This window comes from Pyrus communis, chromosome 12, assembly GCF_041283825.1.
Source record: "Pyrus communis isolate YQ-2024b chromosome 12, ASM4128382v1, whole genome shotgun sequence".
NCBI classification, from domain to species: Eukaryota; Viridiplantae; Streptophyta; class Magnoliopsida; order Rosales; family Rosaceae; genus Pyrus; species Pyrus communis.
Window position 1 is genome coordinate 4,921,691 of NC_142576.1, and position 107,041 is coordinate 5,028,731.

Consider the following 107,041-nt stretch of genomic DNA (forward strand, 5'->3'; position numbering starts at 1 on the left):
TATCACCAATATTGGTTCTTTAAAGTTGCATGATCCAAATCATACTTTTGAGTTAAAAAATGTTCTTCATGTACCAAAGTTATTTCATCATTTACTCTCAATTTATCAACTCTACAAAGACAATAGATGCAGGTTTATATGTGATGAATTTCTTTTTAGGTTGAGGATAAGATCACAAGGACAATGCTACTCAAGGGACTGTGTAGGGATGACTATTACCCTATTCCATTTTACATACCACAAAAGATGTTATCTGCATCATCTCACAAACATGCATGATATATTGCAAAGCCAGTACATACAACCTTGTTGCATAAGAGGCTAGGACACCCATCAAATGCAATCACTTCTGTTATATTGCACAATAATTAAGTACTTGCATCACAAGACACTATTGCAAACATTTGTACACCTTGTTTAAAAGGAAAATTTACAAAACTTCCTTTCTTGTATTCTTCAAATAATTCTATACAACCTCTAGAAGTCATTCACAGTGATGTGTGGGGACCTTCTCCCTTGTTATCTGTTGAAGGTTTTAGGTACTATGTAAGTTTCACAGATGAATATACTCGGTTTACATGGATATTTCCATTACATGATAAAGCATAAGTGTTTTCAACATTTGTTTAGTTCAATGCATATTTGAGTATTCAATTTTCTGCATAAATGAAAGTTTTTCAAAGTGATGGTGGTGGTGAATATCTAAGCAACAAGTTGGCATTATACATCAAATTTCTTGCCCATACACACCAGAACATAATGGTCTTGCAGAAAGGAAACACATGCATATTATTAAGACTACAATCACCTTATTACAAACTGCACATCTTCATTCCAAATTCTAGTTTTATACTTGTGCTACTGTAACCTACTTAATCAATAGGATGCCTTGTGATACTCTAAAAATGAAATCTCTATATATGCTATTATATGGTCAAATTCCTAATATAAATCATCTAAAAGTTTTCGGATGTACCTGTTTTCCATTACTTAAGTCATTCAACATGGATAAGTTTCAACTAAAAACCAAAATTTGTATTTTTCTGGGGTATGTAGGTCATTACAAGGGTTTTATTTGTTTTAATCCTGAGACAAATAAAACCTATGTATCCAGGCATGTTCATTTTGATGAAACACATTTTCTATATTACACTATAACTTCAAAAACACAAAGATTAAACTTTCTGCATACACCAATACAAACTTAGGTCACTGCATTACCAATCATCTAATTACAAACATAACCATTATCACCTTCCTATCATGAACATTCATCATTGTCATTATCCTCACACTTTGAGGATAACAATTCATCTAGTGCCTCAGAATCTTTGTCTACATCATCATCTAGTGCCACAGGTTCTTTACAAACAGATGCATCAAAAGCCTCAAATTCAATTCAAAACCCTATTAATGACATGGTTATTCTTTACTCTCCAAGCTTCATCACAGAAATTGACTCCTCTACACAGTCACTTATCTTTGTGGATCTTGATTTCCAACATGAACAACTCACTGTTGTTCTTCCCATATCAATGAATTTGCATCCAATGCAAATAAGATAAAAAAAATGGGATTATCAAGAGAAAAGCTTGGTCTGCAATTGTTGATTCACCATCAATAATTTTGGAACCAAAAACATTTAAGGCAGCCAACAAGATCATAGAATGGAAATCTGCAACGCAAGAAGAAATATATGATTTGCACTCTCAACATACTTGGTTTCTTGTTCCTTTGCCACCAACAAAGAACCTAATGGGTTGTAAATGGGTTCACAGAATAAAAAATGGTTCCATAGAAAGGTATAAAGCTAGGTTAGTGGCAAAAGGTTATAGCCAAGAAGAATGAATTGACTATGGTGAAACATTCAGTCTAGTAGTCAAACTAACAACCATTAGGCTGGTTTTTGCATTAATAGCTCAATACAATTGGTCTCTTAGACAGTTAGATGTCAAATGTATTTCTGAATGGTGTTCTTCAAGAAGAAATCTATATAAAGCAACCTCCAGGCTTTGTCAGTGATCAATATCCATCTAATTTGTATGCAAGTTACAAAAGTCTCTTTATAGGTTAAAGCAGGCCCTCAGAGCATGAAATGATAGATTTATAAGCTTCTTACATGGTTTGGGATTTCAGAGTTCACAAGCTGATCCATCTTTATTTGTCAAGCTCTCATCACTTGGCACTATGGTGTTATTGTTATACGTAGATGATGTGATTTTAACAGGCAGTAATCTACAACTCAAATTAGCAGTTATTAAAAATCTCACTACAAAGTTTGATATGAAAGACTTGGGTCAATTGAATTATTTTTTGGGATTACAAATCAGCTATAAACATGAAAGGCTTTTTGTGTCTCAGGCCAAGTATATCTCAGAGTTAATTGACAAAGTTGATCCGCAGGAGTGCAAACCTTGTCCTACACCATGCTTGCCATATCACATGCTATTGAAAGATGATGGAAAACCCTATCATAGTCCCGAGCAATATAGAAGCATTGTGGGTGCACTACAATATCTTACCTTCACAAGACCTAACATGGTTTTTACTGTCAATCAAGCATGTCAATTCATGCATAATCTAATGGAATTTCATGTTGTAGCTGTTAAAAGGATTCTAAGGTACCTTGTATGCACTTTAAACCAGGACTAATTCATCTTCAAGCTTATAATGATGTTGACTGGGTTGGTGATCCCAATAACAGAAGGTCTATTTTTGGTTTTGTTGTGTTTTTAGGTTTTAATCCTATATCTTGGGCTTCAAAGAAGCAACATACAGTGTCACGTTCATCAACTGAAGCTGAATATTGAGCTTTGGCAATTACAGCAGCTGAACTTGCTTTGATAAGGCAGTTTTTTTTTGTGATATACACATTTCACTTTTTATGTCTCCAATACTCTATTGTGATAACATCTTAGCTATAGCTCTGTCTACAAATCTAGTGTTTCATTCTAAGTCAAAACATACTGAAATTGATTATCATTTCATCTGAGAAAGGGTGACAAGGGGTAATTTTCATGTTCAACATGTGTCTTCTGCTTAACAGTTTGCAGATATTTTGTCTTCATCATTGTTTCATCAACACTGCAACAATCTCATGCTCAATTCCATGAATCATGAGCTTGAGGGGGGATGTAAGAATATCAAAACTAGTAAAGCTAATGATCCAAGTGAAGAGGAAACAATGGTTAAGATCATTCCACATGTCAATGGATAAAGGTTTTTATACAAAGGTTGAATTGTAGGTTGTTAGAAGTGTGATTTATTGAAATAAGGGGGTTACACATTGTATTAGCTTAACAAGTAAGCTTTGTAATAATGTAGTATATAAGATCCTTTGTAACAGTTACTTGGTAATCAAGAAAGATCAATTCACAAAAGCTCTCGAGCTCTCTCTCTCTCTAAAATCTTCTTCTGCATTTTTGTTACATTTCTTCTGCATTTCTTTGCAATTCTTACAATTTGATCTTCTCTTTCTGTTTTTTTTTTTTGAGTTACTTTTTTGTAAATGAATGTTAATTCCTATTTGGATATTCTGCTTGCTTAATGTTGGTGAACTAATAAAAATGATGGGTGGAACACTTAATGTTGGAAATAAAATATACAGAGAGAAAAGATAGATATCATACGTATTGAGATAAGAAACTAATCTAAGTGTGATTTTTTCTTTCGTTACAGTGTCTATTTATAAGCTTAGGGTTTACATAAAAAGAAAGTCCTAACTAATAATACATATACAAATTGGCCCAGAATTGAACAGTCACATATAAATATTAGTTACAATACTCCTTCTTGGTTGTTGACCAATCAATGATAGTTGTCTTGATAAAACCTTGCTTGGAAAACCCACTGAGACAGAACCAATGCCGCTTCACCCAAACATTGCCAGGAAGAACCCTATGGAATAAAAACATGGTCAAAGTAAAAAGAGCATTGCGCACTTATAGATCCATTACAACATATTGTCGAACACTCAATTTGATGAATAACTCTGCTAGATTAGCGACTCCCCCTGATAATAGTAAGCCTTGATTCGACTGATCATCATTGTCAAGCTTGAAGTAATGTAACTTCAGTCTTTAAGAAATTGAAGTTGAATACAACTTGATTATGGGAAGTACGAAAGTTCATTGGGAGCTGACAATAAACTTTTGTGTCCTATAAAGGTCAAAGAAATACAAAAAGAAAATCTAGGAGTTGAAATAAATTTGGGACATTAAACTCCATGACGAAATATAAGTCATATATACAAATAACCTTGTAGGCTCTTCAAGAGTCATATTAAAACTCTTAACAATATAATTTCAGTTCGAACTAATATAAGTACTCAATGAGGCAATATATACCAAATTTATCTATAATACAATATATTGATACCGAGTACATACTTTTAGCTTCATGCTTTTACTTTGAAATCTTTAATAAAGTATCTCATGGCATTTTCTTACTTTTAGAAATTAATGTGAGAGATATACTACAACTTAAAAATATCAAGTAGTATGCAGTCTCCACATGCCATTAGTCTCACGTTTAAGGTAACGTTGTACTTATAGAAATGTGGTTGCGCCTACAATAGGAGACTATGTCTCTACCAAGAAGCCTATGCCATTTAGTGATTTTATTTCTCTTTATTGGTTTACCCAAGAATAACCTTTAGGGTTTAAACTATATACAGGTTCACTTATTCTATGTTTATCAATGGCTCTTAAAAATGGAATTTGCATCTTTCCAATTTTGGCAACCTTTTTTACAATTTTCTCGACATTTAATAGGAGATTTGACTAAATATCATTGATGATATGAGTAGTTACTGTAATCAAAATTATCATCAATTTGTGATCCAATAATTCTCATTTTCATGCGCATGCTTAATTTATAAGTATCGCAATGCTTGGGTACCAGTGCATCTTTAGGGCTTTAATTGCCATGAAAATATTTTAAGATGAATTTCTTAGAGAATTGGATCATAACCTCCTAGGACCGTTATCTAAATCGAGCTTCAACTCTATAAATATCGACATCTGGGAAGTTCAAAGTTTGAAACCTATATATCTAGCATGCTTAACACATGGAACATATTAAGGTATGTCACTTTTGAGACAAAAGTGGATGTATCAACGCTGATTCACGAAATTCTTGAAACTGTCATTCTCTCCCTAACGGCAAGAAAACTTTCTCACCAAAGTAACAATCTATCAAGTTGCGGTAAATATGAACACAATTAAAAATAAATCAACTTGAATCACAATTGCATGAATATGAACTTTATATTCATATCATTATGGAGTTGCGTGCCTCTGTTCATATTGGATGGAAATTAAAGATCAATGGACTGAGGTGCGGTTCTTGTTATAGTTAAATTCATAACGCTCTATTGGAGTCAGAGAATATATTAGTCACATATTATTGAGTATTTAGTTTGTATTTAATTAACATGCCGTGTGGTGGTATACTATATTTACATGAGTAATGAATTCATGCCATACTAAAATAGAATGCAATCCATATGTATGAATTAATAGGAAGAAAGATGCAGTTCATGATCTATGAAGTAATATGAATTAATTGATAAAATAAGGCAACACCAGAACTAATTGTGGTAGAAGTGAGGGGATTGTTTGTGACAAAATAACGTAAATGCACTAATTTGACATGCAAATTTGGCAAACCCAAACTAATTTCACATGAAAACACAATCATAATTCGACGGTTCACGGTGAAATCTTCACAAGCATTGGACATCTTATGTGTTTCAATCATCTTGCACCATAACCCCAGTTGGGAGCTTTTTATTTAATAGCAAATCTGCACATGAACCACATATAATTAGAACAAGCATAATAAGGAAATAAAGGGTAAATATCTAATGTCGTAGAAGTTTTAGCAAAGGATATAGTGGCAATGATCCTTCAAAGAGTTTTATGCACTTGTGATCTTGTCATTTATCTACTATTCTGTTATCTCTTTATTTAGAAATTAAAATCAAAAGCATCATCATGTTGATATCTTGTTGAAAATAAATATAGAGAAACAGAGAAGAGTTAGATAGAAAACAAAGAGATCAAGAGAAGAAAATTTAGTGCAATTTCCTTCTTATTAGAGGATCCATTTATAGGCTTAGTATTTACATAGAAAAATCCTAACTAATTACATATTATATATTGACACAGAAGTGAACATCCACATAATAAATATTATTTACAACACTGAAAAGAGAATCTGTCCTTTTAAAAATCAGCTTTATATATAATGCTTAAAACCTTTTTTAGTCTCTTTAAACAAAAGTTGATTATGAAACCAAAAGTTGATTAAGACAGAATCGACTAGCAAGTCTCTATTGGTTTCTTTTCACTTGAACATGCACATGCACATGCATGCCTTTCCCTTTTCTTTGATCTCTTTTTTTTGTTTTCTTAAGTAACCAACATATTGTTGAGGATAGTGATCCAATGACTATAGAGTGTGCCACTTGTCAAAGATCAGTTGAGTTAGTTAGGAAATGGTGCTATGACTTGCTGTGTAAGAAATGAATGTATAGTAGCAATATATAAGCATTGTATAACTACCATATGAACTCCTATCTCTTCTCTTCTATCTTTCTCTATAGCATCGGATACATAATGGTTTACATGGTATATTCGCCTGCAAAGCTGATCGTTTGACGTTCGATCTTGGCTACTTTCGCTCACAACAAACAAGTGATGTTTCTCTTTCTACATTTCTTGGAGCTTTGTGATTTCTCCATCTTTTCTTTCTTCTTCAATTGGTTCTTGATTGCACACGAAGTGCTCGATACAAGTCTTTAGTTGGTTTTTCTATATAGATTTCTAGGTTTCTTGCAACAATTGTGACTGCAGCACAGCTACATATTGTTTAATCACCTATTACCTCTCTAATTTCAACTATATCAACGTCCGTGATAGTGAAGCTTGATGATATGAACTATTTGACCTGGAATTTTCAAATGCAACTTCTTCTTGAAAGGCATGGTCTCATGAGATTTGTTGACAGTTTATCCTTATGCCCTTCTCGATTTCTCACACCTACATCAAGCAATTCAGAAGTTAATTCAGGTGATTCTTCCTCCTCGGTTGAAAATGATGAATTCAAGATTTTTGAAAATGCACAATTGTAGTTAATGCAATTACTCACACCGACTCTTTCATCTCTAGTTGTTTCTTGTGTGATTGGGTGTATTAATGCTTGTGATATGTGGACAAGACTGAAGGAACATTTCTCTACGGTTACTTATACAATTATTTTTCAAATCAAATCTGATCTTTAGACTATCAGGAAAGGGTCTGATTCGATTACAACATACCTGCAACGAATTAAAGAGGCTCGGGACTACTTAGCTGCTGATGGTGTGCTATTTGAGGATGATGACATTGTTATCATTATTCTCTCTGGTCTACCTTCTGAGTTTAACACTATCAAGTTGATTATTCGAGGAAGGGACAATGTGATCTCGATCAAAGATTTGAGGGCTCAATTACAAGGCTAGGCTTGTTGCAAAAAGGTTTAGTCAAGATGAAGGAATTGATTATAGAGAAACCTTTAGTCCAGTTGTTAAAACAACAACTGTTAGACTTGTATTAGCATTGGTAGCTCACTATGGATGGTCATTAAGGCAGCTAGATGTGAAGAATGCTTTCTTGCATGGCATATTGCAGAAAGAAGTGTGTATGTCACATCCTCTTGGTTTTGTTGATTCTCATCATTTAGATTATGTGTGCATGCTACACAAATCATTATATGGTTTAAAGTAAGCCCCAAGGGCTTGGAATGAGAAATTTACAAGTTTTCTCCCATCTCTTGGCTTAATCTAAACTTATGTAGACTCTTCACTATTTGTCAAACAATTGGGCAGCTCAATAGTCATATTACTTCTCTATGTTGATGGTAATACATCTTTAGTGATTAATGAAGTAATAGCTGCTTTGTCAAAAGAGTTTGAACTTAAAGACTTGGGGCAACTTCATTATTTTCTAGGAATACAGGTTCCATCTCAACCTGATGGTTTGTTTTTGTCTCAAGCAAAGTATGTAAGGGATCTTCTTGCCAAGACAGAAATGGAAGATTCAAAACCATGTGCTACACCATGCTTGCCTTATAACAGATTGGTTCTTGATGATGGGAAACCCTATAATAATCCAGGATTATATAGAAGCTTAGTTGGGGCATTGCAGTACCTAACATTTACTAGACCTGATATTGCATTTGCAGTGCATCAGGTATGTCAGTTCATGCAAAATCCAATGGACTCACATTTCATTGCAATAAAAAGGATACTTCGATATTTGAAAGCCATGGTTAACTTGGGAATCAAGTATATCAGAGGCGACTTAGATGTGAAAGCCTTTTCTGATGCAGATTGGGCTGGTGATCCTAATGATAGAAGGTCAACAACAAGAGTTGTGGTGTTTCTAGGTTACATGATTCATCCTAAAACCCAAGTTGTGACTTTTAGCAAGAACCCTAGCTAGAAAACAATGACTGTACTTAAAGAAAGCTTTTTACAAATATCTTCTCACCTTTTTTGTTTTTGTTTTGGACTGTTACATTACGAAAATTTTACAGTCCACCGTTTAATCTATCAAACATCGATACATTCTATAAATTGATGTACCATAGAAAAAACCCATTACATATTTTCAATTTACAGAATTGATGACTAGCATTATTTTTATTACTATAAACAAATGAAGGGTTTCCCGTTTCCCCACTACGTTTAATTTTTTTTCCTTGTCATTGGTTCATAACTTCAATTATTTGTGGTTGCTGAACAAAATGATGGATGTCCATGGCCATGTTTCCTTTCCGACACACTTACCTGAAATGTTAGGATCAACAATGGAGGCTTTCCACGTTTATGAATTCTTTTCGAGGGGACAGCTTCAATAAGATTATCAATTGGTCCAGGCTCATCGGTCCTTATTATAATTAAGCAACATAGGGTTAAAATTTGGGGTGTCCAAAGAGAAACTTAACGGACAAAACATACATGCCATGGTTAATTATGGTGTCAACATATATCGTCATATATGTTGACAGGACCACGCAAGAGGCTATCGATTGCTCAGCATAATCTTTATAATCAATCTATTACAAAAGTTTTAGATATAAAACCATCCATCTGTATAAATTAAGCAGGATGTGCTCAATTGTTATCTTGAAATGGGAGGTGCTTGTTCTTGTAATGCTCCATTTCAAAAAAAGGTATATAGAAAGCTACTAGCTGCTCATTTTTATCGAACAAAAGAGAGGGAGGTATAATAAAAAAAAAATGATAATTTTTTTCTTTTACAAACGATACTATATTTACAAATTAAGATGCTTATACATATTAATAGATGTATGGTGAAAATTGGTTTATGATTGAATGGTGGAGATTGGTCTAGTAAGAGTTTGTTAGAAGGTTGGAAGCCTTTAAGGGGAGGGATCCCTATTTTTCAAAAAAAATGGGGACACCCTCTTGACCGTTAGATTTGGCTTTAATGAAATTATGTGGTTGAGATTTTGTGGCCTGTGATTTAATCTCAACCACAGAATTCCATTAAAGCCAAATCTAATGGTCAAGAGGGTGTCCCCATTTACAAAAAAAATGGGGATTCCTTCCCTTAAAAGGGCCTGTAGAAGGTTAAAGTTAGTTACTTTGTAGACTAGTATAAATTGTAAATTGTTTCTCATTTTCTGTAATATGTTAAACTATCAATACAAGCTTTGATTTCCTTCTAAACTTTCATCTTCTTGTTCTCTGTAATTTCAATAGTCTCATGCCTCTTCCAATGTAGTTAATAATACAATGGGACAATATACACTCAACAAAGCTGCCACTAACTAAATATAAAACTAATCACAAATAGATATTTTTTTTGCATCCATGTAAATCGAGTTTGAGACATTCTTCAACCAAATGAAGATATATACTACTAGATTATATGCTAATTGGTGGAAAAAAATGACCAAAATTTAATTTACAAGTATTTTTTCATAAATTAATTAGCTACCAAGTTGTGGCCAAAGTGGAGAGATTGGCTAGCTTTCGGCTGCAAAGTTTCATTAATAATGGAGAAAGACATAATTAAGAACCATAGACGTGCACCAGATAGAACAAAATTAAATAGAACGTATAGGCTTGATTAAACTCAAAACTATGTGCAATTTACAAAACAAAAGGTTGGTGCGTAGGTTAAAAATTGTACTTAAGAGTGGCATGCGTGCTATATGAGAATCACAACATCACGTTCCCAATCAGTTGGGACCAGCAGCAAAGGAGACCGGCCCCTTCAGTAGTATGAAGATGCCCAACAGGACCAACCAGAGCTTCAGCATATGGACTAAGACAGTTTACCAGATAACCAACTCGTGAATCTAGCTTCGCAATTAAGCATATTTTGTGTATGTAAGAACCTTTTGGATAGCTAAATAATTTGATTAAGATCCATGATTTTGGTTGTTTCCTTTAAACTCTTTCATCTTATTTTTTCTCTTTTTTTTTATGTGCGTGTTTTGGATTATTGCATATATATATAAGCCTGTGCTAGACAATTAGGTTTGGTATCATGAAAAAAGAAGTTTGTTTAAGCCAAATAATTTAGGAGAACCATAGAATAGTTATATTATCATTGTACTTAAAAATTCAGAGAACACGTTGGAAGAGAGTAATCAGCTCTGTAATAATAATATTGCATAGCACTATTTGGTCCAACCATTGGTTAGTTGCACTACTGCTTTTACGCAAAGGGTGGAGGAAAATGTAAAATTATCTTCTTTCATTAATTTATATTATCTCAATATATGTATTAGGTAAATTTATATGCCAAGTTCAATGTGAATCTCATCAGTATAATTTACATTTCAAACGGCTTGTCTTCATCCTGCTGATTAAAGAAGTATGCATTTGAAAACTATACGAGTTTATGACCTAATCCTTGCGCTGGAAATTGAAAATTTCTAGGATGTAGTTTTGTATGTGAGTTTAGGGTTTTTTAATGGTAGGAAAACCGCTTTTAATTAAAATTAACCATCATAATTCTATTACCACCGTTTTGCCAATTTTTGTGTTGGTTTTATGATGAATCATGTATTTATATGTTTGTTTTTCTTTCATTAATTGTTTGGTTCTCTTTGGTTAACTGTTTGTTTCTCTTTCATTAACAGTATGTCTTTTTTTATGTAAGTTACGCATATGCGTGTAAGAGATTGGTTTAACAAGTTCGAGACTTTACCAAATGGGAATCAAATTTCAAAAAAAAAAAAAAGTAGTTTTTAGTTCCCTTTAAACTTCTTCATTAATCAATCAATTATCATCGACTATGCATCAGTCACCGTAATAATGTGTTGTTAAATAATTTACATCTAGAAATGCTCTAATCTTCACTCAGCTAGTTTATTATTAAGAATCAATGTTTAAAGGTGAAGAAAATTAATGTTCTACTATAAAACTAATTAGTAATATGTTAAGTGACACTTATATAAAATCTCTTTTCGTAATCCGTGTGAAATTCATTCTCAACACATAGATCCTTGTGGACAAGAAGTTAAAGTCACTGAACTGAGAAAGTGATTTTCTTTTGTTCGTCGCTATACCATGAATCGCAGTAGTGGGGACCAACCAAACCTCCAATGACATTGCCACACAAACAAATTTTTTTATGGCTTCCACTTTCTACTCTTTGTTCTCCCGCCAGTCTAGCCACTGTGGGTCCTCCACTGGATCTTGGTGAACTCTTTTTTTTTTTTTGGTCAAGGGGAAGATTTTATTCCAACCAAAACACAAACTTACAAACATACAAATGTCCAATAACACCTATAAACAACCAAAAAGGGCCTAAATAGAAAAAAAAAAACAACAAAAACAAAGAATGAGCCCAAAAGCCCAAAACCAAAGAACATCCGAGAAGCACCTACTGTCTTCTACACCGACGGTCCAAGGAACTGCCAACCAGCCAATTCTCCAACCATTGCTGATCATCTCCTTCACTGACGTCTCCTGCGCACAGCCATAAGTTAGGGGTAATCGGCATCCAAGCGAAAAAGGCCAATCACCAGGTGGAAGCTCAAAAGGAGTCTTGAGTAACACTACCACAAGAGGCATACACAAAGGAGAACGTGGTGGTGTGGAAAACACCCGAGCCGGTGCAAGCGCCAGAACTCTACATAAGAACTCGACAAAGGACATGGTTGAAAAACGAAGCAAGAACCAGGAAGAAGAAAACCCACGGAGTTGGAGGAATTGGATAGGCCGAATTGAAAATTGGAGAGAACCAATAGTAGATGCAGGGAGAAAAGAAGGAGAAAAGGAAGAAGAGGACACAGCACCCAATCCCAGCCAAAGCTACAAATCAAAAGGAAAGATTTCATGGAGTTAAAGAATCAACTAAGGCTTCTTTATCTCCAGGGACAAAGAGTTAATTAAGATGAACACATATCCTCTCTGGATCACAACAACTAGAGTCTAAGGATCAATGCATCCGAACTACTGAAATTTTATCCAATGGCTACAATTATTATAACTTTTAAAGAGATCCCCTGTTTGTCGCCGTTGGATAAAATTTCAATGATCCGGATGCATTGATCCCTGGACTCTGATTGTGTTGATCCGGAGAGGATCTGTGTCAAATTAAGATTGACCAGTATTTTTGTTTAATCTGAGACAACCTAAGTGCTGCCTTGTAGTCACACGGCAAAACCTGTCTATGTCAAAATATGGGACACGAAAGAAAGATAATGTAGCAATCTATATATCTTGTGTATATATATCCCTTGATATTTGTCTTCTTTTTTTCAAGATACATGCATGCATGCTTTCCTTTGCTTGTTTCTCAGAGGAAAATAAGAGGAGACAAAAAGGAACAAAATTTGCCTCGCACTAGTGTGCTAGTTCTTTGCGCACCAAATAATTATAAACTTTGGTCCATCTTATTGGTGGATACAAGTTGAACAATTATAATTAGCACAAACACACTCATTACCTCTTTAATCATGTACTTGTCGATGGCAAAGTATATGCTAACAATTATCTTTTGAGATTTTAACTTTTCTGACTTGTTTACTTGTCTAAATTATAAAGCATATATATTCAATTAAGGGTAAATTATACAGAACTACCTCAACTATTGATCATTAACAGTTTCATACCTCGTCTTTAAAAAGTTTCAATGTCATACCTCATCTACGAATTTGTTACAATTTCATTCTTTCGTCAGTTGTCTGTCAATTCCTCCGTTAAAATGTTGACGTGGCAAGTGATGGGACCCATTTTCTATTAAAAATTTAATTAAATATTTAAAATATTTAAAAAAAAATAAAACCCCTCAGCCTTCTTCCCCGCTCTCATCTTCCCCAACCCACACCCAGCTTACCCAAAACCAGAACCCTCCCTACCTCCCACCCCACCAAATCCCCAAAACCAAAAACAAATCCCAAATTCCCCTAATTTTCAAATTCAAAAACCCACAAAATTCCCCCAATTTTCAATTTAAAATCCCTCTTCTCCCGAAAGAAGAAATCTAGTCCCTCCTCCGCCGCCACCGCAGCCCCCCACCCAGCCTTCACCCCCACACACTCGCAATCCCCCTCATTCCACTCACACGCCCAGATCGCCGAGCTCAACTAGGCCACCATGAGCAACCTGGGGTAGCAACAAGTTCCGGTGCCTCTGGTATGCGTCGCCGGGCTCGCTTTCACGGCGCTTTCCCTTTCTCCCTTTGCCGCATGATTTGGGATTTGTTTTTGGGAAAGAAAATGTGAGAATATGTGTGAGGAGGGAGGGAGGGAGGGAGAGAGAGACCGAGGGGGGGGGGGGGGGAGATGGGATCTAGGTTTGGAAAGGGGGGACGGATGGGGAAGATGGGAAGGGGGGACAGATGAGGAAGGTGGGAATGGGGGATGGGTTTCGCAGGGGGTAAGGATGGGATCTGGGTTTGGGTTTCTTGTTGTTGTTTTTTTTTTAATTTTATATTTTTTAATATTTAATTCAATTTTTAATAGAATATGGGTCCCGTCACTTGCCACATCAGCATTTTAATGGAGAAATTGACAGACAACTGACAGAAGGTATGAAATTGTAACAAATTCGTAGATGAGGTATGACATTGAAACATTTTAAAGACAATGTATGAAATTGTTAATGACCCAATAATTGAGATAGTTCTGTGTAATTTACCCTTCAATTAAATATCGACTTTTTGCTGATGTTCACTCACATAGATTGCAATCAATTTAATTCCAATACTAAACCAAAAATTCTTAACCCTTATAAACAAATATAGGTGTTCAATACTTGATCTTGGTAGATGGTTGAAGGAAGTTCAGAGTAATAAGTGGGTTTTTTTATTTTTTTTTTATTTTATTTTTTTTGTAGCTTGAAAATGCCAATGTGGTCGTCTTCTAAATTATCTAATCCGAGCAGAGACTTACAAAAAGGTATGACCTGAATCTGTGTGTTATTAGGCCTATGATCCAACCTGACCAAAAAGTTGGCAGCAGTAATGTGGGAATTTGTAGCCATTTTATCATTATTTCATGTGGCATTCAATAGTTCTTTTTTAGGTAAATTACATTTTACTATGTTAGATTTAAGGTATATTGCAACCTCATAAAATATCTTTAAAAAATTTCACTTTCATACTTCATTTACTATTTTATTTTAATATAATACATCCGTTACATTTTCCATTCATTAGTCCGTTAAGAACTGACGTGGCTTCCAAATTTGTGCTACGGCAAAAAAATAATTTTTTATGCATTTAAAATATTATAATAATTTATCCTATTTAAAATAATAATAATAATAATAAACTGAAACCCAGAAACCATTCCCCCGACCCCCCTCCCTCTATTCCACTCTCCTCACCTCCCCTCCCATCCAAAAACCCACCTCCCCCGCAACCCCCACCCCGACCCACCCTCTCCTCCACTCTCTTCACCTCCCCTCCCATCCAAAAATTCATCCCAAGACGACCCAACCCACTGCGAGTTCTCCGCCGACGTCAAGAAGATTTACATAATACTACGGAAATTCCACTCCAGGGTCCCGAAATTGGAGCTCGCTCTGCACCAATCCGGTGTCGTTTTTAGGTCGAGGTTAACAGAGCGGGTGCTGAACCGGTGCGGCAACGCCGGGAACCTCGGTATAGGTGCTTCGTGTGGGCTGCACAACAGCCGAAGTACAGACCCAGTTACAAGGTATAAGGCCATTATTAAAAGCTTGAGCAAAATGCATAAAAAATGAGGGTGTTTGTGGAGATGCAAGCGCTTTACGGTCGAGAAAAGATGGAGGAGGCAATGAGGGTGTTTGTGGATATGCAGAGATGGGTTTCTTGTTATTTATTTATTTATTTTTATATGGGTAAATTATTATAATATTTTTAATGTATAAAAAAAAAAAAAATTATCACGTGGCACAAATGTGACGGAGTAGGATTATTTCCCCTCCTATTCTCATCTCATCTCCTCCCCTCTTCTCACACATTGCTTTTTGTATTATTATCTCTATAAAAAAAATCAATATAAGATATTGACATGGCTTAACCACCGTTCAAATAGGAGGGGAGAGAATACTTCTCCTAAATTTGTCAGTCACGTTAGCTCTTAACGGACCTATGGATAGAAAATGTAACGAATGTATTATATTGAAATAGAATAGTGCATGAGGTATGAAAGTAAAATTTTTTGAAGATCTTATATGTGGTTTCAATAGATCTCAAATCTAAGGTAGTAAAATATAATTTACCCTTCTTTTTTACCTTCCCTTTGTTTTCATTTTTTCTGTTTTAGTCCTGAAAGTACCATCAAGTGTCCAGTATAGGAAGACCCAAAAAAAAGTAGCCCAAAGCAAGAATAACCGGCTCCAAGCCCACAGAACGTGATTAATATAACTTTAGGGTGCCAATGGAGCCCACAGAACGTGATTAATATAACTTTAGGGTACCTCCATTGACACCCAATCTTGTTTTATTTTATTTTTTATTTTTTGAACAAACGATATTATCTACACGAGGAATGAGCTAGCAATAATATAGTTCAAATTCGCATTTGGCGAGAATCGAACCTAAGACCTCTCACTTAAAAGTGAAGAAGAATATCATTAGATTGTAATATTAAGTGACATTAGCACCCAATTTTTAATTTAGGGTGCTTCATTCAGATTTTGTTTCATTTGATGATCCTCTGGACATTATCCGGATGTTCTCTTTGAAGATTGTACTAGATAACTATCAATAAAACCGCTATTGTTTCACCTTGGAAAAGTTTTCCTTTGTACTGAGTTCTGAGATTAGTTTGTTTGTTTTTTCATTTTTATCCTAATTACAATAATAATTGATTATGTATTATGTCATTTTCATTGACAGTATAAATTCACTAAAAAAATTGGGTTAACTAATCATCCAAGTGATTGATCTTAATCATCATATGGCCTCCGTGATTGATATAATTTCTAAATACTAATAGAATGAACATGCCAAAGTAATATCCATCACATCGAAGCAAATGATCAACAAACTCTAGTTTCCCAAAACTCACAAAATCCCTAGATTAATGCCCAATTACTAATTAACCGTGTGTAACATTTAAGTTTTCACTTGGCCCTCCCTCCCCACCACAATTAACTGTTTGTAGCATTTTGAAACTCTTACAATATATTATTCATTTTCTGAACTTGCCATCCCACATTCCCTAAACCCTATATAAGCAAAACCCCTCACTCTACTTGACCATACCACACAATACATTGCCCTCCTTCTTCTCTACTCTCTACCCTTCTTTCTATTCCTTCTCAAACCTCTCTCTCTCTCTCTCTCTCTCTCTCTCTCTCTAGAAATTAGCTAGCCATGGAAAAAACTGTGCAAAGTCTGTATATTCATTACGGTTCCAGTTGTTGCTGTAGCAGGTTGTCTCGTAACCTATTTGGCAATTATCCTTGGTCCTCGTAGCAAATAGATCAGGTACGAGGTGACCAAGGCTGGGTTGACCCAGTTTGAGTTGAACAATGACAACACGGTCCTCTACTACAACATAGCCATCACTGCAGCCGCTATAAACCCTAACAAAAAAGGTTCTGTCCCCTTAGAAATACCGCCCCAATGTTCCTCAACCAATCGTTGTTCAATAGCCCTTTCGAACCGCTTGACCTAGACCACGGTAAAAGGGCTGATTTCGTTGTTTCTAGAAATGGAGCTGTCTCTGTTCCTTATCTCCCGGCAGACCAGGTTGCCTTGTTTAGGAGTAATGCTAGAGTTTTTATATTCATTTGCTTATACAAGTTTTAGATGGTTGGATGAAGGGTTAAGGAAAGAAGGTGGATTATAAGCACGTATTATATTGCCATTTGCAGGTCTCCTTGATCTTGGCGGGGAAAAATCGTGGTTTTAACACTACCATCTGCAAACAAGAGATGTAGGGTTTCATGCATGTTTAATTGTTGTCAATTTCGTAATTATGTTGTTTCTTTCTCATTCGTTGTATAGTTTGTAGTTGGAATAATGGTCATGCACGGAATAAACGACATTGTCTATTTAGATTGGAATTATGTTTAGGGTTTGCTTCTCAAATCAATAAAGAAAGTATTCTTTCTCCATAATTATATGGCGGTATATCTTTTGTATGGATGATTGCTTTCTCTCTCTTTTATAAGAATAAATATTAGGAAGATTATATTTTTCGATCACATTAGTGTATCAAATAATACATATAAGTTATAACAAATATCTAATGATATAAACTTATTAATTGACATGACACGTACACACTATTTGTCATATTATATGGTACACCAATGTGGTTCAAAAATGTGATCTCTTTGGCATTTTTTTTTTTTTTTGTTACGATAGAAGGGAGTCGGAACACTTTATATAACTATCATCACCCACCATGTCTCATCGCTTATAGGCATTTTGGCTACTCCTAATGGATTTATATGTTCTTTTAGAATGTAAATGTTGATTTTTATGAACTTAATGTACATTAATGCTGTTTTCAAAAACAAAACAAAAAAAAAAAAAAAAAAAGATTTACATTAATGCTTATTGAACTTAATTGTAGTAATGGTTTCTGAACCATACTACGAGTTTAGTATAACATAATTTTTAAATTTTGATTTTTATTAATAGGTGTTCAAAAGTAAAAATGGGAACATCTTGGTATTTAAAAAAAAAAAAAAGGTTGACAAGCCATGTTCTCATAATCAAATTACTATATAAATAAATATGTAGCCCCGTATAGAGTTTGAAAGATATATAGCCTCTCATTGGGAGAGATTTTTTTTTTTTTTTAAAAAACAAACGACATTATCTACACAACGGAGGGTAAGCCTCACAATGGGCTAACAACAATAATGTTGTTCAAATTCGGCTTTGGTGACAATTAAACCTAAGACCTCTCATTTATAAGTAAAGAGGAATACTATTATACCGTAATACTAATTGGCAAATTGTCATACTAATTAGCAATAGTAAATAAATTGGCCTACGGGCACTGCTAGTCTGCAGCCATTTACCCCAATCCCACTGAAGGTCATAGTTATTCATCCAGCGGGCAGGTGAACTGTGGCCTTAGGCCAGTTTTCTACTAGTGTAGTATAAGTAACTGATCTCTATTTTTTTTTAAAGGGAGAATAACTAGTGATAAGTTATGGTTATTCACCTCTTTCAAGCTTGAAGAGGCTATAAAGAATTTTACTCTACCCCGTAGCCACAATCTAGCAAACTCACCAGTTCGGAGCATTAGTTTTCAAAAATATCCCTAAGCACTCGTTTCCTAAAAAATATACACAATCAATCGGCGGTTTTTTTTTTTCTTTTAACAAGGAAGACAACTGGTGACAAGCCACGATTATCCCCAATTCCAGGGACCAGGAAGATTCACAAGGCATTCAGCCTCCCCCACGGTTAACTTGCCAAATGAGTCGCATTTCACATATAATTAAGATCATAATACATTTCATTAAAAAAAATCATAATATAAACATGCAAGTTAAGTAACTAAGATATCATAATATCAAATCCCGAAATTACTGCCCAGTTAGCAAAACGTGTGGTAACATTCAATAAATTTTACGTGGCCATTGCTAATTAAGCTTAATTGTATTTAAAACATTTGTTAAAAAAAAAAAAAATTTGTATTTTAAAACACAAAAATTGTTTAATTTCCTTTTGCCATCTCTCGTCCTCCAAAAGCCTTTATATAATACACCCTTCACCCTAGCAACCCTCCTTTCATTTACGCTGGTTTATCACTCCGGCCATATATTCTCTTTCTCCAGCTCGGATCTATCTACAGATCTGTAGAAATCAACAATGGTAAATAAATGCGGTCTTTGTTTGATCCTGGCATTCACAATATCTGTTTATTTGGCAGTAACTTGTACGGTAAAGTATTTCCAACTTTTCTACGGTCACACTGAAAAGCTCAAGTATCAAGTGACTTGCCTCTGGTTAAACCAGTTTAACTTCAACAATAATGACACCGTCCTCCAATACGACCTCACCATCAGGGTCACCGTCAAAAACCCTAACCAGAGAAGCAGCTACATAATGAATTGTACCGAAATGGTTGTTTTTCTAGCGTTCGATCAAATTTATTTGAGTCCCAATGATAATGGCCCTAATATACAGTCGGCCATGATAATGGCCCTGATGGGATTGGCTATGGCGAATAGAATTTTATGTTTAGGTTTTGGAAATGGACCTCTCAAATCAATTAATAAAGAAGAGAGTTTCTTTCTCTGTTCGTTTAATTTTGTATTATATTATTTTTTTTCTTCTTCTTACTTATTTTGATTTTTTTTTCTTACTTATCACCCTTAATTTTTTTTTTTTAATTTTAACAAACGAGAGTATTAATGGGTTAAAAGAAAAAACTAAAAACTGATCTTAAATTCAAGCCAAATTATGAAAACTTACAAAAGTAGCTTTAAGATTTTGATTTTCAATTATTTTCAAAACTGATCTCTCTTTGATTTTCAATTCTGATTAAAGTGGTTGGCCAATCTCTCCCTATTTATTCCAGAAATTGTTTTCTCCTACCTAAGGACATTCTGTGAAGAACTCCAAAGTATATATCGTTTGTCGTTTCTGGTGGGGTGGTGGTGAGGATTGTCGGTGAATCCATTGGTTACCGTGGGAGAATATGTGTCGTTCGAAGAATGAAGGGGGGTCTCGGCTTTCGTTCGTTATATGAGTTTAACCTGGCACTACTTGCAAAACAAGGTTGGCGGCTTTTACTGAACCCCGACTCACTTGCATCTCGGCTCCTCAAAGCCAAATATTTCCCTCATAATTCATTTTGAGATGCGACTTTAGGAACTTCCCCATCGGCGTGTTGGAGAGGAATTTTTGAAGCCCTGTTAGTTCTAGAGAGAGGGTCACGCTGGAGCGTGGGTAACGGTCTGTCCATTTGCATTTGGCATGACCCGATGGTTGGATCGCCCCCACCTCTTCCGTCTCTTCTCTCCTCCTCCTGTTGGCTGTGACTTGAAGTTGGTTTCTTCTCTGATCAAGTCCGAGTCAGCGTCCTGGAACTATGAGTTGATTCATACTTAATTTCCTCCGTTTGAGGCTAAAAAAATCTTGTCTATCACATTGAGTGCACGTCTGCCCCGGATCGGTTGATGTGGCATTATGATCTTAAGGGTGATTTCTCTGTTAAAAGTGCTTATAAATTGCCTTTGCTTTGCGTGTTCATCCCACTTCGTCGGTTCATAGTAGTTTAATAAATCTTTGTGGAACTATATATATGGAAGGCCGAAGTTCCTGGAAAAGTGAAATTGTGTGTATGGAAAATTGGAAAGCTTGTCGAAACATTCTTCCCACGGTCCCACCCATTCAAATTTGGAGAAAAAAAAAGGTGTGGCATTGGACAATACTTTTGTCTTTTGTAGTCCTCTTCGGAGTTGGCGCGCTACATGTTTCTATTGCTTGTCCTTTTGCTCAGACTGTTTTTCTCTCTTCCAAACTGCCTCTCGGCCCTAGGATGGCAGGTTCTCATTTATTTTCTGATAGGTTCTCCCATTGTGCTGAATCACTTCCTTCAGGTGTCAGATTAATCTTCTTTTGATGCTTATCTATGCTATTTGGCGTGCCAAAAACTCTCTCTTGTGGGAAGTTAAGTTGGAAAATCCCACTTTTGTGAGCTATTTGGCTAACCTACAACTTCATGAATTTACTACGGTCAAGCCTGCTGCTTCTTCTCCACCTCTTCAGTCGTCATCTCACTGGCTACCACCACCTGGGTGGGTGAAAATTAATGTTGATGGTTCTTTTTGTGATGCAACGAAAACGGGGGGGTATTGGTGTGATTTTTTGTGACTAAGCCGGTAGCTATGCTGGAGGTTTCATTCGCAAAATATCTCACTCCACCACTCCCAAGTTGGTTAAAATTCTTGCTGCTCAAGAGGGCATTTGCTGGGCATTCCAATACAACCGGACGCATATTATCCTGGAAAGTGATGCTCTCCAGGTGGTTCAAGCACTTGGTATCCTACATGGGGGTTCCTCGTCGACTGACTTGTTGATTGAAGATATTCAAGTTAGTTTGAGAGCTTTGACTTTTTCAAGGTCTACCACATCCGTCGATCCACCAATGTTGTGGCACACCGAATGGCTAAGCTAGGCTTATTCTTAGATTTTAATTTTTGTTGGTTTGAAACCCCTCTGGATTTGATCCAGGATGTCCTCATTGAGGATTGTATGCTTTCTTGAATTATTGATTAAAACCACTATCGTTTCTCTTCAAAAAACAATGATCTTTCTTTGTATGTTAAAAAAGTGGTCTTTCTTTGTATATTAAAAAACTGATATCTCTTGTATATTTAAAATCCTTCTAAATCCAACAAAATCCTTTAAAAGCTATTTCTAATTAAATACACATTGTTGTAGGCCTAATTTACTGAATCATATAAATGACAGAGAGAGGGGTGCGGCACAGTAGAGAGAAAGAGAGATGTATAATTGTGAGGTGTGTTCTATTCCACCCTATTGTGCCTTTATTTATAGTAGTAGGGAAGGTTAAATCATTACGCTAATAGGATTACAACTCTAATAGGATAATATCTAACCCTAGAGAATATTCCAAGATATCCCTAGATACATTAAGATTTACACAATCACATTCCTAATTTAATAGGACTGCAACACTTCCCCTTGAGTATGTAAATACTCAAGCAAATGGCGCATCAGGTCTTCAGCGATGAAGTAAGTATAGTTGATGATGTCGTTGGCACAATGAGCATAGAGTCTCAGATCAACGGAAGAATGCATAAAAGGTAAAACTCACAAAAGCTCACTATGGTAAAACCCAAGGTGGGAGAAAACCCCATAGACTAAGGAGAAAAATGAGAAGTTGCATTACGTCAAAATTATACGTCTTCTAGATGCAAGTAGAAGAGCTCACAAGGGTATGATCAAAACCTAGTTAGGTAGCAAAAACCCAGTGGGAAAAATGCTCCTAATTGTAGGAAAAATAGTATATTAAGATTAAGTGAGTATACTTCTGGATACTTCTCATGAGTTTGACAAAACTTTCAAATGAAAACTACAAGCATTGCATACAAATAGTTAGGCATACTGTAACGCCCCGACCCAAAAATTTATTTTCGGAAGATAATTACTATGATAGGCCCAAATTAAACTCTTGTTTATTTTCTACCATTTATCACAATTCTTTTATTTAATTCTTAGTTACTCACAAAATCTATAACCCAATTTGTTTACCAAAAACATAAGGTTAATTTTTAAATTAATCATCCAATTCCTTTCCTTAGACAAATTTTCAACAAAAAGTTAATCTCGGTTATTTTTAAGGCTGCATCTAACTCCCGTTAGACTGCCGACAGATCCTTAAACAGGATGAAGCCTTTTGTAGTTCACATTCATTCTTTTATCCATTTCTGAAATATTCTAATAACGGAAATATTCAACATTATCCTTCATAATCGAATCACATAAAAAAGGTACCAATTACGGATTTAAAATATCAAAATTTGCATGAAAAGGCAGCGTCGGGCCACTGGCCACGCGCCGCCATGGATGGCGGTTTTTTCCGACGAACTCCAAAAATTACCAAATTTTACAGGCAAGTAGAGTTCAATGAGAGGAACAACTTTCATACCTAGACCGAAGTCCACTTTGGTTGGAAAACACCTCAAATCGCCCTCGATCTGCCGGAAAACCCTTGAATTGGGTGTTTTTTATTCGACTCCAAAACAGCTCCGCCGCCCCCAACCTTGTTTGGGCTTTATTCCTGGGCTCAAGAGGATACTATAGGTGGTGGTGATTGAAGGAAATTGTTTCAGAAATTGTGGATTTGAAGCCATGGTGTCGTTGCCCCTTCTGATGTGGGTATCACCAAATCAAAACCAAATATCTTAAATTTTGGGGCGTAATAGGTAGAGGGAATAATGGGGAATGCTTTCCCCGTGATTAGTTGACGTGGTTCGTCAGTAAAACCAACGAAAAATCGTCAGAGGAGGTGAAGAGGATTGGGTTGGGTCGGAAAATGGAAACGGGCCGAAGGGGGGTCCGGGTTCCCCTCCTCCTCTCTTCCTTCATTTCCCTCCTTTCTTCTCATTCCCATTGGTCCTCCATTCTCTCCCCCTCATCCCAATCTCAGCCACACACATGGCACCATATCCACACTCTGTTCGTTATAACTTCGTTTGTTATAACTCTGTTTCACAAACTGTTTACGCCTACGCGTTCGTGAGATCGAGCTTTATCCAAATATGCCAAGAAATATGATCAAATATATAAGGATAAAATACGTCTTCGTATAATTATGTTAAACCAACTAGAGGCATTTTCATCTTTTTCACTTATTGATGAATTTTATGACGTAAATTATAATAATTTCCGGTAACAAAATTATAAAATTTCTCGATTAAATTTTCATAACCATAAATCAATTTATTTTTTATTTTCTCCACATATTCATAATTATGAATGTCAAATTCATATACTTAATATTTTTTCAAGGTATTACACTTACCAATTCCTTGGACAAGCTTCTGGAAGGTTGAATTCGGCAATGATGTCGTGTAAAGGTCAGCAAGGTTGTATGGGATTGGCTTGCATGACTTCAATCTCCTGATGCTTTGCTGATGTAGATGTAGACGCAATATGTCTTGGCGTTGACTTCGTTGATGTATCATGTCTTGGTCGGGTGGATACATAAGGCATAGTCTTCATAGATCGTTGTTGGGACTCAACAATGGATGAAAAACAGCAAGTACTTTAAATATACTCAACAAGAATTCCTAACCATGTCTCACTTGCGGCGTAGTGAAGTGAGGTGAGTCTTGGAACATTTCGAAGATTTCGCAAATAAGGTCATATCGTGGACCTTCAAGATATTGCGATATCCCTTAACGGTAAAGCCATAACCATTCAGGGATGTGCCTTGTGTGGTTTTGATAAGTAACTAGCGTCAGCATAACAAACAGGGTAAGCATCATTCCGAGGATCAAGGGGGTCGGATCCGCTTGAGATGGGTTAGGATTAGCCCAAATTCGTAGTACCTTTCAAGGTAGGGGAAAAACATCATTAACACCAATTCAGTGGCTGCGTGTAGGTGCAGTAGTGCATCTTTACCAATAGATTAACAACAAATGAGATGTCATGTCTAATACAATGAGCCAAGTACAACAAAGCGCAAAGTTGAACTTAGATATGGAATTTCGGATTCCATAACCTTTTTAAGGGTTTCATTTGCATATAGCATATGGAAGATCATAAGTATACTCAAAAGTAACACCTTTAGGGTGTAGTTCGACTGGTAGACCAAAGTACCATCACAACAACGCTTAGACTTCAGGTTAAGGTATAAATGAGTTTTCCTAAGATCTTTCATCTCAAATTCTATCTTCAGGTGCGAGGCAGTTTTCACAAGCTATTCTATAGTCTCAGTGAGATTCATGTCAACGACATAAACTGTAACTCTAGCAATTCAAAATAAGACTTCATAGTTTAACACACAAGGGCATAATTCATATCCATAATTGATCAAATAATCACTTAGACGGTTATACCATATCTGTCGGATTGCTTCAATCCATAAGTGAACGCCTCAAACCAGTTGAAAGTGTGTTCAGTGGTTTGGAACTATTTGAACCAGTCCATATAATTCTTCGAGAACTTACATGTAAAACTCTGTATCTATATCTCATAGAGAAACAATAACCAGATTTCATAATGCTGCAATCAATCACAAGGCATTTAAGAGAAATCTTGTGTCGTAAGGCATGCATTATATCGCACTATTTCATTCATCTCATTACATTTCCTTTCCCTACTTGTAACACAACAGGGTTACCTTGAGCAGTGCAGGAACGATAGGTCCAAAACACACTTTGGTAAGGAATTTTAACTTAGATTGTAATTTCGGTTGTCCAATCAGTTCTACATTGTCACTTAATCAACAGAACACGGTTTGATATCGTCGCTTTTCATTTATGTCAGGAGCTACCATATAAGTGAAAACATCATCAATGGTAATCCCATTTCAATTCCATTAACTTATCCAAACTAGTATACTGGACTAAGAACTTCAAGTTTTGGAAGTAATCCAGATTAATCTCATGATATGGAAATGATTTGAGACAGCAATCGAGTATAGATTCATTGTGTGCCATGTCTTCCTATTTTAGGGAAATGAATCCTATGAATCAAGTAATTTGTCATGCTCCAGGCCATGACAGATTAATTGGTTATTCGCCGGTGTACCGGGTCGTTCAACAGGGGTGGCCAAACCGTCCAACAAGGGCGGCACACCTTTCGAGGATATTAACTCGACATTTGTTAAATACGTATCCTTGCAAGCATGTTTGCAACTGGTATATGATCTCATTATTTTAGCTAGATCAGAGGAATGCACCTGGAGCAACATTCTGAAAGTTATAATACATCACACTTGTTTATTACACTTGTGCGGTACGGGGATCAAGATGAGATATAGTGGACAATGTCTATGCAAGTTCGCGCCGTTTTACAGGAATGTTGACATTCTATTCTTCGCCTAACAGCGGGAAGACTGTCTCATTGAAATGACAATCCACAAATGATCGGTAAAGAGATCACGTGCAAGGGCTCAAAGAGAGCTAGTGTGAAGGAGAATCATAATCGACAATGATTCACATCCTTCTTTGAGGACCCATATTGGTACGTTGTGGCAGCGCAACTTGGCACATGGAATGCACACCCAAAACGCGTAAATACTAAGCGTCAAGTTCGCACCCAGTAACCAATTATAACATCAAATAGGTTAGGTGGCAATTGGCCTCAAGGCGGACAAACATAAATGCGTACAAGATTGCATAGCCTTAGGCATAAACCGAAAATGCTTGGTACATCACCAAGGTTTGGGCGATCATTTAAATTGTGCTTTATGATCACTCTGTGAGGCTATTTGGGGTGAAGATTGGATTCGATGTTCAATTATAAACCCAAAAGACATGCAATACTTTATCGAAAACCGGCAATATAAACTCTCAAGCATTATTCAGTCTCCCAGACTTTATGGGATAAGTAGGGTGGTGAACCCTTAAAATCGGCCAGGAGGTTTAGCAGCAATGTGTGCACACAAACATGTGACCAGTTTGTCGATTCATCTACCAAAACCATAAGTATTTATATGGTCCGCATTTTGGTTGGATTAGTCCACATATATTCCCTTGAATCCACTATAAAAAAGGGTGATTTTGTATCTTTGCAAGGGATGATTTAGAAAATCAATTTCCCCAATGAGCAGGCTAGGCAAAGTGTGCTTGTAAGCACAAGATCCTTACTTCGGGTAAGGAGATGCGTCGTGGCATCATTGTTCGACCTAAATGTCCCAAATGGTTGTGCCAAAGCAAGTAAACTACTCAATCACCAGGTTCCAGGCCGACCACATGTGGTGTGTTCCCAGTTGGGAGATAGCACATTGGCCCCAAAACAAAACTTCAAGCTCATTTTTGGAGGTGGTGCAAAGATATTTCACTCTATTTTCTTCAGTGGTTTCATTCATGATCATTGTCATCTCGAATATCCTTAAAACTTAACGATGTTCTTCCGGAACGGAGAGAATATAAGGTCTCTTAAATGGTAATGTAGTACCATTCAAACAATGAGGAGCATGCCAATGCTTTTAATTAGGTTAGATAGATGTGAAGTCATTGCTAGAGATGTGATTTAGGTGTAAAGTTAGTGTGCATAGTATCGCATTCGTCCGGACAACTAACTTCCCCACATTCGTACCTAATCACATGTTTAATTGAATTCGATCACATATATACAAGAAACATGATTCAATTAACTCGTATTCAAGGACAATATCAATAAGATTATCCATAACTAAAACTAACACCAAATGTGAATCTAAGAACATAAAAAAAAAATGTTCACAAATTAAATAGTTTACTAAAGTGATTTGGCCAACAAGGTTATCCATGTCAAAATTCTGCTCTTCCAACGGTGTTCAGTGAAGCAAAATTAGTCTCACATATTGACTATGAGAATGGTACTCCTTAACGACATTGGTAAGGGCATGAACATGTGCATAACCAACGATCTATTCCATCAAGACAAAAGTAGATTCTGCAGGGTTAAGGTTTGGGAATACTATCCCTTATTCTTGAAGTTTTAGGTCTTAGATGCCAAGGATCATGCTTCGAGCATGATGCCACACCTTGGCAGGCTCTAATTCTGCCATAGGTTGTAAAAACAAACTCGAAATTGGATTGTGAGAGAGATAGACCCATAATTGGGTTCGGTAGGCTCTAGCCAAAACTAAAGGGGTCTGTTCGGTAGGCCTTTACCGAAGTAGAGCAATATCATTCGGTGCATCCCTGCCAAAGCAGGGCATCACCATTCAGTAAGCTTTGATCAAACTGGGTTAAGTCATTCAGTAAACTCTAACCAAACTGGATTTATACAGTTTGGTATACTCCAGCCGAAACTGGGTTTATACCTTTTTCTCACGTTTGTGGTAGTAATCAGATCCGAGAATTTGGTAAACTTTTGCTTTCTACACTTGTTGCTTCAGGAACGAGTTAGAAACAAGGAAGGACGAGAAAAATATTCTCCAGTCAAAATTCGATCGGATTTATAAACTTCAGAATTATACTCATTCTTGGACGTAATCATGGTGTGCTTCAGGCAATATCGTTCATGATTAAACAGGTCGTAGAAGCGAGTCAAAGAGCCATAGAATCCTTGTTCGCTAGGTACTTCCGTGGGTAATGCTTCAGGCATAAGTCTTCAAATTAAGAGCATGATGAAGGCTTATTCAGCTCTTCCATGCCATTGTTGGCTACAATGGTTTTCAGCTTCTTGATAGTCAAGTGGAGATTCACGTCTTGTGCCCACATAAAATGGTTTCAGTTAAGAAACATCCAAATCAGTTAAATCGAACTTGTGGCGATTCAACAATCCACTGAATGAAGGGAACAAGATTGTGCATAATGTTATGGACAATAAAACATCCATAAACATCAGAGTTAGAACATTCGGGTTCTAAGACATGGTTTACATGAAAAACGTCGAGTTTTCATGGGTGTAGGCCCAGCGTGTGTTGGCTTTAGGCCTAAAAAACCATGCATGGGTGCAGGCCTAGGGTGTGCTGGCATGTGGGTTGGTGCAGGGAAGCCCAGTCGAAGTTAGGTTTTAGGTGGGTCGTGGTGAGTCAAGCCTAGCAGCAAAAGCTATGGGCGAGTGGATCGAAAGTTGGGGCGAAGTATGGCAAGCAATAGGCTGCTGCGGGCAGGCTTGTCATGGGTCAAGGGAAGCCTAGCAACTATGGCCAATGAGGTTGCAGGCTTCTCGATTTGGGCTGGGGGACTTCAGGCCCGTGTAAACCTACCAGGTCGAAGACTTTGCGCCTTGGTGCGTGAGCAACTAAGCCCAAAAGGCTGCTGCTGTGTGGTCCAAGGTGTCAAAACGACATTGTTCCATGATTTGCTCCACGCAGCTAGGCTGCAAGCCAATGCGGTGGTGTCACAACGATGAGGTTGCCGTGCTGCATAAACCCAGATATTTTTTTTTTTCGACATGTGTAAGGTTTGAAAAACCCTAAATTGCTTCTAAATTATTTATATGCTTTGACTCACAAATTCCACACAGCAATATAATTGCGTAATGCATGAAATCTCTGTGTGTGTGTGTGTGTGTGTGTGTATCGGAAGGTAAATATAAATGTAGGGGGTTCATGCATCATGGGGAATGTTTTCATGCTTCATGGTTGCTTCAAATATCTTACTTTATTTTAAGCATACTTGATTGGTAGAAAACAACAAAAGCCTTTGAATTTATAGAAGATCCTTCTCTAAAAGTCGAAATTGCATCTCCAATACGTTGTATCACGTTCAATAAAGAAAAAATAACTTGAATCAATAGCATGTAGATCAATTCAATAAAATAATAAATTACTCATAAAAAGAATGATTAAAACGCAATACTCCTCTGATTGAATATCAAACTCTCTTTAGCGGAGCGTCAAGAGCATGCTAATAATGTGTTGCAGGCCTAATTTACTGAATCATATAAAGGACAGAGAGAGGGGTGCGGCACAGTAGAGAGAAGAGAGAGATGTATAATTGTGAAGTGTGTTCTATTTCACCCTATTGTGACTTAGGGCAGGTTAAATTCTTACCCTAATAGGATTACAACTATAATATGATAATATCTAACCCTATAGAATATTGCAAGATATCCCTAGATACACTAAGATTTACACAATCACATTACTAATCTAATAGAACTGCAACACACATGAGATTTTATGGACTACTCTAACATTCTAATTGAATACGCCCATATTTTTTTTAAGTTTTATGAACTCCCTTAAAATTTGATTGAATACTCTTGAACTTCTACGAATTCATTTAAATTCGTGATTGAATACCCGTGAATAAACTCTTTTAAAATCTTTTAAACCCTTGAATACGAGCCCTAACCCACAGCCGGGGGGCTTACGAACCATTCTTCATTGTATGGAAAATTAAAATCCAACTGAAACTACTATAATCTGTGTTTGATCGGAAATACTTAATAATCGTAGGATTAATCTCCACATCATGATTAGATCAATGCCCACGATCGCATCTACTCCAGCCGCCTTCTGATCAAATTAACGGTTGTATATTTCATATTTGTATCTATGTATCTGGAAATCCATGTCCAGAATGCATTGACATCTCAAAAGAAACATGTTAATCTATGCAACAAACATGTTCTTAGCATGGTTAAGTATCCTTGAGGTACAACTGTGAGAGTTTAAACCGTTTGTGACCAAACATATCAATTGCGGACATAAAAAGAAGATTTCAGTCTGATTAGTTAAAACTCTGACCAGGCTTTCGGGCGTTTAAATTTCATTCAGCTTTCTTCTTCTAGAGAGATTGGAGAGAGTGAAATCAGATAACAACATACACGTTCACTGCATCATACCTACCCCAACTAGTTTCATTTTCTCTTTCCGACTGAGTTGCACATGCAGACGATATATTGACGCTTTCAATGGTGTTCTATCATTCAACCTTTGCCACACCTCCAGCAGGCATGTTGCTTTCTGCAACTCTCTCCCTCACGAACCTGGAAAGAATAGCAAAATTTCACATTACCAGAAAAATAGGTAGAGCAAAGCTTGAATAACCATGCAACACTGATTGAACTTTGATAGCTTGTTCCTAAACTCTATTTTCCAGGTAACAAAGTAGCCCAATATTTCAGAAGCATACCTTGCTAACTTGTCCCGTGATGATTGCAAGATGTATATCGACAGAATAAAAGAAAGCATGAGACCTGTTGAATGCATGAAAATGGTTAGTAGCAACAGTGTCAGAAAAGCCCTACATTTAAGTGTTCTCTCAACAAATATATACATTGATCACATTAGGTTCACATATGTTGAGCGTCAAAGTAATGGTATGTTCTTTAAACAGTTGGTTTGAAACTTTGAAGATAAGGCTTGGGGGAAGGATAATGAATACACAATGACAATACTCAAGCATTGATTTTTACCTGATCCAAACAGTACATAAAATCCAGAAGTCACGTCTATCTCTGATTGCTCCTCCCTGCGTGCATACGACAAGATTATGTCACATTTCACAAAGTGCAAATCCGAAAGCCCAAGACTTACACAAATCATAACTAAAAGATAAGTGAAGTGATGCGGACCATGTATATCTGACCAGCACATGCTTTGGCCAGTGCTGAGCATCCCAAAATTGTTTGCGAATATCTGGATGGATTTCTAAGTCTGCTCAGACAGAAGAATCCACACCACAACGGTTATAAGAACTCCTCGACCAATAGCAAAATTAACTCAAACTATAGGTGCTTTTTGTTTTCCAAAAATGATATTAAAGCTCGAAATATATCAATGACATCAAAGAGGCCTATTCCCTCCTTTTGTTTAGACTGACCTAAATGATGAAGGAACTAACCAAAAATATGATAAATGGATAAAGTGCCTGCATTACAAGACAGACCCTTCCAAAGGGCCAGCTTAACTCACTATGATAAAGAATTTGAACTAGATTAACGAAGGAGCAAAATGGCATTACGTACAGTGGTGAGGCATATCCACAACTTTAGCAGTGACACCATGCAAATCACTTGCCGAGTACCTCTGTATTGCATGCAAGTCAGTTTTCTAACAGATAGATAAACTTACAGAATCAATTGTTTGCATTATCTAAAAGAAGCTATTATCCCAGTAAGCGACTACTTTCCATTTTCCCAAAGGATGATGGCGTCGAAATTATGTTCTAATGCACATAACTCACAACTTACCAAATGGATGTCAATCATTGGGACCTCAGAACTTTTACGATTTATCACAAAAAGCCACGGTATTAAAAACTTTTCTCTCCCAACTTGAAATGATCTGCACAAGAAAACTTCCTGTAAATATGAATTTGACCAGACATGTTCGTAACCATATATTTCCAGAGCCTATAACTGAGGACATCCAACCATTACCCAGAGAACCTAATTCAGAAGCAAATATACAATCTACAGCTTCGGTTTTTTTAATCAGATGTCACAGAAAACTTAATGAAACTGTTAATTTATTGGTAATTCTAACATTAAGATTCCAAGTTTTGCACAATGCACATTCAATTACAAAGTAGATACAAAAGTAAGTTCAGCTACCAAACTTCAAATTAAATTACACAAACTATCTCGATTACGAAATGTTTCACCCTTACTTACATACATAGTTAGCTGATTCTTAGCAATCTAATAGTGATAATATAACGAAAGAAACGAAATGTGAATCGAAAGACGGAACTTTCAGCCTTAATTATACTCACATCTTATAAGCATCAGCTCCTGTATAACCCATTGGCTTCGCTATAGGAACTAACACCTACAAATTCATAAACCAGAAAAATGAATAAATTTATTGACTATGAAAAAACACACAAAAACCTGAAAAGAAAACCCAAATTGAAAAATACAAATTTACCTCACGATTGACAGCAAATATTGGGCAATGTCGACCGATCATATCATGCCATTCGGTTTTCATCTGAAACCACGAAATTGCACAAAACTCATTGAAAATTAAACAAAACCCATTAAAATTGAGCCGAAATTGGATGAAGGTTTTAGAGAGAGTACGGACAGAGTGATAAAGACCCATCTTGCTCATGGAGACGATGTCGCCTGGCTTGTAAGTGGCAGATATGCAGGGAATTGACAGAGAAATCAGCAGAGGAAGAAGCAGGAGTGTGAATCTCGATCTCCTTCCAGTTCCCTCCATCTTGTAGATTCTATCGCTCTGAAACTTTAACTCGATCTTCTGAAGCTGGAGAGGTTGCAGATGAAGCCGTCGCCGGGCAGAAATGTGAAGGAAAATATTATTTCGGGTTTGGAGTTTGGATCATTTGGGTCCGGCCCACAAACATGCAGGAGAGTTGCAAGTGGACCTGGCTATACCTTGTAAGCCCCTTTTTTTTTTTTTTTTTTTTTTTTTGGTACATCGATATTTTTACACTAAGGGATAGAGAGTTTGACTAAATCACACAATGACCAGCCTAATTTGGTATTGAATTCACCATCTACGAGATTCGAACTTGAAACCTCTCACTTCTAAGTGAAGACAAATATTATTAGGTTATAGTACTGATTAGCATTGTAAGCCTTATATGCCAGAAACCAACCAAACATTTTAACGAATTAGGCCCAATAGATTTTTTTTTATGTACAATTAATATTGGCAAAGAGGAAACTAGACTCTGGGTAAATATTTATCACCAACTAAGTTAATTACACCAACATTCTCTAAGATTTATCAATTTTTCACAAAACCTCTTCACGTTTGAGGCATTACACTAACACATTTTCATGTTTTAATTCACTTTCACATAACACCTTCAGTTAATTTGTTAGTAGATTTTGAGTGAAGGGGCTATGTGAAAGTGAATTAAAACTTGAAGGGGTGTTAATGTAATATTTTAAACGTGAGGGGTTTTGTGAAAACTCAATAAACCTTAGGGGGGTGTTAGTGTAATTAACCCAAGCACTATATACAACGAAATTAAATTGTAGTGAGCTAATGTACAATGGCAAAATCGACAAAATTGAATATACAAGAACTAAAGTGGAAAATTGAACAAATTACAAAAACTGAAAATGAAATTTGACATCTGAATACAAATTAAACATTAGTGTTCCATGTGATGTTATGGTGTTCGTATAATCTTTTTATGTTTTGTTTGATGGGATACAAGTTGAGTGGATGAAATTTTGAATGGAACATATATTGTTTGACTTCTTACGTATAAGAACTTATTGTTTTTAGAAGACAACTTACAATTTAACACATACGATTAAAGTCTTTTTTTTTTTTTTTTGGCCGGATGTTAATAAGCTACTTCTCATACGCATCAAATTGTAATTCGTAGATAAATAGCCAAACAATATATGAAATTAACAGCCTCCAATTGATATCTCCCCACCTTGTTTGGTTAACGTTCCTATTTGGGCCATATCTTTTTTAGTCAAAATTTTTTTTGCCAAATTTCTCTTTTTGGTGTAATTTTGGACCAAATGTCTTAAAGATTAATAAATGCTCCATGTGGATGTGGACTTTTTGAGAGATTTTTCAGGGTATTAGGAACACAGCTTGATACACTAAATGTCATAATACAAATTGTTTGACATTTGAAAAAAATAATTCAACCATTTATATTATAAATTTTGATTTACCAGATCATGTTCTTACACTGAAAAATTTCTCCATTTATTGGTTGGTTGGGCCACTCTAGATTCTAGACTCTAGTTGATCCTCTATGTTGCCTTCCTCCAACCCCTCATTACCCTCTCATTATGCTTTAGGGTCACTAGCTATCAAATTTGGAACTTATGCTAACCATCATCTATAACAAATTAATAGCATTTCTATTATCTCTTATCTCTAATATTAGAAAGTCATAAGTCAAGTATGGTGTCTCAAGGCTTCACCAAAAAAATTTCGACTAAAAAGCCCCCCAAACAAAAAAAAATTACAACTTCAAACATAAAAAAGGTTATAATCTGCAAGGGCATTTTGGGACAAAAGATAAAAACATGCAACTTCACAGGAGAGAAGAAGAACGTGGTGTTGTTTGAAACTGCTCTGAGCAGTTGTGTTTGGTTTATCTCTTTCACGATGATATGTATTGTGTTCAATCAACCTAGTAAAAACAAAAACTAATTTTTCGATTAAAATCAACGAAAGACAGTTTGGTGTGATAGGTTTGTAAGTGGTGAATTGTTTTGATAGTTAGGATTTTATTTTCAACTCATAGTGTTTCGGGTTCATTAGTGTATTGCCAGATAGTTAATGTCTACTTCTTTAACTCAATACGTCTGGAATTCTAACCGTTTACCTTCCAATTATACAAATTAGTATAAAATATAGCTTATAATTAAATTCAAGATATTATACCAAGTGAAGCGTTCACCTCGAGGGATTTAAACGTGGGATTCTATTTTGTTCTTTAGCAATTCCATCATCTTACCACGTGGGTTAAAGGGAACGAAAGAATTAAAAAACAAGTGACTCCACCAAGAAAGGCAAAAGGCAACGATTTGAGCCATTTGTTACCTCCGTCCTAATACGTCAAAATGCAATAAGATTATGTTATGCAATGAGTCACAAGGTGGCATCTTGTAAAGTTGCAAACAATGTCATATCTACATATTGGAAAGAGATCGAACTATGATTTCACTCTATTTAAACTAGAATAGTTTTGAATATCGTTTTTATCAAAAGAACGAAACAGAAAAGAAAATAATGTTACTCCAACTTGGCTAGGTCGATTTATACTCACCAAACGCGAACGGCTAAGTAGGTTTATATTAGGATAAAACCTACTTGAACTAGACTCAACCAAATTATTTTTTCTGGTTAAATTGATTTGAGGCCTTGTGGCCCAAATTGAATCCCGATTTCTAATTCAGATAATATTAAAATCATAGTACCAAGTGGTTTAAAAAGTAAGTTACAATTAGTTTAATCTTGCTCATACAATCCGCCGAGTTGTACCTCTACTCTTCAAAACTTGGAGGGTAAAATGTCGACCTTTGGCGCTTGAAAATGTAAATTGGCAAAGAAAACCCTTTGACACAAGAAGGAAGTGTGAATGAAAGAAAGAAGAGAGATGGACAAACGACAAAGGACACAACTACGCTTTTATGATTTAAGGTTCTCCCTTAAAAAAAAAAAAAAAAAATTCTTCTTTGTTACGTACCATTAAATATTATGAGCATTGGAATTTGGAAAATCAAAATTGGTTTAGATTGTGTTTATTGGGGTCTCGTAAATTTAGATCATTCAATGCTTATTGTATTTAATACTACGTAGCATGAAAGTAAAACCCAACAAACAAAAGAGCAATGCTAAAAAGACCAGCTTTTAGACCAAATTTTGTAAGTCATATAAGGTGGTTGTTGATTATTACTTAAATGTTGATTAACGTTATTATTTTTTATTGATGACACATCATATAATTTGTAATTATGATGCTTGACTGTGGCCAATGAAAGGGTAAAATTCCCTAAGAACCTCTCCGGATCCTACAAGATGAATAATCATAACTTACTACTAGTTGTTATCTTTTTATAAAGAAAATTATTTTTTTAAAATTTGTCTATTTAGCATTCCCCAAAAATAAATAAATAAAAATAAAAACCTCATAAAAAAACATAAAATCGACAAACCTACTCGTACATAGTATCACTTGGAATCCATCCGAGAAATTCAAAAAAAAAAAAAAAAAAATTAATAACCACTTCGTCTCCCCAAAACCGCAAATTGCAAGTCGTTTCGTTCCAATCACACCGTCGTTTTGCCCAACCGTCCGTACCAATCTGCAAAATCTGATCGCCCAAATCAACCTTCGATTTTTGCAATTCGCCGACACCACCGTTGTTGTCGTCGTTATGGTTGTACGGTCAAGCGGCGTGAGGATTTCCGGTTCGGTTTTTTTGTGATTTTTCGGTAAATTTCTGTTATTTCATGGGCGATCTTCGGGATTGGTCGCCTGAACCAAACGGCGCCGTGTTGGAGGAGAGGGAGAGGGCTTCTTCGTCATCGTCGTTGTCGTCATCACCTCCTTCCCAATTTTCATCGAATCAACAGGCGGCAGCGGCTGCTTCTGCTTCTGCGCCGACGTCTGTTAGCGCTGAGTACTGGCTGAGGGCGGAGGAGGCGACGCAGGGGGTCATAGCGCAGGTGCAGCCCACTGACGTGTCTGAGAGGAGGAGGAAGGCGGTCATCGATTACGTTCAGAGGCTCATAAGAAGTTGTCTTCATTGCGAGGTCAGTATTTTTATACGTACCAAATAAATACGTCTTCCGTACATACATACGAATGTGAATGAAAGAAGTTGAAATTGGTGCCGTACGATGTATTGGGCTGCAAAGATTTGTTTGTTTTGTTGAAGAATTTAATGTAGGACAGAAGACCGAAGCACTCGGTAGTTTAACCTCTATGGTGATTAAAGCCGTTAAATTTGATTGTATTGTTCGAAAAGTTGAAAATTTCTTCCTTTAGCTACACAAAACTTGGACCTTGAGTTTAGTTACAAGTAATGTAGTTCATTGGTTCAAATGGTCTACATCGTTTGTATGATTAGCTCGAAAGTTTACTTAAATCCGCGATTATATCTACGTTTTATGTGAATAGGTAATGTAAGTCGGTATAGCTTCGAAGATTTTTACTTCGAGAGAGTTGGGTGCTTGCAAATTCAATTTCTCATTATACCATTTGATTTTTCTCAAACTCAGCAATGGTCTTTTCGATGACAAACTTATGATGTCATGACCCTATTTGATATTTGTCGGGAGGTGGAGGGGGTGTAACCACGCGGGCATATTGATTTTACTTAAATCGTTGCAGGTGTTCCCATTTGGGTCTGTACCTCTAAAGACCTATCTGCCTGATGGAGATATTGATTTGACTGCTTTTGGTGGTATGAATGTTGAGGAGGCGCTGGCCAATGAAGTCTGCGCTGTCCTTGAAAGGGAAGATCAAAATGTGGCTGCTGAGTTTATGGTGAAAGATGTCCAGTTGATTCGGGCAGAGGTTTTTAGCTTTTACCCCTTAACTTATTAGATTGATGATAGGTATAAGTTACAGCTTAGTGTTGATGCTGCCATGCATGTCTAGTCAAGTTTTTGTGTTGAGTTTATGTTGTGTAATTGCCTTTCCTTTAAATTAAATTACTACATGTGAGTCGATGTGATTAGTCATTATTTTGATTCTAGTTAACTCAAGTTTTGATTTTCCTATGTAAAGAATGTTTGGTTTTGTTGTGGCAGGTCAAGCTTGTAAAGTGCCTTGTGCAAAATATTGTGGTTGATATTTCCTTCAATCAGTTAGGAGGGCTATGCACACTATGCTTCCTTGAGCAGGTAGTCATTCATACAGAGCTGAACTGAAAATGAAGTTCGATTTGTTACATATGAATTGAATGTTCCAGATTTCGATTGTATAAATGGATTCTTTTATTGGAAGCTCTGAGTTGTCTAATGAAACTTGTTTTTCAAGTCTTCGGTAGAAAGAGTATGTTGATTTATGCCTTATAACCAATAACCTTGAATGTTATTCAATTGCTACTCAGTTGAGCGGTGACTCCAACCTCTTCTATCCTTTTCAAGTCATAGTTTTACTTTTGATCATATGTTATGCTTTTGGTGATCTGAGTGGTTTGTGATTTTTATGGCATTTATATCCCTTGTTCTTTAGCTTCGCTAATCATATCCATGATGCTTCTTATTGCATAGGTTGATCGCCTCATTAGCAAAGACCATCTTTTTAAACGCAGTATCATACTAATTAAAGCCTGGTGCTATTATGAGAGCCGGATTCTTGGTGCCCATCATGGTTTGATTTCGACATATGCTTTGGAGACTTTGGTTCTGTATATTTTCCACCTCTTCCATTCATCTTTGAATGGTCCTCTAGCAGTGAGTGCTTTAATGCCTTAGCACTAGTATCCTCCATACCTATGGCATAAATTTAACTCGCTGTTCAATGTTCTATAGGTCCTATATAAATTCTTGGACTACTTTAGTAAATTTGATTGGGACAGCTATTGTATCAGCTTGAGTGGTCCTGTTCGTTTATCTTCTCTTCCAGAACTCTTGGGTGAGCAACATCTTTTTGTATTGGTGCCATGCTGTATGGGCAAATGTGTTTAATTGAGAATCTTTGTGATCCATTTTGTAGTCGAGACCCCGGAAAATGGTGGTGGTGATCTATTGCTGAGTAATGATTTTCTCAAGGGATGTGTGGAAAGGTTCTCAGTTCCTTCAAGAGGATATGAGACAAACCATAGAACATTTCAACCAAAGCATCTTAACATAGTTGATCCGCTTAAAGACAATAACAACCTTGGCCGAAGTGTGAGTAAAGGTGAATTAATGTCCCTATAGTCCTCCCGTTTTGTTATTCTGTTTTTTTTGGCGGATTTTTCTATTGATTAGTTGATGACAACCTGCATTCCTAAATACAGGCAACTTTTACCGAATAAGAAGTGCTTTCACATATGGTGCTCGTAAACTGGGGCGCATTCTTTCTCAGCCAGAAGTAAACATAGATGATGAGATCCGAAAGTTTTTTGCAAACACATTGGACAGACATGGAGGCGGACAAAGGCCTGATGTCCAAGATCCTGCCCCATGGTCCATATATGAGGGGTATGGTAATGTGCCGTTATCGGTAGGTACAGTGTCACAAGAAGATCAGACACTTTATGAATTGGAGTCTGCCTATTCTAGTGGCATGATTGGGGAATGTGGGTTAAATCATCAGAGATCAGGGAATGGTGAAGTCACAAGTGCTCATATACCTGGTCAAGGTCTGACTAGACCGCATGAAACTGATATGAAACCTGATCAAGATGTTAATGGACCACTTGAAAGCAGTACGAAGGTAGCATCCCCAACAATGTTATTGGAAGAGGACAGTTCCCCAAATGGAATTGCTCTTTCCGAAAGGCGTCTTACAGGGGATGCAAAAGACCTTGCTACCTCCAGATTTCAGGGTCTTACAATTTCAAATGATGCTCAATATCCTTTGACGTCCAGTTGTGAAGTGAGTATATCTCCTTTAGGTAAAGTACAGCATGCACCTCATCTCTGGTCCTCTCACTCATCAACTGAAGATGGGGACATTGGCAATGGAAATCAAGATCAGCAATTGCCAGAAAACTTTGGTTCAGCTGATAATTTTGTTGGAAACCAGGATGAAAATCAGTTAGGTTGTAATCAGGAAGCTCCATCTCCTGTTGGATCTAAGCTCCATCCGTCACGGTTGAGTTCTGTTGTGTGTTCCTCCGATGACTTCTATCCTAGTTATTATCCAATGTCAAGTGGTACCGCTGGAAGTCCCAAACCTTATAACTGTTTAACAGATCTGAGTGGGGATTACCATAGTCATTTACTTAGTCTAAACTATGGGCATCGGTGGTATGACTGTGAGCTAAATGTGGCAATTCCTCCCATTATGCCACCTCCGGTGCACCCACAGTTTCAGGGCAAGAAGCCATGGGATGCAGTTCGAGAGTCAGTGCAGCTCAGGCAGAATGCATTTTCCCATATGAATGTCAATGGTGTTGTCCCTAGGCCACCATTCTATCCGATGAACCCACCAATGTTGCCTAATGGCATAACCTTTGGCATGGAGGAGTTGCCAAAGCCACGAGGAACCGGAACGTACTTTCCCAATACGGTATACTCATTCTAAGCCTCTGAAATTTCTTGAAGTCATAAAATTTAAGGGCCAGATTTTTGTCAATCTGCTGGTCGTTTGCAGTTTCTCTTTTCAGCTATGTTTCAGTTGCTGGGCCTTTTCATCTGAAGTGCTTTTACGCATAAAATTTTGCAGAATCATTTCAAAGATAGGCCTGTGACGCCAAGGGGAAGAAATCAAGCACCGCTGAGGTCTCATCGTAACAATGGCCATGCCATGATACCATCTTCAGAGAATTATACGTCGGACAGATGCAGTCGTGATCTGTCACAACTACAAACGTCTCTTCATAAAGGTGGGGGAAAAGCTGGGTCTTCAGATAGCCCCACTGGTTCCCCTAGAAGGAAAGTACACCCTAATGCGAATGGTTCAATTCATTCCTCTGAGAAAGTTGTAGAATTTGGGGCAATGGGGCATCCCCCAACAGAGGGACCTGCAAATGGCAAACATACAAACGCTGGCTCATCATTCGGTCAGAACTCAAGCAGTGACCATTTATCACCAAGGATGCAGTTGACAAAAGCTGAGTTGGTTACAGATCAGGATAGGTATTACAATTTCATTTGTTTTTAAGAATTCTTAGTCACCGATAGTGAACACAAACAGGACTCCGTTTAACCTTTTGTTTTTGGACATGTAGGATCGCTGCACAGTCATACCGTTTGAAAGATGAAGAAGATTTCCCTCCTTTATCGGCCTGACAGCAGCGTGAGTGATACTCTATTTATAAGGTTGGTAGAATGAAAGAGTAATTACAGTAATTGCTAACATACCGGATTGAGCCTGTTCTCTGCTTATATGGCTCTGCCGCAAACTTTTTTTGGAAGCGTTACATATGGAGTTAGATATTCTGTTTGTTGGAAGCCATTTGTACATTTCAAGTTATAAGTTTTACACCCTATAAAATCTTGATAGCTGTGCGCTGCACCGAGTAGTCCATGTATAGGTTGGTTTGGTTAATCCTTTTTCCCCAGGTTTTGTTCTCGCCGTTGCCCCCACAGGTGATTGTAGGAAACGCTTGTTCGAAATATTGTTGCTGATGTTTGATGTAACTTACATTCAGAATCCTTTTAAGTAAGACAGATTGTCGATTCAGTGGTGCAAAAGGGCCTGTTGGATGGTTAATTGTTTCCTTTTAATGGCGTCCACTTGGTCGACTTTGTGGCATAACTTTGGGGTATTGAAATATCTTGGTCCTTTAGCAATAGCAGAGTCAATTTGATGTGCTGAGATTTGGCCTTTGGAAAGAAAAAATCAAACGAAAATGATTTTGGTTCAAACTTTTATGCATTTATCCACGGCAAATGTCTACAAATAGAGTCCGGTTACAAACTCTTAATAAAAAATATACGGGATATTAAATAGTCAGCGGTCCATGGATAAATCATGGTATGGTTAACTGTTATTGACTTTTTAGTATATGTCCAATTCATATTTTATTTAAAAGTTCGTATTCGGTTTTGTATAAAGGTGGTACTATCCACACACTCATTGATTTCTCACACCTATCTCAATTTTCGGTTGTCGGGTCTAATATATTAGAGAAGATTAATGGACAAAAATTAACAAAAGTGCTTGTGAGGTGAAAACAAATGTGTGAATAGCACTACCTTATATGGGCTTATGGCCATTCACATGCTAGGGGCTAGTAGCTCCAGCCGGTTGAAGGAGCATTATCCCTGCATTTGAAATCATATGTTAAATTCCTTCCTTCCTAGTATTGCTTGCACAAACCAATATTTAGTTTCATTGGCGGCACCAATCCTATAGACAAATATAATGTATACATCGTTTGTCTGTTAAATACTTGTCATGTGGTGAATCAGTTTGACGAGAGAATATATAATGGGAGCTTTCACATAAAATCATGATTGATTTTTGACGAAGTTGGAGTTGAGGCAAGTATATATATTTATAGCCTTCCAGCTATTATGCTTACTGTGCGGGCAATGCAGACGGCCATATTATCGGACAAAAATATTAAGGTGATGCAGGAACAGGAAACATTCAACCATCAACATTGTGTTACATAATTTCTCTTAGTTTTAATTCATTTATTGTTTAAAGCAATGTTTTATCCTTTCTCTCATTTTTTGGGACCTTCTCTTTGCCTGGGCTATTTTTTTTTGTTTATTTATTAAAATCAAGCGATATTCTTAGTTTAAACTACATCAAGATAAGACGAGAGTTTGAATGCGTGACACAGTGGACTGAAGAAGAAAGTCCTAACTACCATAACAATTCATCACTTGCTTGTTTGGACTTATTTAGGTTCAAAAAGAAAAATTCAAATTTTGAGGTTAGCATAGGTTAGATTTTTTTAATTACGGGAGCAATCGACCACATGCCCCAAATTTAATCTTACTTATAAATAATTTGAATTTATAAATTCTACTGTGCTTTTTATTTAAATCTATGAAGTTTCTTAGTTCTATTTTCTTTTTTTGCCCCAAAAAATGAATAAATCAAGATTGCTGAAGTGGGTACTTGGTATTGAACCCACAACTTGGGAAGTGTAGATTTAGGTTAGCCACTGACTATTCCAATTATTGTTCACCAAACGATATAAAACAGCTTCAATTATCAAGTCGGTCGATGACATAAAAATGTATATGCAGTGGTTCTTATAAAGTCTGTATTTTTATTTTTCATAAGACCAACTTCAATGGTTGGGTTTGATGCAAAATTTAAGTTTTAAATTCAACCAAAGTTCCTCTAATTATTGAGCTAAAAAAAATTTTAGGTTAAAATTTATTTTTGGGCCAAATTTAATCCAGAAAATGAGTCAATATTAGTAGCTGGGACCTAGTTGCTAACGCTTTTATTTTTTATTTTTTTAAGTAAAGTTGGTCGCTTAGGGAAACACCACAACTATTATTTTGATTTGACGGCCCAAGTGGTTGGACTGTTGGTTGAAACAACAATCCATATTCAATTAAAAAAATTTTAAATTAAATTTATAAATATATTAAATCCAACAGTTGAAATCGAATATGAACAAATCTAACAGTAAAAAAAAGATCTAGCGACTCAAAATTAAATCCAACATACTTAAAATTTTCATATATCGAAATTAACTAAATAAAAAGCTCCATTTTTTATTTTAATTCTCATTCTTTGCAATATTCTTTTGAATCCTTTTTAAGTGCATGCACAATGTATTTTTGTCAAACGATTACAAGGCGTATGCCATTTGATCTAGCATATAAGAACATTATGTGCATATATAATTGTATTATGCTTTCTGAATTATTAAGTTGTTCACAAATTTGGGCAAATTGTATCATCACACATGGTACATATTATTTAATTTCCTCAAAATGTATTATTGTGTTAATTATTCAATCTTTATCGACAATAAAATATAAAGTAAGGGTTTATTACTAATAAAACAAGTAATTAAGGTCAACCCTACACTTGTAACAAATCACACATTCGGGACAAAGCTTATGATGTCAACAAATATTTTACTTTTAAAAATCAATTTTAGTGCACACCTGGGAGAGATTTTGCAGTGTGCTGAGAACATGATCTAGTATACCAAGTGTAATAATATAATTAGTTAGAAACTTGAAAGAAAAAAAATCTAACCAATTATTATGACACTTGGTGTACCGGACCATATTTCCGACACATTGAAAAATTTCTTCACACCAAGGATTTATACAGAGAGAAGATAAGAATAAAAAATGGTGGTCGGACTCTTTCAACAAGATGAGTGTGTTCGATCAAAATAGAAAACTTGAAAATAAAATATTGTGATAATTCTTTGCCAACCACATCACTAAGTAGTACCTCAGCTAAAATGGATTACGGTTTCTTATTTCGTGGTTGAGAATTTTTAACCATTATAATATTATATGTTTATGTTTAATCACTGTTCTAAAAATCCCCACCTAGCGCCGCCTAGGTGGTTGACCGCCGTCCCGATTAATGTTTAGGCATTTGAAAATTAAGAAATGACACCTAGACTTATTGAGGCGCCCACCTAGACCCCATAGGCACCCACCTAGACACCAGCCTAAGTTGCAACTTACTTAAACAGAAAATAGATAACTTTCATTTTGCATTTTATTTTTTCAATAAATTGTAAGAGACTTGTTGAATACTTAAAGGAACACACATTGTATACTTGTGTTTAATTAGTGCCAACGAGGCTGCAGGCTCCATCTTAAGCAATATTTACTTGTCCAGCTTCAAAAGATAAACTTATGTATAATCAGAAATATATTCTCAAGTCATGTGATGAATGCAGTGAGACAAAATAGAGATGGAGATCAATCTCCGATTACATGTAAGTGTCAGCCAGCCTCCAGGCTCTAGCTATGTGTAACTGAAGTTAATGATAGGTTTTGAAGAATAAAAAAAATTCACGTTGAAGAACTAACAAAATAAATTACAATATATATATGAATGGTGTACTGCTACCACCAAAGTCTTTTGTGATAATTCTCTCACACCTATCAGCCTTGCGAGTGGAAATATGGAAGCTGGAGAACAATATTAGCATGATTGGGGGTGAGCCGATGACTCGTTGTTCTGAAATCTTGACAATTCCCTCCTCTCAAACTATGTATGAAGCTCCAAAAATCAGATAAGGATTAGGGTTTAAGTTAGAAAGAAACCAAAAAAGAAAGTCGAAGTCCTAAGGTAAACACAATCGAGATGAGGTATTTAATGTTACTGAGTGAATTAAAAGCCTCAAAATTGAAGACCTGGCATCTGAGTGTTCTGAATCTTTCTGCTCTCAATACTGTGCAGTTTCCATCACAGAAAAACCTAGACTTCCCCTTCCCAATACAATCACTCACTTAAACAATATAAACCAGTTAACACTGTCAACAATAATGTTCCTGTTCCCTTTTGGGGCAAATTGGACTCCTTCAAATTCCGTTAGCTCCGTCAAATGGGGACCCCCAAAAAAAAAAAAAAAAAAAAAAAAAAAAGGAACAAAGAAAAGTCCCTCCTATTTTCGTTTATAACATGAACCCATATCCCAACATTTTTCCACCCCCACCTTTTTTTCTATCCATATTATTGTTTGCAAAATTTGCAAGGTTCCCAGATCTTTCCAAACTCAAAAGTCTCTCTCAAACTAATCAAATCTCAAATTTTTTTTCCATAATTCTGATTGATATTAGGGTTTTTCTTACATCCACAAATGGTACCATCAAAGCACAGCCACAGATTCTTCAAGTTCAGGATTAATATTCCAGTTCCATGCCAAAATCCAACATGTGCTCAAATGATACTCTATGTTTTTTGATATTATTGGGAAAATAGTCCTCCTCCACAAGCTAGGTTCAATTTATTTCCAGTACATTGGTTGACAAATATTATTCTCTCTTCCCTACCACACCCTACATCTCAACAGTTTGCTCCATTTAGTCTGTCCTTTTCTGAAAAAATATCTTTGATTTGAATCGGATCTTCTTCTCTTCCTCTATATTTAAATTCCTTGGTACACCTTCATCTTCTACCCAAATGGTTACCAAAAACTTCGAAAGATCGTGTGGTGTTGTGGAAATGGCTTGGATCATGCTCAGCGTTGATTACTCGAGGCTTTTCTGGTTGCTGTATAGAGTCTTCTCTTATGAAAATCATGAGGGAAAGCCTCGGATTTCCGAGCACGCAGAGAAAAGTCTTCCACAAGCATCATAGTAAGTTAGTTAGTGTTGAATTATAAGTTTATAATTACTAGGTATTGCGTACGTAGCATATAATCAAGTGAAAAGTTGCTGGGACTTGTTTGTGGTCGGAGAGTTTCAGAGGGTTGTTTGATTAGTTCTCAACCATGAACAAGAACAACAGCCGGATCGGAAGCAGGTCTGCCAATGGAGGCAGGCTACAATCACCTGCTTACATTGAAACAGATCCATCTGGTCGCTATGGACGTGTAAGTTCCTTTTACTATTTCTATTTTTTATATGGTCTTTAATTAACTAGTTGCTTGGGAAGTATAATTTGTAGTTATATATATGTTTTCTACTAAACTATTTTAGAAATTTATATAGGGAATAAGGTTTACACATATTTGACAAAAAAAAAAAAATAGGCTTACACATATTTGCATGCAAGAAAATTACCATATGATGATTAATTTTTGAATTCGATACTCATTAACATTAACATTAAGTTTATATTTTCATTAACCAATATTTTAGAAGAACAAGAATATAATTTATGAACCAAATGGATGGTTAAATAAGTTAGTTCGTTTGCCGAGTCAAACTTTCATGTTAATTTGTACATCATATTAATTTAAACTGATTTAAAACGGAAAGTGTGTCATCCGATCAGTTTTATTCTTAAATTAGCCCAATTTGGTGATGCAACCTGATTGATTTTTATATTCTACACTAAATTTATCCTGCGTGTCTATTTGTAAAGACATGTTTCCAGGGAAACTGGGAAATGGATTAATTAATTTGGATGATAATTAGTCAGATCATTAGCGCTAATTAAGAGGGCAGTTTTGTTCTTAATTGATGTTTCTTTCCGAGCAGTTCAGGGAAATGCTTGGCAAAGGAGCCATGAAGACAGTTTACAAGGCATTTGATGAGGTCCTCGGAATGGAGGTGGCTTGGAATCAAGTCAAGCTTAATGATGTCTTTAGTTCACCGGACGAACTTCAGCGCCTATACTACGAGGTCCACCTCCTCAAGAACCTCAATCATGACTCCATCATCCAATACTACACATCTTGGATCGATGTTAATCGCCGAACCTTCAACTTCATCACCGAAATGTTCACCTCCGGCACTCTGAGAGAGTAATTAATTAACCTCACCACTAATAACTAATAGCACACAACATGACTTAAATGTGTTAAGGTAGTAGTTGATCATGGTAAAATATGGCAACTGGAACTTCTAAGTTTAAGTTATTTGTGCACACACGAAAAATAAGGGTAGCGAATTTGACACTCCAATATTAATTTAAACAGGTACAGACAGAATTACCAGCGAGTGAATATTGGAGCAGTGAAAAATTGGTCCCGACAGATCTTGCGTGGTCTGGCTTATTTGCACAAACTTGATCCACCTGTGATTCACAGAGACCTCAAGTGTGACAACATCTTTGTTAATGGCCACCTAGGGCAAGTCAAGATTGGTGATTTGGGCTTGGCTGCTATTCTTCGTGGTACGAAACACGCCCACAGTGTCATAGGTAATGATATTGAACTAAATCTCTCCGATTATCTTCCTAATTTTTTCAATTTTAATTTGCTTCTGTTTCATCAGGTACACCAGAATTTATGGCGCCTGAATTGTACGATGAGGAATACAATGAGCTAGTAGACATATATGCCTTTGGCATGTGTGTGTTGGAAATGCTTACTTCAGAATATCCCTATAGCGAGTGCTCAAATCCTGCCCAAATTTACAAAAAAGTTACTTCAGTAAGTTTCGTCTTCAGTCTTCACTTGCTCAGCAATGTGAATGTGTGACATTGCATGACACATGTATATATTATGTGACTTTTGCTTTCAGGGGAAGCTACCAAACGCATTCTACAATATTGAAGATTTGGAGGCTCAACGATTTGTAGGGAAGTGTCTGGAGAATGTTTCAAAGAGGTTGCCGGCACATGAGCTATTGCTAGACCCTTTTCTAGCCTCTGATGATGGAGAGCTAGCGTCTTCCCCAAGAATCCCAATTCTGAAGTTAATTCCTGATAATGATCCAGTCGCGGAGGCAGAGGATGAGGAGGATGAGCTACATTTTGCCGCTGAGGTTGATTTGGAAAGAAGCACAAACATGATCATCACTGGAAAAATGAATCTAGAGGATGATACTATTACTCTCAAAGTTCGAATTTCTGACCTGGACGGTAAATCCTCAACCCTAATTTAAAATTTGCACTATATGACTAACTGGTCATGTAGATTGAAATAGACCCTTAAATTAAGAGTATGTAATCTTCTGTATTTGTGATGTTTTCTTGCAGGGAAAAATGCTAGGAACATATACTTTCCCTTCGACATTTTGAACGACACTGCGATTGATGTAGCAACGGAGATGGTGAAAGAATTAGAAATCAATGACTGGGAACCACCAGAGATCGCAGGGATGATAGAAAACGAGATATCTTCTTTGATTGCGGGTGGTAAGAAATGTGGCTCACCCCAAGATTATCATCCTCATCAGCACAGCTTTAACTATGAAGAAGAAGATGATAATAATGGTGGTATCACCCATCATCCTTTCTACGCATTCTCTTCCTGCTCTTCATCCCAAAATTCTCTTCATGCTTTGAGCTCTCACTGCAAGAATCATGATTCGCTTCAAGGTACATTTATGAAAATAAAAAAATATCTACTCAATTAGTCTTGCTTGTCTAATATTTTTCAAATGCATTTGATCTGATATATTTTAATGTAGGTGATCTGTTTATGAATGATGATGTGAGTTCTCAGAGTTCATTCGACTCCTTCGACTACTCCAACATAAGTTACTACTCAGGCAATGAAGATGATCTCCTTGACATGAGCTTCGGAAAGACTACTCACAAATCTACTCGGTTTTGTCCTTCAAAAAGCAGGGTTGCAAATACTTACAAACATTGCAATTCACAACTAGATAACCATAGACCTCAAATATTGAATCATCATCATGAAAGAAAATTACCCAAGATTCAATCACTCATTGACGTGCGCAGCCAATTGTTGCACAGGTCACTGGTGGAGGAGGTAAACAAGAGGCGGTTGTTTAAGACTGTTGGGACAATTGAGAACGTTGGGTTTCAAACACCAGGAAGCTAGCAGTTGTAGTTTCCTTGGGAGGCAAGTAACAAGTTTCTTTATAATTGCAATGTACTAGTGTGTGCGTAAATAAATAATGGTTGTTAAAACATTCGAGCCATAAGAAGATTTTATGGTTCATGATAATAACCGTTGTAGATTATGATTGTCATGAACCTGTGACCTAATTCTGCAGAGTGGACTTCTCTTTTGTGTAAAATTTCAATCGATTCTCGGGAGTTGGATTGCCCATGACGCGAATCATGCAGCTGACCTAGTTGCCTCAATGGCCTTGAAGAAGATGAGCGATGGTATTTGGGTCTCGCGTTACCCATCTTCTTTGGTTCATGTTCTCTCGAGGGACGGCCTCCCATGCCCTCCTCTTAACCCATAATGCTTCTGGGCTCAAGCCATGGCCAGTTGCTCTCCCCCATGATTGTGAGCCTCAATGTTTTCGTAATTGCATGCTGGTTCGTACTCAAGCCTAGTGAGGTTGGTTGCTGCTGAAATTCTCTGTTTCTTTTAGTCTAGTCTGTTGTTTTAGCTTTCTATGATTCTAGTTTTGCTTCACAAGCCGCCGTGTCTTTGTTTGGGCCAGTGTTTAAAAATATTGGCATAAGTGGAAATATCAATATGCAAGCTTATAAAAATATCGACGGATACTCGAATATGGATATTGATATCGGTTGTTTTTTATGGAAATGATTGAAATTTAAAATGAAACTTTAGGGATTTTTAAACATTGGCTTGGAAGAAATATAAGAGTTTCTCCAATGTTTAACATTTGTGTAATCTGAATGATATATATAAACTTTTGCTTAAACTTAATGAGTTTTACTGATATGAGATGAAGTTTATACTTCACCTTCCATTTTTCTTTGATTTTGTGAATACTTCCATGAATATCTGCCGTATTGAAGAAATTTTAAATACTAGTTTGAGCCATTTTTGTTCTGTTTTAAAACTTTACACTGATCAACCCGTTTCGCATAAATTCACAAAATTTGAGTCAATACCATCACCAACGCCACTAAGGCCCATGGGCCATGGGTCCCATGACACCAAACTAACAACTCACAAACTCAAACAAGTCCAACGTGCAAGCAATTAAATCAAATTAAATTAAATTAAAGAAAAAGGTGCCACCTTTTCTATCTTCATATGAAGAACTGATCAACCAACCTCACCACTGATTACTGATCACCCTCCGATTCAGTTGGCTGCTATCCTACGTCCCCATGGCTATGATGCGAGCCAAGGGCCGCTTAACCACGGTGGACCCGCCTCCTTCTCCAATCCCAACCGGTAGAGGCTCCCGCTCTGCGGCCAACCAGAACTTCATCCAATTCCTCGACAAGTCCCTGCAGATCCCGGAGCTCACCGCGTTGCCACCTTCGGGCTCCGGCACACGTCACCAACTCCCTGCTGTTGTCGACTTCCGATCGCTCTCCGCCGAGTCCTTCGCCCGGCTTCTCGCCTCGGCCAAGCAGTTCGGCGCGTTTCGGATCAGCAATCACGGGATTTCGGCCGAGGAGTTGGGATCCGTGGTTCGGGAAGCCGAGTCGGTTTCCCGAAACGACGGAGTAATCGGAAAACGATTCATCGAACGCATTGGGAATCGCGAGGACATTAAATGGCGCCCGCAGGTATCGGATGACAAAATATATCGGGACTTATGGTAATTAAACACCGCGAAACACTAATCTCACTTATTGGTTATTGCAATTTGCAAATACAATTGTTATTAACACTTCAGAAAAGTTGTTCACCAATACGACTTCTTACTGCAAATTCCGAGTTGCAATTTGTTATCGAAGTATTGTGTCACGTTGATTACTTGAAATTTGTCACCCACACTTAATGTAGTTAATTTTTCCATGAAAATTGTTGTTGTAGGAACTCGAAATTTTGATGAAAAATTTAATGGAGTTAGTATAGTTGAGAAACTGCAACTAATTAATATGCGAATTGTAACTCAAGTAAATATTCATGTGAAGACTGGGAAAATTTCCCAATTTGCAACTAACCCTAGTTTAGTGAAGTTCATAACTTATGTTGTTCACTGCTTTGCAGCAACAATATGGAGAAGGTTGCAAGAAAAGTTCAGGCAATTGCTGAGCAGCTGAGCCAAGTTTTTAATGGAAATGCAGAAAAGCAATTTGAGAAGATTGGAAGTGAAATGGGAAATGTAAAGTTATTAAGATACAATCACCAAGATCATTCCATGGAGCAAAACCCTAGTAATAATTTTTTACAGAATGAGATAAATAATGGCAGCCACATTCACATGCGCGAGAGCGATGATGATCATGCTTTGTGCCTTCACCTTCCGCTTGAGCACTCTCAGTGTAATGTCCGATCAGAGGGAGGCTCTGCATTGCTGTTTGATGCAGGGCCAGAGACTCTAGTCGTCACTGTTGGAAAGCAACTAGAGGTAACTTTGCTGAGCTCTTGCTTCTTTCATTTAATGTAGAACTCGCTTGAGACTTCTTATGTAAAATACCTATCTGCCTACAAGTATCTTTGTTGAAAACTTGAAAGCGTTTTAATTGCAAATAGGTTTAAAATTTTACTAAAAATTCAAATTCTTCCTACAAAAACACTTAGAAGTGTGTCCTTGAAAAGAACGTGCTAAGATGCTTTTCTAAAAAGAACTAAAAAATGCATTTAAAATCTTTAAATACTCGTAATATTTTTCCATCAAACACTGTCATATGCGTCTTTAGTCATTTGAAAGCGTATTTTAAATGATTTTCACATGGTGCTTAATTATATGTTGTTCATGTATTAAACTCTAGCTGTCTAGCTTGTGACATTTTGCATTCAGTGCCAAAACTTACGTGGGTTTCTTTTGATTTGGAGCATGCAGGGATTTAAACGTGTTTCAGGGGAAATGATCTTTGTCCCAGACAGTAGAAGCCAAGCCTCTTTCTCCATACAACTCAAAGTTCCATTGGTTTCAAATTCTAGAAAAATTTGTAAGACAGTTTCCATTGCTGATCAAATCATCATTGCAGTCATTCTATATGTACTGTACACATTTGTTGTATTTACATACACACACATCATCACTTCATAGAAACACACTATACTTTCTTTACTCTCTTTTTTGGGTGAGATAATTGATTGGGGTTTGAGGATTTTAAGGATTTTTCTTTCTCCTTGTCATCACGAAACTTACACAAGGATTGTGTATAGTATGGGATCCGTGGCTTGAAGGGTTTTGGTTTGTTCATTCCTTTGAATCGTATTGTACATCTAGATTTAAAGATTTTGTGTTGTCAGTTTGTCGATTTGTTGCAGGATTGTTGCATCTCATTATTGTATGTATTGTGTTGTGAATTTGTAAACATTTTATGCATTGTGGAGTTGTACAATGTACATGTTCAGCTTATACATGCAACTGGTTTTCATTTCTTGGAGTTGCAGCGTCTCTTGTAGCAAGATCCACGAAGCGAGCATCTACCATGTGATGTGTCATGCAATAAACCATAAATGTACATCGTGTCACACAATAAAACTATAATTAGTTACTCGGTAATGTTATCTTAACACGCAACTGGAATATAAGTGACTAGAAAAAGAGAGTATAATTTCTAATAATTAGAAGCGTGAAACTATATCCACTATCAGGAATTGATGCTGTGGTGGTGGTGGTCGCGGAATTGGCACAATCTCGAGTAGTGAGTACTGAGTACAACCACAGGAAACTTCCAAGGGCGGCAAGCGCATCTTGCCCGACATGAAGGCAAGCAAAATGGATTAACCCAATTGCCAACCGTGCATAGAGAAGCACAATCCCTATGACACAACTCAGTAGGCGATTGAGCTGTTCCCAGCACAAGCATGCACATCAGAATCAGCATTCTCAAAACCCTATCACTCAGCTTAGCTCCTCTTTCTTTGGTTTTTCTTATTTTCCATATAAATTACTTCCCCAAGTTTGATGGTGGACGACGTGGAACTTCAAGCCACATTGCCACAACTGATAGGACCCTCTTTCTAAGAAATATTGTAGCTATCATAATTGATAGGGGGAATTGAATTTCTGTATCAATTGCATTTCCTTTGATGAGGTTATTAAGGATTACAGTGATGAGCACAGTAATTCCACCAAATTGGACCTTTTTTTAGAGGAGGAGGAGGCGGGGGAGGGATGTTTGGTGCGCAAACTAAATTGATGGGTGCACCTAGAATTGTCTAAATCATTTTTTGGGTGCAATGGTTGGCATAAGGCCCATTTTATGACGTGTGACGAGGAGAAACTTTATTACTACTAAATCATGTCATAGCCGTTGGTGTGTTAAGAAAAAAGAAATAGAATTGTTATAATTGAGTGGAATAATAACCTCACTTACCGGTGTTTCGAGTATAATGAAAAATCAATCATTGATAAAATCCATCCCGTTCATAGTTTATATTTATTTTGGCAATTCCATTCCATTTTTCATGATTGGCATTTTGGAAAGGCATATTTGTCAATTTGCCCCCTAAACTTGTATAGTGTTGCTAATTTCTCCCTTGAACTTTAATTTTAGCCGATTACCCCATTGAACTATTATAATTAGCCAATTTTCCCCTTGAACTTTAATTTTAGCCGAATACCCCCCTGAACTTTTATAGATAGCCAATTTCCCTCTTGCGTTAGATTTTAAAAGTTTTCCTCCAATTTTCCATCCATCCTGATCACGAAAACAATACATGACAACTATATGAGAGCAAAAACGATGAAAAATTGAATGAAAGTTTTTAAAATCTAATGCCAAGGGGGGAATTGGCTATTTATAAAAGTTCAGGGGGAGTAGTAAGCTAAAATAAAAGTTTAAGGGGGAAATTGACTAATTTAAAAAGTTTAAGGGGATAATCAGCTAAAATTAAAATTCAAGAAGGAAATTGGTTTCTGCATACAAATTCAAGGGGTAAATCAACAAATACCTCTTTTGGAAATATATATAAAACAACATTTTCGATGATTTGGTTACATTTTTTTCTTCGCCAAAGATTCTTGATTGATTGCCAGATTTATTCGGTTGGTTACAAATGAAAATTGAAAAGAGTGAAGCTTGGTTACTTGATTAATGTTTTATATTTCCAGCTGAATAGCAATTGGCAAGGGCAGATTAGATTTGTTTGGTTGAGACGTCACTGTTGGAGCCCCATATGACATAACAAGAAAAAGATTATGAGCCCTAGAATTAGATTGAATGTACAAATCAAACTCAAATTAGCTTGTATTAGGGGGTAAATTAATCAGAGAATCGTACATAATCTATTTATTGGTGTTGTCGGGGTCACTTTAATCATTTTCTCTTGTTAAATCACTAATCAATATCAACTAACTCTTAAGATTTGAAATCTGATATTTGGCAAAAGTCCATCTACCCTTATTAAGAAAGCCTGTACTTGGGACCCCCATTCATTTTTCTCCAATATACAACAATATCAACTGTGCATGCTTTAACAAGCATGTGAGCACCGGCCTATGAAGTGAAATAGTGTTCCACAACTCGTACCATAGAGAAACCTAAAAAGGACTTGCATTTGGTAAGACGGAGCTGTTACCCGATTTGCGAAACACAACTGGTTAATTAGGTGAGATTCTCTTTTGGAAGTCGACCGTGTTAACATAATCGTTGTTAATTATTGATGTATATGATCGAGCCCATTGAATCATATAGAAACGACTATGAGAATCAAGAATTCAAGAAGTTACTAGTGTTTGAAGATGACAGAGAACTGAAGAAGTTTTTCTCCGACTTTTATCGAGTGAAAATGAATCATAAAACATCAGATCTAATCTAAGCTCACTTTGCAATCCTAGTATGCATATATAGTGAGATAAAAGTTAGGATATTTTTTAATATATATTATGTATTTAAGACTTATAGTAGGATAAGGATTATGATTAATTTGTCTGTTTGTTTATAGAGGTATTAGTTGATTTGCTCCCTGAACTTTAATTTTAGCCGATTATCTTTTTGAATTTTTATAATTGGCCAATTTTTCCCTTAAACTTTAATTTTAACCGATTAGCCTTTGAGCTTTTATAAATAACCAATCCCCCTTAGTGTTGGATTTTAAAAACTTTCATTCAATTTTTCATCCATTCAATTTTCCATCCTTTTTGCCATCATACAACTGTCATGTGTTATTTCTGTGATCAAAATGGATGAAAAATTAGATGAAATTTTTAAAAATCTAACATCATGAGGGAAATTGGCTATTTATAAAAGTTCCAGGAGGTAATCGGCTAAAATTAAAGTTCAAGAGTGAAATTGGCTAATTATAAAAGTTCAAGGGAGTAATCAACTAAAATTAAAGTTCAAGGGAAAATTGGTAGTTGCATACAATTCCCGCGCCGGGGGGGGGGGGGGGGGGTGGGGGTGGTGGTGGTGGTGGTGGTGGTGGTGGTGGGAGGGTGGCCGTGGTTGGGGCAAATAAACAAATATTCCTTGTTTATTAGGGTTTCAAGATTGCTTAATATTCTGTTTGTTTCAAAATTAGATCTTTATAAATACTCATCTTGTAAATCTATAAGAATAAGTCTTATCCAGAGTTTGTGATTCGTTTTTTTTTTCCTCTCGATAATTGGTTAACAGTCACGAGAGAATACGTTAAGAATTTTCAATACACTTTTGTGTAGCTCAATAATTTGGTAACTGGCCACACTCCTTTTTCATGCCGCAGATAAACAAGATGATCGACCACCGACACATGCATGCATTAAACTATTTGTGATTGACTCCTTCAATGGTCTGAAAATTTCACGTCCATAATAGTGCATAAGAAGGACACTTTCCCAACTTATTTCCATATGAACTGTTAATTAAGAAGTCGATAAATTTTAGCAGTGTAACATCATCTATCAGCCTGAGACTGACTCATCTGGATTTAACTGTTTTCTTTTGTGTTTGGTAGCAGGGGAATTAGATGAGTTGTCTGGTTTGTGAGTTTATGACGTGCCCAAATCTTGAACCCCAAATATCGTTTTCGTCTCTTTCCTATTGGCAAGTGGTGGGGATATTGCATGCAATGCATGGTAATTAAATAAAGTAACAGTTAAATTGACAGAGTTGAGACTTTTTAGCTAGAGACAATCTGCACATAAGGTTCTTGAGATAAATGGTCGTCTATATCTAAACTCATAAATTCTCCAAAGATTTTTCTGTCTCCCTAACACACGTGCGCGCATTTGTCCCCCACCACGCCCTTCTTCTCTCTTTCGACAAATTTCTTCTCTTTTTTTCTGCCATGTACGTGATAACTGAACTTGTCCAATGAGGGTGTAACATGTACACAGCAACTTCATACTTGCATTATACGTGGGCTTTTTAGTCAAATGGTTTTTTAGATTGGTATAACTTTTCACATTGATTTTGAGATTCGAAGTCGATAGAAATGTGGTCCTTGAGTTGTCCACCCTATTATTTGGAACTTCCGTAAAAAATCACTATTAAATAAGGTAAAGTGACAAAAATGCTCTCATTTTTGACAAATCATTTGACCCATTGTTAATTAAATCAAGGTTTTTTTTTGTCATTTTGGTCCTAAAAGTGCGTTGCCTCCTCATGTGGTACCATAAATGCATGAGGAGAGACATTAGTCTGTCATATTAATTCATGTGTTAGGGGATTCCTATATTAAAAAAAAATTAAGTCAATTAGTTACACAAACTCTATGGCATGACGATGTATATTTCATGCAAACAAATTCAACAATGATTCACAAATATTGTACAAGTAAGCATCTCCAAGAAATTATAAAACCAATAGAATCTAGTTTAATTAATAAGGCAAATTCATAAAAATTCTCTCTAAGAGACTCTATAAAGGACTCGACATAATTGCAAAGTGAATAGTTGATCTTTAATTTTGTAGAGCCGTTGTTCAAATGCTAATGGTAAAAATTAATAAAATTTAAGAGTGGACCCGTGAACCAAGGAGAAAAAGGAAGAGAGTTAAGGTGATTTTAGAAAATGAGTTGGTTGAGTTTTTTCTTTTTAAAATGATTGATAATAACATATTTAAAGTTTGTTAAAATAAAGAGTGTTATTGAAGATGAAAAGTTAAGTAAATAGACTAACAAATGTAATTTTTCGACATTGTTCATCCGCTAAACTATCAAAACTTTTAAAAAATTGTTTGAAATGTTTTAAGTAAATTAGGGTGTTAGATGTAAGAGTGTAAACAAACACAAAGATGAGAATCCAAGTGAAGGGAATTTAAGGGTCTGGATGATGACAAGTGTCACAAAATCCAAGGGAAGTTATAAGGTTGTTAGAATCTGTTGTTAGAATACTAACTTATGCATTAAGCAATGTAATCATATAAATACAAATAGCAAAGGTGTAAGGTAAGTAACTTGACACTCAAGAAATACAAGAAAGCTTTTCTCTCTCTCTCTTCTTCTCTGTATATGCAAGTCTGCTTTTCTTAATCGCCTCTATTGAAGCTACTACTTCAATCTTTACATGGTATCATCGCCAAGCATCGACCTGATGCTTCCACACCTCAATTAAAGCAGTTCTTTCTCTTCTTTACCCTCTAGTTTGCAATATGTTCTGTGATAAACAAAAACAATTGGCTTCTTCCAATCTCCACAGAGCTTCAAGAAATTACTCTTCTTTTCTGCATATCAATTGTTCGATAAATTGTCTCAGTGAAATAATTCTACACAGCATCAACAATGGTTACTGCTGATCAGCTCAAGATTGTTCAGTCTCTGATCACCAGTCTTATTCCCACCATCTCTACATCCGTTACAATCAAGCTCGATGAGTCTAACTACTCACATGGAGTTCTCATATCACACTTCTCTTCGAAAGTCATGGCATTATGGGGTTTGTGGATGGATCAAGAAAATGTCCTCCACAGTTTGATGATGATTCTACAATTGAAGGGATTGAAAAAAATGATTATCTCGTTTGGAAGATGCACAATCGTGCCCTTATGCAATTAATCATTGCAACTCTGTCTACAACTGCAATGTCCTACATCATTGGAGCCGAAGTTCTCATGAAATGTGGGTTAATCTTGCTGAAAGATTTTCAACAGTTACAAAAGCTACAATCTTTCAATGAAAACTAAACTCCAAGGGTCTGAATTTGTTTCTGTGTATCTGCAAAAGATCAAGGATGCAAGGGATTATCACGCAGCTGCAGGTGTTCATTTTGATGATGATGATATAATCATTTTTGCCTTGAAAGGTCTTCTTACAGAATTCAATACCTTTAGATGTGTCATAAGAAGAAGAGAGAATAGTATTTCACTAAAGGATTTCAGGTCTCAGTTGTTGGCAGAAGAGACTATAATTGGTCAATATTTTGAGTATTCAACATCTTTTGGTTCTGCAATGGTGGCTGGTACTGCAATCAAAAAAGGGAAAGCTTTAGTTCTTGATCAAAATTCCTCACATTCTGTTGAAATTGGTTCAAGCTTTGGAATCAATGACCAAAACTATAAGAGTAATGGTAATAAGTTACCTTCTAGTCAAATTTTTTAGGGTCATTACAACACTAATGGCAGTCAATTTCAAAACAATGGTGGTCATTATCAAGGCTTCTCAAGTTCTGGAGGTTACAAAGGAAATAACTCAGAGGCAAAGGAAGAGGTAGATCATATTACTCTGGACCAAGGCCTTATAATCCTCCACCAAATGCAAGTCTTGGAATTCTTGGTGCTCCAAGACCATTTCAAGCTTATTGTCTAGATCATCCTTCTGAGATTCCCACATGCCAAATTTGCAACAAAAGAGGGCATGTTGCAGCTAATTGCTTCTAGAGACACAGTGCACCAGTCATAGGTTCTCATTCTCCAATTCAATGCCAAATTTGCTGGAAATTTGGTCATTCAACTATTCAATGCTATCACAAAGGGAATTTTGCCTATCAAGGCATGTCACCACCCTCAAATCTTTCAGCCATGTATGTCAATCATCAACCATCTGCAACTATGGAACAGTTTTGGGTTGCAGATATTGGTGCAGCCTCACATATGACTTCTGAGCTAGCCAACTTGGAACTAGTGAATCCATATCAAGGTAGTGACACAATAACCACAGCAAGTGGTGCAAATTTGCAAATTTCTCACATCGGAACTTCAAAATTACACATTTGTACTCATAGTCTTGAATTAAAGAATGTGTTACATGTTCCAAAAACATCTTAGCATCTAGTATCAGTTTATCAGCTATGTAAGGTTAATAGATGTAGGTTCATATGTGATGATGTTTCTTTTTTGGTTCAGGACAAATTCACAAGGACAATCCTACTCAAGGAGCTGTGTAAGGCTGACTATTACCATATACCTTTCCTTATTAATTAGAAGCCATCATCTGCATCATCTCGATCACAAAAATGCTTTCTTGCACAACCTGTTAGCATAAGTTTATGGCATCAAAGGCTAGGACACCCGTCTAATGCAATCACCTCTGCAATGCTTCATCAAAATAAAGTCTCTGCATCTTTTAACAAATGTAAATCAGTTTGTACATCATGTCTAGAAGGAAAATTCACCAAGTTACCTTTTGTTTTTCCTACAACCAAGTCTATACATCCACTAGAAATCATAGATAGTGATGTATGGTGACTTGCCCCTCTATTGTCATATGAAGGATTTCGATATATACTATGTAACCTTCATAGATGAATGTACAAGATTTACATGGATTTTCCCATTGAATAATAAATCAGAAGTGTTTGCTCTATTTGTCAAATTTCATGCTTTTCTGTGTACTCAGTTTTCTGCCAAAGTAAAAGTTCTACAAAGTGATAGAGGTGGAGAGTATACCAGTTCTCAATTTCAAATTTTTCTAGCTAAAAATGGTATTATTCAACAAAAATCATGTCCATACACCCCTGAACAAAATGGTTTAGTTGAGAGAAAGCATAGGCACATTATAGAGACTGCAATTACCCTACTTCAAACTGCAAAATTACCTAATCTTTTTTGGTTTCATGCTTGTGCTATTGCAACATATCTAATCAATAGAATGCCCTATGTCACTTTGAAAATGCATTCTCCTTATCAACTGTTATATGGTCAAATTCCCAATATTAATCATCTCAAAATTTTTAGTTATGCCTATTTTCCTTTCTTAAAACCATATAACACTAGTAAGTTACAACCAAAAACAATAATATGTGTCTTTCTGGGTTATGCAAGGAATTACAAAGGCTTCATATGTTTAGACATCGCTCAAAATAAACTATGCATATCTAGACATGTCTTATTTGATGAATCAGTTTTTCCATACAAACAGTTTTCAAATTCTGATAAACCTTCCCAACTATAGTCACGCCTCCTTCACTGTACTCTTGTCCATTTCTGACATGCATTACATTAACAAATCGAGTCACATCACCACTTCATTCTCATGCATCTCCATCAAATATCACATATTCAATAACTACAAATGCATCTAATGCCCCATATTCATTGGCTGCATCTAGTGACTTAGATTCTTTGCCTGCATCTAAAGCCTTAGATTCCTTGGAAACACATGCATCTGTTAACCTACCTTTGACACATTTTTGCTTTAGCAGCTTAGTTCAAATGGCAACTAAGGCAATTAGATATAAAAAATGCCTTCTTACATGGCTTTTTACAAGAAGAAGTATATATGGAGCAGCTTCCAGGATTTCAAAGCTCACAACATCCATCAAATTATGTCTGCAAGCTTCAAAAATCGCTATATGGGTTTAAACAAGCTCCAAGAGCTGGGAATGACAGATTCACCAGTTTTCTACCTGCTATGGGATTCAAGCCTTCATAGGTTGATCCATCTTTGTTTGTTCAACACTCTAACCAAGGCATTGCAGTATTACTGCTTTATGTTGATGATGTTATCTTAATTGGAAGTTCATCTCAGTTGATTTATCAAGTCATTAAAGAACTTACTACAGAGTTTGAGATGAAGGATTTAGGTAATCTGTATTATTTTCGGGGTTGCAGATTAGTCACACAGATGAAGGCTTATTTGTTTCCCAGTCTAAATATATCAGTGAGTTGGTTGACAAAGTGGATTTGCAGGATTGCAAACCCTGTGCTACTCCATGTTTGCCATATCACAGACTTCTAAAAAATGATGGAAAGCCATATCATAGCCTTGATCAATACAGAAGTGTGATTGGAGCCCTTCAATATCTCACATTTGCAAGGCCGGATATAGCCTTTTGTGTGAATCAAGCATGCCCATTCATGCATAATCCTATGGAGTCTCATGTCATCACAGTCAAAAGAATTCTCATGTATCTTAAGGGTACATCAAATTATGGAATTCGCTTTACACCAGGGCCAATACATCTTTCTAGGGTCCAATCTTATATCTTGGGCATCAAAGAAGCAGCACAATGTGTCGAGGTCATCCACAGAAGCTGAGTATCGGGTTCTAGCTATCACATCAGCTAAAATAGCTTGGATAAGACAATTATTTTTTACTTACACATTACTCTTTATCAAGCACCAATGATTTATTGCGAAAACATCTCAGTTATATCTCTATCAACCAATTCGGTGTTTCATGCAAAGTCTAACATATCGAGATTGACTATCACTTTGTTCGTGAAAGAGTTACAAGAGGAGATCTTCAAGTGCAACATGTTTCATCTGCAGAACAATTTGCTGATATACTCACAAAGGGTTTATCTGCACCCTTATTCTAGCAGCATTGTAGCAATCATGCTTAGTTCACTCGAGCATGAGATTGAGGAGGGATGTAAGAGTGTAAACAAACACAAAGATGAGAATCCAAGTGAAGGGAATTTAAGGGTCTAGATGATGACAAGTGTCACAAGATCCAAGGGAAGTTATAAGGTTGTTAGAATCTGTTGTTAGAATACTAGCTTATGCATTAAGCAATGTAATCATATAAATACAGATGGCAAAGGTGTAAGGAAAGTAACTTAACACTCAAGAAATACAAGAAAGCTTTTCTCTCTCTCTCTCTCTCTTCTTCTCTGTATCTGCAAGTCTGCTTTTCTTAATCGCCTCCATTGAAGCTACTGCTTCAATCTTTACAAAGATGTTCCTCCATCATGTTTTTGTGCAATTAATTGGTGTTTGGGTTTGTAGACATGGCTTAGCCAAATTAGGTAGAACCCAACTAATCCAAATTCAAATATCAATAGCTTAGATGAATTTTAACTAGAATATGGCTCAAATATGTTTTTCGGGTTTTGGTCCTTTTGGAGCATGGTGTGCCCTTTAGGTCTCTGCATTACTCCATTTGATTGATTTTAAGACCGCTGTAGGAACATCCGAACATGATAGCCGCAGTTTATGTCTGTAGATAGATTACCCTAATTCAATCATTTGATTGGTCAAACTCCATCCTTCTATACCTGCACGGGCATAGTTAGTTGGATTAAATATTATACTGCACGGGCACATCCAATGCATGCATGTGAAATGGTAGGTCAAGCTGCTTGTGGTTTGTGTATGCATAAAATCTTCTCCACAAGATCACTAAACTATCGTACTAAATAGATATATTTACTGATTACTAATTTATCACGTGATAAACGTTTATTGAACGAATGATTCACTTTTTAAACATAATATAAATATTATTTGAGCGAGTGAAGCTACGGAACTATATTTTAGTTGCAAAAGATGTTGAGGCTATGAATTAACAGGTGAGGAACAAACAAAAATAAAAACAAAAAAGGAAATGTCGAGGTTGGCAATAGTCACACGTGGAAGAATAAGATTTTATTAAACGAATGCTCACCAATTATCGGACATTTTAGTTGAGCCCCTAGGCCCAGCTAGGGTTTAATCTTGCTTACCAAAGTAGCCGAGGAGTGAAGTGTGCGAGAACTACCTAGCTAGCTTTCTGCACGTACGTTTTACTGGTTTTACATTGCATGACAGTGGCGACGATTCGGGTCGGACGACACTGCAAAAGCCCAGAATCTGCGGATAGATGTTGTGATGCTTTGTTTTTCTCTTTACGTCATCGACCCTTTCATCAGTTTCTTCTGACCCTTGTCTTTTTTTTCCCGTCCAGCACGCCGACACAACCTGGATATTAAACCTTTTAATCTCAACCGTCCAATCCTTTAAAGTTTGAATCATCTTGCAATGATTCTCTAGTAAATATACCCACAGCCATAGGGCCATAGCATAAACGTAGGATAAACGTAGCCATAGCATGGTCAAATAATTATTGTATTATTAGGCCTAGATATATAGCAAGTAAAATATTATATGGTTGTAGCTTGCATGTGCGTAACGTATAGATTAATTAAGTGGTGGAATCAGAATTTTAATCTAGGAGGATCTCAAAAGTCTCAATCCGAAACGCTCATCTGATCTTACAAAAATTACTTTGTCTTGCAGTGAGCAACCAAACACCATCATTTGAGTTTGGTATGATGTCGTTCTTATCATCCTCTGCTTAAACCTCCCAAGCCTCATTGAATTTCTTTCTCTCACCTTCTACTGATCCCCAAACCAGAGTCCTCCTCAAAGCGCACAAACAGCGATTACCTAAACTCTATTGAAACCACCATCCTCAAATCAAACAAAATTAAAATAAATAAATAAAATAGTCGGATAAAGGGCCTACGAAGAAATCTTAAAAATCATAAGCATAGCATTAATTTTTTGTACATGTCTGAATGGACCTAAGATCATCCTAGTCGCTTCATCGCTTTCCTTTTGATCACTCTTTGGTCTCACCTTTGTGAAGATATATTTGTCAAAAAATTTAAGTAGAAAGTATATATATATATATATTGTACTTGTGATATGTGGATATTTTTTATTTATCTACCAGATATGATAGGTCAACTAAGTTCTAATACTGAAAATCAGTAATCTCACACATCCTATGCATGTGAGAGAAAAACGTGAAAAAGAGATGGGAGAAAAGTGTGGAAGAATTTAATTATTTTATTTTGCATTTTAACTAAAATTACTATATTATTCTTATTATGTCAATGTTGTTGATGTTTTATTTATTTATTTATTTTTGAACAATGTTGTTGATTTTAAGTGAAGCGTGAAACTAATAAAGGAAAATTAGCAACATTTTTGGTATTTTCACGAAGAAATACATTGTTGATATTTTGAAGAAGAAATTGACAAGTCCCTTTCTCATGTACGAGAAAAACTTGTGTAGGGCTGAACATGTCACTGGACAATGCCTAGTAGCATTACGATTCAATCAAAATTTGACATATGGTTAAATTTAACTACAATTTCCTATTTACATAAAAACTAAAAAAATATGAACACCCACTCAGACTTCCTCCACCGGAAAAGCCTAGGAGATAAACTTTAATATGGGTTGATGTTGATAAGTTTCCTAAGTAAGGGATTAATTGGAATTGTATAGACTTTGGTCATGAAAACGATTACATACAATTGAATCCATATTTTTTTTTTTCCAATGATGAATCATTTTCTGCAACACACAAAAGATTTCTGCTTTATTTTTCAAAGAATTAGGCTAACCATGACAAGAAAATCTATGAGAATGGAAAATATAAAGTTTATTCCCTTGAAGTTTAGTCAAATGATACCAACATTTGCGCCAGAGGGATGAATTCTTAGATGATGGAGGACTGGTCCGAATGGGTGACTGGAGTCTATTTTTAATTTTACTAATCTTTATAATATCTTTTAAGTTTTTATGTAATTATATATGAAATCTTTAAAAGGTAACATAACTATGAAATCATAATTAAAAATTTTACGACATGTTAAATTTTGATTGAGTCATAGTACTATTAGCATTGTCCAGTGGCATGTTGAGCCCCTCACAAGTTTTTCTCCTCATATACAGATATTGAAGATATGCAATATATTAGAACAACCGTTCACAAGATCAATAGTTTAGCATGTGAATTAATTATATATATCGTGTATAACAATAATCTTTTGATATCTTTAAATATTTTCGCGGTGGATAATTTTATTTAGCAGATTGTTTTTTATTTTTTACTTTATACAATTTGTTGCGACATTTAAACAATTTTTTTTTTTTTTTCTTAAGCTGCAATTGCATAAGTTGTCCGTTTGGTTCTTTTCTCAGAGTGCTTCATGACACTGCAAAAGGGCAGGAGAGTGACGCTGTGATAGATACAAGCACACACTTAACTTTTCTACTCTTTTTTTTTTTTTTTTTTTTTTTTTTTTTTTTTTTTTTTTTTTTTTTTTTTTTTTTTTTTTTTTTTTTTTTTTTTTCTCGGTCCAATATCAACTTGTTTTTTTCTATGTGGGTCTTGGCATAGTTTCTCTGCTTAAATTTTATCCATTTACTTTCATTATAATCAATAAATTTGGTGGAGGAGGGACGAACGGAGGGTTTCATCATTGCTTACATTAATCGTCATCTCTCTTACAGGGAGGATAGGTGCCGTGCACACGACTGTTGCCAAAAAACTAATTTTTGTTTTTGTCAAATGATATTCGAATAGGATTAAGATATACGTGTATACACACACACACACAAAAATACAACATGTTTTTTTTGTTTTTTCATGGTTAGTATGTATCCAAATAAAATATATTTCTGGTTGCTGAATTTCAATCCGCATAGTAAATTGAGCAAATAGGTTGTTCAATATTTAATCTCATGTCGTAGCCCAGTGTGTTTTGTTGACTCAACAAAAACTCTAAAAATGACACAGTTTTACTCTTTGTTTTAACACTCCAAGTGTCTGTACGTAGTCTTAACCAATAAGGCTAGCTTGCTCTAGCTAAAGTTGAGGTGGGTTAAGTGTTACATCCAACTAATCTCCTGTTATATATATAGTTTGTCTCTATTATATTCTTAATGGAATCCTCAAATTAATAAAGTGATAATATACAGAATTCATTTAGCTATTAGGCAAAAGTTAACAAGCTACTAATTCCCATTTTCTTGGTTGTTTGGATTTGTGTAAGCTAAAGTTAACAATAGTTCAACCTAGCTAATATGGAAATGCGTGTGGACATTTTATGATTAGGTGAAGATGAGTGATAAAGATAAATCTGTAATGGAACGGCAACGACGCCGTATAGTATTATTAATCTGTTATTTATATTATAGTTGGATAACATGATTTATATGTTTTGGACCTAGTTAGAATATTATAGTATTAATACATACATATAGATGTTTCGAAATAAGTGAATTTGTAATATCACATGACAGTATAACAATCATGCGTACGCTGAAGATTTACTTGTTAATTAGTTCGACCCTACCACTTTCCTTCTTTGTGCAATATGTGCCTATGACTCGAGCTCGACGAAGCAAGACATTGATTCTGAGGCGATTACTTATGCTCAGCAAGCGGATTCCAAGATAAGCGAGTTATAGGTCAAGTCCTTCTCTCGTTTTTGTAATTCTGCATTTACTTTGAAGTGAGTTCCTTCATCTGTTTTGCCATCTGCACCAAAACCTGATTACAGTTCTAAGCCTGAAGTTTTTAGAAGATTAACTGCGGAGGAAATCCAATTAGGAAGAAAAATGGGTTGTGACTTTTGAATTGATACATTCCAAATGTCAATCGAAAATATAAGCAAATGACTGATGTTTAATTCAGTTGGTTAATAACATTTCTCTTTACACTCGAAGTTTCTTTAACTTTATATGAAGTTTTTTTAGAATCTTACACCAATAATATTGAAACCGCAAAGTTAGGGACTTACAAGATTGAATAATAATATATCACATGAGGATAATACATGCTCTACTTTTCTTTTGTCTAATGGAAAGAGTGCCAAGCTTGAAGCTCCATGTCCCAGAAAGACACTACACTAACTGGGTGCTTTCTTTTCATGTATTGGTTAAAACTGTTACTGCCACAAAAAAACAAGTCAATTAATCCTAAGCGACAAGTGCAGGCTCAATTACAAAAAGATGAATGTTAGGGAACTATTTCAAAAGTGTAGCTTTACATAGACGTTTTGTCATATCGCAGTTTAACGTTAATTTTTATGCTAATAATATAAAATATTATGTCAAAAACATAAAATATTAGCAAATCTAAGAAGAATTCTATTTTTTATAAAATCCCGCTAATATTTCTCTCACAAGAATATTCGTACACAAATGGAAAATTCACCAATTACCTATAATACTTGTTTTCTTTTGCGAAGCCAATCTGATTCATTCGCCTGGTCCTATATAAAAACCAAACACAAAACAAATCCTCTTGCTAGGCCGCATGATTCTCTTTTCATATATTACACTGCATGCCATGTATGAATCCAAGGGTCTGAAAAGTACATTGCCTTTGAAATATTCGAAGTCACTTTTTATTTTGAAAAATAAAATAAAATTCGTACTTCCAACAGATTTTATAGGGTAGAAGTCTAGGCCTCCAGCAAAAGCTTTTAGTATTTGAATTTTCACTTCACTTTTACAGCCAAATAATGCAAAAATCTACTGTGCTCTAGTTTATTTTATAAACCGCAATATTTGACTGTTAGATTTTGATCGTTAGTGCTAGAAAATTCCTAATGTCAAATTCTTTAATTTTAAATCATGAACGATTCTTCAATCACCTCCGAGGGATACTTGACAAAGAGGTTTTTTTAAGTTATCTTATCTCCTCTCTCTTTCCAGAAATGGCTGAAAGATGAAGGCCAAATTGCCAGAAGTACCATTGAATTTTTCGGGGGAAAAGGCTTGAAAACATGAATTTTGTCCTCGAAGTGTGTCTTCTTTTCGTAGGGAAAAAACAAAAGTTTGATTTGAGAAGGTGTCGGTCTTTGATGGGGTCCTCCCACAACCAGTTTGATGTGTATAGTCCTGTATATGTTACCCACAATTTGGTCGGGGTTCATGAAAATTGAAATGCTCAATTTCAGAAACCAAAATTCACGTATCCTCTTGGTTTCTCTAGCACGACGACAAGTGCATATAACACACGAGGATAACCACACACCCTCTGCCCTTCAAGAAGAACTACCTGGGGATGCTACGTTGTCAATATCTCAGTAAATCATATCACATGTAAATCAATATCTTAGCGTAACATTTCAAATGTAGAAAAGTTTCTCTGCTAGTCTTTGGCCGTATTCAAAATTTCTTGAGACACCGCAATAAATATATCTTAAGTCAATGACGCGCTGATATATGAATAAGTTAAGCTAAACTTAATGCCCTATACATTTGAGATACATCATTGTGACATCTCGGATCTCTTCTATACCCTAGAAGCATAACATGGACAAAAACCCATCTCCACTTTCACATCCAGAAACACAAGAAACTTGTGAACAAATTAAAGACTGAATTTTGACAACAGGGTTGTCTTCCAAAACTGAAAACATGAACTCCTTGATTAAAAAGTAAGGAAATTTATTAGAAACAAGACAAACTAACCAAGGAAATTAAGACTAACAATTTACAGTTAACAGTTTTTTTTGTTTTCTCGAAATTTGTAATTTGTAATTACTTGGACCCAATGTCAGTGAGATCAAACCAGATTTGCTTGAACACCTTGATGATCATCTCATGGTACTCATCAGAATTTAAAGAAAGATAACATGCAAGTAGATCTTCCATATCCTTGGACGCCTTGATGTTGTTCTCCATGATCATCTCCACCATTGATTCCCTGAAATCCCTCTGGGGATCAAACGATGACTTGACAATTGCAAAGCTGTCGGAGATGCTCCTCCGCTTCGAGCTCGAATTCGACGACACGCTCCGCCGGCTGAGGCAGGCCTGGTTGATCTTCCGGTTGGAAATCCTCGGCGAATTCCGAAGGCGGAAGCCGGGAGATATAGCTGCATTTGATGAAGGAAGCCTTCTACCAGCGCTGTTGGTAATATTCCTCTGTTCTTTCTTCTTGTTCTTGCTCTTCTTCACTTCGCTCACCATTTCGCTGAATTTTGCTGGCTTGGTTATAATCGGAGGGAGATCGAGCCCGGAAAACGAATCCAAACCATCACCAGGCGCATCTACAATTCTCACATCGGATAATTTCATGGCCAGTGACGCCTTTTCGACGTCGACAACGACGTCTTTTTTGCCGGAGTCAACATGGTAAGCGGAGAGAACGCGGTCGCACCGGAATTCAGGCTCATCGTCGTCGTCGAGCAACTCCGTCTCTGACTGCGGGTCTGGAGAGCTGTCGAAGGAGGAAGACGACCATGTCCCAGGTGGGGATTGGGATCTAGTCCAGACGGATTCAATGGTGGTGGAGTGGCAGCCGCAGCCGGCTGAAACAGAGGAAGTTCGGAGGTTGGGATCGGAGGAGGGCAAGGTGGTAGTTCTGTTCCTCGGTTTTTGTCTGTTGGATTTTTTTGGTGGTGGGTCATTGGTGGGGGAGGAGGAGGTGGGGCATCCGTGAGATGGGGCAGGCGCAGGGGAGGTGAGCTCTCTTGTGAAGTAGTAAGACTGTCTTGGGGGGTAGTGGAGGTGGTGGGGCAGTTGCAGCTTTGGCTTTGAGAGCTCTGTAAAATTTTTTGCTGGTGGAGAAGAAGCAGCAAATGGGGGTTGTTTTTGTTGTTTTTTCTTCTTGGATTGCTTTTTTCTGGGTTTGCTCATGTCTTTCAACTTGCTAAACCAGGAATTGGGCATCATATCTGATAATTTAAACTTGTGGTTTCCCATCACAACCCCTCTCTCTCTCTCTCTCTCCTCTCTCACTTTCTCTCTCTTCCACTCAGTAATCTGTTAAACAAAGGAAGGAAGGAAGAGATGAGTTTTATGGCACTCACACTCACACAGTCACACTGCCGCTGATATTGAAAGATAAATAAGGGGGAGTTTTATTGGAATTTTCTGAGGGCCCCTAGGGGTCCACCAAGGGCAAAAAGTTTGGTATAAAGAAAGAGCGCCAGGTGGAAATGGAAATGGCTATCCTTCTGGTAGCCTGCCCATAAAGAAAGTTTGTTTTATTGTCAAAGTTACCATGATGACTATTTTGTTTACTTTTTTAACAACCTCTTTTGTATTTAGGATGGTACCATCACACTTTTTCTTTTTTAACATTTTACATATTTATTTTAATTTTTAGTGATTGAATCGAATGAATAAAAATGATCAAAAGATATAATTAATAAAAAGTGTGTGAAAGATAAAAAAAAAAAATGTAGAGATAACATCATTCAACATTTATGTCTTTCAATAAAATGATGCCCTAAGTTGTTGTCTTTTTAAGGAAAATGATTCTTTATTTAAAGTATTTTGACTAATATTGTGTAACAATCTCATCTTCTTAGATTTTATGGCTACTGTCCGTTCTTAATTTAACAATAAAGCAAAAAGCACAACATTAAAAGTTATATGAACACCTCCTATTAGATTAAGATTGAACGGTGAGTGACAACAAATTTCATAGATCATAAGGTCCAGAAGAACAAAACTCTACATTGTAACAGTATTACCCTCTTTTATAAGTAGGAGTAAGGACGGAGCTAGAATTTTGTACATCGATGGGATAACATTACTTAAGAAAAAGGGAGAAAAAACCAAGGATCACCAAATATGGCCTAAATGACTGAAACACTGAAATTAAGTTCATCTCTAGCCAAGAACCATATGCAACAATATATCTTGAAAACTTCAAAAACCATCTCCACACAAAGGAGCTATATTCTAGTCAGCAAGCCAGGTCAGCTCCAAGTAAACTTCGAGCAGGTCCTCGAGCAGGCCACATTTAGCTCTTTGAGAAAGCTTTTATGTGGAGCTCACATGAGATTCCTCTCTCTCTCTCTCTCTCAATACACGAAACTATTAGTGTATAACCATATACTGCTGAAAATGAAAAAAAAAATATAGTCTAAAACTACACATTCAAAATATAATATTTTAAATAGCTAAAATATAATCCTCATGGTTACAGATGGCCTAAAAGAAAAATGAATGATAATAAGTTTAATGTGCTTCCTTGCACATATAATGTTTATGTCATATGGGGCTAGATTGAGCTTATTAATATGGTAAGACGTGAGCTAGATATGTCTAAAGTAAGTTGTCTTAGGCTATAATCCATCTTATGGAGGCTAAGCACAATTCTGTTCTTAAATGAAAGGTCGTATGTTCGCCTCTCATTAATATGAACTCGATATCTAATTATGATTAGTTAATTGCGTGATTTTGTCCAAATTTTACCCCGCTAACATTTTATTTAAAGAAAAAAAAAAAAAAAAAAAAAAAAAAAAAAACTGAATCTCCCTCTCTCTCTTCTTTCAGTTTTGTCAATATTTTCTTTGAGAGCTATTTTATCGTGACTGGGAGGTTGTTTCTGATAGTACCACGGCTTATCAATGTCCTCCAATCCTTTTCCATCCTGTCAAAGTGGCTTACATGCAGCCTGTGCCGGTAGGGTCCGGAATCAATTTTGTGGTGATACGAGGGATCCTTACATCGTAATTGTTTATCATACATCGTGAGGTCAATTTTTATCTGATATTATTTGTGTTTAATATTAAATAAAATCAAATCAAATGATTTTTGACTACATGATGAATGGCTAAGATGTAAGGATCCTAGGATCCCCACAATTTAGATCCGGATGAGATCCAAATCCATAGGGTCCTAACCTGCACAGCAACACAAGGGACCCAGATTATCACAGCTCTTAGGCCTCTTTGGTCACATATGGATAAAACGGACCAGGATCCTCTCCTAATCTAAGGATAAGGATCCACATGATCAAGAGATGTGGACCGTTGGATAAAAATCTAATGATTATAATTATTATAACTTTAACGGAATCTCCTGTTTGTAGCCGTTGGATAAAAATCCAATGATTATAATTATTATAACTTTAACGGGATCTCCTGTTTATAGCCATTGGATAAAAATCCAACGGTCCACATCCCTTGATCATGAGAATCCTCATCCTTAGATTAGGAGAGGATCCTGGTCCGGATAAAACTACCCCAAAGGACAACCTTCTTACGATCACTGTTACTCTTGGACTTTGGGGACCTCTCTGAGAGTTGCCACTTATTCAACTTCAGAAGCAAACACAGATTTTTGCCGTACAATGAATGGCCATAAGCACTCGTTTTTATGCATAATCTATTGTTTGTTGGAGACTGACTGACCCATATTTCTTTCATCATCCAAGTCCAACCCGAAATGAAACCCTAGTCCAAGTAACAACAAAACCCTAAACCACAAACTCGGAGTAGTGTACAAAATGGGACAAGGATAAACTAGAAGAACCACTGGCGTTCCAAGAAGAGGATTATATCGGCATAAGTCCAAGAAAAATTTGTTTTTTGGTTTTTTGAAATTGGAGACCTGGTGTTGGATATGTGACTTAATATGTCGGTTTTTTTATAAAAATGGCAAGACTTGCTAAACACATTGCTATGTTGTGAAATATGAGTTTTTATTTATTTATTTGTGTCAATAATTTTATAATTTATTCATGTTTAGCTAGGGCTTTGTAAAGAGTTGTATTGTATTCAATTTGAATATGATTTATAATTTTCTTATAAATAATGCATATATTTGTACTCATTAGTTTCAAAAACAGAGAAAAGTTGAATTTAAGAAGGAAAACAGGCCCTAAAGTTTGAGTTTGTAATCCAGTTACTCTTATCTTTTGTTAAATAAACTTGAGTTTTCTTATCATTATTGTTCCTAGCTAGCTAGGGTTTAAGGCTGGTTTGCCCATTTATTAGACAATTTTAAAGTTTTTTTTTTTTTTTTTTTTTTTTTTTTTTTTTTTTTTTTTAAAGCAGAGACTTGCAGATAGGACGATCATGGTGAAGTTGCTTGCTGCTGTTGGCTCTTGGATGACCACACACACACACACACACACACACACACACACACATATATATATATATATATATATATGAGACAGTTGCTGCTGTTGGCTCTTGGATGACCACACACACACACAAACACACACACACACACATATATATATCTATATATATATATATGAGACAGTTTTAAAAGCCAGCCAACAAGCGAAACAGTGGGTGAAATGGGCATGGGTTTGATTCACATTCAGAAGGTTTGAGAGCCCTATAATTCCCGGTCAAAAAATATTGGTCCCTTTCGTCCTGCTGCTGCTGAGCCGTCTGAAAGTAACCGGACCAAACCCACACCCAAAACAGTGAGTACTATATGGTATATACATATAAAGAAGCAGAGAGGGGACCAACTGGAATTTGTCCTTCTTAGGACAGGTTTTTGGAGTTTATCACAATTATTTGTGCGTGGAAGGAGGAGGAGGACAACAAAGAATTAAAACTCCAGGCCTGCCCAATATTTATGCCAATTGATATGTGTGAATTGTGGAAGTTTTGGGAGCTTTGGTTTTGGTTTTGGTGGGAATGTTTGCTCGGCACATGCAGGAGTATGGCTATATATACTTCTAGACAACTTGGTCTTGGATGGAAATTAGGGTTGATGATAGAGCGAGACAACGTAGTCCTTGGATTCATTGGAAATTTGGTTTAATCTCAACTATTGAACTGAATAAATTTAATATATTGGTCATAATGACCGCCTATTGATGTATTGACAACATAGAGGTGAAAGATTGATTATATCGCAAGGGTGGTGTTATCTGCACAAATATTTTTACAATCTACATGCTCCTCTCAATTTCCAGATCAAATAAATTGAAGAAAATCAAATAATAGAAATAATTGATAATGTGTAAGAAGTAAAGTGAGATGTGTGGATAGCACTACCCATATTGTAATCATATATCTACGCCATATTGAAATGTTGATCATTTTAGCAATCGAGGTTTAAAAATTTATCATTTTGGACAATTTTCCAAAGAAAAACCTCATTACTTTCACTCACAAATGAGGATGCTTATATCTGTCTCTGTAAAATTCCCAATTTGGAAATGGCTCAATTCCAGAAGTTTGGGCTTAGACTTAGGCCCGTTCGTTATTGGGCTCTTTGAACAATTATATCCAAACACATTTTAGTGGAGGAGATGAGGAAGTCGGATTATTATGCCTCAGTCAATCAGCTACAACTACTCTTGTTAAGTGTTTTGTAGTTCATCTAATTTAAAATTGAAACTAATGTGGTTACTAAGTTAATCTTTTTTCTAAATAAATAGCTTTATATGTTAGTTAATGATAAACTAAATGGGCAAAATTAGAAACTTAGAAACAACGTGAACATATATATTGAGTTGGACAAACATAGAGACCTTTCTCCAGCAATCATAGTCCCACCCCCATTTTAAGTGTCAAATTCCTCCTAATTCACAAACTAAATTCTTTGAATTTCTTGATACTGTGGCGTTACTTGTTGTGGATACAAATTTCTTCCTCCTTGTCCTTGGACAAAATTGAACCTACAAAACAAATAACACCTTAGGTCAAGGCCAAGAGCCTCACGCGTCCACAATGATTTTTTTTTTTTTGGGGGGGGGGGGGCTTTGGCCGAAGAACCTCTGATGCCAAAGTTAGAATTTAGAGAGAAAAGTGTTTAGAGAGTTTTTGGGAGTTTTTTTAAGAGTGTGGAACTAGCTTTTTAGAGAAAAATGAGGTTCAGTATATAGAGTATGGCCGGTCCCCTTTGGAGAAAAGGTGGCCGGCCCTTTGGGGTATTTTTGGTGTGTAATGGGTGATAATTTGTGTAATGGGTGATTAATGGATTAATTAGGAATTAATCCATTAGTTAGCCTAATTAATTTAATTTATATGGAAGGTTTTGAAGGTTATGAAATGATTTCCTTGTAGAGGATATAGAGTAAAGATGGATGAGATAAATTTGAACTTGTTACCTATTTTGGGCACTCTTGACTCAGTTGATGGATGATTGTCTGCTGCTTGCGCGTAGAAATCCCAGTATGTCTCAAGGGTATTTTTGTACTCTTTTATCCAAAAATACATGCGTCGCCTTGTGATTATTTTTGGCTCCACACTCATGTTTTCTTTCCATTTGCTTAGTAAACGTTAAAGCAATCCGTAATCATAATCTCTAATACTTTATTTTAATGAGATTAATTCTGAATAAGTAAATATATGCGCGATGAATACCAACATTTTTCTCTCATTAAGAGGAGAGATATGGTGAAGATGGCAAAACAAATACACAAGAGATATTGGTATGTTTCTCAATTCAAGAGATGTGGTGAGACAAATGGAAACAAATATATTAAAGAATGAATGGGATTTTTTTTTCATCTAATCGTGAAACAAATCGAAACAAAGAAAATGGAAACAAATATATCAAAGAATGAATGGGATTTTTTTTCTCTTTACAATCAAATTCGACCAAATTAGTGACCGCCAAATTTAATCAGCTTGCCACTACTGTTGTTGCCGATGTACTCACATGATTCACCGTTGAATATCCCCCCTCCGCTACCTCACTATCCAAACCGGCAGCCCATCTCCTCAGAATCCTCAATAGAGACGCCGCCTTCCGCCTCGCCCTCACCGTCCCCACCCCCATCAATTCCCATATCACCCTCTCAATCCCCGGCATTGACGCCAATTCCGCCACCATCTCCGATCCCCCTTTTCGACAGATTGTCACCAGCGTGGCCGCCGCGCTCTCCCTCGCCCTCTCCGACCCTTCTCTCAACACACTCCCCAATTTTCTAATCGCAGGATATGCCGCCGCAATGGCTAGTAGTCCGCCGCTTCTCACCACAATTTCCAACACAGTAACCGCCTCCTCCGGCAGCCCCTCCATCACTTGCACGGTCATCTCCACCACCCCGCCTTCCACCAATCTCGCCACTGCCTCCCTCTCTCCCGCCAAATTCAGTATCGCCACCATGGCGTCCTTTTTAAAACACCCGCGCTCGGGCCCATCCCTCGCCAGCTCCACTAACCCCTTTATGACACGTGTCTTCTTCCCGAGTCTCTTCCTGTACGCGTGCACACCTGATAAACTGAATATCGTAGCCGCTGCATTCCCCTTCGCCTCCCAGGTGGCCCCCGACCTCAGCACCTCGATAACGCCGTTAAGAGCTCCGTCAGTCTCCATGATCCGCGTTTTGTTCGCTTCCAAAATAGAAAGGTTAAGAATCGTCGTCACGGCGTTAACCTGCAGGTTCGGATGGGTCTCTCCCACGTCCGAGCTTAAGTACCGTACCAGCAAAGGAATAGCCCCGGCCTCCGCAATGCAGGCGCGACAGTCGGAGTCCGTCTTCGCCAGACTCCGGAGCTCGTAAACGACGCCGTTCGCCGCCTCCATCGACTGAGACACCGAAAGCTTGTTGACCAAAAACGAGCCCGTCATCCGCGTAGCTTCTAGCGCCGCCTTGTTCTTTTTGACGGCGTTGACCAGCCCCTTATTGTTCTCCGCGGTTTCGAAAGGGACTCTCTGCTCGCGGCACCACATGGCGATGAGATTTTTCAACGCGCGATTCGGTATGAGCTCCGTGTGGGCCAGGGCCTGACCTGTCTTGGGACACGTGTTGTGTCCTGATTCAATCCACAGCTTGATGGAATCACGATCGTATGTCTGGCCGGTGGCCACGGTGACCGGGTCCCGCATTAGCTCCAAACTGATCGGGCACCGAAAATCCACCGGGAAACTTAATTCCGATGCCGATCTACGGCGGATTAGGTCCGATCCCGGTGTGGATGCTCCAAATAACACGCACTTGCCGTAGCGAACGAGTCCGACGAGGGCGATGAGCTGCGACTTGGATTTCTCCTCCGTCTGGTTCTGGAACTCGTCCTGGAGGCTCTCGAGCTCCTCTCTGCAATTCGAAGCGTCGCGAATCCCTAATTGCGCGAAAATGTCAGAGAGCTTGGAGTGGTCGGGGGCGATCTCGCTCCTGAGGCGGTCGAGCATCGAGCAAACCTCGCGGCGGAGGGCGTCGTCTCTCGGATCGACGAGCGATTTTGTGGTGCTGCGGGAGCACTGGCTGCGGAGAAGGGAGACGACCTCCCCGACATCGTCGTTTAATCGGAGCTCCTTGACGGGGAGGATGTCAAGCAAGGTGGAGAGGTCGAGGGTGAGCTCGTGGAAGCTGTTGGCGAGGGACTCGGTCTGGAGGAGGAGCCACATCCGGCTCCCGTTGGAGGAATCTTCCATGAGAGTCTGGATCCTCTGGAGCAGGATGTAGAGCTCCTGAAAGCAGAGGAGGGCGGAGGGGGAGAAGACGGCGGTGGAGCTCCTGATGATGTCTTCGAAGAGGATGGAGAGGAGGGTTGACTTGCGGATCATGGAGCGGGAGGTGCGGCGGCGGAGGAACTGGAAAGGCTCGAGGGAGGAGATTTCATGGGAGAGTTGGTGGAGGGAGCGGAGGAGGGTCTGGTCGGAGAGCTTGGGCGACATGAACGGCCCCGCCGAGGGCCGGCGTTTTGGTGGCGGGAATGCTTGGGGAGATATTGTCATGAGAAATTAGGGAAATTACAGAAAGGGGAAGGGGTTTGGGTGGTATTTTGTAATTTACAATTTATATAGGGGAGAAATTTGGAGAGGGAATTTGACTGTGTTTGGATGTATTGAGGAAAGTGATAAGCAATGGAGTTGGCGTGAGGTTGAAAGGGCAGGAAGCAGGCCTTTGTGTCGACAACAAAGATGTGACCAAAGTTGGAAGGTGCGGGGATATTGGAGCCGTTGGATGACTGGATAGAGACCACACAAATTAACCAAATGGCCAAGTTGATAACATGTCTTCTCAAGTTTTGAACTGCCGCCGTGCCTTTTCTTATTTCCCAATTTTGTAAAGAGTTGTCAAATTTCTTCATAAACTACAATTTTAGCCGATTACAATGATGAACAACATACAGTTTTTTTTTTCTTCTTCTCTTCCACTAATTCACTCCATACACTTGAACTTTAGGGTTTAGTGGGGAAAATACATTTTGGGAGAAAATTAGCTAATTATAAAATTTCAGAATGGTAATCAATTAAAATTACAATTCAAGGTGAAAATCGGTCATTTATAAAAATTCAAACGTAATTAGATAAAATTAAACTTCAGAAGAAAATCGGCCATTACCCCTTTTTCTTCAAGTCTATTGGATATATAAATGAGGAATGCTATCATCATGGGTCTAGAAGAGTTTGGTTTGGGTTTCATAATGTGTCTCATAGTCATCTACAATGCATTCACAATTTCTTAAACACCTAAGCGTTCTGATGTAGGTCTCACAATACACCAATAACTTACGTACAGTAGCGGACCATGTTTTTCTAAATTTCTTGGAAGTTCACTTGCTCTGTCTTTGAAAATCATGTTAACAACAAAGCGAGCCATTCCAAGGCATCCACAATGGATAAGTCGCCTAAACACGTTTTATGTCGGATTTCACAATAAATTAACACCCCAGAATTATTCACATCGCAAATTACGATCATTCAAAGTTAATATCTCACCGTCACACTCGGCAAATTGATTGTAGCATAGTTTCACAACGACTAAAGTACGATTTATGCACTCTTCTCTCCACCTTCGGCACTTCAAACTAAATATTTTACCATTTACTTTTAGGGTTAGTGAAAGAAACAAAAGAGAAGCCTTAAAGTGACTACATCCTTTGCATATGGTCATCCACATCTGTTCAGCACTAATCATCAGATATGGCATCGCATCGCATCGCATCGCATTGGAAGGCAACGTCGGTAGGTGGAGAGTTGTTAGTGGATTTGGCTTTCCACCGTCACCCACATGCCACCTGCAACTGCATCATTTCGTTTGCTTCCCACTTTTCCTTTTTATCAAAGATTATTTAAGTTAGAAATCGGTTGGCACTGGCTTTTCCTTGTCCCGGACGTCATGGCGTTTTGATTAACATAAGCCACCATATACAAGTTTGTCCCCAAAAGGACAAATACAAGATATTGATTTAAACGAATTGATTGTTGCTTTATCTCTAATTACAACTCACATTTCTGGTTTAATTTCAAGGTTCTTTTCATAATTAGATGGAGATGGGGGACAAAAGCAACAAAAGATTGTAGGGTTAAGATACATAAGGTTCCAAAACCCTAGCTTCAAGATAAAAACAACAGAGAAGATTACGATATTACTTGCATGTGATCCAACATCTTAATGAATAGAATGTCATGTTTTCACTCATATGTCACGAGTTCAAAATTATCCTCCCCTTTTAACATATTGTAATAGTTTCGAATCCTCTTAATCTCCTTTTGTTTTCAATAAAATTTCTTCGTACCGTCGAATTTTTTGTAAACTTCTTAAAATACGTATTTGGCCTAGCAAATTTCGTCACTTTGCCATAATAATAAAACATAAAACCCTAAAATTAACGACACGAGATACGTAAATCACCATTTCCTTACAATGAAGAATGACACGAAATGTGGCCGAAATTGGACATCGAAGATCCCCAACTTTAGAATTCTTCAAACATGTTATTCTTAGACGTACGCATGTCGAGTTGTTCCACATCATGCATACTACTTACATAATTTTGATGTAATGGTGCACCAAATTGTCGAGCTCTTGTCTTCAGCAACCAAAAGCTGAAAAGATTACCCCCAAAACCAAACTCAGTGAAATCCTATTATTATTTTTTTTTCTTTTTGTGGCAAACAAGTTAATAACTAATTTCAGAGTTCATTTTGAATTGATTTTAAAAGGACTCGAAATGTTTTTGGCGAAAATATTTTTAGAACCAATTATTTGTAAAAAATGTAAGTAAATCTTAGAAAAATACTTCAAGCATCTTTTAAAACCAATTTTTTTTTTCTTTTAAAAGCACTTGTAATCATTTTAAAACCATTTCCGAACAAGTCATAAGATATCTTCACTTGTGCGTCCAAACCAAATGTGTGTTGGCTAAAATAATAAGCACAATTGCTCTCGGGTCAAAAAAGAATACGCGCTCTGTGACCTTCGTTCTACTTTCTACGAATGTTTCCATCTTTTATGCCGTTGAATAATTAGTATTAGCTACATACTTTGAGCTAACTATTTTAATTAGTTATTAATTAATATGTGATTAGATTAATATGGCTGTAATGGTTGGTGACAACCACCTTAATGATATGATGATTGAAAGAAGGGCACACACCTGGCAGACTGGTGCCTAATTATACAGCTAGCTAGATGGAATACGTTCTCTTTTTAAAGAACCTTTAAATTGAAGTATAAAATTAGGGTGTAGTTATCCACATACTTATTTTTACTTCGCACGTACTTTTGCTAATTTCGGACCATCAGATCAAATGAATCAAAGAAGATCGATGAACAAAAGTTAACAAAGATGTGTGGGAGTCAAAAACCGATGTTTGAATAGAACTACCCTAAAATTATGAACTCCCATGTTTGCCACTTGGCCCTCAATAACTATTAGTTTTAGCAAAAAAAAAAAAAAAAACACTTCAAAAATCAAACTATAAAATAAGGGTAGTGATATCTACACACTCATTTTTACTTCTCACACACCCCTCTTAATTTTCGATAATCAAGATCGAATGAAGGATATGTGGAAGGTAAAAATGAGTGTGAATAGCATTATCCTAATAAAAAACAAAGCACTTATGAATTGGTATTTGTCAGGTTTCGCGCATTGGAAAGCAATCAGCAATTAAAGTAGTTTACTTGCTTACTTAAAGCATAAGAAAACAGAATACGGAGGGATTATTCCACCATTGGAGAATAGGTCTCTTATTTTGGAAGGAACAATATTCTAAAGAACTTTAAGATAGTTCTAAGAAGCTTTCTCACCAAACAATAGTTGAATCGATTCGTATGCAATAACAATTTAGGGATTTTTTTTTTCTTTCTTCAAAGCGGTATTTTAAGTGTTTTCACCTATAAAATTAAGTATTTGGTAAACTTCTTCGTGACACTCCAACACATGGGTGTTTCGGGGCGATATGTCTTGCTATTGTGGTGATCGTTTCCAATGGGCTATCGAGTTTACGTGGTTGGAGTTGGATAAGCAATAAGTAGAAAGTAACACATGGCATATGTCGCTCTTGAGCTACGTATAACCAATTTGTTAGGCTGCCCCCAACACATCAGCACCTTGAAGCCATCGAAAATGCACGACATGACAGTGCCAAGTTTCGTTACTTGCAAAGGCCAGTTTTTTTGGACAATGCAATGACCTAACCAAACCAGACAAACCAATGCAAAGGCCAGTTTCGTTACTTGCAAAGGGATTAGGATTCTCTCCCCTCCTCTTTTCATTTCCTTCCATCCCCTCCTCTCACATTCTTTTATTTTGTCTTTCTCTTGCTATAAAAAATTAATATAAGATGTTGAAGTGGCTTAATCGTAACCATTTAGATAGGAGGGGAGGGAAGGGGAAGGAAATAAAGACTCTGATTTACAAGCATCAAAATAGAACCAGTATGTGGAACTGGAGAGAAACTGTCATAGGTTAGTGATAGTTGGTTATCGGTCTAATCAATATTTTTTATCAACAACTTATATGACACGAGTATTAGTGGTTTCATTTGTAGTATGTTACCTCGTGGGTAACATATGCCGTGTAGAGAGAAACTGACACATGCATTGTATCATTGGCACATAATATCACAATACAAGTGTGCTCGTGTCATGAAAATCATTCTCATTAAGTAGCATCATTTATGGTATGTTACCCACCTATTACGTGTGGGGTGCCTCCTAGTATTAGTGGTTTCATTTGTAGTATGTTACCTCGTGGGTAACATATGCCGTGTAGAGAGAAACTGACACATGCATTGTATCATTGGCACATAATATCACAATACTAGTGTGCTCTTGTCATGAAAATCATTCTCATTAAGTAGCATCATTTATGGTATGTTACCCACCTATTACGTGTGGGGTGCCTCCTAACATGTGGGCTTAGGGCCTGCTTAATTTGATCTCAGTAGAAGATGATGAGGTCACAAACTTGACATATCATCCATCGTAAAACAAGTAATTTCACTACTCTCAATTCTCTACTCGATTATAAGTCTACAACACTTGGTATTTGGTCATGACTGCAAGCAATAATCGATCTCCTAGCATGGAAAAAGAAATTTCTATTCTTGATTAGTTAAGATTGCAGACAACTTACCATTTACCGTTTCTCCTATTGGTGAGCGTTTAAAGTGTCTAACCCTACATAAGGAGCTGATTCACCTATTTATAGGCTATGAGGAGCCGATCTAAGCTATCTGACATTTCTCTAAGTCATCAGTACAAGTGGGGGTCAGTGGCAAGACCTATTTACTTAAACATGCCCTCTGTCTATAGTAGGGCCGCCGGCTCCCTGCACAATATGGGCAGACATATCAACCACACCAATTAGTCTAGCTTAATAACCCACATGGTTGAGTGAGTTGCTCAGACTAGACAGGGCAGTTTAATATATGCGTGGGAGCAGTTGGTATAGCTAAGTTGCCGAAGTCGACTTACTCCGCCCGAAATAATTTCATTCAGCGAAGCATTGCCTCCTCTCGAGGCAAACCGATGGAGTGGGCTTGAACATTCATTGTTCCAGGAAGGTGAAAATCATGGTCTCATTACCGACGAGTGGGATACTCATGGTTGTGCATGACCCAGGTTGCTAATTGAACTCGAGCCATACTGTGCTTCTGCTTTTCTTTTGTCACCCGAAATAATTTCATTCAGCGAAGCATTGCCTCCTCTCGAGGCAAACCGATGGAGTGGGCTTGAACATTCATTGTTCCAGGAAGGTGAAAATCAAGGTCTCATTACCGACGAGTGGGATACTCATGGTTGTGCATGACCCAGGTTGCTAATTGAACTCGAGCCATACTGTGCTTCTGCTTTTCTTTTGTCACCCGAAATAGTTTCATTCAGCGAAGCATTGCCTCTACTTGGGGCCAACCTATGGAGTGAGCTTGAACGTTCATTGTTCCAGGAAGGTGAAAATCATGGTCTCATAGTCGACGAGTGGGATACTCATGGATGTGCATGACCCAGGTTGGTAATTGAACTTGAGCCAGATTATGCTTCTGCTTTTCTTCGTTTGATGTGTTGCCTACTCCAATGCGAGGTGAAGGAAACTCTTTGCGGGCCAAGCCGCGAATGGACACTTCAGTTGAAATTGGGTTTAGAATGTTTGTCGAAGTGTAGGCTCTACCATGAAAGCATATTTGTTCATGGACCTAGTCAGGAGTGGACACTGCTCTGCTCGCTAAGGCGAGAGAAACATTACCCTGAGGCCCAAGTGGGAGTGAAAATTGCCCGAACACTCAGTTCGTGACTGTTTGCCGAGATGTTGTTGGAAAGAAACATCGTCGCTTGCCCTCGTGTCTAGATGTGTTAAAAAAGCTAATTAACCAAGGTTATCTGTTGCGCGAAGGCACTCATCAAATTTGCAACATACTGGGATACGTGTTAATCGTTATTCAGGGTGGAAAAGCTTGGATAGTAGGCGTCTCCATGAATAGTGGAAGTGTAGTGGACTTTGGGTTCAAAATTTGAGCCGAGACGAGTCAAATCTACGGAAAAGGGAGAAAACTGGGGCAAAAATACCCTTGGTTTAATCGCTAGTCCAACGGTTTGTCCGACCAGACCAACCTAGGTTGGGTACGATCAGAGAACCAAAAACCAATTTAACTGAAACGATCTGGAATCGATTGGGCCGTAAGAGTTGGCTAGACTGCTGGTATAGGCTGGGTTTAGTTGTGGGTCGGTTCGTTGGTCCTTGAGGCTCCACGGGCTAAGCTCTTGGGCCATAGGTTTCGGTATGTTACAGTGCAGCACAAAGCCTGGGTCTGGCTTTGAGCCACGACGTGAACTGCTTCTATAACGATTTAAGCTTACTACTGGTATGTTGCGTGGCAGTGGAGCTGTCTCACGGGCTACAAGAGTGGTAGCTAGGTTGCCACTGCTGCATATGCGGCAATTTAAGCTTTGCCTGGAGTTGTCTCATAAGCCACTACTGCAATAGTCACCGCTATCGTAGCCGCAATGGTGCTTTGCAGTCGCAAAGTTGCTCTGATTGCAGTTAAAGCGACATAAATTTCATGCAAGCATAGTCAAAGCAAACAAATTGTTATGTGGTCTTATCCCACCATGCAAATTCTTTATCTCTAAGATGGTCTAGGGCTTATGTGGTACCTAAGGTTTATTCGCATAAGGCTGTGGAGATTACAAGTGAGGTTACAGGTCATGAGTTCAAGGTTAATGGTCAAAGCTAGAACTGTACTTGGATTCACCCTATGATATTGCATGTGAGTCAATGACTCTGGATGATCCAGTGACTTAACCATCAAACTTCTGCTGTGTCTAGCCATAGACGTTAATAAAGCGTTTATTGGGAGACAACTCAATTTTCTAACTTTTTCCTTACTTTTCTTTAAGTTTTTTATTTTATTTTATTTTCAATAGTTTCAAAAACAAAAATTAAAATTAAAAAACCTTGAAAAATATTTTATTTTTTATTTTATTTTTATTACTTTGTTTCTTTCCTAATTATTTCTAGTTTAGATTTTGTGTCTTACATTCTGTTTTTAATTTTCAGAAATACTTGGTTCAAAAATTCTTAAGTGCTTGTGAACTTACTATGATGTGTAAAACTGGGTTAGTAAAACATGTTGTTGATTAGAAAATTTGGGCTTTTGCAAGTAGCAGACAAAACATACAATATGGTCCTATTTTTAACTACAGTACACATAAGGAAAAGTAAAATCGAATTTTGCATCCAGCAGCAAGTCTACATTATCAACAACCACATCACTTTTACATTATTATCAATTGGCAGATAACTTAAAGTAGTTAAAGCGACATAAATTTCATGCAAATGTAGTCAAAGCAAACAAATTGTTATGGGGTCTTATCCTAGCATGCAAATTCTATGTCTCTAAGATGGGCTGGGCATTATGTAGTTTCTAAGGTTTAGTCGCATGGGGTTGTGGACATTAAAAATGAGGTTATGGGTCATGAGTTCAAGTTTAATGGTCATAGGCTTGAATTGTACTTGGAGTCATCCTATGATATTGCACCCGAATCATTGATTCTGAAGGATTCAGTGACTTAACTATCGGACTTCTGTTGTGTCTAGCTATTGGGAGGCAACTCTATTTTTTAACTCTTTCTTTACTCTCTTTAAGTTGTTTATTTTAAGTTTCTAGATAGTTTTAATTTCTTAATCTTTATTTTATTTTAGTTTATTTTCAACAGTTTCAAAAACAAAAAATAGAAAACCTTGAAAAGTCCCAAAATATTTTTGTTTTTACTTTCTTTCCTAATTAGTTCTAGTTTAATTTGGTGTCTTACATTCTGTTTTTAACATTTGGTTCAAAAATTCATGAGTGCTTGTGAACATACTGTTGTGTAAAATTGAGTTGGTAAAACATGTTATGGATTAAAATATTTGGGCTTTTGCAAGTAGCAGACAAAACATACAAGATGGTTCTATTTTTAGCTACAGTGCACATACAAAAAACTAAACCTAGATCATGCATCCAGCATGAAGTCTACCATCAACCACATCAGCTCTACACTACCAATTTTGCAGATAATTTAAAGGAGTTAACACGACAGAAATTTCATGCAAGCATATTCAAAGCAAACAAATTGTTATAGGGTCATATCCTGGCATGCAAATTCTATGTGTCTCAGGTGGGTTAGGTCTTATGTAACCACTAAGGTTTATTCTCATGGGGCTGTGGAGATTTAAAATGAGGTTACAAGTCATGAGTTCAAGATTAATGGTCACAGGCTGGAACTGCACTTGGAGTCACCCTATGATAGCACATGAGTCATTGACTCTGAAGGATCCAGTGACTTAACCATCGAACTTCTGCTACGTCTAGCTATAGACGTCAAATAAAGCGCTCATTGCGAGACAACCTAATTTTCTAACCCTTTCCTTACTTTCTTTAAGTTGTTTATTTTAAGTTTCTAAATGCTTTTAATTTTCCTAATCTTTATTTTATTTTAAATTTATTTTCAATAGTTTCAAAAACAAAAACAAAAAATATAAAACCTTGAAAAATTCAAAAATATTTTGTTTTTACTTTGTTTCTTTCTTAATTAGTTCTAGTTTAATTTTGTGTCTTACAGTCTATTTTTAATTTTCAAAAACACTTGGTTCAAAAATTCATGAGTGCTTGCAAACATATCGTGCTGTGTAAAACTGGATTAGTAAAACAAGCTATGAATTAAAAAAATTTGGGCTTTCGCAAGTAGCAGACGAATACTACAAGATGTTCTTATTTTCACACATAAAAAAAAAAGTAAAACTAGATCCTGCATCTAGCAGCAAGTCTACATTATCATCAACCACATCAATTGTACATTATCAATTGGCAAAGAATTTACAGAAGTTAAAGCGACAGAAATTTCATGCAAGCATAGTCAAAGCAAACAAATTGTTATGGGGTCCTATCCTAGCATACAAATTCTATATCTCTAAGGTGGGGTGGGCCTTATGTGGTATTAAGGTTTATTCGCATGGGGCTGTGGACATTAAAAATGAGGTTACAAGTCATGAGTTCAAGGTTAATGGTCACAGGCTTGAAATGTACTTTGAATCGATATTGTACGCGAGTCATTGACTTTGAAGGATCCAATAATTTAATCACTGGACATTACTTACCCTTTCCTTACTTTTTTTTAATTTATTTTAAGTTTCTGGATACTTTTAATAGAAAACTAGATTTTAATCCTTAAATAAGATGAAGTTTAGAAAAATTGATTTTAGTCCCTAGACTCTATTTAATGTCAGCATATGTATTCAATGTCTCTTTTTTTATTTATAATTTTATGAAGTTTAAATTTTATGAAAATATTATAAATTTTAATTCTCATTATGGTAAGCATCTTATATAAGAAAATATTTTTGTAGAGATTTTTTTGGTATTTGCATATTTTCTTATATACCACTAATTTATTACAATATATTTACGTACGAACATTTTAGTATTTTATGTTTATGTACGGACATTTCGATACACTAATTTAGTATAATATATTTAGGTAGCGACATTTCGGTAGACTAGTTTAGTATCATATAGTTAGGTACAGAATTTTCGGTACACTTATGTTTTTACATATTTTCTTACGTGTCACTAATTCATTCAATATATTTAGGTACGGGCATTTCGGTACACTAATTTGGTAAAATATATTATGATACAGACGTTTAGGTACATTAATTAGAGAAAGTTAAATAAAATAATGAATTAAAACGTGTATAATAATAATAAATTTAAAATTTAATGTAATAACATTAAATAATTTATCTATTAAATATAAAAATAAAAATATAATATGAATTTGAATTATTCAATCTAACACTACGTTTTTATTAAATTTTATTTTTCTTAAAAGATTAAAGTTCAAAAACCCCTACTTTTAATTTACTAAGCTTTATTTTAGGGAATTGTTATTGACACTCCAAAATTCTCATTCTACACCCAAACTTTCTATATTTAGAAAGAAAAATAAACTTGTGAGAAGTGTAGAATAAAATTTTTGGAGTTCCAATATAGCACTTCTCTTATTTTATTTTAGTTTATTTTCAACAATTTCAAAAACAAAAAATAGAAAACGTTGAAAAATCCCAAAACATTTTGGTTTTACTTTGTTTCTTTCCTAATTAGTTCTCATTTAATTTTGTGTCTTACTTTCCTAATTAGTTCTCATTTAATTTTGTGTCTTACATTCTGTTTTACATTCTGTTTTCTTTCTGTGTTGTGTAAATTTGGGTTCGGAAAACAGGTTATGGATTAAAAACCTTGGGCTTTTGCAAGTAGCACACAAAACATACAAGATGGTTCTACTTTCAGCTACAGTGCACATACAGAAAAGTAAAACTGGGTCCTACATCCAGCAGCAAGTCCACCATCAACTACATCAGTTCTACATTACCAATTGGCAGAGAATTTAAAGCAGTTAAGGCGACAGAAATTTCATGCAAGCATAGTCAAAGCAAACAAATTGTTATTCCTATCCTAGCACGCAAATTCTATGTCTCTAAATTGGAGTCACCCAATGAAATTGCACGCTAGTCATTGACTCTAAAAGAATCAATGACTGTTAACCGGACTTCTGCTGCGCCAAGCCTATGGTCATAGGCTTGAATTGTACTTGGAGTCATCCTATAATATTGCACACGAATCATTGACTCTGAAGAATCCAGTGACTTAACCATCGGACTTCTGCTGTATCTAGCTATTGGGAGGCAGCCAAATATTTTAACTCTTTCTTTACTTTCTTTAAGTTGTTTATTTTAAGTTTTTAGATAGTTTTAATTTCTTAATCTTTATTTTATTTTAGTTTATTTTCAACAATTTCAAAAACAAAAAATAGAAAACCTTGAAAAGTCCCAAAATATTTTTGTTTTTACATTCTTTCCTAATTAGTTCTAGTTTAATTTGGTGTCTTACATTCTGTTTTTAATTTTCAAAAACATTTGGTTCAAAAATTCATGAGTGCTTGTGAACATACTGTGTTGTGTAAAATTGAGTTGGTAAAACATGTTATGAATTAAAATACTTGGGCTTTTGCAAGTAGCAGGCAAAACATACAAGATGGTTCTATTTTTAGCTATAGTGCTCATACAGAAAACTAAACCTAGATCAGCTCTACACTACCAATTTTATAATTTAAAGGAGTTAACATGAAGAAATTTCATGCAAGCATATTCAAAGCAAACAAATTTTTATAGGGTCATATCCTGGCATGCAAATTCTCTGTGTCTCAGGTGGGTTAGGCCTTATGTAACCACTAACCTTTATTCGCATAGGACTGTGGAGATTAAAAATGAGGTTACAAGTCATGAGTTCAAGATTAATGGTCACAGGCTGGAACTGCACTTGGAGTCACCATATGATATTGCACATGAGTCACTGATTCTGAAGTATCCAACGACTTAACCATTGGACTTCTACTACGTCTAGCTATAGACGTTCAATAACTCTTTCCTTACTTTCTTTAAGTTGTTTATTTTAAGTTTCTAAATGCTTTTAGTTTCCTAATCTTTATTTAATTTTAATTTATTTAACAAAAACAAAAAATATAAAACCTTGAAAAATTCAAAAATATTTTGTTTTTACTTTGTTTCTTTCTTAATTAGTTCTAGTTTAATTTTGTGTCTTACAGTCTGTTTTTAATTTTCAAAAACACTTGGTTCAAAAATTCATGAGTGCTTGCGAACATATTGTGCTGTGTAAAACTGGATTAGTAAAACAAGCTATGAATTAAAAAAATTTGGGCTTTCGCAAGTAGCAGACGAATACTACTAGATGTTCCTATTTTCACACATAAAAAAAAGTGACTGTTAACCGGACGTCTGCTGCGCCAAGCTATTGGGAGTCAACTCAACTTTTTAACTCTTTCCTTACTTTCTTTAAGTTTCTAGATGCTTTTAATTTCCTAAGCTTTATTTTATTTTAGTTTACTTTCAACAGGTTCAAAAACAAAAACAAAAGATAAAAAACCTTGAATAAGAAAACTGCTACTGGTACTAGACAGTAAGACACACATACCATCCTACTTCGGTCTCTTAGCTTCCTGATCAACGTCCTGCACAGCTGCGGATTTGCAGCAAATGAACTCACAGACACTTCCTTGGTTTCCTGATTACATGTAACCAATACCAAAAATTGTAATTCGAAGTAAAATCGAAAAACCAAAATGCAGACAAAAGATCCTTGTCATCGGTCCAACAGGTACTACCTTTGGCTGCTGCTGGAGCAATTGCGCAAACCTCGTATACAAACCTCGTACTACATTTGGCTGCTGGCGCAATTGCGCAAACCTCGTATACAAACATCAAAATATAAGAATCAAATTCTTTGAATAGCCTATTATAACAAACACAGGAAGGCAATTCGAATAAGAGTAAATTCAAACCTCCTCACTGGTCTATGTGGCAGATCTGGCACATTTTTCTTACATTCCGCAGCATCATTCCTGAATAACGACGATTATAATGTCTCGAATTAGTTCATTTGTAAACGAAAGGCTAAAGAATCAAACATATTAAAACATAAACATGGAAAGAGATTCATCAGATTGTAAGCAAATGTCACAAACCTAGGACATTCTTTTCTGGTGATGTTATGGACATCCCTCAGGCGCTGCCCCCAAACAAATTCTCGGACGTTTTCCAAAATTTCAAAGAAAATAAATGCAAACGAAGAACATATATTTAAAAAAAAAATTCAGAAATTGAAAACTATTTACATCCTGGGGTTCTGCTACGTCTGTTACCTTGGAAATTTGAAGGCCTAACGAGAGCTGGGTTGTTCTCCTTTGATCCCATTTCGGTCACCTTCAATACGAAATCACCATCAAACAACAGAAATCAAAAACCCCAAATTAATATTTGAATGAAATCAGAAAAATTCATGATCTAACTTGAAGAATAATAAGAAACCGTCCGAATCGAAACCCAGAACATACGAAATTTCAAATAAATAAATAAATAAATAACCGAAAGATCGAAAGTAACCCACAAACCTTGAAGAGAAATCAAGGGACTTGACCAAAGTAAGGCAAATATCAAAGCTTTGAATCTTCAAAATCCGCTTTCTCTCTCTCTCTCTCTCTCTCAACTATGTGCGTCTGTGTTTCTTGTTGGGTTCTTTATAAAGGGTTTTAATTAAAGAAACTTTAATGAAAAATTCCTAATTTATTTTAATAAAAAATTATATTTTTACACTAAATTATTCACTTTATTTTTTATTTTATTTTCATTATTAAAATTCAAAATTTTCAAACTATTTTTACTAGTTTTCGTTTTAATTAATCAGATTCAAATTGGGAGCGTAGGGCATGTTCTCGTCTCGTTTTGAATATAACGGCTACTAATTCCTGACCGTCGGATCTTCATACCACCGAAAAGTCTCGATGATCTGTCTATAACGGCTATCTCGTTTTTGTGCCCGTGCCCAATTTATTATTTCAATATTTTTTGTAGGTCTCCGGGCTTTTTATGGTTTTTTGTTTTATTAGTTGGGCTGGGCCTTTGACCATTTTGTATCTCGTGGTTTCTAATTTTACCCACAAAAATCCAACAAAGAAAAATAATAATTTTACCAACAAAAAAAAAAAAAAAACCTTTATAACAAATTATATATATACTAAACGCCTAACTTATCAATTAATTCCCTTTGTGTCCTTTTTACTGTTCATTCGCCAGTGTTCTTCCAATTTTACCCTTCAGTTGCTCTTCAAATCTTGCTTTTTTGGTCTTTTACACAGTAAAATGACGGTTTTGGCCCTCTGCGTCCAATAGATGTCTCTTGACTCCTGCCTCAGAAACACAGGTGGCTCACGAGAGTTCTTTCTACAGTAATGATTCTATCACCTGGCATGCTTAGCATAGTGACGCGTGTTGAGCGGGACGCGTGTCACTTTACTCATCTCCTCTTTCTCTGCTTTTGCTTCCGCCTTATCGTTGAAAACCAATGCATCTGGTGTCGGTTCGAATATAATTTCAAGCCCAGAAAATGTATGGTTTTCTGGTCTCCAACCGATCTTGAGGAAATGGTATGCTATCGAATCTAATTGACGATTTTTTTGTATGATTGTTTGTTTTTGAGATTGGGATTTGGGATTTGGAATGTTCGGGTTTTGGGATTAATTTGTTTGGTTTCTGTGTTCGTGTTCACCACCATCGACGAGGGCAAAGCTTCCCAATTTGGCCTTTTTTTCCGATTTTTCTAACCCATCGTTTGGTTTCCGAGAACAAAAAAATTTCATAACAAAAACGTTTTTTTTTATTTTATGTAGAGCCGAAGGGTTCTTCAACATTAAGATTTAGATATCCCAGGTTGGTTCAAGGATTTTGCCTCTGAACTCAATTCAGGTACACATAGTCTCTCTCTACTTTGATTCTCTCATTAGTTCTTCGCTTCGGCACCGACAAAGTCTCGAACATGAAATCATTGAATTAGTTCGCATGTTATTTTCCACTACCTCAGCAACTGGTGGAAATCTAAGCCTGCCATTTGACTAATTGACTTCAAATCGTATCAAACAGACCTATATGAGACATATATGCTTTAGAAATTTTAATTTTCCTGTTTTATTTTATCTTCATTACATCAAAATTTTAATTTTCCTGTTTTCCGACTGATTTATTCAATCCTATCGGTTCTGATTTTTTTGCCTCCATAGTTTCTCCAGCACCATCTGCCTTGCTCTCATCAACACAGGTACTTTCTACACCTATTATATGTTCAAATCTGCTTCAAATTTCTGATTTGATATAATTAGACTTTAGAAAAAACTTGATGATTTTGTGGGTTAGAAATTTTTTTACTAATTTTCTGTGTTCGTGTTCACCACCATCGACGCGGGCAAAGCTTCCCAATTTGGTCTTTTTTTCCGATTTTTCTAACCCATCGTTTGGTTTCCGAGAAAAAAAAAATTTAATAACAAAAACGTTTTTTTTTATTTTTTTTATGCAGAGCCGAAGGGTTCTTCAACATTAAGATTTAGATATCCCAGGTTGGTTCAAGGATTTTGCCTCTGAACTCAATTCAAGTACACATAGTCTCTCTCTACTTTGATTCTCTCATTAGTTCTTCGCTTCGGCACCGACAAAGTCTCGAACATGAAATCATTGAATTAGTTCGCATGTTATTTTCCACTACCTCAGCAACTGATGGAAATCTAGGCCTGCCATTTGACTAATTGACTTCAAATCTTATCAAACAGACCTATATGAGACATATATGCTTTAGAAATTTTAATTTTCCTGTTTTATTTTATCTTCATTACATCAAGATTTTTTTTTGGATTTGGTGGTTAAGATGAATTGAGTAATTAATCTAAAATATCTCTTTTGATTTAATGGTTGTGATAATATGATGATGTGGTGGTTATTATGATGGAAATGGATGTTAAAAAATTATGAATTTAACATGATTGAATTCCAACTTTTCCTTTCGTATTAGGCTATATTGGTTTGAGCATGATTGAATTGATTAGCTTGCATATGAATGGTTTTAAAATTGTACTCTTATCGTTTCTCACAGGTGCCACACGCCCATATATTAGTTGCTTGGCCATTACCCAAAAAAAAAAAAAAAAACCGGGGCTTTTGCTTGCCACTCAGGTTTGTCGCGAAATTAGGTTGTTTTTTGTTCCGATTTGTGTCCTTCAGTCATGTTGTGTTTATCCGTTTTTTAATTGTTGATACAGAACTTGAAAAAAATTGTGAAAAACTGCATTAAGGTACTCCCCCAACGAAATCGTCAATCACCTCTTCACCCAAGGTCTCCCTCTATTTCTCTTTCTCCTTACTTTCTCTCTAAAATCTTCATCCTTTTCAAATTTGTTTGTCTAATTTTTTAATTTGAAGTTTTCAGTCTTCTCTATTAATGATAAATAAAAAAAAAAATTTTAAAAAAAAGTACTAGACTAAAGCATAGTTGTATTAATGGATCTCTAATTCTAATAAATCTTGCATGTTGGCCGAATTGACAATAGTCAGAGTTCAGCCTCTGTCTGTCTTTCCAACTTTCTACTGAGGCATAGTTGTATTAATGAGTCTCTAATCCTAATAAAACTTCTACCAATCTGCACAACCCAAATTGAGAGACAATGCTCTTCCCTGAGGTATGAAAAAGCTTTGAATTAATTTGAGTTGTGCAGAGGAAACGAATAATTAAGAAAACAAATTGAGTATGTTATGAATAGTATTTTTTTATTCAATAAAGGCACAAGTCCTATAGGACAGTGACTGTTTGCTTTTAGTAGTCCTTGAAGTTATAGCTTGCTGATTCGTTCCGCTATTTTGTTTATTGTGCAAGTACTGTGTTGTGTCATTCTTTCCGCTTATGTCATGCTCAATTTCATCCTCAATTTCTCTGTTTCATTCTTTCTGCGTATTAGCATTTTCGATGTCTACATTTATAAATAACGTATACCACCTCTTATTTTAAAGGTGATCAAGAAAATAAAACAAATGCCCCGGGCGACTGACATCTAATGCCATGTAAATTTACTTGCAGTTTTGTAGCGGAATGAAGATAGATCCTATCCGAAGTTTATTACCTTTTGAGTTTAATAAGAAAATCAGAGTCCGTGTATGCAGAATTTGGAGACCTAAGGTTATAGGAAAAGATAATACATTTGGCGGTCTTCAATGTATATTGGTTGACGAAATGGTAAGAATTTTGTTTTTTCAGGTTTTCAATTTTAAATTGTGGTTATGATTTCTAACTTTTGCTCTGATGTATATCATTTTATCAGATTATAATTTTTGACTTTAAATGATGTGCTGTTCATATTTATATGCCTAATTTGTTGAATTTATTTTTAATCATGTAGAAAGATGCAATTCAGGCCTCTGCAAAAGAAATTGATTATGAGTATGTTGCTCCAAAAATTAAAGCTGATCATGTTTATGAGATCACTCGCTTTTATACCAGTCGTTGCAAAACGTCCTACAAAATTGTCCCACATGACGCGCAAGTGTGCTTCAATACAAAAACAAATTTTGAAGAGTTGCCAGGTGTTCATCCAAATATTCCCTCACATCGGTTTTACTTACTTGATTATTCCCAACTGTCTTCTCGCATGGATCAAGTTGATATTCTCACAGGTAACTGTATATATAGAATAAAAAAATTCAGCATCAGTTTAGTTTCATATTGTCAATTTTGAGATCTGACTACACTTTTTGGACAAATTTTTAGATGTTCTGGGATGCATTACTGCAGTAAAGCCTTTGGAGGACAGAATGATCGGCAATGAGAGAACGGAGAAAATATGCGAGGTTAAGTTGCAAAATATCAGGTAAACAGTTTATCCAAACATCTAAATTTCTCAAAATTGCTGCACATCTTATTCAAAATACTAATTTTTTCTTAATACTCATTCACTTAGGAAAGAAGATGTTAACCTAACATTGTGGGGTGACACTGCAAAGACCTTTGATTTCGAAGCTCTGGAAAACTTGCCACCACCAGTTTTGGGTGTTTTTACAAGCCTTAAAGTTAGACAATTCAGAGGTATGAAATTTATCACTTCTATTTTCAATTGTTCATATTTATTGTATAAAATAATGATTTAATTGCTCATCGATAAACAACTAGGAAACATCGTGCTGAACAGCAGTATTTCCACAATGATTTTCATCAATCCAGACATTCCCGAGGCAACACCTTACAAAGCAATGTCAGTTCCTAAATTTCAAATACTTTAAAATATTTTTTTTCATGTTTAAATTGATTATGAGGGAAAAACTATGGATATATCTGTTTACTGATGATATGCATATAAAGATGAAACTGTTATTTCAATTAAACACATCTGGAAATACAATGTTTATATATTTATTTTAGTATACATGTTTCGATAATTAAAAAGGCTATGATCTTGCTTTTTTTGAGTGTAAGTTTGATCAAATAATTTGCTACAACTAGCTAAAATTGTAAATTACAAAGTAGCAGACCTTTTTTGTAATATTGTGAACTTATGCAAGCTATGTGCAAACTTGGAAAGGTTTGTCAAGTTTATGAAAATTGTTTAAAAAGTGGTTGTTGCTGCTGTACAGTAGATGAGGTGGAATTTGTTTCCCAGTAAGGTCAAAATATTTGATTTTATAAACACAGGCCATGTTTGTATATGCATTACATAGTCATGCAATAAATCTATAGAAGTATGAAAATTATTCTTTCAAATTTCTGATGATGTAATATTTTAAATTTTCATTTTCAATTGATAAATGCTTAATGAATACGTTAGTATCCGTTCATGGTTTGGATTCTTATACTATTTTATTTGAATACAAAAATATATCCAGCTTTGTTGGTCTGGCTCATTCTGTAAAAATGTTGTCAACATCAGCAAGGCAACTAATGGGATCAGAACATTTAGAAAACGCTGAAAAAATGTCTGTTCAAGATCTGAATATTTTGGATCCAGATTTGTACAAGGTAAACAAACTTTTCTCAATGTTTTAGAAATCAGATATGTGCACCTGTTGTGATACTAATACGCATAGTTTATTGTTAAATAAATTATATTCCTCATATGATATATGACAAATTAGTTAAGTACATATCATTCTTAGATATCCATATATTAATTACTGTCTGTAAATATATTTCAGAGCACTTCAGTCTTATGTAGAGCAGCTGTTACACGTTTTGACACGCATGCTGGATGGTGGTACAAAGCATGTCCATGCTGCTACAAACAACTCAAAAAAGATGAAAATAATGACATGCTAATTTGTGTAAAGCACGATGTTCAAACTCCCCTTCCCTGGTAAGTCAAATGTTTATAACGAATTTCATAATATTTAAGTACCCTCTCCTGGTAAACCAAATGTTTATAATTAATTTCATAAGCTTTATACTTAAATATTGTTCTTCATATGCTTAGGTTCAAAGTAAATTTAATCCTCGAAGACGCCAGCGATGAGACCAGTGCTATCATCATTGGTAAACCGGCTGAACGTTTATTTGGAACTTCATGTTATGATTTAGTTGTCGAAAAAGGATTTACTGATCAACAAGAGTTACCATATGCAATTCTCCAATGTCAAGGGCAGATTAAAATTTTTCAACTTCGATTTGGACATTTGAAAAATGATTGCAACAGAAATGATCTTTTGATCCAAGCGATTTTCGACGACAAAATACAAGCTGTTCAATCAAGTTCCAAAGCTTCTTATGAATCACTGGCTGAATTTGAGGAGGAAGATACGACAGCTCAGAATTTTTCATCTACCCCACCACTTTTTGATAAAGAGTTAAAAAATATCTCTGCCACCGTTTCACCCACTGTTGTCACACCATTGCCTACGAAAAGTTTAATTCGGAAGAGTCTTTTCAGCCCTGAGAATAGAAAAAAACACAAAAGGTAAGAGTTTTCACTGGAACTGTCTCATTTGTATCTATACTTTCAAATAACATGATATTTACTAATGTATTAATCTCTTTTCTGTTTATATTGATTTAAGGGAAACTGAAATTACCAAAGAAATAGATGAACAAAGTGCTTCGGACGCTGAAGATTTTCCCATCAAATCTCTCAAGAACAAGGTGTCTCCAAGCAAATCTGAAGTAGTGTAAGCTTCCAAAACCCAGTATGTTACATCTATTTGTTATTAATGCTTTAACTATTAGTTAGGTCCCATAAGTATGGTTTTACTTTGTGGTTAGGACTATTGAGATGAAATTTTGTTATTAGGTTCCCAACTTAGTGAAAACATAAGAAAAAGCTCAAATGCTTAAGTTTATATTTGTTTAGAGTTGCACTTGGATAGGCAGAATTTGTTAATTTTCGTTTTTGTCCATTTATTCAATAAGTAACTACTGAAGTTGGAATTCGCACAAAGGTCACAACAAATATTAACAACTAACAAATACTGAAACATTTGGCTCTTCCCAGAAAAGCAAAATAAGATTTTGTTCTGCTTTATTGTTGTTTATTTTGATAAAGCTTCTAAAACATTTGGATCGTATAGTTCTTTTTCTACAAACAGAATTATGATCCATTCAAACTTAAAAAGGAGCAAAGTAGTGAACACATTAGTTTGACCATCTACCTTAACCAATATCAGACTATCAGTCATTGTTAAGTTTAATTTATGAAGGGTGTTCGCTACAATTCTCACACTGGATTACATTTTTGTTGGTTAATTTTCCCTTTTAATCATATTGCTTATACAAGGAATGTAATTTCAATCTACAGCAAGAACAAGTGCAAAGATGACTGAGGTTCTTTGTAACTATACTGAACAAATGGAAGATTTTTTGGATGAGCCCAAGAACAGAGAAGCAACATGAAAAATAGAACCATGTGGGCAATTTTTGAAACTGTATATATTTGGGACTTGAAAGTCGTTCAGATCTGTTGTTTTTTTGTTGTACATAGAACTTTTAACATAGAGTTAGTAAAATATAGGTGCAAAATGAACGGCTAATCAATGTGGGAGACTTTTGGGAGTGTATGTAAATGTAACTTGGAAACTTATTTTACCCTGTTTGTTTAGTTGTGCAATTAATTTATAAAATGTTTTGAAATGAATGTGTTGATTTGTGTATACTAATATATGTGTAGCAACATCATGTTGAACTTTGTCTCAAAGATGCATAAAATTATTGTTCATACCTATGGTAAATTTTGGGTTAAGCTTACGAATTCATAACCCGCAGTGGAGCGCGGGCAAATTTCCTTGTTTCTTCTAAAGTTTCAAACCTAGAATATCACGTGCAATAATAATTTTTTTAATCAAGATAAATAACCTAATCATTTGAGCTACAAGCTTTGTTGTACTATTTTCATTTGTTTTTTATTTTTAGTAGCAATGAGTAAGCTGAAAATGAAAAGGGTAGTGCTACCACACACCCATTTTTGCTTTATACACATCATTTTTAATTTTCGGTTGTTGAATCGAATGAGTTGAAGAAAATCAATAACCAAATATTAACAAGACTGAACAATGGATGTGTTATTATTATTATTTTTTTTTTGGAAAATGGGTGGGCGTGTTTCTTTTGATACAAGTTATTGTGCGGGATGGATTAGTCACAAGATTTCGAATGCATAGATAACTGTTTAACATTACATATGGTTGAAGCCTTTTTCATGGAAGCTAGACATTATGGTTTATTTGCCTTGATACAAAGATATCGGGAGGGTAGGCATTTGTACTAAAGTCATATAACTAGAAGAAAAGTTAAAGTAGTTTTTATACTACTCACCTGCTAAACTAGTAAAAATTTAAGAAAACTGTTGCAGATGCTTTAAATCCAAAATGCTCAAAGTTATGAATTCTCACAACCTAAATTCGACAGACCAAAATCTGAAGTTGAACCAACCCAAGCCAATTCAATTGGATGGGTAAGTTTAGATTGCAAAATCTCAGGTGCGCAAGCCGCAGTACGTTGCTCGTGTGCGCAAACCCATGTGGCCGCATGATAAAAATTGAACGGTGTTAATTTGAACGAGTGTATCGTACTCCTATGTAGAGGATCATCCCATTCTACGATGGGTAGACCCAAAAGACTAAAAATTTTACATTAGAGAGTCGCGCCCTCATCAATGACGGATCCAGAATTTCAACTCTAGGGGGTTTTAGTATAGTATAAAAGTTACTATAATGTTAGTATAGAAGATAGTGCTAAATGTACTAAATGCTAGTTTTTTTTTAGTACAACGATATATTTTACACTAAGGGAATGGGGAGTTCGGCTAAGCCACACAATGGGCAACCTAATTTGGTATCGAATTCGACATCTACGAGATTCGAATCTAAGACGTCTCACTTACAAGTGAAGATGAATACCACCAAACGGTAGTACTGAGTGGCGAATGCTAGTTTTGAAGACTAGAAAATAATCTATTAGCAAACCGTATTGGACAATGAAACTGAAATATTATGTTTGTGAAGCCATTAATCTGTTACTAGGTTTGCTTCGCGATATATATGTTGAACTTGAGTTTGCTTCGTGATATATACGTTGAACTTGAGTGACAACGATTAATCAACAACTTTTTACAATAAGCGATAGAGTAATTTCATTAATAAGAACTAAAGAGATACAACGAGTAACAAATGAGTACGACTTGTAGTTAGAGATCAATTTCTTAATCTGAAAGGAAATCCCAACTTCTTTACCTTTTGAACATGTTCTTTCTGTTTATTACTGCCACTAGCCAACTACTGCCAAACTTTAAATCTGTTCTTAAAAATGGTGTAATGGAAATGTCTTCCGATTAATATATTTCTTCACCAAGTCAATTTCTTGTAATCAAATCGATCACAATATGAAGCTTGAGATTAGAATACAAGAAGAGACAATAGCAGAGTTGAATGGACTTTAAGTATATAATAAAGTTGTATTTATACATGTGGGATCTCTTGTTTACCTAACAAAGTACGTGTTTGAGTTGGATATAAACTCCAATATATTCATGTACTTTAAAGAATATTTTTAGTTGGATTAAGTTGGCTCGTTACGTATAAAGAGTCATTTTATTTACAAACAAATCACAGTTTAATATGTATATAAAAATTTTACTTTAAAAGAATGTCAAATTTTATTTTCCTTATATTACATATAAGAAGCAAAACGATTTCCGTTGCAAATGCAACTAATTTCCTTCAATTGTTGAAATATTAATTAGTCTATTACTTCAGAGTACTCCTTAAAGAAAGAAACCCTAATTCGTATTTGTTAGTCTGCGGGATTTAATATATACAAGCTATTTAGTACTACAGTATGGTGGTATTCCTCTTCAATTGTAAGTAAGAGGTTTTACGTTCGATTCTCGCCAAAGGTGAATTTAAATTATATTATTGCTGGCCCATTTTGTTCAAAAAAAAATTTATATAGATATATACAGTGGACCGAATAATTAGTCTTTATTTTTATTTTTATCAAAGACCGAATAATTAGTCTTTTTTGTTTTTTTCTTCAAAGACCGAATATTATATTACCATGTCAACCCTAAACATAGAATACTGATCTTTTGCCAGCCGTCTGGCAGAAGATCAAGGATTTAGGATTGCCAAAGCATGTGCTGTGGTAAATATGAGACCAAAAAGTCATAGTATCTTGCTAAACAAAACTTATACGAGAACTTGAAAATTTTAATGGATCAGTCAACCATTGCATAGGCTGCAGTAGCAGGTAATATACACAATAAAAGACCAAAAATATGAAAAAGCAATCGCAAAATCGTTTAAAAAACAGAAATGGTTTTGGCCAAATTTTAAACTTTGAGTCAAGCAATAAAATATATGAAAATATTTGCTTCTGGGCTTGTAGCCACCTTTCGAAACTTGTCGAAGAAAAATTCATGCATACCAACCATACAAGTAAAAAAGGAAAACCATAACACGGATTTGCCTTTTGACAGTACTCAAAAAACAGGAATGTTTCCTGCCTCCTATTTTGAATTAATGGTATATTGAGGAAATAAGAAAAGGTCCAATATATATCCTTTTATTAGATGACTATTTCAATGGAACGCAACACACCGATTTGCGGCGTCCTCTTATTGCATGAATGTTGAACATCAACGTGAAGTGTCTGCAAACTTACACTCTTTGACTGCGGAATGCGAACTGCATAATCTGTGAGTACCACTGAGTCTCACATTTGAGGCAACTAATGCCTTGAAAAGGTTCGTCTGAACTCTCTTGGTTTCATATTTAAACACGCAACACCCCCCCCCCCCCCCCCCAACCCCAAAACCACCCCCATATCTTTGTTCACCTCAATGGCAATGAACTACCGTCAACATCAAGTTAGTGTCGTGTTAAGTTACTATATCTAAAAAAATATATTATTGTTGGATTAACTTGTATTGAGGTTCAATATATAATCTAAGGTGTCTAGTTTTTAAATCACCAAAGAATCATTCGATTCATTCCTACAAAAAAAAAAAAAAAAAATCGTTGAAATTCAAAATTGTTTGACCATATGATACATCATCATGAACATTTTATTCTTTTGGAAGAAACATTGTGTTTGTCTATTTATTATGTAGTTGTTTGATAAGTAAATGACAGAAGATTTAAGTGATTTTTCGTAACATGTCTTTGAATGAGATCCTAAATATTAAACACTTCGAATGATAGAATTGCATTAATGGTATAATAGTAAAAATATTTAGATTAAGAAGAAGCGAGATCCATTAATTAGAAGCATGGTTACGAAAGCGTCATAATTAAGCAATAATATTCGCGATCTCTTCTAACCAGTAAAGAACAAACCTCCTTCACTTAGAGCAAATCAAGCAAACAGAGCCACCATCCGATATGAGAATTTGACGTGGCAAGTATCTTATCAATTCCTTCCAAGCAAAATTTCTTAATCTCATTCCTAATGGCGTTAGTTATAAATTATAGCTACCAGGAGACTCAAATTTCAATCTTTCAGGAAGATGAGGACTGGAAATTAATTATTGTGTGACCAAAATTTTTGTAATCATACATAAAATTGGTTCTTGTACCTATTATTCCCAGGCAATATACTTATTTCGTTGATAACATCTGTTGGGAATTATTTATGAACCATACACACAATCGGACAATAAATGGACTTTTTGTTGATAACATCTATGGTTTAAATTATGAACCAAACACATATATAAACCCTTATGAATTATCAAATAATTAGCAATAGTCCGACAATGTTATGAATTAGGATAAAACCCTATTTAGCGTTTGATTATATAACTATATTTCATAATTGTTTAGAAAACTTGCTTCTATATTTCATCTAATATAGAACAATTATCAAATAGTTATCCTAATTTTCTTGTAGAGTAATGCTAGAGAGATCAAATTTTTTGTACCACATACACGATATGACAAATGATTCATACAGTCAACATCTAATATGATGAAGTCATTAATTAAAGGGAGTTTTAACGAAAAGCCCACGGTACTGTTCACTTTAACGTAAAACCACATTTTTACACTAAAAAGTCAATCCTGGTACTATTCACTTTACCCTTTATTTTGTCCTTATCGTTAAAACTCAAAGTTTTCAAACTCTTTTCATTAGTTTTCTTTTAATTAAAATGACATGCACACATCACTTGCTACACATCAGATGGGGCACCAGTGTTTAAAAATATGATCTCCCTAGCATTTTCTTCTCATGTATGCCTTGGCTATTTATAGAGTGTCGTCTAATAGCAAGGCAATGCTAGGCAGGTTGACTAGTGGCGCAGAGGATGGTGTGGTCTAATCCTTTTGGTACATTTACGATAGTTATTCAGCTTGCAAGTTTAGTTCTAATGAGTGTTGTCATTCATGTTGGTTTGATGTGAGTCTTTTGTGTCTGAAAATTTTGTGTATTTATGATTGAGCTTGTAATTATAGGATTGTAGTGCTTCTTGTGGTATCTATGACCTCTTATATCTTTTCCATTGATTTTTTGGTTCTTTTATGGTAAAATGTTTTGTAATGTACGTTTGACATACATATTCTATATACGAAGTCCTTAAGCATCGTTAATAAAATTTCTTTCCAACTAAAAGAGATAACCAAGCTCACACATTAAATTGGGAATAACTAATAATTGTATCAAATCTAGTCATCATGGGGTCAACATATATATATCTACGAATACATGTGCATATGTCATTGTCGTGGATCGTTTTCAACATATACATGGGCATGCATGGATCTCCTTCTATCAACAATTCATGCAAACTGCCATATGACTTAACTACTCACAAAAGAAAAAAAAAGACTACTACAGCTTTATAATCCATATAATCATCTGGCTCGCTTTCTTCTAATGTGAACAACCACAATAGATGAAGAAAAAGAGATGAGGTGAGACCTGTAATTGTAACAGAATACAGAATAGTGGTTCTGTTATTTTTGGGTGCTTCTCAATGTTCTCATCACTTCCAAATTGACAGGACGCGTGTATAGCTAGAGAAAGAAACCAATGACCAATGACTTCCAAGTTTCGTGAACAAATACAAACAGCCAAAAAGCCGGTAAAATACAAACAAATAGCCAGGGTGTCATGTGAAGTGATTCCTTTATTGGATTCATTATTCAAACACGTTAAGTTCAGAGATTAATTAATGGGCTAGTTTGCAATTAATTATGGGGTAATTAATTTATAGGAAACTTCATTCCAATCCTGGTAAAGATGACTTTTAGTATAAAATCATGCATAAGATCAAAATCTAATATTAGTCCCTTGATACATTAGTCACCTCATTTATTAATTATATTTGATGTTTTAATTATCTATTTTTCTTCCTAATTTTAATGTATTGGTTATATTTTATTATAATTATAATTTTTATTTCATTTATCATAATATATTTTGTCGTAAACATTTAGATAAATTAATTTTTAGTATACAATATATTTGGATATACTTTGTCTTCTTCATATAGGTACATTAATTCATTTAATATATTTTAGTATATCCATTTCGGTACACACATTAGGTTCATTAATCCAATATAATACACTTTGGTACTAATAAATAGGTACATTAAATCAATATAATACATTTTGCTACAAACATTTCAGTACTTACATTTCTGTACTAATATTTAGGTACACTAATTAAGTCTTTCAAGTTTGAAGAATATTAAACAAAACTAATAAATTAAAAAAAAAATTCAAATATTTAATGGGAGATATTGAATAAAATATACATTAGTTGATTTGAATTAATGACACATCAAGGGACGATAATCAACATGTAATCTAACACCAGATTTTTATTAAATTTCAATATTTTTCAAGGATTAAATTTTTAAAAATAAATAATAAAAAAAACCCATTAATTTATTAGAACTTTAACTTTGCCACACTCGAAAACAATGTATGAGAAATGCTAAAGAGACTCTCAAAAGTGAAACTATCCATGGACTTTCCGCCATCTCATATTATTTGCACAATGTTCATGCCAACATTCGAAAACATTGTGCCAAAAATATGAGGTGGCGGAGAGTCCATGGAGAGTCCTACTTTGAAAGAATTTCTTTAGCATTTCTCTCAATGTATACTAGTATATGCCCACAAACAAAGCGTATGAAATTTTTTACTTTGGTTGTTAAAATTGAGAGAGAACGTGGGAATAAGAAGAGAGGGAGAGAGGTTGTTTTTTATTTTATTTTTTATTTTTAAATTAGAGATAATAAACTTACATGTAGGTGAGGTTTAAAAAAAATAGCAAAATTTTATTTTGTGAAATTATAGTTCTATCCTTAACTTTTTTGTTGTGAGAGAAGACAAATATGTTTTTTCACTATCTTTTGGTTGATAAAGAGGGTTTCATTAATGTAGTTTTAGATATGCAAAGGCGAAGTGGGAGAAATCAATGATAGAGTGCTAAACTCTCATATATCTAGGTGTTTATATGGATAATTGACACGAATCGTGGAAGTGATTTCCGCACTTTTTGTTTTTGATGCTTTTCATTTCTTTTGATCTTCTTTTAGTAATTTGAATTAAATAAATTAAGGCACAATAATAAGGGAATGGAGTGCATAAAAAAACTGGCAAAGTAAAAATCACTACCCTACAAATATCCAATGTCATTATTGTGATTTAAAAACCTTATCGCTTTATGATATCTCCTTATTCCTCTTAATTTGACTTAGAATTCATGCTCACTTTATGGTAATGGTAGATCAATAGAAGTATTATCTACTTAATCTGCTGGGAAAGGAAAGCATTGATATAATTATATATTCATATAGGTTCACTATGCTAAATATGGTGTGTAGTGCACTAATATGTTTCACGTTGAGGACAATCTTGTATTATTATATAAATAGACTGGATGTGAATCAAAATGTAGGGCCAGAATCAGAGCTAACCAAGTCAAAGTGCAGTTGGAGCAGTGAAATTAAGCTACTTTACCACTACCATTCATATATTCCAAAACCCTAGCTCAATTCACATGCCATATATTTTCATTCATGCATGATGGACAACTTGCTGCATTTTAAGGTTTTCACATTGCAACCTTTCACATGTAATCAGTGAAGGAGATTATCAAAAGTAAATAAATTACTCTTTTTTATTGGATGGGACAGTCATTTTTACGCTATGATGCTATATATCAACAAAAAAAAGTAACTATAAGTTAATCTTTTCGGTTAGATATGGGACAATCCTGTTTATTATTCATATCGATCTCAACAGAAATATGAAGACACAAGGAATGAAAGTTCAATCACTTTAAAAAAAAAGAATATATAAGACATTATTAAACATTTCACGGAAATTTTGATTCAGTTAATTTCTTTAACACCATTGTTATAATGATGTGAGTTTGATATGGGTGAGTTTTATTTATTAATTGTGGTACGCCTCGACTTTCCTTTGTGCCTACTCTCCTACCAACTTGAATTAGTGTCTGCATGCTTACACTCTTTGACATGTCAAAAATAAAACCGTGAAGAAAGACTTAAGAGCAGATCCACCTTTACCTGTGACTACAGAATGCGAACTGGATAATGTGTATGAGTACCACTCATGTCAAAGTCTCATATTTGAGGCAATTTATGCCTGTGAAATGTTCGTCTCAACTCTCTTGGTTTCATATAAACACCCCCACACCTCACCCAAAAAAAAAAAAAAAAAAAAAAAAAAGGGGAAAGCTATCTTTGTTCACCTGAATGGCAACGAACCACCGTCAACATCAAGTTAGCGTGGTTTGAAGTTACTATCTAAAAGATATATTATTGTTTGGGATAATTCGCATTGAAGTTTAATAATTTAAAGTGTCTAGTTTTTAAATCATCATCTAAGAATCATTCCTATAAATAATTGTTGAAATTCAAAACTGTTTGACCATATGATTATCATCATGAACATTTTATTTTTTGGAAGAAACATTGTGTTTGCCTATTTATTATGTAATTGTTTGATTAGTAATGACATTAGATTTAAGTGATTTATCGTAAGATGTCTTTGAATGAGGTCCTAAATATTAAACAATTCGATCATTCAAATTGCATTAACTCGAATTGCATTAACGATTAAGCCCGCCTGCGTTACCTCTTGATGAATAGTAAAAATATTTAGATTAAGAAGAAACGAGATCCATTAATTAGAAGCATGGGCGATCTCTTCTAACAAATAAAGAACAAACCTGCTTCACTGAGAGCAAATCCAGCAAGCAAATAACAGAGCCAGCGTCCGATATGAGAATTTGACGTGGCAAGTTTCTAATCAATTCCTTCCAAGCAACATTTCTTAAGATCATCATTACCACCAGAGTGGAGACTCGAATTTCAAATTTTGAGGAAGATAAGGACTTGAAATTATTGTTTAACCACAATATTTGTATTCATACATGAAACTGGTTTTTGTACCTATCATTCCTAGGCAATACTTATTCCGTTGATAACTTCTGTTGGGAATTAATTATGAACCATACACACACAATCTGAAATCAGACAATAATGGACTTTTTGTTGATAACATCTTATATGTTTTGAATTATGAACCAAATACATATATAAACCCATATCAATTATCAAATAATTAGCATTAGTCCAACAATATTATGGATAGGACAAAACCCTATTTCACGTTTGCTTCTGTAACTATGTTTCATTATTGTTAGAAACCTTTGCTTCTATATTTCACTTAATATAGAACAATTATCAATAATTATCCTATTTTTGTTGTAGAGTAATGTTAGGAAGACAACATTTTTGTAACATATGATGTGACAAATGATCCATACAGTCAACATTGAATGAGATAAAGATATTAATTGACATGAAATGTACATATCATTTGTCACACATCAGATACGATGCCAGTGTAGTTTAAAATGTGATCTCCCTAGTATTTTTCATTCTC

At 35.9% G+C, this 107,041-nt stretch overlaps 7 protein-coding genes and 2 long non-coding RNA genes across 15 annotated transcripts; 5 read left to right on the forward strand and 4 right to left on the reverse strand.

Annotated features, from left to right (window-relative positions):
• Positions 1-30,190: 30,190 nt before the first annotated feature.
• On the reverse strand, positions 30,191-32,897 carry LOC137745510 (uncharacterized). The gene is made up of 9 exons (XM_068485474.2): positions 32,611-32,897; positions 32,452-32,514; positions 32,297-32,352; positions 31,773-31,866; positions 31,548-31,608; positions 31,155-31,236; positions 30,996-31,051; positions 30,713-30,776; positions 30,191-30,566 (listed from the first exon to the last, which is right to left on the reverse strand). The coding sequence occupies exons 1-9, from the start codon at positions 32,746-32,748 to the stop codon at positions 30,503-30,505; spliced, it is 678 nt and encodes a 225-aa protein (XP_068341575.2). The 5' UTR covers positions 32,749-32,897; the 3' UTR covers positions 30,191-30,502.
• A 3,273-nt stretch (positions 32,898-36,170) lies between these two features.
• LOC137744973 (uncharacterized) lies at positions 36,171-41,334 on the forward strand. Of its 2 annotated transcripts, XM_068484810.2 has the most exons (9): positions 36,171-36,792; positions 37,373-37,558; positions 37,795-37,887; positions 38,260-38,442; positions 38,521-38,623; positions 38,705-38,890; positions 38,991-40,207; positions 40,364-40,776; positions 40,869-41,334. In XM_068484810.2, exons 1-9 carry the CDS (start codon positions 36,490-36,492, stop codon positions 40,927-40,929), a joined length of 2,745 nt encoding a protein of 914 aa, XP_068340911.2. In that variant the 5' UTR covers positions 36,171-36,489; the 3' UTR covers positions 40,930-41,334. The 2 variants fall into 2 exon arrangements, with proteins under 2 accessions (XP_068340911.2, XP_088537522.1); XM_088681396.1 differs by lacking the exon at positions 37,373-37,558 and having other exon boundaries at positions 36,210-36,792.
• Positions 41,335-45,168: 3,834 nt separating this feature from the next.
• LOC137745852 (putative serine/threonine-protein kinase WNK5) lies at positions 45,169-49,621 on the forward strand. 2 transcript variants are annotated; one of them, XM_088681062.1, is made up of 8 exons: positions 45,238-46,124; positions 46,735-47,000; positions 47,175-47,398; positions 47,473-47,630; positions 47,722-48,061; positions 48,179-48,520; positions 48,613-49,013; positions 49,168-49,621. In XM_088681062.1, the coding sequence occupies exons 1-7, from the start codon at positions 46,023-46,025 to the stop codon at positions 48,990-48,992; spliced, it is 1,812 nt and encodes a 603-aa protein (XP_088537188.1). In that variant the 5' UTR covers positions 45,238-46,022; the 3' UTR covers positions 48,993-49,013; positions 49,168-49,621. The 2 variants fall into 2 exon arrangements, with proteins under 2 accessions (XP_068341984.2, XP_088537188.1); XM_068485883.2 differs by having other exon boundaries at positions 45,169-46,124; positions 48,613-49,621.
• A 194-nt stretch (positions 49,622-49,815) lies between these two features.
• On the forward strand, positions 49,816-52,384 carry LOC137745853 (uncharacterized). Its single transcript, XM_068485884.2, has 3 exons — positions 49,816-50,649; positions 51,045-51,405; positions 51,841-52,384. Exons 1-3 carry the CDS (start codon positions 50,210-50,212, stop codon positions 52,048-52,050), a joined length of 1,011 nt encoding a protein of 336 aa, XP_068341985.2. The 5' UTR covers positions 49,816-50,209; the 3' UTR covers positions 52,051-52,384.
• A 15,660-nt stretch (positions 52,385-68,044) lies between these two features.
• Positions 68,045-69,680, reverse strand: LOC137746112 (transcription repressor OFP2). The gene has a single exon (XM_068486181.2). It carries the CDS (start codon positions 69,528-69,530, stop codon positions 68,364-68,366), a length of 1,167 nt encoding a protein of 388 aa, XP_068342282.2. The 5' UTR covers positions 69,531-69,680; the 3' UTR covers positions 68,045-68,363.
• Positions 69,681-74,994: 5,314 nt separating this feature from the next.
• Positions 74,995-77,821, reverse strand: LOC137745397 (U-box domain-containing protein 16). The gene has a single exon (XM_068485348.2). The coding sequence runs from the start codon at positions 77,217-77,219 to the stop codon at positions 75,162-75,164; it is 2,058 nt and encodes a 685-aa protein (XP_068341449.2). The 5' UTR covers positions 77,220-77,821; the 3' UTR covers positions 74,995-75,161.
• Positions 77,822-78,883: 1,062 nt separating this feature from the next.
• Positions 78,884-90,340, reverse strand: LOC148692215 (uncharacterized). Of its 4 annotated transcripts, none has more exons than XR_015954241.1 (6): positions 90,220-90,340; positions 89,971-90,031; positions 89,794-89,837; positions 89,434-89,670; positions 89,244-89,333; positions 78,884-79,316 (listed from the first exon to the last, which is right to left on the reverse strand). It is a non-coding gene; the product is annotated as an uncharacterized LOC148692215 (long non-coding RNA). The 4 variants fall into 4 exon arrangements; XR_015954243.1 differs by having other exon boundaries at positions 89,434-89,515; positions 89,611-89,670; positions 89,794-90,031; XR_015954242.1 differs by lacking the exon at positions 89,794-89,837.
• Positions 80,568-85,694, forward strand: LOC148692216 (uncharacterized). Its single transcript, XR_015954244.1, has 3 exons — positions 80,568-81,244; positions 81,437-82,253; positions 82,447-85,694. It is a non-coding gene; the product is annotated as an uncharacterized LOC148692216 (long non-coding RNA).
• Positions 90,341-93,333: 2,993 nt separating the features above from the next.
• Positions 93,334-97,797, forward strand: LOC137724728 (uncharacterized). Of its 2 annotated transcripts, none has more exons than XM_068463442.2 (10): positions 93,334-93,878; positions 94,042-94,315; positions 94,410-94,509; positions 94,600-94,724; positions 94,809-94,890; positions 95,519-95,651; positions 95,828-95,985; positions 96,103-96,582; positions 96,683-96,808; positions 97,417-97,797. In XM_068463442.2, the coding sequence occupies exons 1-9, from the start codon at positions 93,735-93,737 to the stop codon at positions 96,792-96,794; spliced, it is 1,608 nt and encodes a 535-aa protein (XP_068319543.2). In that variant the 5' UTR covers positions 93,334-93,734; the 3' UTR covers positions 96,795-96,808; positions 97,417-97,797. The 2 variants fall into 2 exon arrangements, with proteins under 2 accessions (XP_068319543.2, XP_088536969.1); XM_088680843.1 differs by having other exon boundaries at positions 96,683-96,790.
• Positions 97,798-107,041: the final 9,244 nt, after the last annotated feature.

Bases quoted from the DNA above. Each gene is read 5' to 3' on its own strand.
- LOC137746112 (XM_068486181.2), bottom strand. From the start codon at position 69,530: ATGGGAAACCACAAGTTTAAATTATCAGATATGATGCCCAATTCCTGG.
- LOC137745397 (XM_068485348.2), bottom strand. From the start codon at position 77,219: ATGACAATATCTCCCCAAGCATTCCCGCCACCAAAACGCCGGCCCTCG.
- LOC137745852 (XM_068485883.2), top strand. From the start codon at position 46,023: ATGAACAAGAACAACAGCCGGATCGGAAGCAGGTCTGCCAATGGAGGC. The intron at 46,125-46,734 runs GTAAGTTCCTTT...CTTTCCGAGCAG, and splicing joins CATCTGGTCGCTATGGACGT to TTCAGGGAAATGCTTGGCAA. The intron at 48,062-48,178 runs GTAAATCCTCAA...GTTTTCTTGCAG, and splicing joins TCGAATTTCTGACCTGGACG to GGAAAAATGCTAGGAACATA.
- LOC137745510 (XM_068485474.2), bottom strand. From the start codon at position 32,748: ATGGAGGGAACTGGAAGGAGATCGAGATTCACACTCCTGCTTCTTCCT. The intron at 31,867-32,296 runs GTGAGTATAATT...TTTCTTGTGCAG, and splicing joins GGAGCTGATGCTTATAAGAT to ATCATTTCAAGTTGGGAGAG. The intron at 31,609-31,772 runs GTAAGTTGTGAG...CATGCAATACAG, and splicing joins CAATGATTGACATCCATTTG to AGGTACTCGGCAAGTGATTT.
- LOC137724728 (XM_088680843.1), top strand. From the start codon at position 93,735: ATGAAGATAGATCCTATCCGAAGTTTATTACCTTTTGAGTTTAATAAG. The intron at 93,879-94,041 runs GTAAGAATTTTG...TTAATCATGTAG, and splicing joins GTATATTGGTTGACGAAATG to AAAGATGCAATTCAGGCCTC. The intron at 94,510-94,599 runs GTAAACAGTTTA...TCATTCACTTAG, and splicing joins GTTAAGTTGCAAAATATCAG to GAAAGAAGATGTTAACCTAA.
- LOC137745853 (XM_068485884.2), top strand. From the start codon at position 50,210: ATGGCTATGATGCGAGCCAAGGGCCGCTTAACCACGGTGGACCCGCCT. The intron at 50,650-51,044 runs GTAATTAAACAC...ACTGCTTTGCAG, and splicing joins AAAATATATCGGGACTTATG to CAACAATATGGAGAAGGTTG. The intron at 51,406-51,840 runs GTAACTTTGCTG...TGGAGCATGCAG, and splicing joins CTGTTGGAAAGCAACTAGAG to GGATTTAAACGTGTTTCAGG.
- LOC137744973 (XM_068484810.2), top strand. From the start codon at position 36,490: ATGGGCGATCTTCGGGATTGGTCGCCTGAACCAAACGGCGCCGTGTTG. The intron at 37,888-38,259 runs GTAGTCATTCAT...CTTATTGCATAG, and splicing joins CACTATGCTTCCTTGAGCAG to GTTGATCGCCTCATTAGCAA. The intron at 38,891-38,990 runs GTGAATTAATGT...TCCTAAATACAG, and splicing joins TGGCCGAAGTGTGAGTAAAG to GCAACTTTTACCGAATAAGA.